The sequence below is a fragment of the Platalea leucorodia genome, assembly GCF_965183815.1.
Source record: "Platalea leucorodia genome assembly, chromosome: 3".
Taxonomy (NCBI): domain Eukaryota; kingdom Metazoa; phylum Chordata; class Aves; order Pelecaniformes; family Threskiornithidae; genus Platalea; species Platalea leucorodia.
The window spans coordinates 69,678,004-69,822,182 of record NC_138825.1 but is presented as its reverse complement, the minus strand read 5'-3'; the positions used below and the strand labels follow the sequence as shown (position 1 = coordinate 69,822,182).

Below are 144,179 nucleotides of genomic sequence, written 5' to 3'. Positions count from 1 at the left end.
CAAGGATTATAGAGGAAGCTGCTTTCCCTCCTGGTACAGTCCCAAGCAGTGCTCTAACGCTGGGTACACCGGAGCGAAATTGCAGCACCCGTCTCCAAGGGTCAGACAAGAGTGGCTTTTCCCCAGCTACTTCTCTTGTCGGTGGTTTGTCACTCCCAAAGGTCCCTTCTGCATCGTGTTCCCTGTGGCTGCATAGGGAGGAGGAACTCTGAGGCTTGGAATGCCTCGGGTCTCCATCTGGGAAAAAGGAGGCAGGACGGGTGCCCAGCAGGGCTGCTGCCGACTCAACGCTCTCCTCTTCGCTATTGCCACTGGTATGCCTAAGCCATTGTCATTCTTACCTCATTAGCATTATTAGCTGCAGCAATTAAAAATAAAGCATGAAAATGTCAGCAGCGATCATTACTTGGAGGCATTCAATGGCTGTAAACTTATTGGAGCTCCTCATTTGTTTTCCAAAATCGTATTAGGCCTGCATTTTTCAAAGGCTGCACATTATTTTTAATAACATTGAAATGTTTGTTTAATGTGCATTTCCTCACTAGCAATTTGGCTCCCTGCTATAAGCTGTTACTGCCTTACTAAAAGAAAATGCAATGTGCTTTTGAAAATGTTATTAAATATACAGATATTTTGTGGAAAACCCTGGAATGTAAGCAATAAAGCAGCATCCTCCTGGGGCTTCTTGTCTGTAAGCAATTAAAAAAGAAACCTGGGTTACTGAAGTGGGAATTCTGCACTTGCCTTGCAGGTTCTGTTGAGGGAAAGGGGACTGGCTTGTTATTAGAGGGACAGCTATCGCTGGGAAAGAACCCCAGCCTAGAGAAAATCACCAATTCAGTCCGTGTCCCACGGTGAAATCCTAATCCAGAAGGCTCCCTTGCAGACCCAGACAGGGAGAAGAAACAGCATTTACCTACCATAACACAACGGCAAGGCAATCAGAGAATAAATATGGCCTGGCAATCAGAGAATAAATACAGCTTGTCTGACTATTCCCTGAGTACCATGAGGTACAACCTTTGCACTATCTCACACTAGCAGGGATCCAAGTTGCACATAGACTGTCTTATTTTCTCTTGGCATTGTTTCCAGGTAAACTGCAAAGCAAAAGAAATTGCAACTGGGTTAAATAGATTTTTGCTGCATATTCCCTTGAGGCCAGCTTTTGAGGATGTCTGGCACAGAATTAAAGCTCTAGATAACCCTTTAAAATTATTTCACACCCCCCATAAAACCTTGAATTCAAGATTCTATTTGAATTACTGAAAACGTCCAGGAAGACAATAGCCCAGATAGGAGATATCTACTGGTGAGCAATACAGCATAGCAATTATGTGCCAATAAACTCAGTGCCAAACAACAATCCACTCTGGGATCCTAGGCCTGACCTGGGAATTACGAAGGTGATGACAAAGATTTTCTTTTAAAAGACAATATTAAATTCATTGGTTGTGAGAGATATGAAATTTTGACAAACATATGGGATAGGTAGAAAGGCCTTTTATTTTTAGCTCTGTTACGGGCTGCCTTCCACCTCTGGGCAGGTTATTTAACCTCTCCATACTTCTGTTTCCGATATTTAAAATGGGAAATAATGACAGGGACAAACTCACAGGCGTGTTGCTTCATAACTTTGAGCTTCTGGGATGAAAGACACTATTGAAGTGCAGAATATGCTCAGGTATCACTTTATTTCTGTGCCAAATGCTTTTCACAATCTGCTTAGCCAGACATTACAGAGAAATAATACCTCAGCTTCCATCCCTGCTTAAAAATCTCTAAAACAAAGGCAAAGAGAAACCAGTAGCAAACGTTCAGCTATTAATTCTGCTTCTTTATTTCCCTTCCCATTTTCTGGTGAATATGTCTGTAAATTCTGAGACTACCAGGACAGGAGAAAGATAGGAAGGAAACAGAAACTAAGGCTGAGGGAGATGGCTGAAGATGGTGGCAACCATCTTTCTGCATCAAGCCTGGGCTTGAATGGATCTCTGGAGGTTGCTGTCCCGGGCAGCCTGGCAGGTCTCTTCCCCTCCAGCTGCAAGGTGACACACAGCTGCAGTGTAAGCTGCAGCCCTACCAATGCAGCGTCGTCTGTTACACTTGTGTAGCACAACACAAGACAGGAGGTACCAGGTCTATCCAGCCCAATATCTGATATCCAACAATGAAGGACATCCGATGCTTACTTCCATATCTGTTTGCCTTATAGGCATGTAAGAACACAGCAAGTTTGAGGTTCCTCAAAAATTCTGTCCATAATTTGCAGTTCAGGGACTTCCTTAGCCAGAAGCGGTCTCGTCGTGTTTCATTGCCCACAATGATCTTTTCTTTCTGAAAGTGTACTCCTATATTTGAACTAAGAACGTTTTTATCAAACACAGCCTCCCAAGAGAAGGAGTTCCAGCACCTCAGCTATACATTTTGTTAGCTTTGCACCTACCATTTGTGTAATGTGTCTTTCTCTGGAAAACAGTGGTCATTCCATCTTCACCTTTTCCATGCTGCCACAGGTTTTATAGACTGTCATCAACTGCCTCCTTCAGCCTATGTGGGAATATTATAGCACTTGTGATCATTTTTTGGTAGGTGGAAGGGGGTTTCTGCATCTTCAAAGCCTCTACATCATTGAAACCATAGAAGTGGAATCTGTCATAAAGGAATAGCGGTACCATGAGGAGAAACACATTTACATTTTTGAGTCCCTCACTGATGCCACAAAAAGTCAAGGATGGTATTCATATCACATGCCTAGAGCCGCATGTAATCAGGCCTGCAGTTTAAAGTAACAATCAAGATTTCCACCATAGTCAATGGAGGCAGGGATCGTAGAATCATTGCCCTATCTGTGGTAGACACCCCTCTCACAACAGGGTGAATCACTGATCTGACTTCTTTGGTTAATGCTAAGGACAGCCTAGGCAGTCTGCAGAGGGAACACAGGATCAAATAAGTGTAGGAACAAATACAAGCCAATATTTAAAACACAGTTTTTCTCCAACTGTTGAACAGGTTATTCATGGATGAGAATTCAATGAACAGGCTACAAAAGCTGAAGCTGCAGCTTGTTTTTGTTCAGCTGCACTCTCCAATTTACAGCCTGTGGCTAAATTAGAAGCTTTTTCCATTTACTTGTTTCATTTAGTGTGGTGACTGCTACGTGAACTAAGTAAACCAAAGGGAGGGAAATGGGTTGCCTTCGGCTGTCAGGATGCTGATGGAAGCGTGGAGGGAGAGAAGCCTTTGAAATCCCATGGCACTGCCTCATGCTTGTCATCCTAAAGAGAGCTGTCTTGGAGAGCCACGGTGCCACCAGGAACATTTAGGAAATTCCCTGAGATGCCTGTACAGCATCAACCTTTTGCACATATCAATAGCTGGTTCCTGTGTCATTATTTCCAGTCATGTCCTGTCTTGGAGGGGACATTTCACAGAGCAGAAGGCTGGTGTTGAGCATCCCATTCTCACCGGTGCAGAGCACAGGCACTCCGCATCCCACAAAGTGTGCTCGCTGGCTAGAAAGCACAGGCTGAAAATGTCTGAGCTGCAGAGTGCAAGGCTGAAGCGCAGGGGGGAAGGCCTAGGGCGGGAAGATATGACAACTGAAACTGGCTGCGTTTGAGATGCAAATGGACCTGAGCAGTCCAAGGTGTCACAGGGCTTGGCAGACATTACCCAGCCTGATCTGTGATCGTTTGGCACTGCACTGTTGAGAGAGAAACAAACTTAAAGCTCAGAGGAGGTACAGTTTGTTTAAATAATAGCAAGTAATTAGTCTGAAGACAAAATCAGTGATGGCATTTTATAATTACAATTAATTTAAAGGTTAATTTCCTTTGGTGCTAAAATCTTATTTAAAACATTTGCCAGGAAAGGAAATTAGGATGTTACTATCTAGATGCATAGAATGCTTCTGGGAATCCATGCCTATTATCACTAGAAAATTAGGTTAGACTCAAAGTGGGAATTTCAATTCATTTTAGTGTATAATAGATGGTGGTCAGGGCCTTGAGTCAGAGGGTTGCTTAGGGTAGACTGTACGATTTGCATTTTCTTTGTTTGTGGGATTAATTGCAAATGTTTCCAACAAAAGGGCTGGGTTTATACATGAACAAGCTTGACATGAAAAGAAAATTGGTTATGGATTGCTGCCTTCGTAACTAATGAAGTTGATGTTCAAGGAATCCCTAGGAGACAGGGCTGTGGTATGAGGCAAATATATAAATAAAATTGCACGGGGGAAAATGGTGGTGTTGCTGGCTCCATCTACGATAATTTCTCTTCTCCCTCACTGTCTTCCCTGCCACTCCCCTTGCATCCATCACCGCCTCCTGTGGTGATTGTCAACCTCAAGTTTAAAAAATGTCTAAATAACATAATGTAGAGCTTGAAGGAAGTAACATTTCCATTCCAGCAGCTCAACACAATGGGATACTGCTTAATAAAATCAATGCATTGTAACAGCCAGGGAGATATACTTACCTTGCATCATTTTTTTTAACTATTCACCACCCATGTTTTATCTTTTCAAGAAAGGCAAGTTGCAGAAGTATTGGAAAAGATCTGCACATGTGAAAAAGGAATGAAGAGTTACCATCTCTTTTACGAAGAAAGATACGTTTCATACCAAAACATTTTGAAAATATTACTTGTCATGAATTAATTGTTTCAGGAGAGGAAGACAAAGAAGTCCAGATCATGAAACAATGTCCCACACGGTTGCGTCAAACTGTTAGCAGAAATGAGGTAGTAACTAGTGACGGTTCTGACAACAAAAGCCGCAGATGATTTGAAGAGATGCTCAGGTTGTTGCCGCAGCTGAATAGGACGTGGTCTTCCTGGCCATGGAAATGTTTTGACATTTAAAAATAAACAAACTCATATGCAAAATCAGGAAAAATCAGCAAAATCTGAGACTCTCCACAAGCTGAAAATTGCATGGAAAATGGTTTCAGGCAGACCGTCGTGGTTTTTTTCGATGCCGGTGAAAGACTTCATTTTGATGCGAGTCATTTATTGCTACTTTCCACTGAATGTGGAGGGCAGGTTTTGGAGGCTGGCCCTCCTGTGCTGTGCCTGGGGGTGCATCTCCTCCTTCGCCCTGACAGAGGGAGTGCAGCTCGGACCCCATTGAGCGCAGGCAGGCGAGCAGCCCACATGCAGCTGTGCAGGGCTGCCGGCCCCCTTTCCCACCCGGGTTTCCCAGCTTCTGAGGGCAGCTGGCTGCCTTCTCGGGAATTCAGCCAAAAGGAGTGGGTGTAACAGAACAAGTCCTGGCCAGCCAAGCTCAGTCTGGACTGAAGGACAGCAATATCTTGGAAAGGAGTGGTGATGAGCTGCTGCAGGTGGACTAGACTCATTAACCATTTCCAGTGGCCCTGAAAAGGACACCTACCCACAGCCTCTTTGTGTCTTCCCTGCTGAGACAGTCAACATGAGCTCCTCACAGTTTCTTACATGCCTGGGACATAGCTTTGTACTAAATTATTTTTATCAGCATGCCTTCTGTTAAAGTTTTCCTTATTACTTTTCCTTTTAAATATCTAGATAGGTCTTCATTAGTATTGCATTGTTAACTTTCATAGATTTGGGCCTTAATTCTCCACTTTGTTGCACCTGCTAATGACTCTTATTCTAATTTATTAGTGTGGTGGTCACACTTGGAGGCCACTGCCCCAGGCATTTTCTTTTTCCTCCTTTTTTCTTTTTTCCTCTCTTTATTGCTTGCCCTTAGCAATGATCTGGCTAAGAACAATTTTTCCTAATGATTCATTTGATAACTTCTATGATAGTTCAGTCTACCTCACATTTTCTTTAATTCTTAGAATGATTTGTCAGTCAAAAACTATTTCAGGGCTGTATTTTTTTGTTCACTACACAAGCATAAAAATTTGAAAGCAAATGGCTATTATGCAGCAGTGTCCAGGTCTGTCCAGTTTAGAAAAATAATATATTCTCATAGCTGAGTGGAGATCTTTTACAGACTCTTTACTGAGCGTTGGACAAGTCCCAGTGCAAGCTTGGGCAAGCCTTTCAAAGCCTCGCAGGGGTCAAGCAGCAGCCTACCCAACTGCAACCCTATTTTCAGGTCTATAAGCTTGACAGGTGGCTTGCTGCATTTAGCAGATATAAAAGGCAGTGCTGACCATTTCAGTCCAGTATTTCTCATTGCTGCAGCTATGCTCCAGCCATTTCTTCCTGGCTCTTGCTCTTGCTCTTGCTCTTACCTGCCCTAACCCTGGTCCCTTTTTCTGCCTTCAGCTGCCAAAGCCTTGCTCGTGCCTCCCAGCCCTTGCTTGGTTACTCCTGGCTGCTTTCATCCTGGCTCCTTTCCACTCAGCCATGACCCTGGTTCTCACCTCCCTGACACAGTTCCTGCTACTGGCCAGCCCTGCCTTGCTGAAGCATTGCTCCAGAGCATAGTCGTCCTCACCTCCTGCCTTGAGGCTCTGCCTCTGACCCGACCCCTTCTCCACCTGGGGGTCTGAGATGCATTTTAGCTTCTGTAATTTCTGGACACTCAGCATCATTCATCCTGGTGTTTTCTGCTGGGTACAGCCATGAGCTGGGCTCACCCTGAATGCAATATCTGCATCCCTGCTTGGTCCTAATTATAGGGAGTATCAGGCTGAGATCCCTGTCAGTAGCTCTGTAAAGGTGGTGACACCAGGTAGTGTTTATCTGATTTTACAAACCTGCGTACCTCGCCAGTCCTACATCTTATCTCAGAAGGGCTGATAAAAGAATCTGGAGGAAAAGCCCCTGTGAAACAAAAAATTACAGAATAATTTTGACTATTATAAATGTAAATAGCATGGAAACAGTGGCAGTGGGGCAGAAATTTTGTTGAGAAACTCCACCAAAATTTGTGTCAGGGTTTCCTTTTGCTCCTCCTGTGGACATCGTAAGGCTCAGAAATGCCTGAGGTTACAGTTTAAAAATCTGTGGTTTTAGTTTCACCTTGCAAATGGGTGAGCTAAGAGCACTCACAGGCAGTTACTAGCTGTTTGGCAGAAATGCAGTTCATTGCACCGCAAGAACTGGACCGACTGTCCAAGTCCTTATGTCATTTCTGAACTCTCTTGCACCAGCAGGAAGGGCACAGCCTCACGTATTGGCAGATGCCCTCCTTCCCCTTGCTTTGCCTGGGCTTGGCTCTATCCCATTTTGCGAGTCTAAATCACTGTGCACTCAGCACAAAGACCAGTAACGTTTGATTATCATTATAAACAAACTTTATTGAGATTGTATTCAAGCAAACCTCCTCCTGTGTGCTGTATTGTGGAACAGCCACCAGGCCATGCTCACAGCATAAAAAGACAGCAGCACTAAAGTGTTTGGAAGTGTCTTCACCAAACAGCAAGGCGGGTAGCAGGATACTGGCAAAGCTGCAGGAGCAAGGGTGTCCCCATATGTTCTTTTATATTTTTTCCCATATGTCATTTCCAAAGTTATTAAAACCAAGCCTAATTTTAATCCCCTCCATTTTTTCTGAGTTTGGACAGTTTTTAGCTACCAGCATTTGTGCACAGCTCTCTCTTGTCTCACATACATACACACTTCTGCACCAACAGTGCTTCCAGTGATGTTATCAGCTGCAGTTTGTTGCCGTCTCTCCTCTCTTCCAGCTACTCACTGCACCTCTGAGGCCTGAGTCCAGGGGCCCAAGTCTTTGACCTCCGGAGCCAGTGTACATAAGTTTAAGACCTTACGTGTCAGATGTAGCACATGTACACCACGTATTCTCTCTCTACTATACCGCACAGGAAATATGTTCAGTCATGACATGCATGTGCAAGATGCATCCATGTGCACATGCACATACGCTTCCCTGGTCATTAGCACTTTTTAAATGGTACCATTTTTATCATGGGTAATTGTAAATTTTTAATATTATTTTAGTGTTTTAGATTCCTGAGTATATTTAAGGACTACCATGATGCCAAACACTGTACAAACATGAGTGCCAGCCCCATTTCTTGGAGCTTGCAATCTATGTATTAGACAACAGGCAACTGGTGGGGACAGGCAGAAAGTGAGCACAAAGAAACCATGAGCAAATATTATTCGCTATGGTAGACAGGAATATAAGTGCATTGGCAACCTAATTATTGCCAACAAAGCAAAGAAATATTTTAGGAAAAATAATGAGAGAACTGTTTTTGAAGAAGTTCTTACAAGAGAAAGTGTTTGGAAACTTTACAAGTATGGAGGTCAGGCTGGCAGCATGGGGGCAGAATTTAGCTTTTAGAAATGGAAGGAGGAGAGACTAATGTGGAGTCTCCACAAAAAGCTTTAAATGTCAAAAGATTTAGCTTCTACTTGATGTAATATGGAAGATAAAATCAGTAGAAGGATGCAGAGAGAGAGTAACCTAAGAGTAACCTAGCCAAAGAGATGAGTCCTGCAGCTTTCGTCTCCTTAACGCCACATTTGGTAAGTTCAAAAAAAAGGAACAATTGTGGTGTTTGACACCAAGAGCCCTGGGTAAATGTTATAGCTGTGTCAACAGATAGAAAAGTCTTCCTCATCAATATGCAAAAATAATCTTCAGAAATTAAATCGTGAGCAGCTCAAACCAAAGTTGACATCTAATTTATATCCTCAAGTGACAGGCAGACTTGAGGATAGAAGTGCCGTCATTCACTATGAGAGGTAGCAGAGAAGGTTAGGGAGGAGCAACTAAGAGTTCTGGTTTTAGCCATGGAAAAGTGGAATTGATGTTTAATTATCAATGGGTAAATATCAGAGAGAGAAGCTAAGATTTCAGTTTGTATAGAAGGAGCAGAGTGAGGACAAGCCAGGTACTCCGTGACACCTCAGAGAGCTCACGACAGCAGAATTTGCATTTGCAAGTGCGACTACCCAGTTTACAGGAGGTGGAGAAAAATAAAAGGCAGAGGTTACTGCTCATGGAACTCCAGGCAGCATGCTGGAGGGAGAACCATCAAGAAAGGAGATGAATGATGAGAGGAGGAAGGTGAGCACCTGCAGAGGGGAGAGCAGAGGCCAGTGAGGCCAAGGTTTCAGGAAGAAGGGAGCAGCAGCTGTGCAAAAGGTGGCTGGATGACCATGAAGAGGACTGTGTGCGCTGGGATACCAGTACCCAGATTTGGATAGGAAGAGGCCATCTGGCTGCAGTTCCAGCTGCATGCAAGGGACAGAACACAAGATGGGAGAAAATCTTCTGCAGAAGAGGAGGAAATTAGCTCCAGAAAGTGTTTGAAACCATCAGGAGAGCGAAAGAGAGAATGGAACAAGCACGGATAAGGGTGGGGTTGATTTTTTTATGAAAGGAATTTACAGGTATTTGTATTGGGAGGGAAATGTAAAAAAAGAGATCAAAAGAAGAGTCTGTTACTGGGACAAGCAGAAGTTTTACAGGGCAAAATTCCTATGACTGTAGTAAGAGAGAAGGGGAAATGAACTGTAAGAGGAGGACTGAAAAAGGCTGGCAAACTGCAGAAAGGAGGACTACTTTATCAGTTTTCTCATACAAGAAATGGGAGAGATGGTGTGGAGAGAAACAAGTGGAGATGGGAGGAAGGAAGCAGATGAGGAAGTGATGGGCGTGTCTGGGATGGAACTAATAAAGCTGGAGGAGTCAAGCTGCTTCATCAGGGAGACGGACAAAGGGAAGGAAGAGAGGAGGAAACAGTGACAGACATCACCCTTATTACAGAATTATTACCAAAGACGCTTTTCACTTTTAAAGAAGGAGCCACAGGCAGGAAGTGGATGCTGTGGTGAAGACAGGGTTGGGTGCTGGCGGTACATTCACCACTGTGAGAGGCAGGGCCTCATGCATCAAGGGTAAGGGTGAGATAATCAGCAAAACAAACAATAGTAGAAAAGGAACAAAGTAAGGAGAGGGTTTGAAAGCAGTCAGGAAGTCATCCATACTGCAGGTCACAGGCTGGCCAAGTATGTGGCTGCTTCCCAACCTTTTCCTTTCCTTTTCTTTGCATATAAAGCCACTCATCTCCCTCCCCATTCCTAAAACCTGTATCCTTTCATGTCTAGTCTACATTGATTTTTGCATGCCTAAAATGCAAGGAAAGCCATAGCATTAGTCATGTTTCTATACACATATGCCCTAAATGACTCTCTGGGTCAGATCCTAAGCTAATGTAAATTATCGTTGCTTCAATGAAGTCGCTGAAGCTGTAAATATATATATTAGCTGTGGACCTGAATCTTTATGCTTCTGTATTTATATCTCACAGGTGAAAATTTCTGTAAGGAGAATAGTGTCTAGTCTTCTGGTTTCTATTCACTATCTTTCCTTTTGCTTCCTACAGGAAGATGTTTTTTGCTTTTGTTGCACACTGTTTCCTTTCCCTTTGTCCATCTGTTGATTTCATCAGTCTCATTGTTTCTCGCTGCTGGTTTTCTAGAGAGTCTCTTCTCCCATATGCACATCCATGCTAATGGGGTCTTTTTTGTGCATCCCAGTTTAATGGTCCCTCTATGCACCACAAACTTCCAGAAATGAAAAATGAGAAACCCATTTATGCTTCTCATCCTGTCCTGATATACAACAGAGACAGTGGAGACTGGGACTGTGAGCAAAGGCTGAAACTTCACATCCTTGTGGGTACTTAGTAATAGAAATTATGTCCCTGTTTTGAGATATATGTCCTGTTTGTGTTACAGTTGTAACCACAGTCATATGCCTGACAAGCCCCTTAACACCAGCAAAGGAAGAAAACGCTCTGGCTGAATTTCTTGTAAGATATTTTACAAATAAATAGTACTGTTATTGTCCTATTCAAGTCCAGCTAGGAAAATAAGCATCTCAGCACCCAATATTTCAAAGGAATGGGATTCTGTGTTTGTTTGTATATGCACATGTGCTTTTACTAAAGTAAAACATGACAAAAGAGCCACTTCTGATAACAGTGACATGTAAGATGATTGTAAAATAAGATAGTCAAAAATGTGTTTGATGGATGGGGTTAAGGATGGAAGCCTCTGTAGCTATTCATCTAATGAGCCTTGTTTTATTCATCTCATGTTACTGCTGCCAGGAATGTATCAGTCGTACGACACTTTTAGTGACCTTTCAGGCACAGCCAGGATAAAATGCCTGCAGAAAGGGCAACATTTTGCATGCTTTAAGAAACTAACTCAGAGTCCACAGGGAGCTTTTAGCACAGCCTGGACACCACAGGCTTTGCAGCGTTGAGAAACCGCCACCATCAAGAAAACTTGCTACAAAGAAATTACTGAAATAATTTTGTATTGGAGTTCACTTTCTATTACGTACCTTTACCGACCTTGCAAATTTTGTTGTTGTGTGTAAGAAGCCATTGTATTTCTACAACAAGGTCATAGTAATATCCTCTGCCCTACCATCATTTGGTTACCCACATGGGAACCTCCACTGTCAGTTGAATGCAGAAATGTCTCTGCAAGCTTGCCTTGTTTGTCACTTGAAAATCTGGCTTGTTAATACTCTGTGTTTACTCTGTGCAACAGGGCAAAGACACAATGCATGCAGAGATATTCGTCGTGCATCTTTTTCTCATGCCCAGACAAACACATTTTACTCAAAGAAATCTGTTTCTTAACATGTTGGTTTAGCTTTCTGAAAACAACCCTAAAATCATCCTTAAGACCTTTTGCCCCATGGCTCCAAAACAGAGTATCTATGTCTGCAGCCTTCTAATAGTGGTTTACCAGTTGCTTGAAGGGTCTTGGGAAGTACACAAGAAATGCAAAGCCGGACAAATGCATAGAAGCAATGTCCATAAAGTGACACGTGTTGCCACCAGAGAGACACTCAGCCCAACACAGGTATTTTCTGACTTGTGTTGTTAGAGGTCAAGAGTGAGAAAAAAATGAAAACTGGGCAAAAGAACAACAAACCATAGCTACAGCAAAGACATATCCATTCTTTTTGCTGCAATTTTTGTATTTGGTCCTCCCAGCCTAGCCCTTCACCCAACGATAGTCCTACTCTTATTCTTCATTCTGTGCCTATAAATCTAGTATGCTTCCAAAAACATGATCACATTGTAATAAAGTTATTCTGATGGTTACAGACAGTGAGTAAGTAGAGAGCAACAAATGGCATTTATCTTGATTTTAGCAAAATTTTGACCCTATGAAAGATTTGTAAGCAGGCCAAGGAAGCACTGTCCAGATGCAGTCATCATAGGTTGTGCACAGAATTGTTTAAAACTCTGCCTGAAATTTAGTCATCAACAGCTGGGATGACATTTCAGATGAGATCCCACTAGGACCTTTGTTAGAGAAATAATTCTCTTCATTACTTTTGCTAACGGCAAGGATGATAGAGGAGAGAACATTTGTAAAAATTTCAGATGAAACCAGACTGGGAGGGGTACGAGCACTTGTGAAGACAGGATTAGAAGTCAAAATGATCTTGAGAAGTGGCTTGAAATCAAGAAGATGAAATTCAATACAGACAAGTGCAAAAGAACTCCTGTGGGGAAGAATCAATCAAGTGTCTTCAGATAAAATATGGACTACTTGGCTAGACTACAGTTAGTGTCAAAACATAAAAATAAAGATCTGGTTATTAAGCCTTTGTATGTTGCTGTTGAAAAAAGAAGGAAAAAAACCCAACAAAAACCCCACCATGTTATTCCAGGTAATGTACAGAAGACCTACATGACAGTTGTTCCAGTTAGTCCTGATTTGTGCACCACACTGTAAGAAAAATGTAAGCAGACTGAAGAAGGACCTTCAGGCCTGGAAATTTAGAGGCCTGGAAAACATGGGCCATGAGAAAAATTTGAAAGAACTAGGCATGTTTAAATCTGGAAAAGATGGATAGCACGAAAATACTTTTTGAAAATGCTTAAAAGTAGTTATAAAAGAAAAAAAATGGCTCATTTATCTTCATATCCATAGGGAGAAAAGGCCAAAATGTAGAAAAGTAGTTTAATTTGCAGGAAATTACATTTAAATTAGACATTAGGAAGTTAGGCATAAGGAAACGCAACACAGAGAGATTATAGAACCTCCTCCATTAGAGATGTCAGGGTTTAATTCAGTAAAACATCATTCTGGGATAGGAGTATATGTAATGTTGCCACCGAGCACAGAATCAGCTGAATTTTTTCTGCAGGGGCCGTTCTTGCCAGGGAAGAAGATGGATGACAGGTTCAACATGTCTGTGGTTGCAATGGAGACATACTGTACTGGTCCAGTCTAGTGTTTCGGTGGCTCTTTTCTTGCAAAGTAAATGATGGACAGAGGGGTACAAGAATTTGATTTTGTAACGTCTGGAATGCGTGTGACTGCATTAATAAGTGTGGCATATGTTGAGGGGTACCTTAGTATAAAACAAGCTCATAAATGCAAGTTTGAAGGACTCCAACAACTGTGAAAGTTCTCAAACCAAGGGTTATAAATTTACATTTTGTGATTTTTATATGAATGTTACTGCATTTTAGATCCACAAGAAGCTATCCTCTATCAAAGAACTTTTTTTTGCTTTTTTGCTTTTAATGTACACAGAGCCAGCCTGTCAGTAGCAGTGCCCAGGCCTGTGAAAAATGCGCTTCCATACCTGAACTCTTTGGCCCTTATCTATCAAAGTAAAGTCAGATTCACATCTGCTATGTAAAAGAGTATTTCAGGGATGAGAGGTGCCCACAAGTAACCCCCAAAAGCCAATAGTTGGGTGTCCTGGTGCAAAGGAATCAAAGGGTGCTCTTTTACCTGTGTAAAGAAAGTGTTATAGCAGAGAAATAGGGGTCTTAGGCTCAGAAGAGATTGAACTGCCCTGGAAATTGTTTAAAATAAACACGAGAAGACCATTGGGAACTGGCAGTCATGTGAATTAATAAATAACTCCCAACCTACAACCTTCCTGCAGACCCTCAGTGCCTTGAGAGAAATGCTGGTTTCCTTAGATCTGTGAAGCCTCATGTCTGAAGCTCAGATAAATTGTTCCAACCCTCTGTTCATGCATTTCAACCCAAATGTCAAAGCAGGGAATCAGAGAAACTTCTGTCTCTCAGACAGAGTCAGAGCAATGTGCTCTCTCCTCTACATCACTGAACCACAGTATGACAGCAAGGCAGACACAGTAATCACAGTCAGAAACAATGCATTCATGCCAATAAATAAATGTTTTTCAGCATTTGTAATATTTGAATAGCCATGTTCTTTTGCACTCCAGTGAGGTGGTCTGCTTTAAAAATAAGGATGTGTGGCTATTTCTGATAGACAGATGGCTGCTATAAATCCCTCATTGTCTTTCTGTGATTTTAAAATTAATTTGATTTTAAAATTTAAAAAGGGACTTTGCCATTCTCTATGTTTTTTTACCCTTTTTCTACATCTCCACTATTAGCTGGTCTAATTTTAACAGATTATTAGGGGGTCCGTCAAAAGTAATCTGTGTGCTGGGTGGTTCTTGAATGATAGTGCCTATCACTTCTGAAAAGATGTTGCTAATGAAAGCAATTTTCCCCCCTTTCAGTTGATTTCATAGGTGGATTTGACTCTTACGGCTATCAAGGTCCACAGAAGACATCTCATTTACAGCTACAGCCCATGTATATGTAAGTACTTAACTTCCGAGATATTCTGCAGAGTGGCAGGCTGATATTAAAGGATCATTAAGCTGAAAGATGACGTGACTTAAAAATTCAGAATAGGCAGAAGCCTTTTTTGAGAGACTGAATTCATGCTACAGTTAAGCACCAACATTACTCTTCTGTTGAATTATGATGATGTCTTATGGCAGGATACAATGTGTCACAGTTGTTTAAATAACACCCAGCTCTCACCTGATTTTCCCCCATTTTCATTCAAGTAGTTTCCACTCAAAGGCAATGAGAATTCAGTTTAGTAAAAAAATAGTCAAATCTGACAAAACTTGGTTGCAAAAAAATGTTTTTTATTAAATTTTATCAAAAGTTCAGCAACTTGCTAATTTAGTGGATGAATTTAGCATTTGTCTTACCAGCACATCTGTTCACTGAGGCACCTCTGTACCTCATTTCCAGTCTCCACATTAAAAAAAAAAAAGAAAAAACAAAACCAAAACAAATGTAACAACATATGGCTTTTAAAACCAGTTTGAATAGAAGACAGTATTCTACCTAAACAGTGAGAGTGACAACTCCATCCACTGCCTAGAAGTGCAGCCTGATATATTTGGGGATTAAGTGGGTAATTTAGCACATACAGCACATACACACAACTGGAGTACATTCACACTAGAGCTAACACCCAACCATAGACCAGTCTAGGAATAATCATCTCGAAATATTTCTTGTACTGATGCCAACTGCAATTCAGAACAGTCCTGACTGCCCAGATAAATCTTACCTCACTGCCGCAGCTTTTTGAAATGTTTTTTATTTACTATCACTGGTCTAGCACAGAACAGCTCACAAAGGGGCAACATTTACTTTTTTCCTTTGTTTCTCTTCTGAGCATTTCTTTTGAGGAAAAGAACTGAGTACAGGAAAACAATATTCATCCCAACATACACTTCCATTCACCCTTGAATGTAATTTCATTTCTTCTGATTAGTGGAAGCAAGCCTGCTAATGGATTAGTGGATTTTTGCATGGAACTGGCATTTACTCCTTTACCAGTGGTACAATCAATTCTGCGGTAGTGCTTAGGATTGGGCCCTTTGGGAGCTTTGCTAGGAGCTTTTTAATAATCTCAAATTACAATAGTGCATATCTCCAATGCCATCTTAACTTCAGCTTCCCATCTGTCTGTGCTCAAGTAAAGATTTTTCACCTGCACTTTTGGCACAGTGTTGTGCATTTAGGAAATGTTATTTCCTTCCTAGTATTATGTGTGGCTCATAGGTACTTAGAACAATTCTAATCCTATTTCTTTCTCAGTATACCATACCTTGTCATCAACATATGGAGCCCTCTAGCTGAGATATTATCCCATTCTCTTTATGCTCTCAGTGTTTCTTCCAGAACAGCAGATTGCATTTGCTGAGCATCTTCATACTGACTGGAAAGAAAGCTAGATCTGTGGAAAAAAAGACAGCAATGTTTTTAAGCTTGTAGCTGAGACGAAGAGATATATGATTAATCCATGTAAACTGCTCCACCTTATTTCAATGCTGCATTCTCACTGGAGTATAGGTGATTTCTCTGTCTTAACTGAGAGACAGAAATCAGTATGTAAGCTGACATTTTGTCCAATCAACCCACAAAAGTATTGCCATGTCTCAGCCACAGTCAAACAAAGACACTTTGTGTTTCCCTCTGACTGTATAGTATTTGACAAGGTTCTCTGGAATTGCTACAGTCTGTCCTTCAGAGGCTTTTACAGCATTTAGTAGTACCTTTCTGTTATTTACAGCTGAGGTACACTAGGAACATATGCATATGTATTCACACTGCAGTTAGTCTGTAAATGTAGGCAGACCATTAGGTAGCTGAGTGACAAATGCGAATGTCAAATTAATCAAGCCGTGGTTTGATCTGCTTGTAACACTATTTACAGCAATATTACATACTGGAAATCAAAACACACTGATATGATAACAGCAGGCCATACTCGATGTTTTAAAGCTTTATTTGTTGGGAGGAAGGGTTTGGTTCCCTAGGGATCTTGTTCACCAAAGTACATCAGTGTTAGCCTCCATAGTATTCAAGGAGAAAAAAAAATACAGGACTTTACATTACTCTCTGGCCAATGTCACCTGCACTTTACAATGCCCAGCATCTCTAGGAGATGAGTAAAAGATAAGAATCATTTAACACAGACAGGGAGAGGATAGACTAGACTAGACTAGACTAGACTAGACCTTCTGCTTTGTGGACTCTATTGCCATACTCTCACCACTGTCCAAGGTATAATCATACCCATCCAGGATACAAGTATACCCATATATATCCAGATAGCTGTATTCATAACTATTTCCACAACTGCTACAAAATGTTTGAATCCATAGGCAGTGGGGGATATATTAAGCATCATCCTGTCTAATTCCTGCAAAAGATCAAGAAAATATAAAGATAGCTAGTTGCCACCTCTGCGACCTCTACTCTTCAGGTTCACATCGGGTGCAACTCAGGTGGAGCTCTGGGTTTATGAGAGAAACGGGAGATAGTTGCCTTTAAATCATCTGATTACTAAGTATTTCTGAAGGCACAATAGCACCTCTTTTTGTTGTCTATGGTGTGGCAGTACCTATAGGTGTGCTAGGCATGCTACAAAAGTGGAGGAGAACATATGGCCTCATCTTTGCTTACCAAAACAATATCAGCTTCTAATGGTGGTACAGATTCTGACAAAATGCAAATTTCAACATGTACTTCAGTAATAAGCACAGAGAACGCCCCATATATTTCCCAGATTGACTCATATACAGAAATAGTACAAATCTTGAAGACTTACAGAGTTGTGTGGTAGCTCTCAGTCATGATCCACATACTGCTTGCTGACGTGAATTGATTTAATGGATTGCAATGACAGAGTTCCATCAACACCAACTTTTATTTCAATTCAAGCCAGACAGATTTACATCCAAGTGATTTAAATCAATTTTAACTGTTTTATACATGCACAGTTTAATTATTATCTTGAAGGAATGCTGCGTTTAGTAATTGCTAACTGTTAAGACACACTGTTTTGCAACCAGTTTCCTCCTGTGTGCTAAAGTTAGCACTTCATTTTGTTAATTTGGAGGTTATACTGAACCTACACAAACTTACACGTGCAATTAAATAATTATACTGATTTAGTCAGGCTCCTCATGTTTACATTTTTATTGTGTCAGGACTTTTTTAACTAAAGAATTATTACTTTCTATGTGTGATGTCAATCAACCTCTACTTATAAGAACATTCGAACTCATTTTAGATGCACACAGTACATTTGTATGGAACTTCATCAGTTATGCAAAACTACCATAAATGAACAGGATACTTAAGGAAAAAAAATTTTGATTCATGAAAAGGAAGCGTTATCTATAGATAGTGAATTGAGGTGACTATCTCTGGCTACTGTTTCCTTAAATAGTGTAGAATTATTAGATGCAGGCTCACTTTGTTTCTTTTCTTTATACTTTAGGCTTTGAATTCCAATCACAATTCTCCTTATCATCTCTCCCAATTTCACATTTAATTTAAGCCAGCTTATTTTTTAAAGAGAAAAATAGATTCAATTTAAAATTATGTTTTAAACAAAACACTGGTGTTTTGGGGGAGAACTCTTATCATGACGTTTATCTACCTGTTATAAATGGCTTTTTTTATTATTTAAGTGCCAACAGCGTGCTCTATGCTGTACAAGCCAAGAAGCCTAGACAGCCCCTTCAAAACGAATACGCTTTTTAAACAGAACGGGACAGAGCCGGTGTTCAGGTACCTCCTTGCAGTGTGGCCACAGCTGATGTCCTAAAAAGCAGCTTCCTGGCATTCTGTGCTGGAGATGCCAGTGCTCACTTCCAGACCATGGGACAGCACAATAAGATGGTGGAAATCAATTGTCAAGAGAAAATTCAGCTCTTGGGATGTGATCGAGAAAGGTGACTAAACATGGCACTGATTCTGATGCACATGAAAAAACACAGTTATGGTTGTGGAACAAGACTGCACTGCATGACCACTGCTCTAAAAACAAGAGGAAGGAGGGAGGGGAGAGAGATTTTTCTTTACGTTTTTCACAATAGACTTGTTTGCTCAAGAAAAGAAGTGAAGCAAAAAAAAAAAAAGCATGCATGTCTGATGCTGATGCCTAATGCACTGGAGAAATTGCTCAAAAGCAGTTCAGCCCTGAAGTGAAGCTTGCTTTCCTCATATTCTGCAATGTCTGAGAATCTTTGCATTTTACATATATATATATGTGTGTGTGTGTGTGTATATATATAAACACACATACTATATATGCATAGAAACACACACACCTGTATGCACACAGACCCCTTTATATATGTGTGTAGACATACATACACGCCCACTTATGTGCATTCTGTTACACAGGACTATTGGTAGGCATTGCTTTTCACTAGAAGGCACTTAGGATAGTTTCTGGCTAATAGGATCCTACCTTTCACCAAATGTTAGAGGGAATTTGAGTCAATAACTCAGAGACGAAAGGGTGTAGGAGGGCTTAATGTATTTGCCTTACTACCTGTTCCCATATTTTCTGTCTGTTGTATTTACATCTGAATTATGCTGGCCATGGTCTCCTAGCCTAAAGCTGCAGGTATTTGTCTAGATAATTTCTCATACTGAAGATACTTACTTTACCATTCACTTGAAGTATAAGTGAAACATCAGCAAGACATGAGAAACAGCAGCTAGAGTATAACCACTGTGACACTCAGCAAGTTCACGCAGTACAAATCTGCTGTGTTATTATCTCCTCATGTTTGTGGGATTCAGACATTACTGGCAACATTTCATTTAAATAAACTACCAGCTAAGCCTTGTCTAGCAACCAGCATCATCTTGTCTGTTTTAGGCTGAAAGCTGGAGTTATAAAACACGGGTTTGGGACAGGACTCTTTCAGGTGTACGGGACTGCGACACTCGCACATGCACTCTGCTTTGCGAGTAAGCCTTGGGCGACTTTCCCAGGCACCTTCGATTCAGCCCTTCTCTCCTCATACTGCATCACTTCTTGCTTTTACAAAAACAGCTACATTTCTGATGGATTATTATAGGTCAGGTCATCTTTCAGTTGATACCTGGATATATAGTTAAGACTATAATTAAATATCACTCCTGCCTAGAAAGGTTTAGAAAACCTGTGCTGACTTCTCTGACAATGATGTTCCAGAGAGAGCCAAGCGATCACCTGAGCAAATACCTTGCCTTTCTGTCCTCTTCGTCCCATGTGCAGCTGAACTGTTACTGGTCGGTGGATTACACTTGCTTGCAAAAAGGCACCAGAGCAGCAGGTATATGGTGGATTATGTATCTTTCTTTTTCTGTCTTTCTTCTAGGTCAAAGTAAACATGGGGACTACTCAACATGGCCTGGAGGACCTGTCAATGAAACTTTCAGGATGGCCCCCCCAGTTCTTCAAAGAGAAAAAAAAAAAAAATCCAGTTTTTGTGCTAAAAAAAAAAACCAACAAAAGGCTGATTGAACAGTGAGACAAAAAAACAACAGACACCTTCAGCCCCTCTTTCTAACAGGTACTAAGGGAGATGCCCCGGACCCCCACCTTGGACCTCCTGCCTCCCAGCACCAGAGGGCCAGAACAGAGGCGTTGATGCCATCTTCTGGCTCTTCCCTACCCCAGCCACCGCCAGCGCGGCCCATCTGGATTAAGACATGAACCCAGCCAATTCGGTGCTTTCGGAGCCACCTCCGCACTCCTGGCCGCGTTGGGTCTCCTTAGTCAACACAACACTAAAAATGCCGGGATGACCTTGCAGCAGAAGTCAATAGACAGCACGTTGTTTGCCCTGAAGGCTGTACAGTTCATACTTGCCTTAACCCAACTGCGTTGCACATCAGAGAAACTCAGTGCAAGCTTTCTGAAGTAACGTCCTTTAGGCTCAACATGCTGCTGTTAATTCTGAACGATTTCTAAGTCAGTGGTTTTCTTTGGTTTGGTTTTGTTTTGTTTTCATGTCAGGGAATAAGGCTCTGTTGCTCCACAGCTCCAGAGCGACTGAGTAGAAAACTGCCAGCTGTCTGAGAAGTGCTTTACTTTTGAGGCTCCACAGTGGTCAAGAAACAAACAGTTTATAATGGTTAAAAAAAAAAAAAAAAAAAGAAATGAGACCTTTTGGGGGTTGGGGTGGGGAAAGGGGTAACATAAACTACTAATTGAACCTACTGGAAATAAGCAGCAGAAACAGCGCTTCTTAATCCCGCTGGTTTTATTTATCGCACTCTAGGTGCTTTTATAGCTATCTCTAAATGTCTTTTACTAACTACAGAGACATCTGCAGATTTCTATCAACAAAGGCCAACTGAATATGTACTAGCTACGTTTACTCTTTTATATCTAATTTCAACTGAAAATTCTCTGTAAGTGAGCTTTTTTTTCTAATTGCACCATAAGGGTTCCACATATCTGATTTTTTGGTTTCAGTTGGGGAGGGCGGGAAGGGACTAGTTGAGTTGAAGAAATATTGAAGACCTTTTTGTGGTATATTTGGGGGATCTGTTGTGTGTTAGAACGTGTATTTTATCTTCCTGTATTATTGTGGCTGAAAAAAAAAACTGTGCTGTTACGTAGTTGGCAACAAGATGCCTTTGGGAATTTTGCTAGTAGGTCAATGTGTATATGAAATACTCTGAACTCCTAGGAACATATGTTTTGTTCTACATCTGGTCTGTATTTTCAAGCACTTAGGTGGCTTTCATTAGGAAAAACCCAATATTTTGCTTTTCAGAAACTTGGATTGTCATTGTTTCTTTGCTCAGACCTTGCATAGGCAAAACTCACACACTTACAACACCTGAGGTGACCACGTAGCTTTTGAGGGCAAGAGGGAAGGTCAGTGCTTGGAAAGGCTTGAGCTGCCCCCGAGCAACTCCCTTTTCCCTGCTGACCAAACCCTCGTACCCACACGGGTCCCGAGCTCCCACGGCCTGTGCGCTCACGCCACTCATCCATCCCTGTACAAACCAGTGCCCTTTGCTGTGTCTGCATGGATGTACAGCGTCACAAGCAACAACTCTGGACAATGACAGAGGAACAGGCATTCACCAGTGAAAACAAGATACGGGACATGTTCAGGAACTATATTTGCATTTATTCAGTGAGATTTATATATATATATATATATATATATGTAAGTGTGTGTGTGTGTGTGTATGTCTATGTATATAAAATACACAGGAATAACTATCAACAGTGGCTGCATAACCAAGGAAGCACCTGATGTCAGGGGCCAACGGCTCCAGCCTCAGATCCCGCTAGGGATTTCCTGCGTGAATTAGGCACGTCCCCTAGGCCTGATCCCATAAAAAATTCATTGTTGATTTGGATTTCAAATCTAAATTTTCAGACTTGGGTACCTGAAATTCTGAGTTCATTCTGGGTAGAGCTGCTTTTTACCCCCTGGAAAATCAAGCAACTTTCAAGTGCTAGGCTGAAATTTCCCATAACTTGAAAAATTTTGAAAGTTTCTACTTTCATGTAGTATTAAATATAGCAGATGTATAGTATTAAACACAATATAGATATTTAAATGCAATGAAAATGTCGTAACAGGATATTTTAGCTTTCCCTGTACACCAGTTAATCAAAATCATATTTCTATAAAAATAATTTTTTAACATGAAAAGAAACCAGTTTAGGCACCTAAGCAGCAATCTAATTTTCAGAAGATAATATTTCATACCTTTCAGTGATTTCCCATGGAATGGTGGCTACTGGTAGTTAGCAATTTTAGAAATCAGACAATTTAATGAAGTGTCTACACGTAGCTTTTAGGCCTGATTTTAATTTAGAAAATTTTGGCCTTAATGTCTCTGTGTCTTAGTCTTCCCATATATAAAACGGGAATAATATATGCCTCACAGGCTTTTCGTGAGGTCTGAATTGTTAATGTTTGTAAAGTGCTTAGGAAATAGGAAGCACATATAACTCCTAAGGATTACAACATAAATGTGTATTCATATATTACATATAGAGTAGATGTACACACACTCACATACACACAGTATACATATATATACACATACATAACTATATGAAGTTGGTATTCATAACCCTGCTTAAGTTGCAGTTAGAGCACGACCATTAAAAAGAAATCAGGACTGTTGACTACTAAACTAAAAGATTAGTGGACAGATCTCTTCTGGAAGCAGTTTAGAGCACAGTAATGTGAGAATATCTGGATGACATTTTTGATTTGTACAGCTGTATCCTCCTCAAAATCCAGTAAAGAATGTTATTTTTCTAGGCTGGGCTTTTGTTATAAACTTAAATATTCAGAAGGCAAGAGATACAATCCAAATGTGTCTTTTTTTCTTTTCTTTTTGGCATTTGTTAATTCTGAATGTATTTTTAACAAAAGTGATTTTTTTGACTTACTAGTGTAATTTGCATTTAAAAAAAAATAAATGGAAAAAATATAGGTTTCCAAGCTATTCATGGCACCCTGCTGCTATTCACAACTTACAGAAAACTTAGAATTACTGTTCCCAACTGAGCAACAATGCAGGATAAAGAATCCTATTACATTTACATGATGACAATCCTGATCTGTGCAGTGCATGGATGTGACAGCACTGAATAGAAATTGCCAGGTCATGACACCATTTTAACTCCGTCATAGGTAGCAGGTATTTTGATTATCACTGACACTAAAAGGTTTCTTTTACAAGGCTGACTGAAATAGACTCTTAGAAAACAGGAGGGTTTTTTGCCTACTCATCAGGGATTTTAAGCCTCTGATAGGTTTACAGTTGCCAACAGTGGTAAGTACTGCAAAAGTAATCCTTGTTAAGAGAGAGCTATGTAACATGGATATTTCCACTGCATTAATTTTCTTTTATATGCTGTTCATTGTCCCTACACTGAAATGATGAAATCCTGTCTTAGGCAAAGTCTTTATAGAGCTCACATGCATTGACAGCTTGCCTGAGGTCATTTAATAAAGGCAGAGCAGAACAGTTTACATTTCAAGATACTCAGTCATGCTCTCCTAAGACTATTCCTTAGAAAGAGAGTTCATTAATTATTGCCATTAGGATTTTTTATTCCATAATTGCAGTGCAAGTGATACTTTTCAGTCAGGTAAGGAGAAACGGTGTGTGCTCCACTTGCTTAATTTAAGTACTGATTACAATACTCAACTGCCATACAGCATTTTGACAAAGGCTAGTGCAGTATGTATTGATCCCTGGGTGTCTGCGGATAGGAGTGGCTATTAACTCAGTGTCTGAAGGTTTTGATCACTTGCACTCTCGCCTCCATTTGAACACACTGATAGTAGGCAAAGCAAAACTCCATACACCATGAATCCTTCCAGTTTGTAATGTTTTTACTTTCAGTCCTCTTTTCTTTTTCAATGCAATTACTCAGAGGGTGGGGCTTTTTCTGACAAGGATGGAAAGCTTCATGAATAGTCTATGTGTATGTATTGCTTGCTTTCTTTCTACTGATGAGTCTCTTCAACATAGCTGAGATGATATTGATATACCTTTTGAGTTTGTTTTCTAGCTAATCTGAATCTGGCTTCTTCCCAGTGCGTGTGCATTGGTGACAGACGCTAAAGGTGAGGCAGGCTTTATTGAAGAACCCATGCATGAAATACTGCAGACAGCGCTGTGTCCACTGCTCCTTGAAGAAAGATGTAGACAGTTGTTAGGCTGATCAGTCTGCTCCAAGCTATGTGCAATAGTAAATGTAATTACCACGCATAAAGAAACTGCCCTTTGAACTGCAGTTGTTCATTCACGTATAGAAGTGGCACAACACAGAATGAGTCACTAAAAGATGTTTCCTTCCTGTAGTCACTAATACGCTTCGTTCCTGGTCATGGACTGGAGAAATTGTCTCTGTTTGGTCTCATATGCTGACAAGTCCCTCTGTTCAGACCTTCACCAAGAGGGGCAACTGCAGCCAGCTGGAGTTGTGACCTTTGCATAGCTAAGTGGGATAGAAAGAAAGAAAGATATTGTACCAAATGTGGAGTTTTAAGTAGCATCATGCATGCATTTGTTGTGCATCTCTCTCCATATGTACAAAACAAGGGTCTTTTAAAATGCACTCTTCCTCTATCTCTCAGAAACCAACTGTGACAGATAGATAATGTCTTTTACAAGCATCTTCCGAATCCTGCCAAGATCACTCAAGAGTTTTTTCATCAGGTCCTAACGAAACACCATCTTTTCTGCTCTCTGTTGAGTAGAAGACTTAGCTCTTGGGACTTCCAAATGCCTTGGGATTATTATTTTGGATAGATAGGAGCACTGTGAAACCTGAGAATTAAAAAAACCTGCTTGTGGTCATCTCTAATTCAAAATTAAATTTCTTGTACAAAAGCCAGACTTCTACATTCACCAGTGGAAGAGGATCTTTGCTGCCCTCTGTCACCTAACCACTTTCCTAGCCTTGCCTTCGTCCTGCTGGCAAATAAGTTATATGGAGCTAACCGTGAAGAAGCTTGTTCATATTCAGCTTGTGCCTTTCCAACAGTCTTCTGTTCTGCCACGCAGAATGCTACTTCATACATATTTAATTTCTTTCTCCCTGTCACCATCTTCTTGTCCCATTCTCACTCTCCCCCTCTGCCTGAACAGAACCCCAAATACCCTCCCCAAACTACGTACTGCTCTTTGTCACAGCCATTGTTTCAAACTCTTCACATAATGACGGTGATGACAGTCATGGAGGACGGCATCACTGTGGATGCGTGCAGAACTGGAAGGAGAGGAAGCACAAAGGCTACATACGTCCTCCAAAGGCCTCCAAAGTGAGACACTTAACGGAACAGTAAAGGCTGGCAGAGTTACAGAAGCCATGAGGTACAGTGAGCCCTAGTAGGAATCATTTTCAAATGTGCAATTACATTTGCTAAAGCTATAGTTCAGTGAGTACAAAGAGTGTCATAAATATCCGAAGCTACAAAAGGCACAGGTGAACTAGAAAATTCATAGAAAATGTGTTTGTGAACATGTTGACTAAATCAGATTCACATTTCAGTCGCTTCGAATTTGTCTCTTTGCCCTTGCAAACATTTGGATGGTTGGTTTCTATGCACACAGGTGAACTTTTTGTTCCTAGGAGAACAGGTAAGTATGTGCAATTGCATTAATTTATATGAGATTCTCAGTATTCATGCATCTATGTGCATTTGTGCTAAATGTTGGCTCATTTCTCTCAGTCATATACATACACACACACATACATACCTGTTATCTGAGTATATTTCTTCGTGGAGATACAAAACCACACACACAGTCTCCCCCCTTTTCTACTTAGCTTTTCCTATCCCTCCTCTCAAGAGATTCAGACCCCCAGTCTTTATTATTCAGATGGGCACTCTGTATACAAAAATTATAATTTCTGTTACTTACTGGATATACAAGCATGTGCAATCTGTGAACACAGTAAATAAGACAGTCCTTTCTGCAAAGAGTTTACATGTTAAACAAAGTAAGTAAATGAGACCATTTCAATTTAAAAAAAAAAAAAAAACAAGAAGAAAGAAAAATGTGATCTCACAGTCCCACTCTGCTGTTAAATTTTGATTAATCAAAAAAGTGAGTGTCAAACAACTTCAGGAAAAGGACAAGGGAGGGGAAAAATGGGAACTTGGAGTACAATTATAAGGTGATACGGTTAGTTTAAGCACGTACATATGAGAGTTGAGGAAAAGAATCAGCCAATTATATCTCACTAGAGTATCCAATTAATTTATGATAGCTCCATATAGATGTATTATATCATATCCTGCACTTTAAAAACATCTAAAGCAGTAGCTATGGAAGAAGAATAACATCAAAGGGACTCCAAATTGATGCCATCACAAAAGGTTGATGGATTGATTCAATTAATCAATAAGGCATTTCTAAGAGTTCTGCAGGGATTTATTTACCAAACACTTACATTGTGTGTTTTGTTCTCTGGAGGGTATGTGTACTGTCATTTTTCTTCATTATTCTTCTTGTTTCATTCATCAATTTCTGACAAATATTTTCATGCTGATATGTGGCATATTACCCATGTAAATTGTCCACATTTACTGATTTAAAGCAAAACACTCAGAGCTTCCAATACCCGAGAACTTTTGTTTATTTCCCTCAGGTCCTGAGAAATACTGGCCATCTATAATTAATACAAAGACATGTTTTCCATTTAATCTTTGCTTTCACTGTCTGCTCAACATGACAGGGATGTAAGGCCTTGTCTAGCATAACATGTGGGTACCTGCTTAAACTTTAGACAGAAACTTACTATGAAAAACATTTTGAACACTGTTGACGCTAAACAAAATAACTGTTTCATCTTTGGTTTGGCCTTATATTTTGTAGTTCAAATCCAGGAAAACAATGCAAGAATGTTTAAGAATGTCAGCAGTTTCACCATGTTTTCTATAGGATTAGATAACTTTTCTGTTTTAATATTGTCATAGTATGTGCTTCAAAGTCGATACATAGACATGCCCAAATTAGATCACAGATTAAATCACAGATTACAAAATGGCAGATGCTGGGCATGACAGAGGTCTGTGAAGAATGAAGAACTGAAACAGAAGGGAAACCATGCTTTGAAAGTGCTGAGTCTCATTTGGACAAGTATTTTTATTTTAAACTGCCAGGAACACTGAACGTCTAAATAAAAAAAAAAAAAAAAAAATTTCTCATGTGTTAATTGCATACATACAAGCAGTGTGGGTGTGATTTTCAGGCATCTTCAGCACTGGCCAAAATCTGACCCCACTTTTAGGTGGCTAGGAACAACTTCTCAGGAAAGGTAAAAAACCACAGTCCCAGTGACAAGAGCCATGGCAGTCTGCACTGTGTGATGGCCTTCCCCAGCAGATTTAGAAAACTCTACCCTACCTAATAAACTGGAGGGCATCAGAAGGATGGAAACAAAAAAAAAATAAAGTACAAAATTTAAAGACTAATGAAGATGTTAGCACAGTGAAATCATGGTACGAGTCTGATTACAATCAAAAAGTTTGTGGTGCAAAGGTAATGGTAGGGAGACTGCCACAACCAAGGATAAGATGTCAGAAGAAACCATGTCAGGATGAACGAGGGGCTGAGCCCTGTACCAGATACCCCCAGCTGACTTAAAGGAGTAACAGTGCCTGGGCTGCATGAATGATGATGCTGTGCTGCTCCTTGTGTCTGCAAAGATGATCTGGGATCAAGAAAGGCAGCACATGGTCACATTGTAGGTGATGGTAACACACAAGCAATGATTTCAGAGAGCCATATAACATATGACCAGCACCATTTGCCTCTATCTTCCCTTTTTACTCTCTCCATCAGTTTTGTTCTCTTGGGATTGTTTCCAATCATACAAATAGTTGCTAGAGTTCTTGTTACTAGCTTTTTTTTTTTTAATTATTTTTTCATCAACAATCAAAAACTATTTCCTTCCTCTTATCAAGTTTGAAAATTACACCCCCAAAAATAAAATGGGCTGTACTCTTAGGTAAAAAAAAATTTAGTAAAAAATTTTTAGTTCTATCCCCAGGTCTGGTTTATAAGAGACAGATGGAGCCAGACACCTCTCAGTGGGACCCAGTGACAGGACCAGAGGCAATGGGCACACACTGAAACACAGGAGGTTCCCTCTGAACATCAGGAAACACTTTCTTACTGTGAGGGTGACCGAGCACTGGCACAGGTTGCCCAGAGAGGTTGTAGGGTCTCCACCCTTGGAGACAGTCAAATCCTGACTGGACATGATCCCGGGCAACCTGCTGCAGGTTGCCCTGCTTGAGCAGGGGGGTTGGACTAAACGATCACGAGAGGCACCTGCCAGCCTCAGCCATTCTCGGATTCTCATTTAAGTTACATTTGTTACCCATTGGAAATATTACTAGCATCTCAAGAGGATGCAAAAATCTTGCTTGTTGTGCTGAAGGAGTCTCAGAATTAACCTTTGTACTGAAAATAAGAGGTTTATGTATTAAAAAAAGCTTTCAGGAAAAACATCAGTTTCTAAAATGTATTGGTTATTATTTTTCCCTTCTTTGAGTCTCCTGCAGTTGGCTACCTGGATGAAATCCCAGCTCCATTAAGGTCAGTAGGAATTTTGCTCTTTGTTTCAGTGAGAATTCAGGATCTCACTCCTTGCAATTAAGATGCACGAATATTTGCTTTGCTTGAAAAACAAAAACCCACAGAAATTACCCCGAATAATTTTTAAATGCGCTACAAAATTTCTGGTTTTTTTCCCCTTTCATGCTCAGCGTTTGCAAAATGCATGGTCTGGTGGTATAAAAATTTTATCTATACTCATTTGTGCTGACCTACATAACTTGCTCATTGCCACATTTGTGCCAGTAAAATCTTACTATCATTCCCACTCTTCTGTGTATTTCATTTCATGTGAATGAATATCACTCCAGGGGATTAGCACCCTGGGAGACTTTCTGCAAAACATGAGTATTAAGGAGGAATCAAAAGGCATTTGCATAGCTATTTGGCCAATGTGATAGTGGGAATCTGCTACATGACCTCTTTTCCCTTTATAAATAAATATTAAATATTAGTTGTAACCTACAATTCTCAGTCTAAGTATTTCACGTCCTTCTAGCTTCTTGCTCAATTGCACAGAGCTCTTCAGACTTGATAAGTTTTCCATTGAGCAAACTAATTCAGCAGCAGGGAAATTTTTGCACGTAAACAGAAAGATAAAGCACAACCTCAAAAGATGGGCTAATAATATCACTGCTTCTGGAAATTCAATACTTTTTCCAAAAGCATCACTTAGTCTGGAGCTTCCCCTAGGCGAAAATGCCTCTTGTTCATTAATTCACAGCCTGAAATGTAGTTCCTGACAAAACTCTGTCCAACCAAGTGAGAACCCCAGCCTGACAGTCACTGACGTGTACAATCTCATATTCTGCTCCGTGAAAGGAAATATATGAGAAACTAACACTGCTTCTTCGGGCCTGTTCCCTTGACCTTGTCTTTCTCACGCCTGGACGCTTGAGACTGTTGCCCCACAACAGTCTCGGTTCTCATGGGCATGTTGGGTAATTAAACTGAAGTGCTGGTCAGTGCCAATTAAAATTAAGCAAGGTCTCTACGTCCTTAGTGACAAAGCATCCAGTGTGTCAGTGGTGCTGAGCAGGGACAGCTCTAGGCACACATGGAGCAGAGCAGTCCGTCAACCAGGGGCAGCCAGGAAGGGCAGCAAGATCTACCTCCCTGCTCCCACCAGAGCCCCAAACACCCACACCCTGCACTGGCTCCAGCGCCAGCAGTACCCAGAGGTGACCAATGGTACTGTCTAAGAGGCCACATCCTCCTGGCGCCATCAGGAAAATCAGGTCTGGATCTGCAGGGATCTCTTCCCAAGTCTCTGTTTTAACTCAGATCTCGCCTTTCTTGTAGGAGAAGCAGTCAGACTTTTGTTTGGCTTGAGCTTTTGTATTTGAGGTGACAAAGCCCTGCCTCGCCTCACTCCTCAGAGGCTTTGCACTTGCTAAAGAGTTCATTCAATTAGAGGGGGGTGTTTTGGCAAGCAGGGATGGCACTCCAAAACTTTTGCATTAGGAAGCTATAGCTCAGGTGCACTTCTGAAAAATAAACTTTAGGTGAAAAAACCTAAGTCACTGCTTGAACTTGAATATATTCAAGCCTTTTTTATGGATGTGAAGACATCTTGAGTCACATGCATAACTATTTAGTGGTTTATTGCTTTTATTACTGCTTATTGATGTACTTATTTGCTTTACTTATTTATTATTTTATAATTCCCCATTTCAGTGAATACATTTTACATTTAGAAAAATCAAAGGAAATAGCAGGAAAAATTGGCAGGAAAGTGTTGTAAAACACCAGAGGACTGCCGTGTTAACTATCAGGATCAATTTCAAAAGCCATCCCCAAGCTCAGCCCTACTGACCTTTTACACTGAAAAAAACTCCTCAGTCCTGGAAGCCATCCAAAGTATGGCCAGAAGCTCTGTTTAACTCAGGTTGTTAAATTCCATTTAACTGGGCTGACCGCTCACTCCCTCAGATCATGTCCCAGTCCTATAGCCTTTGCTGTAACTTGCTCTCTTAAGGGCTCCAGGCCCAAGTGAAAGTTTGTCATTCAGGTTTTTTGTCCTTGAATTATTCCTTTTCCGCACTTCGCTTTTCATCTGTATTGTCCATAACAGAACCAGGCAAGAGAGACCAGACAGATTCCTAGAAGGACCTGCTGGCACGTAAAACTACAGGACTTTCTGGGGAAATACAGATGGGGAAGGGGCCCTCAGGCTGAACCTTCTCAAGCAGTATAGGGCTGTTTGCAGTTGTAAAGAACTGGACTCAGCAGCCCAGGCTGTCCCTTCAGGCACCTTATTTCTGTGGTGCCTGTAAGGAGAGTTAGCCTCAAACCAGACCCCCAGTTCCACTGCAAGTCAGCAGATCTTAAACTCTTCTTAGGTATTTAGCTTCTTAGGCCTTTTTGAAAGCCCCACTGTTTATTTTCATTTTCAAACTCCTCTGAAAATGAACAGAAGGACCTTTGAAAATCAGTGCTCTGTGATTAGACCCTGTGGACAGGTAGACTTTGCTCGTCAGGCTAAATAAATGCAATACTTTGATTCAACTCTCAAGTTTCAGGGCTCCACATGTATTACACTTTGCTAATTTCCCTGAGATTTTTCACAGCTTGTGTGGAGAGAGAAATAGAAACTTCATCCACATCTGTGCTGATATTTTTATTTTGCGACTGGTGACTTTTATTTGAGCTCCTGATATGATGGATGCATGTCAGTAATAACAAAAATAGCTGATCTGCAACAGCCCACACACTGCCACAGTTCGTACAATACTTTGTTACCCTCTAACTCCATCACTTCAGAATCCCTTCCTCTCCCATCTGTCCTAAACAAGTGGGAGAGGCATTTTGGTAGAAAATGTATTTTTTTTAAAGTACCTCTCTGGAGGATAGCATAACAACTCTGCCTTAAGAAAAATGCTGTTAGCCCTTCCCGTGTGTCAGAAGGGAGGCTGCTACTAATTATAACTAAGATCCTGTCAGTAATTCTCGTAAGATCCTGAAGAAAATAAGCAAACACATTAACAGGAATGTGCCAGGAGCAAGTCACTATAATTCCCTTCCCAGCTTTCTAAAACCTACTGCGGGCTTACAGCAGCCGCAGATTTGTGCTGCAGCCCACAAAACACCTGGAGCTGGCGCGGGCGGCCTGATCCAGGCTAGCAGCTGTCTCGAAACAGGCACATCCGTAGCAGGCAAGCAGTGCGATAGCTGACAATTTTTTTGATGTATCTGGAGCATACTGGAGATTCAGACAACAGAGGGAAAAAATCTGTCACTCAGGCTTCTTTACCTGAGGAGCTAAGTGGAAAAAAACCCTTCCTAGTCCTGATCATTTAAGTAAAACAGGGTGTGCATTAAAGTGTCACACCAGCCTCCCTGGGGATTTCGGTATAGCTGGCTATGCCGTGCTCTTTGCAGGATCCAAAAGGACAGAAATCTTTTTGCTGAGACACCTAGGTACAGTTAGTGTTTTTGCAGAGCCAAGTCTTTCCCAGGAGCCATTCCTGCAAGCCTGGGCACACAGGACACGCATGTGAACTAGAAAGCACTGCTTCACGTGAAATAATAACCCGAGCCATCTTCATTACTGGGACCCTCTCATACCTCTCTGAAAGTGTATATGGGCCTTCAGGGGAGCGAAAGTGTGGAACACATCTATCCGAAGGCTCCTGCACTTGCAAAAGGAGCACGAAGGGGGCTCAGTGAAAACGAGAACCTGGTGCAACGCTCAGCAGGAGGGCAGATTAAGTACCCTCCTTCTTCAAAGCTTTTTATTGTTTTTCATTAATAACAAGTGCAGTAGCTGATATTTTTTTTTCCAAAATACACAGCAATGCCTGTTTGGCGAGGGTATGAAAGATGTGATTTCTCAAGCCTAATGCGACTGTGGAACCTCACTGCCGAGTGCTGAAGCACAGCAGCTCTCTTACCCTGTCCCTGGTTTGATACAATTCACATTCCTGCACAGAGGGCAAGAGAATTGGGGGTGGGGGAAGAGTAGCAAAGATTAACAGACAGTGAAGAATGCAATATATTCAGTAAAAGCTTAATGGGAGAATCCTATGGTAACCATCAGACTTTGGCTTCTGTGCTGAGCTATCTGCAGAAATGCCACTGGCATGTGTGTGGTCTGCTGCTGACACTTTCTGTTAAAGACAGAAAATTTGTGAGAATGTCTGGATTACTCACAGGCTTGGCAATGGGACATAAAGCTAGGGGTATGGCAGGTGCGTGTGAGCATGGTACTCTGGTGTCCTGGAGAAGATGATTTCAAGGTAGCAGGTAGTATATACAGGAGCCATAGTATGCTATGGGCAGTTAAAATGGAAGATAGTGAGCTTAAACTGCTTTTAAAACAAAAGGATTTTTTTTTCTTTTTCAAAGAAGGCTTGCCAACTTTCGTAGAGTTGAAAATTAAAAGAATAACTTCAGAATCCTCCAACAATTTTTACTGCGTATATATAGTATTTTATTTTTCCAAGTACCAGGTACCATTTAATATCAAGTACCAGGTCATTTAATACCTGTCTGGACTAAGAATCCAGAGTCGTTTCTCTTATTTTCTCATCTTGAACAGCTTAACTTCACCCTAACTTCCATCCAGATTAGTACCAGGCTTTGGTCTTAACTGCACTGAAAAGATTGGAAATCAAAGGTGTTGCATAGAAACAAATTATCAACACGTGTAATGACAGGCTCAGAACAAAGGTCTTCTTCCAAATCCCCTTGGCTGTGACAGCTGTCAGTCTCACTGTCCTTCCTACTGCACTGGCTTCTGGGAGCAGTGATCTGGGACCAGACTAGCCTGAAATAAACGTAACAGGCTTTCGAATTAATGAAGACTTAAAAAACATTCTGTTATAAGCAACTCAGGCTTGGCACATGCTGATAACAACCAAGAAACACTATTTAGGGGTCACTTACTGTGCCTCTCTTGAAAAAGTAGCATTATAGAAACCTAACATCATGAATTACTGCTATACAACTGTATTCTGTCACACTCTGCCACAAACACAAAAAATGCAGATGCCAGCCCTCATGCTGCTGAGGATGGACTGCGATGGCACATATTATGTGGGGAGCTGGAGAGTCTCACTGCAGAACCTGGGAGTTTGAGGCACTCTGTTGCTGAGGAATTTGCTCTCTTTACACAACCATGATGGGTTTGCAGGTCTGAGTCACACCGGTGAGTCACGCTGTCAGCCAGGAGTAAGGTTAGGTGTTGGAGTCAATACAGCGCTCAGGTCTCAGGCCATCTCCATGTCTCCCCGCTGCTTGGTCCCTGCCTTTGGCAGATAGCAAGGGATATTTCTAGCCATGAGCTTGGCAGCCCGTGTTACCAGTTCTCGTTGGTTAGTAGAATCATAGAATAGAATCATGGAATCATCTAGGTTGGAAAAGACATTCAAGATCATCGAGTCCAACTGTAGTAAAGTGCCCTTGCAACTGGCATCTTCCAGTGACCTTTCCCAACCTGAAGAGTAAAATGTTTAATATTTATCAGGCCAGCCTGAAATAGCTCCTGAAATGGAAGAAACCATAATGTTAAAGAGGATGTGTTTACTCTAGAAAAGATAGAAAAATCTCAGGGAACTATTTATTAGCTTTGGAAGTGAGTACAAGAAATGAAATGACAGCACACCTTAAAACTGTTTCATGTGCTGGCTGAGTCTTGGGCTGTGTTGTCCTATTTGTTCAGCTGGCAAAGCTGACATGACAGTTTCACACTCATCAGAATTAGGGCCTAATTCCTTAGACAGATCACCTCTCTTGGGTATTGTCTGTCCAAATAAGACCCTAAGCTGATGTAAAAAATCTGTTGCTGTATCCTCTCATTCACAAACAATCCCTTGGACTGGAAATGCAGCCCTTCCTTCATCCCATCAATCACTTGTAATTTTGATACTTAATTGAAAATTGTGATACCAGCTCTGAAGGTTCTTGTTAGTGAAATGCTGTCTGTCACAATGTAAACCTGTAATACGTAAAGGAACTTCAGAAACCCACTGAGAAACAGCCCTGGGCAACCTGCCTTCGGTGTCCCTACTTGGTTTGGGGTTGGACTAGCCCATCTTCAGAGGTGCCTTCCTATCTCAGCCATTCTGTGATTCAGGAAAACGTGTCTTCTTGCTGGGCAACAGTAGGCATCCTTGCCAGCCAGTAAGCAGAACTTTTCATATAACAGACTAGCATGCCCTTCTTACAAACTCAGGGTCTATATACTTCTCTGTTACATAAGTTTAAGCATACAAAATTGTAAAACGTGCTGTGCCAGAATCACTGCTTGTAGAAGATTTAAATCAGAATGCAGCTCAGCGCCTGCCTTGAATGCACAAATGGTAATGGGAAACAATTCTTTAAGACAGTAAGGTGTCTGGAATAGACAGTACCCCAAATCCCGCCTGTGAGATTTGGAGGGCCTTATAACAGCAAGTTGCTAGATCTTGAGCTCCTGTGTAGGTTGAATTCTCCTAGATACCCCAAGGAGGCTACTGGTGCTGTTCCACTTCTTTCTTAAGAAGGGTACCAGAAGGCCATGAACAGCTAAATAAGGAAGGCAAGTGCTAGAAAGGAGATGTGTGCATGGCAGAGGAAGATTCTTAAAGTGTGAAGGAGTTTTAGGGCAGGTGAAGAACCCCATGAGTATATTTCATATCGAGAGAACCTGGTCAGGTTTTACAAGATCAGACCATGAGTTACCTTACTGCTTACCCAGATGGAGGTGGACACAACTTTTGTTTCATTTGATGTGACAGTGAAGTTCACTCATTCCATGGGTAACACGAGTCCAGGCATGGGACATGGCATTTAGGAAGCTTGCTGTGTAGAGTAAATGTCTCTTGTTGTAAGTAAATGCATCTTTGGAGTCTCTGAGCAAAAGCTCTGTATACATGCTTTCATAAGGAAGATGAAGCTCAAGGAAACCACAAGGTCTGAATCAGGATTAGGATGCTAGGAATTAATGTGATTAAGCCATGGAGGGGAAGCACCTCAGCAGATGCCATTGTAGTCTCCCTGACTTTTAAGTTTGGCTTTTCTCCCATATATGTATCAAGATCTGATCTGTTCTGGGCATTCCTATGTATTGCCACTAGGTCAGCCATGGAATGTGTAGGCTGTGAGCTGTGTTGCCTGTTTTCTCCCAGAGGTAGGTGGCTTGCTGGGAATCACCTTCCACATGTGACAGGGCTTGTGTGGTCACCACCTGCCGTGCTCACACTGAGACAAGCAGCTCCTAAGCGTCTGCAATTTCACTCAGAGAGGAACCCCTTCTTTGGCTCACTAACACCCAGGCCGGGTTGTTCAGTTATATCACCGGAGTGGCAATGGCCCTTATAATCCTGTTTTGGAAGGGATTTTGTATACTGGCATTTTTACCGTGAATAGTATTTCTACTTTTTTTCCCTCTGTTCATTCAGCTGTTTTATTTCACCTTGACATGAGGTTTTGGAAACGAAAAGGCACTCTTTTCACAGGGGTTACAGCTTTGCGCTTTCTGCTTGCTAGAGCCTGTGAAGATGAAATGTTTGACTCCAGATGCGCATTTTAGCAGCTTAATAAACAAAGAGGTAGCACTCTTGACCATCTTGAACAGCATCAGAATCTGCTTGCAGATTTGTGTGCGCTTCAGCCAGCCCCTGGGACGGTGAGCAGTGCCAGTGGCTGGCTCTGCCTCTGCTCATCTGTGTGTGCCTGCATGTAAATGGAACACCAGTGCTTTGAAATTTTTCAGACATGCCCTGTGGCTCACTGTGTGAAGTGAGGTCATTATTGCCGTTTTAGCTGGTGAACATTGCCTTTGCTTCACCCAGTCCAGAGATCAGCGATGCATTGTCTATTGGACCTACTTCAAAAATATTTTTGCAATAATAATCTAGCATCAGGTAAGGGTATCCTCTAGATAAGTTATCCATTGCTCCTGGGCTTTCTAAAGTACATCATCTGTTAGTATAAGAGCCTCTGCTTCTGCCCCTAGTCATTTCCATAGTGGAAGTATCTATTAATTCATTAATGCAGATTAGCTTATTCAAATGTTTCAAATGTTACCATACACTTTTTACTAACGTATGAAAGAAAAAGATACAAAACGTCAGCATTTCCTAACCATGTCTAGTCTTTCACACACATTTGGGACCAGTGAAGTATGTTTGATCTTCAGACTTCCCATAACATCGTTGTCAAGTTCATAAACCTTTTCAGATGCCTGAAAGAAGTTTTCTTCAGTGTCACTGCTTTCTTTCCTTTCATTTTCCAGGTTAACTTTGGTTTTTCACACTCCAGAAGTCCTGATAGGCCAGGAGAACTTGTTTTTGGGCAAGCCATCCTGACCTATTCTATTAAAAGATTCATCACATTGATGCTCTCTATTTTTCCTCAGAATTTCTGCTCCTTTTTTTGCAGACACCAGTACATGTTGCTACAGGAATTTCTCTTCTGGGCTTGTATTTCACTTTGAAGTCATGCCTTTGTAGGTTTATGATCATGTGTGAAGTCTAGATGGTGCAGGAGCTTAAGATTTGTCAAGAATATCCCCTAAGGTTTGTGATCTATTTCAGCTACACTGCACAGTATGTACTGACATCCAGTGACAGTGGTAAATTCTTTTCTGTTTGAGTATAATTTTCCTGTGATGGTTCTACACGCTCAATCCTTATGCCCTCAAAGTGTCTCCTGCAAAATACTGCTTCGTCCGCTATTTACAGCATATCTGCCTTTTCAGTGTTGTGACCTGAATTTCTAGGAACATACCCTGGAACACTTCCAGTGACTTTGGTGCCACCATTTACTGTTGACATTTATTGTGGTTTAAAAATGATACAGCCCCCGTGTTCTCAAAGTTCTCATCAAATTTTCCAAATAAGATGTGCTTTTTGCTTTTTATTTTGGGCTTCATAGCAGGGATCTGTATTAATCTGTGCTAGGTAAACCATTGTGATTATTATGGATTCTGATTTTTTTCCACCAAGAAGCTGGAGATTTGAAAATGCTGTACTGTTTTCACTGTGTTTGAACAGGTCCCGAGGTATTTTTTTCCAAGGTCTGATCAAAGTAACTCACAGAACACCAGTTTTTATTTTGCTGTGATTCAGTTTTAGATGACACTCCATCTTATGAGTAGTGCTATTGGGTTTTTGTTGAGTGTCTCTATATACTAGATTGTCAACAGCAAGGACTCCTACTCCGTCTAATATTTCACTGAACCCTTTCTGGACTTGTGCAGATGCTATGTGAATATACCAGAAGGCATATTCTGGAAAAGCTGTCTTCTAGACAGACAAGTGAGTGTACTTCGGCTCCTTCTTTGTCCAATCTGAAACAGTGTCCAGAAGCAGACTGTAGTTGCTGAAGAGAGCCTGTAAGTGATGTCCTCTAGGGCAGTTAGACTGTATATGGGCTGTAGAGAGGAAAAGAAGACAAGTGTGACACTCACCCCAAGGGCCGTGTCCTGTGTGACCACATAGTCCAGCAGAAAAAAGGAGAAGAGTGGGAGCTGCACAGTAGCTCAAGCTCAGCAGAGACAGTCTCCTTAGTTTTGATGCTTGATTTTGGTAGCTACAGAAGGCCCATGTTCACTTATCTCATGCTAGTGTTGGTAATCTCAACTGCTGAGGTTTCCCCCATTTTCAGTTACACTCGGCCACATGTTGCTGTCCCCTGTCACTAATGGCAGTCATTATGGCACATGTGCCAGTCACACTGCATTCAGAAGCAGCTGAATCCTTGGAGTCTGGGAGGCATCAGATATCCTTTAAACATATCAACAAAAGCTTCCTTGATCTTTTCTGCTGGAAGACGAGTTCACAGGCATCCCATAGACTATAAAATTGGTATCATGCTTCCTGATGCTAAGAAAAATGTTCTTAGGAGCAGCTCTACTGTCATAGCTATCACACAGACATCAAGATTTGTCCAAATACTTACATCTAAACCTGCATTTCCCCAGTACGCCTTCATGACATTATCATCCTTGCTGATACCAATTTTATGGATGTCGTCGCTTAGACTTGACATTCCAAGTTGTTTTGCCTATTCTGGCAGACCAGTTCAGGTAACATAACCATGTGGCATAAGTGCATTTCCTCATACTGCATTGCAATAACAGTGAAAGTGGCTGCACTGTTGCTAAATTCTCCATCCCTGCTCTGCAAGGACCTGGACTGTATTTTGCTCTGTGCCTATGTTGTGCAGAATGCTTTGCTCTTACACACTTTGTGAATATCCTTATCTGACAACACTGGCACAGCTTTCCTCCTCTGTTGCCTCTTCCACCTTCCAGAAAAGGATGAGTTTGGGCTGGCAGATGTCCTGAAATCCTAGACAAATGGTCACTGTCCACACACAGGGTATCCTTATCTCGTCCTTAGAGCAAGTCCAACATAACCAAAGTTCATTAAAACCACTAGGCACGTGCTATCCAATTGATCTGCACATGCACTGCAAATCTGGGCAACCAGTGCATGCACAGCCATTGCACAACACATGCACAATGTGTCAGATGCTTGCTGTTGATATACTGCATTTATATGCTTCTTGTCTGGGGACTTTTGATCAGAAAAATGCGAGGTCCCTAGCCAACAGCAAATTTATCTGGTCTTGAAACATCAACTGTTTGGCAAGAAGCCTTGCTCGGGGCATTTTTCTTTGAATGACGTGGTCTGGCAGACACTACATGCTTCCTGTGATTGTGCTCTGCCACATGCTTTCCTTCAACTGCTCTTCATACCTTGATGTTGTCTTCATATGTTTTTGGTTTTTTTTCCTTTATACATCTGGTTCCTGGCTATATGACTCTCCATCATATGTATTTCATGAATTATTCTTATGACCCAGGAAGTCATCTTTGGCTCCTTTCCTGTCTTCCTCTGTTCACATATTCATGGTGTTGTCCCCTGTCTGAAATTGTTCTCTTTTTTTCTCTTAGAGATGCTGACTACTGCAGCTGTTGTCACTTTGTTCCTTCTATATATATTTTTGCATTTAAATTCACCTGATGCCTGAGAACCTCTTCTTTTGCATATCGCTTTGACTCTATCTCTTAAATTTTTCCAAGAAGTCCCTTTGCATCACTTTCAGATTATTTCCTTTCTATTTCCTATAGAAAATATCACCTTGCTTGTATGTGACAAACAGTTGGTCTCCTTTCCCATGGTTCAATTCTGCTCTGTCACCAATGCTTGTCTCGATGAACTCTGACTAGACTTTTTTCTCATCAGCACCTTTGTACTTTCTTCCATCTTAAACCTTAAGTTTTGTATGGACATCTCCAAACTTGGCATCAAGTAATTTCTTTTCTTCTACCAAACCCTGCCTAAAATACTTTTGTCCTAGTCCTAAAAGTCTAGTCATGAAGGGCTAATTAGATTCTTCTTCTTTTTTTAAGTAAAAAACTGTTTCTTCTGACTTCCGTAGGTGTCACCTTAAGTTATTGTCATTCTCCAATTTTTCTTCCTCCTCCTTGACTGCACTGCTTTTCACTTGTACCAATTTTAGTCTCTGCACTCTTTCAAAACATTTCTGTAAGGAAGCATTATGCTTTGTATTGGTGGAATCACAGAAAAATCAAAATGACCTACCTGACACTTCCAAAAGACCACAATTTAGCGAAATGAAGATGAAATTTAACTGGCATTATGCAAAGTCAGAAGTCTTTGAACAGGACTTTTGGCCCCTGATAAATTTCAGTTCTTTAATTCAGTGGAAGAGTAGCTCAAACTTTACCTCAGAACCAGTCATCCCCAGTAAACTTTTCACAGCTACAGTGGCACTCTACCAGTAGTTCAAACAGGGGTTCGGGAGCAGTCTTTGTTCCGGAAAGCTGTACGACAGCAAATTCCAAATGCTCTCAAAGCAACTTATTAGGAAACATGAAAGTGTGAGCTGAACAACTCAACTCTGGAGTATGCTGGCTGCTGTTTGGATGATTTAATGGCAGGAAAATAGCTCAGATTTCCCTGTAACTGTGGTAATACAGTCTGTACAGCTGATTACCAGGTTGTCATCTTTAATGAAGTTGAAAACATGCTGACAATTCAGTAATGTTTTCTTTTCAGCTGTGCAAATGCTGTGGCAACAGATTACAGCTGGATTGTAAGTACTTAACAAGAGCATTATAAAAAGAAAAGAATAATTGGGATGAGAGAGGAAAAGAGAGAAAAGCATGGAAATAAATTAATTTAATGAAAAAGAAATACTTTTTGTTACTGTAATATTTAGAACTATAATAGCACAAAAACTAGTCCATGACGTACTCCCCTTACTGTTTTATGTACCAATTTTAAAGCTGTCTTTCTGCTTTTATTTTTCTTTCACTAGGAAAAAAAAGTAGACAAATGAACTTCTGCAAACTGTAACTGTTAAATAGAATGACACACCAAACATTTCACTGGATGCATTTTAGATAAATGTTGCCATTATTCTGAGTTTCAGCATAACCCAAAGTACTTTAATTTTGTTATGGTGATGTGTGCTTTGGAGATCTAAAAGTCTCTCTTGAGGTCAAAGATTCTTGTGGGTATAAGCACAAACCTCAGCTCCGATTTGCAGTAGAAATTCAAAAGGAAAATTTAGTTAAATCCATTTCTGATTTCATGGAGGTATTTTCACCTCAGAAGGTAAATAAATAAGTTCAGTGCAGGATAAGAAGAATTGTAAGAACAATGCCTACACAAAAAGATTTTGAAAATATCTGCACAAGTTGAGTGAATGTGTGTGTTTGTCCATTTGTGCATGTGTATGCATGTTGCAGGGGAAAGAGAGTTAATTAATGAAAGTATTGTAGATGACCCATCTATCAAGAGTACAATTCATCTCTCATCTCAATGCTGTCCAATAGCCAGCCAAGCATACAGGTCTTTTAAAAGGTTGGCAAAATGAGGAAACTTACCCTCAGCATGGAATAGGATGTAGATCCACAGTGTTTATTCTAGCCCCTGGTGTAATATGTAAAATAGTTTTTGTCTATGGGAAGGCTTAGGATACCTACACCAGTTTCTCCACCCCTGCTTTTCTGGTCCCTTCATGATGCCACTGACCAGGAAGCAAGTACAGATACCTTCTCCCAGACCTTCCTAGACCACCTCTACCATCATTGCTCTGAATTCAGGATAGAAAGTGTTCTTGGAAGCAGCTAAATAGCTCTACAAAGATTATATGGCATGTTTGCCCCATGCAGAAGACATCTTTCATTCCAATAGGTAAGAAAAAATGGCCTACAAAAAATTAGTATATGTCTCTTCTGTGTAAGCTGCTGAAAACAGCTGCCACACTGTGCATGAGCCGTTTCTGTAAGGACACAAAAAAATTTCAGTGCAGCTGTCCAGCCATGTATGCATCATGCTAGCAGGTTTAATCAGGTTCTATATCAACAGTACCATGGCAAATACAGCAGAATCCTCCATTCATTTCTGGGCAGTTACTGTGCAATAAATAATGAAGTAACTGGTAGCACATATTTCAAAATGTCCTAGATGTCTATCAAGGTCATTGAAATGGAATTCAATTTTAGGGACATGGTTTAGAGGTAGACCAGGTGGTTGGGCTAACAGATTGGACTCAATGATCTCAGAGGTCCTTTCCAACCTTAACGATTCTATGATTCTAAGATTCTATGATTCAAACTATATACATTAAAAAAAAAAAAAAAAAAAAAAAAAAACCCAAACCACAGGGTAGGCACTGTAACAGAAAATGTTTTCTAGAATGAAGAGAATGTTCAATTTGGGGCATAAATATGAGGAGAACACAATACAGAGGGCACTTGACTAATGCTGTTTATATGAAATTTAACAGAAATTGCTATGCTGTATTTTCCATTTTCTGTTTTAAGAGTGCTAATCATAAAGTATATTTAGAGCAGAAACCTAAATATTCTCCTTCCATCCAACCAAGCTAGCAGGCAAATTACCATGCAAGGAGAGTTTAAAGTTCTGGTATGCTGCTATCTGCTATGAATCATACACAGTCTTACTACCTGACACTCTGTAAACAACTATTTTAAAAACATCAGCAGTAAATGCATTTAATTCCCAGAAGACCCACTACAATTGCTTTGCTTAGTGTCAAGGAGCTTGATTCGCAAAAGAAACAGTTGGTACATATCTGTAAATCTATTTAGCACGAGAAGGCAGGCCACCATTACAAGACTTGTTCACCAGTTTGATACCAAATTTATTCAGCCTCTTTGGATATCGCGGGAGGGAGAAGAGTGCTTTCTTGGGCTTTTCTGAATCATCCATCTACACAGCAAGCACAGGTGAACATAGGACACACTGGCTCAGTGACACCCCACCGTGGTGGGGGAGCAGCTCCCATTAGCTGTACGCTGGCAGCAGCCCATGACCAAAGGGGCCAGGAGCTCAGTGACAGTGGGGAACAGCCACAGCCGCCTTTGTGCCCAGTGTCACCTTGCAACCAGCTTGAATCACCCAGTCACCTCTTTTCTCCTGGCTAAGGGGAAGATATTTTGGGCATGAGTTCAGAGGCAAGTTCAAACTTAGGCTGCTGGATTTCCAGTGTAATGCTGCATTTGCTCTGGCATGTGCGTTTGCAGGTTGCAAAATAACTGGAAGAAGGGTTTGCCATTTTTGGAGCAATCCAAAAGCCTGATTACAAATGCACCGCGTTCAGGTACTTTGAAATTAGTATCTCCTAATACTCTGTCCTGTAATACATTTTCTAGCAATGGCTCCCCTGCTATTTCATACAAGATTACTCTACAGTTTAATACAGCCTTTGGAGAACTCCATGTTTAAAGGGCGCTGGCATAAATCAGCTTGAAAGGGTTGTCATGTTATGTTGTGGCTCAGGTTAAGTAATGCCAATCAGTCAGGTCTCTGATCAAACAGACCTCTGTCATACTCCTTGGCTTTGCGTTATTTCTGAATTTTCAGGGCATTTTGCAAGCATCCATAAGCAAACTCTGTCCATGCTGCAAACTGAACAAAGGCTACGTAGTTGTGATCTACTGGTACTTCAGCTAATTTGTCTCCCTCAGCTCCTATCTGCCTGCAGAATCATCTGGAGACATGCGCATAGTTCATTTTTGCAGTCCGTGATCATCTCTAGCCTGCTTACCTCAGAAAACAAGGCTTAAGCAATTCTGTAGCCTGTGTTTAAGTGAAAACTTTTGAATTTGTTTGAAATAAACTGACCAGAGGGGGAGAGATCACATTTCTAGGCAAGTCCTATAAAGGTGTGTTTTGGGTGGGAGGTATTTCTAGATAGACAGCTGGGTAAGCTTGAAAAGAAATTGAGGGAGTGGCTAATATCGCCCTTCAATTTGGCATCTGCAATGAAGACAGACACTAAAATCAGGATTCATCAGTGCTCAGAGAACAACTTGGACCCCCATGACATTAGAGGTTATGTGGTGCCTGAAGCATAGAGCTGGAGACATTGTGACAGAAGGGTGGTAAGCACATGTTGCAAAATATATTATATAAGTTGTTTTGTATATTGTCAAAATTTTACTTTGTGTATTTATTTCAGTAAAAAGTTGTTGAGGACACTGTTTCCCAATGATGATTTGACCCTTCACAGCAGTAGCACCATAAGATGCTCAGAGCATCAGGATGAACAACCTGACTATAAGAATAAAATCAGTCACTTCATAAAATGGTTGAATGTTTTAGACATTTAAAAAAATGAGTGCATTGAAATACAGGATATTCTGCCTACAGTACATCTCGGTCATTGTATGAAATGATTTGTTTCACAACTGCACTGTCATATACGTAGCCTGAACTTGTGAGACCTTGAGAGCAGTACAGTTTTGCTATCTGCCATCACTCATGGGTCTCTTTCAGCTGTGGTGGTTCCCACATTCCTGTGTCCCACTGAACATGCTTTAAATCACACCCACTACTTCTCCAGTGTCTTACTATGAATTATACTGAATCACATTTTGTTGTTTTCCTAGCCTGATCCAACAAAAGGATGTTAAAAAAACCCCTAAACAAACAAACAATCAACAGAAAAAAACCCTGTAGTCATCCCCTTTATTTTTATGAGATTTGGGGTCAGGTTGTTCTTACTGTTTGCATTTTTTTCTTTGTCTTCCTGGGTGTTTGCATTTATTCCCAGTATCTACATGTCTCAGCAGTATGTGTACTATCCGTGTAACCTGTTGCTGCATGGAAGATAAAAACTCCCCTGATACTTCAACTTGCAGAGCAGATGAGTTTTTTCAAGCCCACATCTACAGTTCAGGCTGTGTAGCAACCTCATGTTTTAGCCCTACAGACTCTCTGTTCCAGTCCTGAGTTTCAGCCAAGAGATGATTATAACCTTTGTTCCTCACTTTAGATTATTCACTAAGTTGTTAAACAGTATCAGTCCTCAGAATGGCCACAAGCCTTTGGCTTTGAATGGGGTACATCTATATTTACTATCACCTTTTGTTTATGGTATTGCAGTCAGCTTTCAATCTGCACGACAAGTTTCCCTTTCCAAGTCAATTTGAATTAATTTTGAGATTACAATTTTGTGCGACACCGTAATTAAAGGTGGGAGTGCAATTCAAACATAGAACATCTACAGCTTTTCCTTCACTCGTAAATGCTGTGATTCTATTTTTAAAAGCAGTTAATGACTGCGGCAAGGTGTATTCCTTCCAAACTAAGTCTGCTTGTTGCTTGTAGCTCTATTACACAAGGAGAGGAGCCAGACTCAGCAAGTATAAGCAAAAGAAGGCACCTCCTGATGCCTTTTTGATCTCCATCATTCATGAGAGCACCAGAGTGTCATCAGTGTTAAACCATAACGCAGGAACAGTCCCTAGTACATGCTGTAGACAGCAGCAGCTGGGATGAGGAAGAGTTCTCTCTCAGCCCAGCACTGCATGCATTTAGTCAGACCAAAATGCCTTGCCTTACTAAAATAGTAGGCAAAATAAAGAAATGGGAAACTTACACCTTCCATTGAGCTCTTCATTATTTGATTCGAGGTTCTTTTGCACCCAGCATTGTGCCTGTGATCTGACATGCAGTCAGGCTCCAACACTCAGATTAGACTGCCCTAGAGAGCAAAGCGTATCAGACAGCCTCATCAGAAAACGTAACACCAGCAGCCACTCCTAGTATTATGTGTTAATCTAGTTTGGGGGAAAAGTAAAATTAAATTTGTCTTAATATTTTTAATGCATAAAACAAGCTTGCGTGGATAAAATAGCCTTGGGTCATTAACAGAGTGCTGTGTATGCAGTCTGCTGAGACAACAGCTGAGTCTGTTAACAGACCCAGGCTAAACAGACTAAATCACACTTTGTACCTTGTGTATCAGACACAAATAGAAGGGTCTGCTCCCATTGGTCTTATTGTACCTTCTTTTGGGGTTTTGATATACTTTATCTTGATCCCATCAAGAAATCTTAATCCTGGTCCATAAATGTTTTCCACCAGAGCTTATAGTACCCTAACAGCTCTTGCTTTTCTTTAACAATCATACAGTTTCAGGTGAATGAGACATGCTGCAGAGGGATTAACTACTTCAACCTGATGGAGAAAGCTGTAGAGTTACAGGTGAGATTTTAATACCTCTCTCTTCTCAGAAACCTAGTGATATCATGTCTGCTTGCCCTCCTGACCACGTGATAGATTCACATTATTCATGGGATCAGTAATTCATGGGATTCCCCACTATCACCTTTTCCTTTCCTCCTCTCTTCCTTCACAAGATATTTTCCAGTAAACACCAAAACTGAAAAATGTAGCCTGTCAATAGCCTCAAAGTGTTCCTAGCAGCTCAGAATAGTGCTAAGGAGCTTGATCTGAAATTATGGGTACAAACAAAATTCAGGGAAATCAAGATTGGGTCAGAGTTTTCACAGAGAAAACTACCATTGCAGGCCATGCTTACAATCTTAAAGAATCTTCATGCCTACCATTACTGAGGCTCTTTGTCAGAACTGACAGCTTCTTGTTACATCTTTTGTTCTTTATAACTAAGAAAACTTTGAAAGAGTGGTAGAATCTATGAAAGTATGATCTTAAGCCATATAAAGTACATGGTACTGAGTACTGAAACAGATAGTCTACTTACTGATCAAAAATGTCATAAACAGACATGGTTCTTGCTAACTGCCTAGTGCCATCTATTGATGAAACAGTAAAAGTTGAAGGCATTTGTTGAAAAATGTATGCATGCAACGACTTTCAGCTAGCCAGCACAGGAGGAGGGAACCGGCTGCAGAGCTGCCACAGCACTTCTGCCGAGGTTGGGCGTTATGCCTGTTCCTCTTCCCAGACTCAGAAGATCTCCTGGGAGCTGCAAGAAGCAGGAGCTGTACTTGTGCTCACCTTATGCCTTTGTACGGGCACAGTATCCACCCAGTTCCTGGTAGGATTTCTCCCTTATGCTCAATGTGAGTAGGGAATGGATGGGTCAGTAATCCACCAGGATCCATGTGGGATGGCAGGAGACTTTTTCCACCCCACACAGGAGACAACTGCAGCCATCTAGCTGTGCTTCATTTCTCACTGAGTATTTTTATAGCCAGGAAAGAAACATTACAGGCATGAACCAATTCCAGTTTAGGAAACCTATTTAAGCCTCTGCATGTGATGTAGCCATCAGTGGAATTCAAGGGTTCAGTACTTTTGCTGAAACATTCGTGCACAGAGTCAAGTAATACACCCAGGAGTGCCCCACTGGCCTCTGGCTGTTCTTCCAGAAGGGCATAGGTTTCTGCAGCTGGTGTGTCATATCTGCGAAACCATTGCATCTCAAGTGACATTAGACTCTTGTGCTCAGACAACTGAGTCAAGGCACTAGACAATACCATCCGTGGAGTTTTTTGGTTGATTTTTTGCCCCAAATGAGACACCTGTGTTTGCTCTGTTGAATGACACCCTAAACGCCTCTGCCAATAGTGGAAGTCTAGACACCAAGCTCATGTGTAGACATTCGAATTTAGATGCCTTCGTCTGGAGCTGAACCTGAGCTCATGTGTCTGAAAACCATCCAGCCACTCAATACAACACCACTTGTTCAACACCTCCATTTAATTCTTTCCTTGACACTCAGTGTGATTGCTGCCCTGGCTCTGGTTAGAGGCAACGATTACCCTCACTGAATTGTTAAAACTTCCTATCTGAAAGGTTTTATTTATCTATTAACAAGGGAGGAAAAAAAAAAAAAAGTTTTGGAAAGATAAACATAAAGGCTGTGGGATTTCTGGTGTACATTTGTAAAACAACGTTAGGACCCATTCAATCCACAGCCCTTCCATTCTGTCTCCATCACGTTGCAGGACTTGTTTACTGTTGCTGGAGGCAGTCATTGACAGCAGAAAGATATAGACAGCTAAGCAGTGGTGGTTTTATCTAACTGAAGAGATCAAAGTACTGGGCTAGATTTTAAATGATAAATTCCAGAGCAAAGAGACAATTTTGCCACTACTTAAGGCAGCATTCAGGGACTCAAGGCTTTGGGAAGTGAAAGTTGTAAACTAGGATTGAATGTGCATGACTGAATTGCTTTAAGGTCTGTGATTTTGTATAATAAATAATTATGCAATAACTTTTCTTTCTGAAGCAAAGTTATTGCTCCCAGAGTGTTGCAGGCATGACAAATAAGTTAGACCTCTCAGGTAACCACAGGGGCATGAGAGGCAGCAGTCCAGAGCATGATCTGAGAGCAGTGCAAGTCTCCTGTGAGAGAAAGATATTGATAGACATTGAGATGGGAATGCGCTCTGAGCGGCCAAGAAAGATCAGAACAGTTTAACCTCGTCACTGCAGTATCTAGACCCATGTAGAAAATCAGCACGGAAGCAGAGGAAACAAGACAAGGGCACAGAGCCAGCTGAAACTCTTTCTGCCATAGCCACACTGAGCATCCACGGAGTGGGAACAGAGCAGCAGATGGGCTCTCCTAGTCCTCCACTAACGCAAGTGACTGAATAGTTATCAAACTCCTTAAAACTGGTCAGATTGTTTTGCTGCCAAAACATGCTGTCTCTGAACCTTTCCACTCACATAGTTAGGCCATTTCTACTAATTGAAAACATTAATCTATTCATGGCTAGCTTATTCCCACCCAATCTGATTGTGTGCAGTGATAAAATACAACAGATGATACTTCTTTTCTGAGCTTTTAACTCTGCTTCTGTCTTTGAATCACATCAGAGACTCTCAGCAGGTATGAGAGTCCCGTTGAGCTAGACATCCCACCGGGATCAAACATAACAAAACTCTGTCTCCAAGTTTTAGTGATGTGCTACGCACAACGTTATATATTTCCAGACCAGGGTCAAAATGAGCAGTTGCCAAGGCAGAATTAGTCTGGTTAATGAGGCTTTCATTCCAGGAAAATAAGAGAAAGCGATTCCTCATATCTCTATTTCCATATAATAGCTACTTTTGTATAATGATCAGAGTAGGGTAAAATATTGTTAGTGATTCAGAAGAACAAAGTCATAAAAGGGCTTGAGTAGCTTGGAGGGAAGAGAATGCACTGAACTTTAAAAGATACTTAATGCATCCTTAAATAAGCTAAGATAGTATTATATACAGCTCATGTAGACTCTCATAAGGAGCGCTAGGAAGAAGAGGGTAATGACTCATAAGAAAATAAAAACTAAGGAGGACAAAAATGCACATTTGCTCTTCCCCCCCTCCCTCCAAGTCTCAGTAAAGATCAGGAGCGTGTCCTAAAATTGTACCCTCCACAAAAACCCTACAGTACCTATTTGGCAAATGAAAAAGTCTTTAAAATGTTCCTAATGCTACATTTCATTGTTATGTGCTTTTTTTTCCTGCTAATGAATACCATGATATCCATTATATATAATGTATAGAGATATTGTTTTCTTTATGTACATGAATTACTCGTCCAATTGGTCAGAAACATTTAAATGTTACAATGATTTTTTGATTTTACAATGGCTTTTCTCCCAAGAAGTGATTTTTAAAAGCAATAATTGAACATCTCCAGACTCCCAAAATCCAGTGCTTTCGCTAAAACTGAAATTTGTCCCCTATCTATTTTTCCTTCAGTCATAGCATAGAAAAGGCGAAGAAAACATTGGGGGAGGAAGGAAAGGAAAACCAGTAGAAATATGATAGGGATTGATGTTGACAGAGGAATCCCTGGGTTCCCATCACTCTTCTGGGCGCTCTCTATTCATGTCATTCATGCCTGTATGTTACACAGTATGAAGTCAGTGAGCAGCCCTTGGAGCCAAGAAGGGAAACCATGGGGTTATCCCAACTATTCAGCTACAACAGTGCTCTCTTTGTCTTCTGATTCCTGTGAAGCACTTGTTATTTCATGGGAAGCAGAGTAACTTCAACAGGAGGGATTTAGGTTGTTCCCACTGGTATGGTACTACTCCACAACCTGAGCCACATGTTTCTAGACCCGGGGGGGGGGGCGGGCTTGTGTTACTTCAGGCAGAAGAGGCCACTCTTTTGTGTCCCAGATCACCCTTTGAGTACTAGATAAATGAGGGTGTTCTCTTTTCATTTCATTTTTAAAGTAAAAGGTGACTAACCAGTGTACTTCCTCTGCAGCCTCACTGGAAATCACCTTCAGATTAGCTTCACTAGGACAGGCATATGGAGGAGCACTGAGTTTGGGGGTCACCTGAGGATGGTGGATGAGATGGAAAATGAAAAACACCATTCCGGAAAACTCAAGAGTTCATGTCTAGTTTTTGCCTAAATTTATTGACTTAAATCATGTTCTCCAAAAGTTTTTACTCCACATACTAACCAGAACATCTCTGAGCCACAGTCAGGATTCCCAGGGCGCACGGTAAAGGCGAGGGCTAGGGCCTGGGATGGAGCAGCAAGAGGAACCCCAGTCCAGCAGCCTCATGGCTGGCTGTCCTGCCAGCTACCCGGCAAAGCTGAGTTTGGGGACACTTTCACTGGGGCTGTGAGCAGCAGAAGTAACAAGGCCTCGATGTCAGGGAGCAGCACCGTGGCAGGAGTTTCCAGGTCACAGCAGCTTCCTCCTGGCTGCCAGCACCAGCTGTTAGCATCAAATGAGCTGTCTTAGCACTGACCACCACAGTTTGTCCTCATTGGCAATTAGGGTCATGCATGGGTCAACAGCAGCAGTGATAAACCAGTTACCAACAACAGGCAGTACATCACAACTTTTTCACGGCCACAACAAGGCTTTTCTCTACCTTGGTGCTTTCTTAAACTGAAATGTCATTTTGCAGCTCTTCGTATAGATCCACGCATACTAACGGTGGAGTCACTGTCGGAGTGTCCTACACCCAGGCTCAACATAGGTCAAGCATGAAAGTCTGTTCCAGTTCAAAGCATGAAAGTCTGTTCTTTGCAGTCACATGTGATGATGCAGCCCCAGCAGAATGGTACTGCCCTACTCCAGCAACAGAAAACAAGACAGGAAATCATGACAGCATGGGCAGACCTATGGTTGTAAACCATGTATTGCAAGGAAAAGCCATATTTAGGAGTGCGGCTGGCCCCTCTATTTTAAACTATGATACAGTCAGAACCCAAATTCCTTATGAACAAATGCTGAAACTTCTAATCTGCAATAGTGCTTCTACCACTAACGGTGGTGTGATTTAACCCCAGCCGGCAACTAAGCACCACTCACTCGCTCACTCCCGCCCTGGTGGGATGGGGGAGAGAATCAGAAGAGTAAAAGTGAGAAAACTCGTGGGTTGAGAGAAAGACAGTTTAATAAGTAAAGTAAAAGCTACACGTGCAAACAAAGCAGAACAAGGAATTCATTCACTACTTCCCATGGGCAGGCAGGTGTTCAGCCATCATGCAGAAAGCAGGGCTCCATCACACGCAACGGTTACTTGGGAAGACAAACGCCATCCCTCTGAATGTCCCCCCCTTCCTTCATCTTCCCTCAGCTTTATGTGCCGAGCATGACGTCATACAGTGTGGAATACCCCTTTGGCCAGTTGGCGACAGCTGTCCTGTCTGTCCCCCCCTCCCAACTTCTTGTGCACCCCCAGGCTACTGGCTGGTGGGGTGGTGTGAGAAGCAGAAAAGGCCTTGACTCTGTGCAAGCACTGCTCAGCAGTAGCTAAAACACCCCTGTATTATCAACACTGTTTTCAGCACAAATCCAAAACATAGCCCCATACTAGCTACTATGAAGAAAATTAACTGTATCCCAGCCAAAAACAGCACAAATGGTGAAGATAAATACTTCTGTTTCCCTTTTTTTCCCATTGGAGCGATTGATTATTTTCCAAAGGTGACTTCTTTTTTAACAACTGTGCTCTACAGACATAGTGTTTTGCACAAGGGTAATTCAGAAAGGCAAGATTCTTTGAATTGCAAAATGTGTAACATGATGTCTAAGAGATAATCTTGTTTTAGACTAGAATAGATATATCCACAAAGTATGCTATTCTGCAGAAAATGTGCATTAAGATATGCCAGTCTGCTTGATCAATAGGTACAAAATCCACTCTCTTTGGCAGTAGGTGAGTACATGGGTGCAGCTCTGTTGATACTGTTTGTTGGTTTGTGAAGCCGGATAAGCAGAGCTAGTGTATTGGTGTAGCTAGATGTACCCAAATCTTCCTGTCAGAGAGCACTTATTTCAGCTGATTAAAGCATTAAAAAATCTTCTGTTTAAATTTTCCACCCAGAGAAAACTTTTTTTATGCATCGAAAAAATGAATTCAGGTGACAATGTGTTTACTGGTATTAGAAATGTCTTTACAACTCTTTATTGAGACACTAAAGTGATGCTGAGGTCTCAGGTGGGTACCGGTCTCAACATGCTCTCTTTGATAAATCATGTGAAAAATTCCTCCAAACTTGGTCAAATTATAAGACCATCACAATCCCACAAGTACAGCAAACACTGTTGAGTTTTTAGCCAAATAATTTGAATATGCCACCTGCAGCGCTTATGTCTTATCTCCTTGTGGCTTTTCCTTACTTACCAGATTGACATGCCATGTCCTCAGAATGAAAAATCTGTTTCCATTTTGGGCTACAGCAACTGCATTGTATTTTCTCTGCAGTCCTTCTGCCAGGGTTTTGTGGGATATAAGAAAAGAGAAAAGACATCATTTCACCTCTATTTTCCATATTTGTTCCTCCACTCTTTTTTCTTTCCACAGAGTTCAGTACAAGGGACAGACCTCTGAGAGACAGTGCAGTGAAGGGTAGCAGTATCCTTACAAATTTGCTGCAGAAGTGAAACAGTGTGTAGTGAATGAGGTTGGCGGTTGCAGGAAGGGACAGGGTGGTCTCACAGGAAAGGGAACTGAACATTGCCCCAGTTCTGTCAGCTTCAAAGCTGGGAAATGGATTCTGTACCACTCTCCATCACAGAGTTTATGTGATCCTGACCAGGGCGTTTAAACCCAGTTGCTCACTGCTGGGCACTCACTGTGCCAAACTTCTTTCTCTTCTGGTTAGCTATCATGAGACAACCAGGACCAGGCTTGCAGAAACACCAAATGCTAACCTCTAACACTTTCTTCTTCCAACCATACATCACCTCATCCATTGGTACTGTTTCTCACTCTCGTTTTTGGTCTTTCTATCAACAAGATGGGTCCTTCTGTGGGAATCCCGCATTTAACTTTATTATAAAGGAGTGTATATAACAATGGGTTAGAAGTCTATCAGTCTGGCTGGAGCCTGTTTTAGGCTGAGTAATACTAAACACTGCTAAGTAGTGCTGATGCTACTAAGCTAAGAGTTAAGGTAGTGCTGTTGACCCAAGCACCAGTGGCATACAGTGTTACAGCTATTACCTACTTCTAGCAGTTGTTTGCAAGTTGGGACAACTGCAGACCCGAGAAGGCACATGGCACCGGCTCTGTTGTATGCATCTGTATGTCACACACATAAGCATCCCATGAAAACCATGGGACAATAAGTAATGCAGTAAATTGGGATGAATTTGGTATGTAAGAGAAGCTTCAGCCAGGGAACAAAAGGCTCCACTGGCCAGCCAGGAGCTTGCCACTGTTGTGCTGCCTATTGCACTGCCTGGGTGAAGGAAGCCGCAGTGACAGCATTGACTGAACCGTGTGTGACAGAGAGGCCAGACTCCCTGGCAGAGGCAGCTTTTGAGGGAGAGCCATCAGCACAGTAAATGCGACTATAAAATTAGCTTCAGCTTTTACCTAAGGAATGATAGCTTCCTGATTAAATCCCTGGTTTAATCTCTGATTCTATCAGGCAAGTTCTGATTGACCTTGGAGTGACACTGAAGAATGAAATCCTGCTCTAAGCTAGTTTAGTGCCTCCACCAGAGCCTAGATATGCAGCTCTTCTCCGGCAGACTTTCAAAGGTGTTTAGAAGCCCCAGGGTGAAGGCTGGCATTTAGTAGCCAGACAAATAAGCATAAACAGGTTCTAATAAACTCCCTTTGAAAATTAGATACTTAGCCTACTCAGGCATTTCTGAATAACCCAGCAGGTGTTGATCTGTATCTTCATAAGTTTTTGAAAAAATGTAGCTGCTTCTGCCTGCTTTTTAGCTGCTCACTTTAATGGTACTCCCCTAACGCACTGAGGCACAATGACTATAAATTCACTACTAGCTATGAACTGTTCAAACCTCGAATAGTGAGCAAACTTTTAAGTCCCTACATAAGTATGCAAGAAAGAAATATTGTAGAGCTGACCTAATTGCTGAATTTCTTGCACTGATGATAAATGCACAGGAGAGGGGGCTGTAGGACCAGATTGATTTTCACTAAAGGAGCCTTGCAAAGCTGAACCCATGACCATGGCTAAAGGATGATAGAAATAATGAGAAAATAGCTTGAATTTTAACGTCAGCCATTTTTAAAATGTTTCCAAATAGTTTTGTGTTATATGTAGCCAAGACATCAGGACTTCAACATCAATGAATGCTCTTAATATTACCTGTATGTTCCAACTGCAGGAATAGGTCTTACAAAGATTCTTGACGGCTTTGTGTGACATAAACACCTTCTCGGATTATGAGATCAGTGTGGCATAAGTGTTGGTTAGTGCAGAAGGGGCAGCCAGGTGGAAAACAGGCTCCTGGGACTGCTGAGATAGATGAGCTTGAAAGATGGAAATTGGAGAGCAATCAGGACAATTCTACATTTGTCCAGTAAAGACATGGAGTTTAGAGATAAAAAAGAAAAATAAATTTCCTACCTTAATATGACTGTTCTTGTCACTTTTTTGTGTGCTCGAGGTCTATTATAGGTTGCTTCTCTTTAGACTTTTTTAAATTTAATTTGCAAATAGTGTAGCAATAGTAGTTGCATCCCCCAAAAGTTATAACTTTCATGAGATTATCCCTGATCTGATTCCAGTGGCTCAGGCATTGCACCATGAGATAACTTTCTGAAAGATATTCTAAAAACTGAACGAAGAAGATGGCTTCAGCAGATTTAAACACAGGAATCCACTATAAATGCTACCTCAAGTATAAAAGAACTAGTAAAAGAAAGCTTCCAGCAACATTGCCCCGGAGTACCTATCATGACTTTACAAATAATCTGAACTGTTGTCCAAAACTGTAATATATGTGCTGATGTTTTGTTTCCCACACAGGATACTTTGTCTTGTTCAGACACAGTTTGTTTTCTCAAACTGAGGTTTTGGAGGTTCTGTCTTCTGTAGTGCCCGACTTACAGACGCTAATGCAGCCTTGGCATCACATTTCAGGTGCCTCTGATGCCATTATCAGAGTTAAGCTACATATTACAGATCTCTTTTGCTAATATGTATGATGTGCTTGGAATCACAGTCATTCTGTTTTTAAAATCAGAAAAGACAGAAATTTTAATATCTTTTTTCATAGAAAAATGACCCTGTGGAATTGTATTTTTTGCAGGTTTTATCATTTTATCTTCTATGTTAATGAGAAGTTGATGCTTTTGATTGAAGGTCTTGGCCAACAACTAATTCAGGGAAGTATTTTGAAACTTTTTCTATCTCTACAGTGAATACTTGAGGACTTTTTTCATTTTTTCCTAGAGACCAGTAATAACTCATGGTTGGTTTTTATCTGACCATTATATTTTTCAGCATGTGCATACTTATAGCTCACAATGCATAACTGTGAGACCATTTGAATAATGGATATTTAGCATCAGTGAAATTCTATGCATAGAAAGGTAGTCCTGGACCTGCTCTAGAGACTGCCAGAAGTGAAGAAAGGTGGGCTCCTCCTACCCCATCCCTAAACAGGGACTTAGATGAGAGGGGATGACTTGCCTTCCTGTTGCAAGGTACTTTCTCCATTGCTTGGGAGAAAGTCAGGACTAGACCAGATGCCTCCCTTTTAGGTGACCAGTGTCAGACGAACTGAAACTCCTGGTCAGGGTTAAATCAAACCTTGTTTGAACTGAAAAATTCCCTACATATATTTTTGGTAACCTAGGTAAATTTTGGGTCTTATTTTCCTCCCAAGCCCTATTATGAGATGAGACAAACTATGTGTCTGAAGGCTTGAATAAAGCAGATGCCACGGTTATTTTCATTAAAAAATACAGTGGGAGGAGGAAGGAGGAACTGTACCCAGCTTTTACACAGTAAGTGACTTATTAGATAGCTCACTCAAGATGTGGGGGATCCACATCAAAGTGATTCCATGGGAAACAGAAAAGCAGGCAGCCAAAGCTGTCGTCCCTGACAGCATGACGACTACGAGTACAGCTCTGTTAAGCTGTGGTTTCAGTGAGCTCAAGTGTTCATAGAGTATGATTAAGACCATCAAACACACCCACAAGATAGGCAAGGATACAGATCTTTCATTAGTATTTGGTCCTGGACATAACTGAGGACGTTGGAGCTGTTGTGACTTGCCTTTCTACATCATGGTGAGTAAAGCCCTTAATTCCTCCCTGCCTGAATTCTTCAGTTTGAAAAATGGTTTTGCAAATGTGGGACTGTCCTAGCTATGCTTATACTGCTTGAAAGAGTAAACCTCAGACAACTGAAGACACGACAAGCTGTGGCTCCTTGCCCACCTTTTACACCATCTCCCCACCTCCCAAGACAGCCAGCAGTGCAGACGAAGCCCGCAGACTGCTCATCCCAAGGGGCTCCAGAAGACACGTGCTGGCTGCCCTGAGCCCGAGATGGCCAGGGCTCTGTCTGAAGGGGAGACTTAATAATCTCTCTATGACTGGCTACTGAATATACCAACATTTTTTGCTGACAGTTTCTCATCTTAGGTTCCTTATTCTTTATTTTTATGAAGTCCCTGTCGTAAAGCCCCAATGTAAACTGTGCACAGAAGATGTTTGCAGAAAAATGTAAATAGTCTTGCAGTATCCAAAAACAGTGCTGAAATCTCTTGCACGCAATCTACTGGCACCTCATCTATGAGATCTCTAACAGATACAAGCAAGTTAAGTGAGGCATGATCTCCTATATTAGACCAGCTGGTAGAGCTGCAGAAAACAAGCAAGCTTTCAGGCACAGAAGGCCTTCTTCCTGTCTCAGGGAAAAGCTCCTGATTCAGTGTAAAAAAAGGCCTGTGTGTCTCAGACAGAGGCGTCTGTCCAAGCCTGGAGGAAGGGTTGTGTGCCCAAGGCCATGGTGCCTGTGCTCCAGCACTGCCCGATGGGTTTTGCTGCTGTATCAGTCAGCCTAACAAAAGGTATTATTTCTTCTTCAAAAATTGCTGCATCAGTATCCTTAGACCATCACAATTACAACAATGTTGCCATTTGTATAAAATAAAACCCTAAATCATCCCACTAACAGGGAGCAATTTGTTCTCTGCCTCGGTCGCCTTTTGTCTTTCAGTGAATGTAACCCTGACCCCTATTGCCCGTGTCTGCATCTGATGGATGCTAAGGGAGCACTTTGCTTTTGGAAACACCTACCTTCAGTGACCGTGCAGGGTTTGTTTTCCTCTCTCCACCAAAGAGCAGCTGCTGAAAATTGTAAAGGTCTGTTTAACCTTCAGCGTTTTTACACAATTCTTGCATCAAGGAGAGAGGAAAGAAGGAAGGCAGGAAGGCAGGAAGGCAGGAAGGAAGAGTGCTACCCATGCTCATGGTTTATTTTGTATAATGCTTGCTGTGTAACAGTCCATCTAGCTCATTGTGCTCTTGCCAAAAGCAGTCATAAAAGATTGCTCAGGGAAGAGTAAGAACAGGACAAGTATGTGCAATGCATACCCCTAATGCTCTTGAGCTGTCAATTATTTCCAGCTTGGGGACTTTCAGGGCTAGATATAGCTTCTACGCATTTAGCATCTCTTCCATGAACTTGTTCCAGCTCCCCTTTTAACATCTGCCTCTTTTGGTTGAGAAGTTAGATCCACGTCTCACAGTGGAAAGAACCACCTCCTCACTTTAGATGTACATACATTGAATTTCATCTGCCATTTGGCTGTCAGGTCACTCAGTCTTGTGAAGTCTTCCTGCATCCCACAATTAGCCTTACTACCTTAAACAAATTAGGGTCATCCACAATCTTTCTTTGCCACTGACTGAACTATGGTTGTCTATGAATATGTTGAACAGTACAGATCTCTGGATGGATCTGAACTACATTGGTAAAGTCCTCTTGCCTTCAAGGACTGACTGTTTCTTCCAATTCTGTTTCCTAAAGAAGTTTTTTATCTTTTCTCTTCTATGGTAGCTACCTAGTTACTCTATTTTAGATGTATTTTAGAACTGGAATGTATACGGCAGTCAAAGCAAAAGACGGCTAAGAGTATACAAGCAGGTATGCAAACACAGGAGCAAGGTGAGATGAGAAGGTTGATATGATCCCCTAGGCTGCCTCTCTCAGTGCTTTCAAGGATAACTTCTGCAACTTCTGACTGCATCTAGCCACCTGGAGTAAGAAAAAGAGCATTCTAGCTTGATTATTAGGAAACAAACCTTGAGGGCACCTAGTCCTCCACCTTCTGAGGTGGTCTGCACTCCCTCTAGGCTTAAGGAGTGACAGAAGCCCAAGTCCACTGAAGGATCCACAAAGCAGCACAGCCTGGCCGGCCTGGGTCTACACCCCAGCACTGCCGCTGCTCACACACCTGCTGAGCTGCTGAGCCTCTTTGCACGCTCTGCGTGACAGCAGAGAGTCCTGCCACACGCAGTTGCAGGAGAGCAGATGTCCTGCTCACCAGAGCTGAGCCAACATGCTCTTCTCACCAGGGATGGGCTATGGCCAGAGTCAGAAGGTGCCTTCCCCACACCATCCCGGCAGACACCTGCCTGGGTAGTGTGGTTGCAATGGCTGGACTCCCCCCGGCTCCTTGCCTCAGACATACAGCATCTCCTCTCCCTTCTCCATCCTGAGCTCGTCTCCATTACTGGCAATTATCAGCCAACAAAATCTCCCTGGCAGCCAGTTTCAGCAGAGCTGGAAAAGCTCTAGAAAACATCATACCTCACTGGCTGACATCCCACAAGTGTGTGCATCTGACTCCTTGTTTTCCTTTCCTTCCCTTCCCACTCCCAGTCCAAAAGAAAATAAAAGTCATCGGAGCTTATTCTAGCCAGCTGGCCACCTTAAACAGACACCAGCCCTGTTCGTAGCCCAGATGCATGAATACTCAGACAGAGACAACTCTAACATTCATGGGTTTTATCTGGATACAAAATATTGTGTTGTACCTACCACGCTGCCTCACTACACTGCCACCAGCGTAAGTACCACCTACTATCAAATGCTCTGTCCTCCTCATCCTCACCACCCTCCTCTTCCTCCACTGGCTGTTGGCAAGGGTTCTAGTCATGGTAAAGTCCTCTTCTCCTGAGCATGACCATTATATTGGCATTCCTGGGAGTGAGGGTGTCCTCTCAGGCAATCAGTCTTGTTCTGGAGAGCAAGGACATACAGAAGACATATAGAGAATACAGGGGATGTGGGCGAGCAGGTTTTGGACTAGTATTTCTTTTTTGGTTCCATACACACTGCTGAAACACAGAGGAGAGCCCTTGCCCTGGGATGCCTTCAGGATGGCATCCCTCTAAACACTCCATGTAACTGAGAGTTTAAAGCTCCTACTGAACCAGAGGAGAAGACAAGGCAGGCCAGGAAGACCCTTCAGGAGGGGTGAGAGGTCCTGGTTTCCCTGAGGAACACTGTGGTGCTGCTGGAGGCAACTGAGGGGGGTGGATGCCTGGGCAGAACTCACTCACGTCTCATGGGGGCTGACTGGGTGGGCTGGAGCGGAGGACCACAGCTGCCCCTGCAGCTGAGGGAGGTTTCTTCAGAGGGCCAAACCTGGAAGTGTGCTAAGCCTAAGGCCTTATTGTTAAATGACCCGCTTCAGGCTATTCAAGACTAACTCTTTTGTCAAAAGCAGCTGGTGTGACTTCTGCACCACCCTGGGGTATGGCTCCTCTCTGCAGCATCAGGCACATCTTCTTCACCTCAGCTTCTGTGGGAGAAAAGAACAAAGTTATTTTGGGAACTGAATAACAAAACCAGGTTTTGTCTCTTGCCAGAAATATGCACAGGATATTTGCGCAACATTTGTCTCCTGACTTGCTACCCTGAGGAGAGGACTCGTGCTCGGAGCCCCAGCCATCCCACACTTACCCTGCATGTAAAGCTAAGGGAGGTGTTCACAGCCATGTTCCTGGCACTGGTCAGCTCTGGCTGGCCCAGGCCTGGGTATGCTTTTAAGAGTGGTACCAGGTGGGGTCCTCTGGAATACAAGAGAGGGATCCCACAGATCTCTGGTTCTTGCACTTTCAGGGGGATGGCTAGGTTTGCAAAGTGAGCACTCACCACATGGAAGTACAGACAAGTCCTGAGGAAAACTCATGAAGAACAAACCCTCCGAGACCCCGAGTTTCTTCTACCAGCACCAAGGAAAGGCTGGTACCGGCAGAGGTCAAGCAGACCCAGTTTTGTAGGTGGTATACCTACAAGTGTTTCTCTGTGCTAATAGGAGTTTTGTGAACCAGGGTGACAGGAATATCTGGTAGCCACAACAGCACTGTGGGTCCAGCTGGACATTTTAATGCACCATAAAGATCGTAGGACAGACACAGATGCTTGTGCCTGGATAGACATGGGACATGCACAGTGCTATTTACCTACACTCATAAAGCAATTTGATATTTATTAAGAGCTGCTACATTCAAAGTCTTGACAAAACTTTGAATTACAAAACCATTTTCTTTTCATTTCTAAACAAAATAGCAGCACTGCTTAGCAAAACTATTGTGGGCAACATACCTAGTGTCAGGTTGATCCCTGTATGACTCTGTAAACTTAAACATGGCATAACTCTAGCTCTTGGACTCTTTTAGTAAGTTAAGGTAAACTATAGCTATGGTTCTTTCCAATGTTTAACTAATATAACAACTAAAAATTGTTAGTATTATGTTTCTTCCTTTCCAAATTGAAAGACCCTAAATTAGGACATTTCTACCCAGTAGCAAAGAGAAATAAAATTAAACTATGTGTTCTTTCCTTTCAGTGACGTATTGATAATTTTTTTTAAAAAAAGACGAACTGGTTGTTTGGTAAATAAAAACTTAGGTAAACTTGCCTATTTGATAGGTAGCAATAAATAAATAATTTCTTTATTGCTCCACATTGAAGTAGCTAAAATCCATTTACCCATATTTCTCCTTGGCTACTCCATGGCTCTCCATCTTGGCCTTATATTCAATACATATTCAGATATTTTCACTACAGACTCATTTATTCTTCTTATTCTGTGGCTAGAAGCACACCACACATGAATTTAGGTACTACTACTGAATTTCATAGGGAATGGAAAAACAGACAGAAAACTCAGATTACTCACCGTTAAGTCTCTTCCAAATAACTTGGCAAAAGCATTCCACATTTTCTGTCACTAAATAAACAGAGAGAAGCCAAATGTCTTGAAGTTTCAGTCACTAGGGATCCCCAGTGACGTTAATGCTCCTGGAATGTCATTTGACCGGTTATACCGAATGGGTTGTTTTCTTTGTCCCTGAATGGAGCTTCTCCTTTAAATAAAACAGTAAACAATAATCATCATTACAATTCTTCATAAAACCTTCTAAAATGAAATATTAAGATTTTACTCTCTTGTGTGCTTTTGAGGACATTTAGCTGATCGTACGAAATGGAAAATTTCCCTACAAAGCAGAAAATACACCAGGGCCAAGGGAATGCTTAGGGCAAATGAGTGAGAATCATCTACCAGATCCCAATGTTTCTTCGTAAAAGGCACTTATAGCAGAAAAATAATAATGGAAACCATCCTCCCTCTGTCCAAATCTGTAGAAAAGCAGGGGAAAAAACCTTTAATTGCATCTATAGCAGGAAAAACAAGGTGCGGTACTTGTTGCCTGTGCTGCATGAGTGGTGATTCAGAAATTGATGTACCAGGGAGGCTCCAGCCTTCCCCCATATGCATACACACTATCCCCTGTGGTGCCTATAGTGCCTCTCCCATACAGAGTAAAGTGAGGCAGTAGTGGTGCAGATCCTGGCTTTCTCTGCAGCCAGTAGTACCTGGGAGGCTGGGAATGACCTAGAAGCTGATCCTGCAAAGCAGGAAGATGGGAAAATCCCCAGTTAAGAAAAACATTTAAGGAAATTTACAGTTGAAGAAAATGTTAAAGTTCCATTGAAAGCAAAAGGACTGGAGAACATTTTTAAACCCCATTAGCTTCAATGAGAATTAAATGTTAAAGGTAAGTGCATAATTTTGTGAATAAGAATTCTTTAATGACCCTTAAATCTACAGCTGTCTTATCAACATTATCTAAAGTGGAACTCGAAATTATTTCTGGTAGTCTGAGGCTAAACTACTCGAAAATTAAACTTTATGATGAACAAGGGACAATGATTCATGTTAGAGATCTACAGTTCCCTCTCCTCCTGTCAGTCAAAACTGAACCTAAATCTTGCCCTCGCACACACAAAATCCTTAAGGGTTTTTATTATTGCCCTTTTTTATTACTTTATTTGTAGTTTTTATTTTCTTTTTAAAACTAGATAGAAGTTATTTAATAACTATGTTCGCCTGGATCAAGGCTTCATAAAACTCACTTAAAAATTGATGGCCTCATAAAGTAGCAGTTGAACATGTAGAAATTTTATTTTTCATAGCTTAACTGAGCCAATCTATAAAAGAAAACCTATGTAGCTTTAAAACACCAGCAGCACGCGCTGCCAGCTCTCATCCCACTACATGTAGGTGCTGTATCCTGCAGTGCCCCATCCACCAGCGCAGAGTCAGCGCAGATGCTGCTGTCCCACAGCACTGCTGAGCGAGCTGAGGGCCACATGTGGGGTTGGTGGTCACATGGACAATGCCCAGAAGTGGGCAGTCGCAAAGCCCTGGTCCCATGTCCCAGTGGCCTGTGGAAAACACCCCAAATCACAGACCCAATAGCCAACGTCCTGTATTCACAAGCAGTGTTAGTCAACCTTTTCATAGTGCTGGCTTCTTATTCAAGTCAGATCTTTTGAGGGTATTCACTATTCCTTACTTACTTGTTAAAAGTAAACTGCGAGGGGAAAAATCCCTGATCTTACAATCTTTGACAACTTGACAGCCCATAATTATACTGGATTTTTTTTTCCTTTAAAACTGTAAGGCAGGACTAGAACTGTAGCTCTTGTCTTTTTTAATTGCCTCATCTCTAAGCTTCATTCAGCTTCTGAGATACACAGAACTGTTAATAAAACAAAAATTTGCAACAGGAAGTTTAAATGTATTGAGTGTTTTGGGTTTTTTCAATAAAATACAAAAAACCTCCAAAATGTTTATACATTTAATATTTCTTGCCTTTCCCCTGGTACTCCTACTTCTTCTACCTCTTTTTACATTCCACTCTGAAGAAGAGAGGGGGAAAAAGAAGAAGAGAGGGGGAAAAAGCTGCACTATAAAATGAGAGGTCATTAGTATTTTTGGCCCTTCCTATTTTTTAATATTTTTAAGGAGAAAAATTGCTTTTTCTCCGGAAACATTTATCATATTCTACAGGTTTCTATTCTATAGGGTTGTACACCTTTATACCATGGAACTCAGGCTTGAGTTTATACCCCAGCAGTATCTTTATACCCCAACAGTATCTATCCTTCTAGTGGTTCTTACCTTAAACACAAGGTGTCAGGTTTTCAGCCCAAACATCTTTAAGCAGGTCAAAAATGGTTTTGGCATTGGATAAACTCCAGTATTACTGGAAAGAAGAAAAACACTAAAAAATTAAGTAAATAATGATAGCACAATCTCTTTGACTGGTATGATAAGGCTTTGATCATTAGTTCTTTGTGTTTCTAAATTACTGCCACACTGGAGGTGCCAGACTAGGAAATTGGATCTGACTCTCCATATCCTGAGACTGGCAAAAGGCAGAACACAGCATCATCATTTGATCTGGGTAAATTTTATTTAATCACTGGTGGCCTGCTGTGTCCCTTCTATGTCATTCTGAACGACTGTACAAATGGGAAACATAGACAAAAACACATATGTAGAATCACAGATTTGGAATAAATCATAAAATCTTTCTGTTTAGATAAACTCCTCTCTGAAAGCAGAGATGTTTTAAAATAGGCCCTTGTCCATTGCACAAAAGTAGAAATGGTTCTGAGGCATAAAGCAGGATCTAGACCTAAATGTCCCCAAAGCTCAAAGCTATTAATGTACAGCATTGTGGATCAAAACTAATGCTACAATGGACAAGTGCTTCTGTATTTAATCCTGTGGTCTCTGATCAGATCCAGATCTAAACACACGCGACCTGGCTGCCAGCTGAAGGAGCAGTTAGTCCTTGAAGGAGCGTATTCCTGGTTTGAAACTGCAGAATGACACTCACATGCATCATGCTTTCTTAACAACTGCTCTGTAGCTTTTACTATAACAAGCATTTAATAAAGTTGCTTTTTTGCATAAGTTCCATGTTGATTTTACACAGAGCCCTACATTTGCTAAAGGTTTCCTTTCTAGTCAACTGATGCATTTCACTGATGATTTTGATCACAGATCTCAGAGCCAGTAGGGAAGGGAATTCAGCCTTGTAGGAATTGACTTGGTAGGTGAAGGAAAGCGCTCACACCAAGTTTTCATATATTGTTTATAATATAAACTAGAAAATATTAACCACAGTACTATATATGTACTAAATGCATTTAAAAACAAAAGTTAAACCCTTCTATGTTTGGTTTCCTCTAGGCTACAGCCAAAGCTATTTGAAAGCTTTTGGATTTAAAATGATAATACCCTCCTGCCTGCAGTGGAGTTTTTTTTCCCCCAGCCCAGAAGAGAACAGAATTGAGGCACTTACAGTGGTTCCTTACTTTGGTGCAGAGCTTAAAGATGATCAGTGGAGGAACAAAAAAATATGAGTACTACGAGCAAAATCTGCAAAGCAAAATTCCGCAGCAGACAACAACTTAATCACTTAATATATGGCAAGATATCAGGAAGGAGAATAATGTCCTGGAAACCTCCACTTTCAAATATGGAGAAATAAAATTCAGAAACAAAGACATCTGTACTGATAAAGTCACAGAAGTGGTGATTCAGGAAGCAAACCTGTAGAAGAGCAGAGGCAGGACTTCCAAAAAAGAAGGGCAGAACAGGCAACCTACTTGTTTTCCTCTTGAGTTCTCTGCAACAGGATTTCCTCGTCACATCATGTGGAGCCATGTAAATATGCCCCCTTTGGCTACGTGACAGGAATCATTTCCTCCACTGTGCTTGCAGGGAAGGAAAGCAAAAAAGAGAGGTCAGGATCTTGGGGATTTGTATTAGCAGATAGCACTTAGTCAGGAAAGGGATAAAGATTACAGGGGAAGTGGTGCTATTGGTCTGTAATCCTTTTCTGTCACACATACTTTTTATATTAATCATAAGAAATATGTGGAAAAAAATTAAGCTTTACTATTCGTCACTTTCAATTTCTAATTAATGTTTAATGCAGGGCATAAAGATTTCAAAATGTAGCTAGAACAAGCTCACAAGCTAAAATTTTGTTTGCATCCACAAATGTGAAAGTAAAAATTTTTCCACCCAAGTTTTCAAATGTTTCTGTGCATATCTCCACCCCAAAGAAAGAAACATGGGAAAACAGGCATTTTAAATCATGGCAAGTTTTTTGGCGTATTCTTAGCTGTGTTCTCACTGGTTCACATATTTAAATGCTGAATAATAGCTTAGATTAGATAGTCTAGTTTTAGCATTCCTTCACATTGTACCGAGCACACAACCAAGCAGAGTTAAAATGGTATGACTGTCTGCGTAGGGCATCTTTTCAGTTTCTGAACTGAAAGTTCAAGACATCCATTTTCAGCAGCCTAAGAAGCATGCACCTTGCCTAAATGACAGCAAGGCAATGGCTATGCTGGAATCTTTTAGTGCTGTAACTCCATTCGCATGGATGCAGTTTTGCCAGTTCAAAGGCTTAAGCTTTCTAAATAGGAAAGAGAAAAGACCTCTCCCTATAAAAGCATCCAACATATCTACATCCACACGAGGAACTGCATCAGTATAACTCCCAGGGAAAAAAACGCGCTGCAAGCAAAGCTGTTAACCTAGAAGAAGCACATCGGCTTCCTTAATGGTGTGTTTGCAGGAATTGCTGTGATTCTTCCTGATAACGCTTCTGTGTATCTCAGTGCTCCAGCAGAGCTGGGACCCTAATTCATGCTTAACACAGCCACACAGAAAAAGCTCAGACTCCCGCAGCAGCACCATGCCTAAGCACTCAGGTGACACAAACAACTGTTTTCATCAGGTCTGGTCAATGTGCAGAAGTTTCGCTTGTTACAAATTGATTCGTAAAAACCAACACCAGAAAGGACTCTTCTGATAGATTTGAGTCTTATTTCCTACCTATGTAATGTGTACAGAGCACACTTAATGCATGTTTGATGGAAAGACAACTTCTAGAAAAGCATCCATCCTTGAAGACTTTAGGCACTACAAAATCTATTACATACTAGACATGTATGTTGAAACACACTAGTTTAATTTTTATTATATTAAGACATTTTATTGGACCAAGACTAACACACTCAAATTAAACTCCTTTGTACAACTGCTCTGTCCTTATTGTTAGTTACTCACTAGCTTTTAGTCACTGTATTTATTTCCACCCCGCTCATGAAATTATTGAGCGATGCCAGGACTCACACTAATCCCCATTGAACTCTACTGGAAACAGCCCCACCTGATGATCCTTTCCTACTAATAGTTACTTCTTGAATTCAGTTACCAGTTTTTCATCTATTTTACATGTGTGCTACTTCTATTGTAATGTGATGCATTTTAAAACAAGAATATCATGCAGCATTAAGATAAACGCTTCACCCACTTTTAAATACATGCACACTTAGCCAATTTTAGACATTTTAGACCAATTTCTTGTCCTGTTGATGTGACTAAGGAAGCTGGCAAGATGCTGTCTAGAGGTACATGATGTTAACATACGCTGCTAACTGAGTTATTTAAATAAACCTGTCTTGTTTGGGGCATTGTTTCATTGGCATTGACACAGGTTATATCAGTTTACCTTCACAGGCTCTGAATTTCATCAGTTTAATTTCACCAATTTAAAATCCTGCTGTTAGTGCTGTGTTCAGATCAATTCTTAGCTTACAAAAATTTATCTTATACCTTATAGTTGTGTCCTGAAGGAGCTGCAGATAAATGTTTTCACTGGAAAATAAGAAGTACTCAATAAATGCACTTCATTAGTATCGGCAGCATAAAGAAAGTCTACAGCTGTTTCACATACAAATTGCTTAACCAGTAGTCTTCTAGCGTTAGAGCTTTTCACACGCAAAAAGTTCATAGGTGATAAAAACTTAAAAGACAAATCTGATTGCAATTACACAGTTATATGTTGATCTCCCACAGTTGCTCTCTTCTCTCTATTTTTATACTCTCTTATAAGCAGATCGAATCACTCCAAGTAGCGGGTGAGGTCACACTAAGTCAAGCAATCGTAAGTAGTCAGATACCTCCTGATCTAATTAATATAAGGAACACTCTTTATTACAATTATATTTACTATTTTTCATAAAATCTGCCGCTGTTCATGTAAAAGTGAAACTTCTGACTTGGCACTGAAGAATACGATGGTGAGAATTTTCTCCATGAGCCTAATTCAAGTTTGTGTGAGGTTTAAAGTTATACCAATGCTTTTTACCCTGGTGTTCTGAAGCTACATCAAGTGAGTTAGTCTCGGTTCTTGTCCTCACGAACAGAGATTCACATAGCAAGAACCCATCACAACTGTTGGCTTCCCAGCAGACAGACACGAGTGGCTCCTTGGGAAGGCTCCTGTGATAGCTTGGCATTTTTGAGATTTTTTTTTATGTTGCTGATAAGCATACCAGATCCACAAAACAAACTGCAGGCCTTTCGCCGCAACCTTGGCTTGCCGGCTGTCTCAAATTCCACTCTGACAGCCTAAGGATTTTGTTTTCTGTCCAGACAGTATCTTCAAATGTTACATTTTTTTCCCCCAGTTATGCTTCCCTAGGATAAGAGGTTTATTGATGCCCTTTCATTACTCCAGGGATTGTTTCAACATCTCTTTTTCTTTTTATAACTCCATCCAGGACTTAATCTGCAAACCAAGCAACTAACCTTATTGTTAGACAGTATGTTAGACATACTAATGCTGCTTTTAAAATGGCTACTAAAAAACAAGTTTTGTAGGGAGACTGCAAACCATTTCTCACCTATATTTACCAAGTTCCTAGCTGAACTTTCCTTTTCTTTAAAAACAGCTTTCTGTTGCAGTCCGTAGATTGCCCTAGCTGGCCTGCAGTTTTTAGTGTTATTACTTTTGGCCTATTTTAAAACAAGATAAGTTAGATGAGAGAATATAGGAAAAGACTTTTAGGAACAGTTTCTTCAAGGTTGCCGAGTACTCTATGTAAAAAGACATGTGATGTTGTGTGCAGGCTTGTTACTGGCATATGTACAAATGTATGGCTGTTTTCAGCTGTATACAGTAATTCCTAAGGCAAAATGCATGCCATTTACCAATACTTTTTTCAACGTATGCAATGAAGTCTTTAAGAACCAGCCTTTAGCTTAAGTATGGGGGAGCAAAGAATGCTCCATGCAAACAAACAGTCCATAGCAAAAATAGTGAAATTACCTTTCAAGGAAATCATTTAACTGATTCCCTGTTAATTGCTGTGTCTCAGCAACCCTTCAGAAAAGACGTGCCACCTGACACTGTGTTGTGTCATATATTGGGTGTATATTGCAGCAAGTAAACTGTTTTGTCAAGGCAATTTGCTGCCTGTTCCCATTTTTGATGCTTCACAGTCCCCACTGCAGTCAAACTACCTATAGAATAATCAATACAACACATAGAATAATCAATATACCACCACTTTAATTTTGCAGAATCATAATCCAGCCTCCTTTTTTCTATCCAACTGTGAAGATTTTCTGAGCATGGCACCTCTACAGTGAAGCTAGCCTTACAGGCTGGAAAACACCGGGGGGGTGCAAATTAGAGTCAAAGCCAAAAAATGAACCTTTCTTTTGACATGTGATGGTATGAAACCGGCATCATCTTACTCTGCAGAATGACTTACTGAGTGTAAGCAGACGTTACTTCTTGTGGCAGTAATAAAAATAAATTTGTGGAGAGAAATTATGGTATTTTACTCCTGCTAGTGAATTAGATTTTATACTGGCTTTTCCTTCCTTGGTAGAATTGTCGCACATGTCCTACCAAATATTTGCTCTGGTACACTAGGTAAAATCCCACTGGAAATCTGGACAATCTTCCCTGAGCAAGGGAAAACGTTTAGATTTCTACCTTCTTACACAAAGAGAGTGTGAGGTTGAAGGTGGGTTAAGTTCCTGGTGTTAGCTTTTGTATGTAAAACCCTCACAGCACACACGTGCTATTCAGTAACGACTACAGCCCAGCGAAGAAATTCTTGGGAATGTGGCGCTCCCCAGTCAAACAAAGTAAAAATAGGGAGAAGTATCTGAATATATATAATTTTACTTTTAACTATAAAATGTGCTATTAAATAGCTAATTTCACGTGACACACTGGTTGTTGAAATGTCTGCATTTTATCTGCGGTATGGCAATACCTTGAGTCCTCAGCCAAGACCAGGGGATTCACCGAGCCACGCAGTGCCACAGCTGCAAACACTCCTTGTCACACACGGCTTACAGTCTAAATAATTGGGACAGGCAAAGAGTAAAAGGGAAAACAGAGATACAGGAGTATCTCGTCCAAGGTCACACGGCTGGTCAGTCACAGAGCGGAGATTAGCAAGGGGGCCCCTGGGCCCCCACTCCACTGCCCTCACCGCGAGACCGGGCTGCCCGTCCCTGCTCGGCAGCCCTGTTTGTTACAGCGGCTCCTTGCAGAAGCGGTAAGTCTCTACGGAGTCACGAAGCGTGTAATGGGAGCCTCTGCCGATAACAGTGGGCTTTGTTGAATTACAGAGACAAGCATAAGGAAGCCTTCAAAATCATGCTGAAATTTGGCTTTAAGAAGTAAAGAAGCATAATTTAAAAGTAGCTAATTTGAATAGTTCTATGTATTCCCACTGCCTGATCAGGTTAATTACTTAATTTGATTATTTTCTGAAATCCTTTTAAATTATTAACATTGTAAAAGAAACCCTCTAGTACAAAATGATAAAAGCATAATTTGATAATCCTGTAATAAGGGTAGACAATTGTTTTATCAAATGTTCAACTGCTTTTCAGGCCCGAAGCTAAGAAGGAAAAGATAGCAATTTGCATATCAGAGAATTACTCACAATATTTTCTGAAACCTAGCTGCTAAGTCTTTATTTTACAAAACATTCTATTTGTGTGCCATTCTGCATAGTTAATTAAAACAATAATAGCTATAAAATATATTTGCCCTTCAGCAGAATTTACTCTCGCTGTGCTGTTGTCGAGTAATCCTGTGGCCAGCTATTACTATAAAAATAACTTCAAAGGCATATTAATAAAAATAATGCAGTAATGAAGGATTCTTTCTTTGGGAGAGTCTGAAAATGCTGATGTAGTTTGGAATGGTCTCACGCCTGTACTGCTGCTGACAGTGGTAAATAACTTCAGCTTCCTCAAAATGACTGCATCGCATCCAGGCTGTGCATGGAGGCATTTCATTCCAGATTAATGCTGATAAATGATTCGGGTGTTGTCTGCTGTTAAGGAGAAGATCAGGGACTGGGGGTACATGGAGCATTGCTTGATTCAGGTGTCGTTCTGGGACGAACAGCGAATAAACCCACCTGGGGGAGCAGTCTGTGGTCGTGAGAATCTCAGCTCAGTCTCTCAGTTTTAACCTCAAGAACTTAAAAACATATACTGTGGCTCAATGAAAAGTTTGATGTTTAAGCATCTTGCTCCACTCAAGCGGTTCTTTGCATTTGCTGAAGATGAAAGTAATTCCCAAGTTATGAACCCAGGTGACATGAGGGATGTCCATGTGGTAACAAAGTCTAGGAAGAATAAAAGATTTGGGGGAGGAGGAGGAAGTTGTTTCCATCAGCTTACGCTGCTGAGTCTAGCCCTCAATGTGAAACTGGATTCAGCAAGATCAGGAACAGAAACACGGTCATGAGTCTGTCTACAAAGCTGTAGGCTAAACACAGAGCTTTGTGGTATTTCTAGGAAGAAAAGATGTGATAGGAAAAAAGAGAAAGATACTAAAAATTAGTGATGCAGGCAAAGAACTAAGAAAAAAACAGTGTCGCAGGTGTAAAGGAGAATTTTGAAGAAGTTCCAAAACAAGAGAAGCGTTAAGGAGGATACATCAAGGTTGTAGGTGCCCTTTAAAAGATGACTTGAGACATTGATAAGACCTGTTTGGAAGGATCCATAAATTTCAGAAAAGCATTTTCTCTCCCTAGCCCAGATGTGGATAATAAGCACATATGTGGTCCAAAAGGTTTGATACATTCAGGCAACGTTTTCTCTGCTTGAAGAAATTCACATACATGAACATATCTATTTTGTAATTCCAGTGATGTGCCAGTGACTATGTTCTCCCAAAGGTTTCTAATGAATGCACATGCAAAAGCTATTTATTGGAATTTCTGGAGACACTGTCAAGATACATAGTTATATTTTGAAGGTTGTTTCCATAGTGCTAGATAAAAATAATGGCACAGACTGTTTTCAAAATAAATACTGTAACAATTAAACTAGGCACACAGTCATTCTTCCTGATTTAATTAGGATGTTTGTAAGAAATTATTCTAGCGCATGCCTTTTTCTAACCTACACTTTCTGTAGAACATACATAACTCTCTCACCTCACAGGATGAACAGAAGCCCAAGGAGATAACTATAGTTTCCTTCTCGCTGCAAAAACATACTGCATAACCATTAAAACCAAGTACTGTCAAGGATACTTTCTTTTACGTACTGTAATTCAGATGGTAGGAGGATTTTTCTAGGTGAGTTATACAACTACATCTTCTTTACTACCAAATAAGTTGTGCCCAAGTATCCCACCTAAATTCAGAACTGTTGTTTAGAAAGTTAGAGGAAGAACAGATGAAGGAGAAGTTTTAAGAGTTCTGTTCTCACTGGGCAGTCCCAGAAAACTGTTGTCATGACTGCTATACCATTGCCACAAGCTTTTATCACAGAAGGTTACAGAGATTTTTTTGGTGAAAACTGTCAAGCCAGCATAGCCAGTTTACAACTTTTGAAAGCAGGACCATGTCCAGAGTGTAAGTGGTATATATGAGATGTAGTCTGGAGAATGTAAGACAATATATTATATGTGGAGTGTACAATATAGTGAGAATTACAAGTGTTGATGGGCAAACATGAGAACCTGAATTTTTATTTCATTTTCAAAATAAATATAAACATTTGGTTAAAGACATTTCATAAAATACTCAGAATACATTTGCAGTGGTAGGCAAAACAGAAAAAGAAAATCTTAAAAACTTTGAAAAAAACACTTAATAGCAAGGTAAAAAGGAATTCCCCCCAAAAAAGTAAGTTCTACGCCCAATGACCCAGTACCATGCTGCCAGTTACTTACTGCTATGCATAGGAAAATAAGTCTTCAAATTTCCTCAGAGGCCATCAGCATAAGCCCAGAAGAATGAATCTTAATTACTCATCCTAAAAATATTAATTATTTTTAGTGAAAGTAATTTTCATGAAGTCTCAAGGACCACAGCCTTGGGAAATTGAGTCCTCCTTTTATATATGTGTACACACACACATACAGAGATATATAGATCTATATACATAGCTGGTACAGACAGCACAGCCTGCTTTAGCTCTGCTGTCTTGCTAAAAGTATCCCATCACGTTTTAAATTCACTATAGAACTGCTTCAGTGATTGTGCACAGTAATGAATTCTGCAATTTGCTTATTTGCTGCATAGCCTAGTATGTTCTTTTGCTGAAGTTTTATGTAAGCTTGTACTCTTTGATTAAAGGAAAGAAAGGAAGGGAGGAAGGAAGGAACCGAGGGAAAATAAGGAAGGATGGAAATTCTCAGGCAATACTTTGTAAAATTTTACAAATTGGGAAAAATTTAATTCATTGACGCAATAGCCACCACAACTTCTTCGTTCAGTGTAAAGAAAAAAAACCAACCCTAAATTCAAGCATTACCAGAACTGTGGCAGTCAATTACATTTATTGTTTGAAAATACAAGCGCCTGCCCTGGATCTCAGCTGTGGAATTTAAAAATCAGGCATGAGTAAAAGGACCACCCGTAAACATACCTATTCAAACCAAACCCTCCAATAGTTTTAACAAAGAAGAAAAACATGATGGACTTTGCTGCATTCCCAGAGGTAAGCAAATCCACGTTCTGGTGGACAACGGTGGATAGAGCTTTCCAAAAATGGGGATCCCTCACAGAGAATGAATGCCCTGCCAGCTGCTTCCTCATACTTCATTTGCAGAGCTCAAATGTGTGAATCTCTGTGGAGTTTGACTTGGCGGTGTATCACAGGGAAAAAAGTAATCTTTCAAGCAACTGGACTCAGTTCCACACAACTGTGCTCAAACCTGATGAAGTTCTCGTAAACCGAACAGTTTGGTGAGAAAAAGGTTTATCTCTGTAGGATAATTTATTTTAATCTGTTATCTTATGCAAATCCGGTAGTGCTTCTATCTTATTAATGTCTTCTATAAGGTTTTATTTAAAGTCTAAACATGCTCTCCAGAGAGTGTAAAATGTGTGGATCTAAAACTGTGTTTTAAAACAAGAAGGTTTTAGCAGCAGAGTCATTCTGGATGCCAATCTGACTCACGGTTTCGCAAAACCTGGGCAACAGCCAGCCTAAGACACATCATGTAGGCTGTCAGTCAGCAGCAGAGCAGCCTGTTCGGGAACCACGTGTTCAGCCCTGTACGGGCTCCTGCTTCACGCACCCAGGCACCTACCGGCAGAGCACTGAGCAACAGAACCAGCATCCCTCGCTGACTGCTTGCTCTCTCACCAGCTCTCTTGGGGAATAAGCAAGCACCACGCAACACAGCATCCTATTTTGTCAGATTGTTGGGCGTTCGTGGGGGGTTAGGGTGGTCTTTTTTTGAAAATTCTTCTTCCTTGAGGTTGTTCGAATATGAATCTGTGTGAAGGCATGGTGAGAAAGGCAACCAGTATGTACCAGCATGTCATGTTATGTTTACTTCAGCCCAATATTTCTGTCTACTACTATATAATTTCATACTTTTTTAATATGCCTGAGAGAATATGTACAGAATATAGAATCATAGAATCACAGAATTGTTAAGGTTGGAAAAGACCCTTAAGATCATCGAGTCCAACCGTTAACCTAACACTGCCAAGTCCACCACTAAACCACGTCCTCAAGCACCATGTCTACCTGTCTTTTAAATACCTCCAGGGATGGAGACTCAACCACTTCCCTGGGCAGCCTGTTCCAGTGCCTGACTACCCTTTCGGTGAAGAAGTTTTTCCTAATAGCCAACTAACCTCCCCTGGCGCAGCTTGAGGCCATTTCCTCTCATCCTATCACTCGTTACTAGGGAGAAGAGACCGACCCCCACCTCACTACAACCTCCTTTCAGGTAGTTGTAGGGAGCAATAAGGTCTCCCCTCAGCCTCCTCTTCTCCAGGCTAAACAACCCCAGTTCCCTCAGCTGCTCCTCATAAGACTTGTGCTCTAGACCCTTCACCAACTTCGTTGCCCTTCTCTGGACACGCTCCAGCACCTCGATGTCCTTCTTGTAGTGAGGGGCCCAAAACTGAACGCAGTACTCGAGGCGAGGCCTCACCAGTGCCGAGTACAGGGGCACTATCACCTCCCTGGTGATGGCAAAGACTTGTTGCACAGCATACATATGCCAAGGAGCCACCTGGCAGGGAGTGGCGGGGCCCCCGAGGGGGCTGCCAGGCAGGACCTCCCCAGCCAGGGCCTGTCCTGCCATCCCAGGCAGAAGCAGGGCAGGATGGGGGGCACCGGGGGCAGCTGGGGCCGGCACGTCTGCCCACTGTTCGCAGCCGGGACCAGCACGACCCATGGCCGGGCACAGGCCACTGAACTATCCTCAGTCCATAGTCTGGTGGGGCACGGGCAATTCAGTAACTTGTAATATACTCTGTAACTGTAAACTGTAGTAACTCTGTAATTTGCCTAACGCTTCCCTTCAGCCGAGTATGATTAGCATTGCCCTCCTAAATTCCCCAGGACCATTTTCCCCCTGCTGCGCTTTAGCACATGCATTTCTGAATTAACAGCTGAGCAATATTGCTTGCTCTTGCAATGATGTTGCCTTTCTAGTTTTTTTCTTTAAGCTCCAGCTTCTTGAATGGCAGGGTTGTAGGAAATTCCGATGTTTATGAATTCATGAGAAGTTTTACACTTTGTATTTTCAAAGTAAGCTTTGGGAGCATAAACTCTAGAGGCTCAAATAAGAAACACTAGATAAACGTATTGTTTAAAAGAAATAATTCCTCTACATGATTTTCCTGCAGGGGTAACTACAGTCTGACATTGCACAAATTCATTCACACTGACTTTCAGGTCAGCTTGGGTCTGAAAGAAAAACAGCGTTTTCAAGCCAAAGAGCCCCCAAGCCAGCAGATGTTGACAGTTGCCATACAGAGAGCCTGGGATGCCTCCATTTCCAGCCTTCAGCGGGGCAGGGCAGGGCAGGCTCCCCAGGTGCCTTTCTGGGAAGCTCAGCTCCTCTCCCGAGTGCAAATATACTTCAGTGCTGCGCAGGGTCCTCCAGACCTCGGCCAGACCCATCCAAGGTCCTCGACACCCCCCAGTCTGGGACAGCTGGAGGGCTGCTGAGCTCAAGCACGGAGCCAGAGAAACGCATGGAGCTGCTCTGGGTCCTGCGGGGTCTGTGTGAGCCTGAGCTAATGAGCTCACTGGGGTTGAGCCGACAGCGCACCGATACCCCCGGTATCCCCCGCTGTCATGTCCCCGCTTGCAGGCCTCCTCCTCCTCCTCTTGCTCTAGTTAGCCCAGCCTCATGCCCTCTCAAGCAGAGCAACTGATTAACTTCTGATTAACACTCTAGACAGAGTTCGGGATGGAAACTGCACAGTCCCTGTTAAGTTACTCAGTTGCCGCAGCATCAGCTCCATGACATCTGCCCTGTGTGATGATGTACACTGATGATGTTAAGGCCTGGAGACGTTGTCTTCAAGCAGAGGCAGTGGCATACTGACAGACTCTGAGAGCAGAACACACAGACGTTCCTCTCATCCCCTTAACTGCGAGTACCCGAACAACCAGATACCTTTTTGGACCTATGTGGATCCACCTGTTTTTAATTGTTTAAATTATTTTTGTGAATGTCACCGTGTGGCTTGTTTTCAGAGCATGGCTCTTACAGGCACAGCTTACTCCTAACGGCACGTGGCAAGGACGGCGCTGCTTCTGCTCGCTGTTTTGTGTTCTTTGGGGACGGTTTCTAATCGGATGCTCGCAGTTTGCTCCGAGGACGCTACTCTCGGAGCACGAAGGCGTTATGAAAGTTAAACCGGAGTTTGCTTCCCAACGCCCCCTCCCACTTCTCTCCCCGGGCTTTCGAGCAGGAGACGACCCCTGGGGAGCGGCGGCAAACGCTGCCGCCGCAGGAGGAGGAGAGGAGGGCGGCAGCGGGGGGCGGCGCGGCCCCAGGTACCGGCGGGGTACCGGAGGACGCCCCGGGGCGCGGGGCCGGGCGGCGGCGCGCGGCCGCGCCCCCAGTGTTTACGGCTGAATGAGGGGCGAGGCCACGGAGCGCTGCGTCAGAGCGGGGTGCGGGCAGGCAGCAGGCGGCAGGCGGCAGGCGGCAGGGGCGGGCGGCAGGGGCGGGGCGGGGCGGGGCGGCCGCCGCGGGCAGGGGGCGGTGACGCGTGGGGCGGGCCGGGGCGGCTGCGAGGCGCGGCCGGGCGCGCTGCCCCGCCGCACCAGCCCGCCTGCTGCCCGGCATGGGGGTCGGGCTCCGGCCGCGACCCCGCGGGCGGCGCTGACCGGCGCGGCGCCCGCCGCCCCCTCCCCGCAGCCCCGCAGGCAGGAGGCCGGGCGGCGGCGGCCGCCGGCGCCCGCGGTCCGGCGGGCGGCGCGGGGCGCGGGACCCGGAAGCAGAAGCGGGGCCGGGAGGCGGCTGGATGGGAAGGAGCGGCGGCGGCGGCGGGCGGCGATGGGGGAGCAGCAGAGCTCGCTGAGCGCCCCGCCGGCGGCCGCCGCCGCCGCGCCGCCGAGCCCGGCCGGGGGCCCGCGGGAGCCCGGCCCGGAGGAGCCGCCTCCGCCGCGGGAGTCGGCCCCGGGCGGCGGGGCGGCCGGGCCGGGGCGAAGCGGGGAGCCGCCGCCGCCCGCCGCCGGCCCCGAGCGGCGAGGGGCCGAAGAGGAGGAGGAGGAGGAGGCGGCGGCGGCCGGGCCGGGGGAGCCGGCGGCCCTGGCGGAGGAGGGCCCGGGGCCGGAGGGGGGCACCGGCCGCCGCCGCCCCCCCCGGCGGCACGTGTACTGCACCGTCTACTGCGTGGAGAACGACCGGCCGGCGGCCGCCCCCGCCTCCCCCTGCGCCGGCCCGGCCGGCGGCGGCGGCCCGGGCGCGGGGCAGCCCCCGGCGCGGCGCGGGGTGGCGGCGGGCGGCGACCCGCTGTCGGCGGGCGGCAGCATCGAGGTGGTGGACTTGTACCTGCTGCCCGAGCCCTTCTCCGGGCTGATCGCGGGGGAGTTCGGGCCGCTGCTGGTGCTCAGCTGCCGGGTGTGCCTGGAGGAGAAGCCCATCAAGCCCCTGTCCTGCTGCAAGAAGGCGGTGTGCGAGGAGTGCCTCAAGCGGTACCTCAGCTCCCAGGTACGGCCCGGCGGGGCGCTGCGAAGTCGCGCGGAGGGGGCCGGCTCTTCGGCGGTGCCGCCGCTGCTGAGCATCGCCCCGGGCCCGGCCCGGAGGAGCCGCTCCCGCCCGGCGCGGAGCGGGGCTGGCAGCCGCCTGCCTGCGAGCTGCCGCTTTCACGGCCGTTCCCTCCCGCAGCGCTGTTAGGCAGCCTGTCGGGCTGGTCGCTTTCATGTTTGCGGGCTCTTCCCGTCTTTTAAAGAATTTCCTCTGTGAATTCTCCAGCTCTTGCTGTTGGGTGGCTGGCACCAGCTTCCCTGAAAGAGGAGAGGGCAAGCAGCCGCCTCTGAGGCGACTGCCGGAGCGAGGGGCCGGGGATTTTGGCCGCCATCCCGCAGCCCCTCGCGCTGCTGGGCGCCGGTGCCGCCGCTTGTGCGTGCGGGTGTGCGGCCGCTCGGCCTGTTCCTCCGAGAGTGCATCGCCTTTGGCCTCACGCCAGTTGTGTAAGGTTAAAATACCGGGGGGATCTGCGCGACTATTCATGAAGAATCACAGTTAGTAAACAAGAACTTCTTTGCGGGGGAAGAACCCAAAACACAACAACTTTTCCATCCCGGGCAAATAGCTGCTCATCCTGGGCAGATAGCTGCTCGCATATAGGCTGCTTATGCCTTCATCACTGTTTTGTCAGTCAGAACTGCTGTTTCAAACCGAAATCAGCAGCTTGAAAGCAAAGCTCTGTCTTTGCTACCGTTTTTAGTAGCTAGTTTAGCATCGCAGAACACTTGTGCATTGTTTCTGCCGCTGGTGTAGGCATGCCCTAAACCCAGAGAGCAATGGGAGAAGTATGGGTATGTGGGAAAAATAAAACTAAGTAAACCCTTTGCTTACCACCTTTATGTTTTTATTCAACAGAAACTTTTGGGACGTGCTCGGTGGAGGCGTGCTGGTGTGGTGGTAGAATGAATTTTTTACACCTGCCGGGGCTGGGAGCTGTGCTGGGGCAGTCTGTGCTCCCACCGGCCTGCGTGTGTAGGGTCGGGATGGATGGCTACAGCTACCCCCACGCACTATAAATAGTTGTCGGGCTGTTCTGACCAGGGAACATTTCAGTGCTTGGAAATTGCACGTGCTGGCTGAGGTGAAGTACGTGCTCCTCTCCAGGCACTGGTAGCCTACGTAGCATTTACTAGTGCTGGTAGCATTTATTCTGGCTAATAGTAAGCTCACTAGCATTTTTGTGGACCACCTCCGTTATGTTTAGATAACAGGGAAGGGCTTAACATGGGAACTGATGAATGAGAGAGGCAGAGTTGTGTTTTGTATGTCTCTTGTAACATTGAAACTCAGGAACACTTAATAAGTCTTCTCGAGACTTCATGCACAGAGCCCGAAATGGTTTGGTTTGCAGTTAAGTGGTGGACTGGAAACTCTCAGCAAGTTTTTAGAGTATATCCCCAGTGCACATTTGTGCCACCTTTGTATTTGCCACTGAGGTCATGTGTCAGAATATTGTCTTGCTTTGAAGCTGGACATTGCAAAGTGGTGTGATGTCAGGGTGGTCTGCTCTATCTTCTGCAGGTGCCTTCAGCCTGCTCTACGAGTTGATATGATGAATTGTAGTGGTTCTTCCCCATTAAAACAGGTAGTAAAATATTTCAAGGAACAGCCAGGCATAACATCAGTAATGACCTCAGATGATGAAATTCAAATGTCTGCAACGTAGGCATAAACACCGAATTCAGTTATCTAAGCCCCTTTTTTTAAATAGTAATGAAAAAGAGGTGGATTTAGGGTATAATTTGTCTAAAATAGTTGAACTGCCACTAGATGTGCCTGTTTTGTCCTGTTTGTTTCCTTTGAGTAAGAAGGGGTGTAGGATCTTACAAGGTTTGAGAAAAAGTTGTATCAGAGCAAGATTCCGCCCAAACCCAAAATAGGTTCAGTATTAGCTGTGAGCTAAAGCGATAGAGAGAGTAGCTTACAGCCATCTATGCAAGTTATGTGATCCGGTAGCTAAAGCCATACCAAAGAACTCTTCTGCCTGGTGTAGGCTGGACTCTTGGAGGATGATCCAGCAGCTTGGTGGGTGGACCAGCTGGCTGGCCTGGGAACCAGGTATATGCCTCATGAAGTGGCTTTAGCATTGGCCAGCTGTTGGATGCGTATGCAGGGGTGCCTTCTTCAAGGAGGCCACTGCTACTGCTGAGCAGGCTGCAAAGCTTATCCTGGCAGCTATTAAAAGGTCTGCTTGGCAGATAGCCATATGGGTACTTACTCCTGTGCACAGAAGGTAAGACAGGGATACAGATGCAGAGGAGGGCATGTCTGCAGCAGAGATACTGATCTTGAGGAGGGAGGTTCACAGAGCACTTCTGTGGGCACGTTGTTACAGATGCTGTTGTGACTGGACAGAATTTTAGTTGCTTGATAAATTTGTTCGGGGGAAAAAGGAAACAAAACACCCTCAAGTAACAGTGCAATGTGTTCTTCCCCTATCTTCCTTTTTTGAAAAGAACAAGAAAGTGATATTTCTTTGAGAAGAACAAGAAGTGATGTATCTTTCCTTTGTGCTGTGGAAGAGCCCTGTGACTCATCCTGAGGAGACAGAAAAGGCTTCTCCATGTCAGTTGTGTTAGAGGGGTTTCTGGGAAGGATGAGTGGAAAGGCAGTATTGGATAGAAATAAAGTTGCCTTTCATCTCTGAGACTTAGCACTTCATGTAGCGAAGAAAAAAAGGAGAATTTACAAAAAGTTCAAAAGGAGTAAATGTTGAAAAGCTGCTTCTGTTGGAAAATTTTAACAGATTTTCAGTTTGGATACAGTCAGCTTGATTTAGGAATGTACCTGAAAGTGAAAACAAACAAAAGCAACAGAAAACCAAACCCCCAAGGAGCAATGTGCACTGCTTAGATCTGGTTTCCTTGTCAGAGAAGTAGCAATCTGTGCCCCTTGTTTGAGAGGAAACTGGCTGACTCTTAAGTCTCTGGAGAAACAGTGGTCTTTGCTGAAAATGTGGAGTATGTTGGCAGAAGTATAACCTTTAAAATAATTAATGTTGCCTTTAATGTCTGCACGTGTTTTGCCACTGAAGAAAGTTGGGTTCTTGATGATGTTTTCATCGTGATTCCTGAAATGGTGCTTTATGGAGTAACAAAGTAAAAACCCTGTTAATGCACTCTGCCTTCTTCTATGCAAACATGTAACAGCATCAAAACTTCTGCCGTAGAGCCCTTTATAGATCAGAAAATCAACTGAAGTTTTAGGCATTGTTGAAAAGAAGATTATCCGGATGAAAACACTCCAACTGCAGAGTTCGCTCGTACTGTTACCGGCATGCTGGAAAATGAGGGTAATTGATTTAGGAATGTCGCATCTGAAGGTCCTTAGAGGTCGAATCCAGTCTTTCTTATCACCAGCACCTTGCTGCATAATCCCTTTCAAAGATTTAATGGCTGGAGCAGAAGCTTAGCAGGCCAGCCTGGAGCATCCGGGCTGATCTGGAGCCTGACTTTTGGTAAATTGCGTAACTTTACCTCTGCCTCCGTTTAGCTATTCTTTCTTCCTGCCTAATGCTCGCGGACTCCTCAGGGCTTTTCAGGGTCTGACTGTGACCAGTTTATCTACGATTCACAAAAAAATTTCTATGGCTTTATTCTCTTGGACCCAGAGAAATTGAGGGAGGGGTGGGTGTGGGTGATGGGTTAGCACAAAAGCAGTTGTGGCTCTTGCACCTCAGGACCTGGTATGGGTCCCACAGAGCCTGGGTCAGGTCCCAACAAGCCCCGTCTCCAGAAGTGGATGCAGCCCAAAGCTGTTCTTTGTTGTTACACTTAATCACGAATGTAAAATGGATGAGGCTGAAGACTGTGAATGTTCGAGATGTCAGTACTCTTCCAGGACCGTGTGCTCACGGAGGCCATCTCCGTGGGCTCTTGGGTATGTGCCGAGTGAGGTTGGGGTCAGAAGGGTGAAAGAACCCTTTCCCATTCAGCTGGGAGCTGTGGGCTTCTACACTTGTGCATCCAGCGTACAAACTGGGGAAAGAACTGGGGCTCTCAGTCTTACAGATGTAATATTGCATTCACATCTTCTTCACTTCCCGTCTTCTGCATTTAACATAGCACCAAACCCGGGTTATTCCAGAAACTGTGTGCACACGTAGGTTTGCTAAATGAGTGATTCACTTCCTAACCTCTCCTGGCTGCTCGTACGTCTGAGTCAGAGAGAGTATTTGTGCCTGGCTTTGCGTTTTGTCCATTTGTGTCTGCGGGGGGCGGAGTTTGTTTGGAAATTTCCTTTAAAAATAAACAAATAAGTATGGGAAGAATTTTGGCTTAAGAAGAGAGGGAGAAGACCTAAAGTTTAACTAGGTTTTTATATTTAACTTACCCCAGACTGGTAAAGAGGCTAAGGTTTATATGTGTTTTCTCATCTCCCTAATTTGTAAACCTGACAAGTGCTATTCAGAACAGCAATCTCACTCCTCGCTTTTTAGCAAGTATTGACTAGACCAAAATAACATTTGCTGTTTTCTAACATCGATAAAGTACAATATGTTCTGTAATAAATATTTGAAGCCATATATATATAAAATTGTATCTATACTTGTTTCACTTTTCCTATAAAGTGGCTGTAAAAGTTTTATAGAAACCTCGGTGATTTGACTGCCTGCTCTTTCTACATGCAAATTAGGAAACTTGATAATCCAGTTTTGATCCTATGCTCATTAGTGATGCTTTATTTTGTAAATCTTGCAATTCTCTTGGAGTAGTCATTCTTATATTAAAGGACTTCGGGTGAGTTAATTTAAACAGCATACTATATTCTCGATCAGATATTATGGTGCTTTAATTATAGGAACTCTAATGAGATTAGTGGCTGCAAGTAAATCGGAAGGGATTGTTGGGGGCAGGGAGGGGCCGCATCCAACAGCATTTTGTGCATGGCTGGTTTTGGTGGGACTGAAATCCTGCTCTCCTCTCCTGAGCATGAAATGTGGAGATTGTCTTCCCTCTGCCCATGCCCTGTTACCAGTCTTGCTCTCTTCGTGACCTGAGATCTTGTTTTTGACCCCTTTCGTTTCTGTGCATGATCTCTTTCTGAAAGACCTGGAGAAAAAAGCAGCAGACTGTTATGGTCAGGATTTTTGTGGGGAATGCGATTATAAAGCCATGTAGTGAAGAGGAGAATTTAGGAGCAGGCTGTATTGCCTAAAACTAGTACTGGCTTGGAGCCGGAGGGACTTGACACCTGTGTGCCTCTTCAGGTGTCTGATGGTATCATATAAATGATACACCTTCAAAGGTGTAGTCTGGTTGCTGATGAAAACCAGCCAGCAGAAACATAGGCACCAAGCGCTGAATCATCTGATGGTTAATGAGCTGCTTGTGCCCTGAGTCAAACCAGAGCTCAGAAGGGCCACTGTCATTCAGCGGGGGAGAAGCTCTGTGTTTGCAAGGGTTATTAATCCAAAACATGCTCTAACGCTAGCTAGTGAGTTGCTAGGGTGGCTGCGGACTGGCTACCAGGAGGTGGTGGCAGGGTGAGTGGTCACCCTCCAGCTGATGTTGCAAGAATGCAGACATTTCCAAAGGAGGAAGAAAGGTGCAGGGGGAGAAGATAATATATTACCTGCTAGATTACAGGCTTTCTAAACCAAACCAGCCACTTCAGCCACAGTAAGGTGGCTGTGTTCCTGAGTAGAAGGAGGAGGAGGAGGCAGATAGACCTGGTCCATCAGCTGTGAGCAGTCTGTAAGCTGCAGGAGCACCTAAACTTCTTCACTGTTGTTTTCAGCAAACAGCTTCTGAAAGTCTGTCCTGTTCTCCTGGCATGTTGTGTGCAGTGCCAGTGCCGAAATACTGCTGTGCAGCCAGCTGCCCAAGGATTACTGTCACAGTTCAGGACGACATCCAAGTACCTTTAAGATTGTAAGCATTAGTCTTTGAAGTTGCTAGGTGTATAGCTGGCTTTTAGTCCCTCTTGAATGCTTGTTGACGGGTCCAGTTTGGGCCAAAACTTAAGTTTGGAACAAAGTTTTACAAAATCAAGCATTGCTGGAAATACTTTTAAATTCTTTTTAAAGAAAACTAGTTTTGAGTGATGTTCTTGAATGATAATACTGCCTAGTTGTCCTAGTGTGTGTAGGCATAGATACTCTGTCAAGATACCACCACTTTGTGTGGTCTGTTTGTTCCCTGTGAAGAAGGGACTAGAAGTAGCTGCAAGCTTACTCTGCATGGATAGCTATGACTTCCTTTTGTTTGGATAAGTCTTTGCCAGATGTAGAGCTGGAATATGTGGCCATCGTTTCTTAGCCATGCTGTTACGGAGTGAGGGGGAAAAAGAGTGGCTGTTCTTCTTACAGCTAAGAAGATCTCTGATAAAGCTCTGATCTGTAGGATCAGGGATGTTGGGAATAGAAACGATGGTGTCACCTTTGAACAGCTGCAGGAAGGATTTTGCTAATGGGAGAAAGCCTGAATTCCTGGGGTGAGGATAAGTGGTGTCATGAAATTGCTGATGTTGGTAGCAAGGGGTGAGGGTAAATGGCGAGTCCTACAGTGGTGCCATGAATTTGTTGGTGTTGATAGGAAGTTTCTACCCTTCAAAATCAGCTTTACTATGAATGTGAAATTGCAGTGGGAGATGAAGGACAACTGGTTTTGTTTTAGCTTGGGTTGAAAACTAATTTTGAAAGTGCGGAATTTCTGTGAAGCAGAAGCCCTGCTTGTCAGCTGCCTGCCATAGCCAGTGTGCTGCCCCTCGCTGGTCTGTCGGTGGTGCTGGCGCTGGGGACCATAGACAGGCCGAGCCTGTAGGAGGTCATCTACCTCGTGCCTTCCCTCCCACTGCTCCCACCAGCTGTTCCCAGGAGCTACCAGGCACAGGTATGGACTCCGTCCAGGGACTTTAAAGTGAGATGAGTTGAAAACTAAACTGTTGGGTTTTAATTGCCCAAACAAAGAGAAACGAAGGAGTTAAATGGGGGTTGGGAAGGCCTTCAGCTCACCTCTGCCCTGTTCTTCTGTTTCTACACCCAGAACAACTTTTCTTCCAACTGCTCTGGGGCCTCTTGGCCCTTCATTCCTCTCTTCTTCTTGTACAAATATCTTGCTTCCTGCCATCTAAACCAGCCAGGCTCAAGGAAAGTATGTATCTTACATGCCCAGGATGTAAGTACATTGTCAAAATGATTAAGAGTTGTAAGGGATGTAATTTCTTCAAAAGAATTTGAACTGGTGAAGAAGGGCATTACTTACCCACCCAGTTAGCTGGTTTATCTGTTTTTCAGTATGCTTTAGCCACTTGCACTTATGTTTACCTTGCCTTTTTTTTTAGTACTTTTCTTTATGAATTATATTTTTTTAAAAAAGTCCTTGTCTATAGGATTTTATTAGCCAAGTACCTATGACTTTTTCTATTATAGAAAAAGTGACAAATTTGCCTACTGGTGAAGAGGCTATTTGAGTCCATTTTTAAGTACTTGAAAAACTTTGGTAAGAGAAAGAAATGAATTTTATTTGGACATTAATGTGAACATAAAAGTAACAGCATTCCTGTTGAATAGCCAGTCCTTAAATGTATGTTTTTCTGCTATGGCACACATATATTTATCGTATAGGTAAATAAGCCTTGCGAGAGCAGCTGCCTAATGTAAGTGGAATAGGAAAAAATTAGGATGAAAAACAAATTCAAGACTTTACTCATTGAGAAGAAAACTTGATAGATTTCAGTGCAGAAGGTCCGAAGTTTTGACAGTAATTTATGCCAGATTTGGAACTGAACCTGAAATGGCTTAGAGTCCACATTTACCTTAGTAGCTCCCTCACTGCTTCAAGATCGGTGTATATTTTCATTGATAAGCTTGTTGGGATGTATGGCTGCTCCTGTTTGTTTACTTAACTGTGAGAAAGGCTGTGAACTTCCTAGATTACAATTTCGTGAAAAGATGAAGACATTTCTAAAGCTATCCCACTTCCTTTTCCTTCCGAGCTTGCTAGGGGACTGTAGTGCACTTATAAAACTGCAAATGCCTCCTTTATAAGGAATATTAGATTGAAATAATAATAAAAGTACCTTTCCCCTTCTGTGGACTTTTTTCCCCCAGTGGTGTTTTTTATTAAGTATGGTACAAACTATATTGGATATTGTAGTGGAAAATAGAAGAGGCAAAGTTTAACATTCTCAAACCTAGTTGTGCTGATGCCATTCTGTATTGTTTTCTGCCACTGACATGGTACAAATGGCAGCAAAAGCAGGTACCTCTCTAGTTTAATTGGTTTGACTCCTTAATCTTGTAGGAATGGTGGTGTATAAACTCAGGGATGTAGGATGGGGATCTGAATGACTGTCCCTTTAGCTTGTAGGAAAGGGAAGCCCTATCCAAATTGTTTCAGCTGCGATGTGGCTCTGTGGGGTTGCTCACACAATACGAGGAAGGAAGAAGAGCGAGAAGACGATTGCCAGGATGGGAAGGGCTTGGTGATGTTGTAAGAATCGGTTTGTCCCAGAAAGTGGGCTTGCTCACAGTGAGCTTTCGTAAAACAAAAGGGAATCATGAAGACTGGTGGCCTCCATCTATAAGGTGGATCTTTGACCTCTGTTCAAACCTGCAGATGAATAACAGCCAGTTATTCTGGTAAATGGTGGCCAGAAAGTGAAATGGGCCTAGCTCTATTTCTGGTTTCCTATTGGATGGGGGTGGGCAGGAAATAAATCTAACCTTAAAAAGGAAAGAAAAGTAATGGCTTTTAAACACAGCTTAAAGTACAGAACTTCCAGGAAAATAATGGGTTAGTGCTTTACTGGAGTGCTGGAAGACTTTTATACCCTACAGGTAGCAGAGAGGGGTGGAGTAGGTAGGCGCAGCATGCCATCTGGGGCACGATCACAGAGGTGCTGGGAGAAGTGCTGCTTTCCTGAACAGGCAAAAAGAAGTGCTTTGCTATTGTCAGTACTATTGCTGCTGTATGGGAGCAAAGAAATGGTGGGGAGGGCTTCTTAATGCTTTCAACTATTTTAATGTTGCTTGCTTTGGGAGAGGACGCCTTGTGCCTTTCCATTCCAGCGCACCTGTGCAGTGCCAGGTAGAACTTGTCTGCTTAGAAGTACTCCTTTAGGGGCCTTATGGAAGCACGTATGCAAACCGCTCAGTGCTTTTTCAAGTGCATGTGCAGCTCAGTTGTGCAACAGCTTGGAAACTCTGCTTAGTTAACTTTATGGTATTAGCATGCAGCTTAAAAAGGGGAAAGAATGTGCAACTTAAAAGTTTTTTGGAATGGACAGATCCACAAAAGAGCAAACGTGCCCCGTAGGATTTAGGTGCCAAGTGTTGCATACCAATTACAAAATGTAGATGTTAGGACTCCAGGCAGAATTACGGTGGTGATAGTATATTTTATTGTGGTGAACTAATCCTACTCGGATTAAGGCAGAAAATCAGTTGTAAAACACTGGAGTTCTGTTGAAATCTTGTTGTTAGCTGCTTACAGGCATTGACATATACATGGCCATCTAGACCTCAAAGTGGCCGAAGTGAAATACATTATCAAAATCTGGATATTTCAAAGTATGCACATATTTATGGTCCCTATTTTTCTTACACAGGGGCCGTGGAAATTAAGCAACCTCAGAAATTTTCCCCCATTTGTATAATGGAAAGTAGATTCAGCCTTGCTTCTGTTGTATTTCTCAGTAACACTTGAAGAGTAATTTTCAAACTTCTGAAGATGCCCATTCTTTCAAGGCATTATCTGGAGTTGTAACTTTGTTTTAAATTACTAGCATCTTCCCAGTCTCTAAGATTTAAACCTTCCCTGCAGTGAGTTGTGACTGTTACTGATGGACATTGCTGAGTGCTTTTGCCTCGGTGAAATAAGTATTTCATGTGAAGGCTTGATTTGTTGTTCTTTTTGTGATAGTAACACAGCAAATCCTGCCTGTGTAATCCAGACTGTAATGCTTCATGAGGACCTCACCCAAGCCAAGATGGGTAGCAAGACAAGGCCAAGCCATCACTTCTGGTAAATTAAGGATCTAAAATGAGTTCTGGGTCTCATTCATTTTCTTTCTATATCAAGAAAAACAGACTGTGTCCAAAGCTGAAGGTCTACAGTCATTTTAGCCAGCAGTGCTACTCACCCCATCCTTGCAACTTGTTCCCTACCGTTTCTGTGTCATCTGATCCACCAGCAGAAAAAAATTATCTGGTTTAAAAGTAACCTTTCACAACCATTTTTTACTTTTTTTTTTTGTCTTATCCAGTTCCTAATTCTCTCATGCACAGCGTGCAAATGTTTATTCCACCACAAGGTGATACTGAATAAAGTGCCTGTGGCTAATCAAGGCCATTTATTTTGGCAACTGTGACAGCTTGTCAGAACAAAACAATTGAAAAAGCAGCATGAGGGAAGGGGACAGAACATGTTCAAGATGATGGCATGTGGAGGTTTTCATTGGAGCTTGATGAAATCAAACCTGCAATTTGGTCCTGTTGCTGCATCATTTCCGCTTTCAAAATCCAGATGGAAGCCATGGCTTGTCCAGCGCCCGAAGGTGCGTCTGCACCCACAGCTCTGGGACAGGCGTGGTGGCATGGGACAGAGCGTTTCTCTGAGCTGCTTGCAGCACTGGAGGTTCCCAGTCCAGCCCAGGCTGGTACCCACCAGTCCTGTCTCTGCTGCCTGTGGCATCATTAAATAAGAAGCTCTCAACTAGCTGGAATTTTAAAGCACCCCCAAGTGTTTTATAACATAGAACAGATTATTCCTAAGGCAGTTTTACAAGTGAAGTTTTTCGTGTGAATATTCTTGCAAATGAGGAACCTCTTTTTTGATCTTGATTGTTTCAACAGCTTTAGTTTGCTGCAGCCAAGCGGTGCCCCAAGTATGATCATTATTTTCTTGAGAGAAATTTTTCCTGCACCAGAGCGCTCTCAAAAGAAGTTCCTTGTTGCTCCTTACCTGTTTGAATAGCAAGTTAAAAGATGCAGAGCTCAAAATGATAGAAGGATTTTTGGTTTTTGTGTGGGTTGGGGGGAGGTTTGGGGAGGGGTTCATTTTGCTTTTCTGCAAAGACACAAAATGCCTGTAGACTGTTATTAAATGTGATGTTATTTAAAAATGCACAACAGAAAAGTGTACAGCACTGTCATGGAAGAACTGGTATGCATCATCTTGAGATCTTTGCTGGTGAAGGTTGTTTTTGAGCTTGTTCATACAGTCTGTTGGTACAAGTACAAAAAAATAAACTCGTTTTGAAGACAACCAAAATCAATTCATTGCTATTCCAGTATATTCTTTTCCACTCTAATTGACGTTTTACATTTCTGTAGGTGTACTGCTTTTGACCCATAAAAATTTTAAGCCTGTTTTTACAACAAATATAGAATTCTTTTAAGCTGTATGTAGTCCACACTTCTAGCTTGTGCGTTGGCATGAATGGGCTGTAACTACAGCTTTCACAAGCTAGAAGCATGTTTCTTAGTGAGAAGCATTGAGATGTTTGTTTGGGGGAAGGGGAGGAGACAAGGAGAGGGTCCCGTCTCCTTGCCACAACAATGAACTGGCACAGATGGTAAGTTTTCTGACACTAGCTTACCATTTAGCTTCTGTATTGAGTTTTGATCTAGCAGAATTTTGTTTTATCAGTCCTTATGGTGAAAAGAAAGATCAAGGAAGAGGTTTTTCAGATGATTTTCATTTTTCAAGTAGGAGCCCATCTGCCCATTGGAACGTTGGTAGGAGACAGCAAATCTGGGTTAATGATGACAGATGATGTGAGCAGCTAATAATGATGGAGCCACTAAAAAGGTGAATGCAATTTGAGGATGTAGTAGAGAGAGGAGAGCAATGAGGCCCTTGTATGTGGCAAGGCTTTATTTGGAATCTTGGGCGCCAGGGTTTAGGAAAAATGGCAGGAACCAAGAAGGACTGCAAGGAGAAAAGTGCTGTTGCGCAGATGCAGAACTGTTTATTTTAGCATAAGGAGAACGGGGAGGAGAAATGGCTGCTCTCCCTAAATGCAAGAGGGGGTAAGTTGGGTAGGCACTTCTTAAGAAGTTTTGGCACAATACAAACTATGAATATTGCAGTAAATTAAGTTAGGCTAGAAATCAGTGTGAGCCTGTATATTTAGCCTGTATATGTGGGATGGAAGGCAAGGACCTGGGAGAGCCTTTCCAGTCTCTGAATTTGGGAAGAAGGGCACAGTATCTGAGCAGTTCTCAAAGCTGGCACCTTTCATGCTGTCAAAAAGGACTCGCTACGTGGCACCATTGTGCACTGAATTTGGCCAGGTTGTATGGGAAGGCTGCCTGCGCTTCTCAGAGTGTGCTTGGTTGAGAAGAAGCTTGAGACCAATGAGGAAATGGTAGAAGAGTTTTATTGTCTGGTGTTACCTTTTTTTTTTTTTTCTTAACCACTGAAAACAGCAAAGGATTTTCTAATGCCCGACATGTACCTACAAGCAGTGCGCTTCAAACCATGCTTTGTGTCTGGTATTTTTTGGTCTGTAAGGAATCTGAAGTCAAATGTCTCTCACTGTTTTTAGGAGAAATGGCTTTTAAATTAATTTCAAAACTGTGTTTTCAAGACTGTTTTTGGTTATTGATCTGGCTGAATCAGAGCAATTTCCAAGTGGTCCCCTCCCTGCGCTGCTGGAGGAGAGACTGCTTTGCCGCTACCTGAGTTGACCTAGGCTATAGAGGATGCATTTGTGAAGTAACTCTCTGAGGGAATTCATGCAGGCTGTTGTATAAAGAAACTTATGAGAGAAAGAACAATTAGCAAAGACCAGTGATTGATTGTTGTAGTTTCCACAGATTGCTTTTACGTGAAAACAACAAACAGAACAGATGGTTAAGGTGCCAAAGAAAAGCCATGTGAGACTGAAAAACAATCTCTGAAATTGGGTGGTTTGGGTGTGGGGTTTGTTTTGAATTTTTTTTGTGTGTGAAACTACAGTTACCAGCTGGGCGAATGTGTTGTAAATTACTGGAGGGTGGTAGCTGGTTGTTGTTGAACTTCCTTGTCTTTCTGTTAGTCTTTGGTTTCACTGTGTGCTTCACTTGACAGGCTGCAGCATCATCATTCTGGATTTATCTCCTGATGTCTCATTCTAAGGTTTTTTTTCCTTCTAGTTTTTGATACCAATATCTGACAAGTTTTGTGGGAGGATTTTAGCAGCCTTGAAGTACTTATGTTGGCTGCCAGGTAGTCTTTTGGTAGCTCGAGGTGGTTGCAAGGTGATTTATTGGTGATTCAGGTGAAATCCATCCTGGCTCTGTGCCTGGCCCGGTGTACATAGGGAGGGCTTTGCTGCTGAGGTGCAATAAATGTTGAGTTTCTGTATTCATCACAAAATATATCTGCAAGCTGCCTGAATGAACTTGTTGAAGCTGCTGTGCTCTTTCTAGCTGCTATATGCAGAAGCTAGATCCACAGGGAAAATCAAATCTTGCACAGAGGTGGAGGCTGGGTAGCCAAGCACACGTGTCTTGAGTCTTTAATGTTCTATATGTGTTTGTACCTTTGAAGACTGTGTAGCGTTAAAGAATATTTTTATTAAATTCTTGTTAAGTTAGGTTTATACCAGACTAAACTGGTCTCCTGCAGGGTTTTAGTTTCACGTAGTGTCTCCGAGTTCACCAGTGAAGTCTGTCTGGGAAGATAAAATTCATGGAAGCACTAATTGTTTTAATTTTTGGCTCCAAAATCAGTGTCAGGCACTAATCTGATCACAACAAGCCTACTTCTGGATTCGAACAAACCTTACACAAACATGAAGACTGATGTATACTGACACCAACAGGCATTGAAACATTAAAAATATTTCTGAAAGGTGTAAGCTTATGATTTTTAATGGATTATTTGATATATGTAAGCCACGGTGGAAAAACTGGTGAGAACTGTATCTGGAATATATCAAATAATAGTACATCTTGTGTAATGGTCTATTGAGACACTTCAAAAACGCAGAAGTACTGCCCAAGGAATAAGAAAAGGCAGATGAAATGAAGTAAATAGCTGGCTGATAATGTATTTTGAGTGGGTTATAAAACTTGTATTTATGGCAGGAAGTAGAGCTTCTTCAAAAGGTATATGCTTATCTAATGAGTGCTGTAAAGAACCTGGAGAGTGACCTCTGTTCTCACCAGCTTCCAACTTCTGCTCTCTTTCTTCTTCCCTTTCCTGGATGAGCTTCCTTTCCACTGTCAGGAGCTTTTTAAAATGGTATTTCCTTTCCATAGCGATCCTTTTGCTTACAGTAGTTGCAGTCATGCTCTGAAAACGTAGAGGCTTATACAACTTAAGACTAACTTGGTCATGTTATAGATTATTCATCAATGCCATTAAAGTGAAAGTTTTGTACTGGAAAAAATCTAAGATCTGTTGTATGCTGTGTGATGTTGAGGGAAGGAATTGTTATTCAACCATTCTTCTTATCTCTGTCGTATTGTTGGAGTGTTTGTCTTGTTTTTCTTCCCGACAATGTATAATTGACCAGGAGAGAAAGACCTCCTTGCGAGAGGATCATTGTAATCAGATGTCACGTCCTTTTGTCTGTCTGGCTGCTTTTGAGCAAGTATGATCCACGCAGCAGATTTCTCCGAGAGCTGGTTGTGCTTTGCACTGGTGGTGTCACTCTGTAGTGTTTAACTAAGACACTTAAGCCAAGGCTGAACCTTCATGACACATCAGTTACAGCTGGCTTAAGAAGCTCTTCACCGTTCCTTATCTATTATATAGATATTTTTGGTGGTGAAGTGAAGCAGTTGTGAAATCTGGAAGTATAAAATCATAAAAGCCTGCAACAGAAGATTATCTTACTGTTGCATTGATCATTACAAAAAGATTTTTTGAAGACACCCCCCCTCCCTCAAGTAGCAGAACAATTATTGATTTTTATTCTCCCTTTTCTCACCTGTCTCTCAAGCTCTAGAAGTGAGGAGAAGAGGCTGGAGTAACCATGAGATTAAGACTTCATTTGTCTGCTTTTCCTCCTTTTTTTCCTCCTCTCTTTCTCTTTGAACACAGTTTGGTTGGGGGTGGGAGGGCATTGGGAAAAGGACTTAGTCTCTCTCTGAAGCAATAGAGTTCCTATCCAGAGTATTTCACAGGTGACACCCTTATGTGTGATGGCACAGGGGACAGGTTTGCTCAACTGCAGCTTTAATGTTTCAGTTAAACTTGTATACTGCGTTGGATGCAATAAAAGGTGTTTTGATTCCGTGTAAGTGTTCAAGTACTCGTGCAGGAAGTGACTAATGCGGCCGGGCAGGTAGGGCTGCGCTAATGAGACCAGAAAGAAAATGGGCTTTATTTAAAAAAGAGCAGCTGTCACAACACAATTGAGAGAACACATCACATGGCAGTAGGAAATTTAGTGTTGACTTAGCATACTATTGCTTTGACCACTTACTTGCATTTTAGAAATGGTATTTTTGGGGGTTTAGGATTTAGAGAAGTTATCTGCATATATCATGTCTTCGGTTCTACAACAGATATATCAGTTGTGCTAATACCACATGTTGCGATCCCAAGCAAACAAGAAATTGCTCATAGCTTTTTTTTTTCTAAGCTGGAAAAATACAGAATTAGGATAGCTGATCAGTGTTAGCTGTCCTATTGGGACCACAGTGGGGAAAAAAGCTTGGAATCATGCCTACTTGTAATTCCAGTTTAAACTACCTTAAAAATCAGTTTTGCTCAACTTTTGGCGGGAGGAGATGGTGGATTTTGCTATGGTTTCATCTGAAACTAGTTGCAAGCTTGTAAAATTCTAAAAATACTTTTTTGCTCAAAAACTAAATGCAGAGAAGCGGTACCTAACTGTTGAAATTTCCTTGAACCTGTAACTACTGTATCAAATGACACTACTGTAACAATACAAATATCTATGATGATAATTAAACCTTCATACTGAAGTTAAATTACAGATCATTCCATGAAAGAAGAAATATATACATTTTGCATAGCTTCGTTTCTCCTTTTGTGTTTCCTTTTGAATTTGTATGTTTGGACTCTTGCTATTAGTTTTCTCCTGAATTTGCACGCCTCAGGAAATTGTAATACTCATGGAATATAGGCAGAATTGTGATGTTCCCATCTTAGTGGCGGTTAAATGAAACAGTCCTAGTGTCCTCTTGTGGGCTTTTCCCTCCACTTCCTTTCCTTTTTTTTTTGTTTTGTTTTATTCCACTTTTCTGGTTAGATCTCTTGAGCAGTTTCTGCTGGTTGGCCAAGTTTTCTTTGCTGTATGCATTCGAATTTGCAGCAGAATGGGTTTTACTTCCCAAGTGTCTCTTAAAAGTACTTCTGTTGCATGGTAGTCAATACTGCATGTATGTAGTTTGCCTAGTCCTATGTAGGACCTGAATCCGCCTTCCATCATAAGATGTGTATCTGCTGTCATAGCGAAGGAGGAAAATCACTGAAGTCCCACGTGAATTCAGCAAGTGCATTTTTTCTTGAGTAAAAGTATATTCCATGTATCACAGTTGCAATTTATTGTCTGCTGTTAGAATCAAGCAATCCTAACCCAGATTTCTAGATTTTCTTGGTTTCTTCCAAATGGAAATGTTCTATCCCACTTGAATCTGTAGGGGAAATCCTAGCAAAGAGTTGGTTTGGATACCTGAGAGAGTGAACTTTGGAGGAAGCAACTTCTTTTTTTGTTCCTGGCAGTATATTAAAAAAAAAAAAAATCACATTTAGGCTATTTCACTAAAAATCTTTAGTGTTTCAGTGACTGAGTGGCAATCCAGCATTGCAGGATATCTGTCTTCATGTTTACAAATGCTATACACAGGGAATCGAATGATACATGATGAAAAACTGCAGTTAAGCATGTGCAGAGTTTTCATTAAGTGGCTTAACTCACTAGTAATTCTGACAGCATTGAGCTGTCCCAGTCTTGTGGCACTTGAGCAAGACTCAGTTTTTGTCCACCCTGGGTATTTCAGACCCCTGTAATATCCTGCAGTGGATCGCGGAGCAGGGTGGGACTTTGCTGCTGTGCAAACGTGTTCCTTTCCTGCTGTCCAGGAGGAGTGGGCGAAGCAAAATGCAGCAAGAACAGCAGGATGGAGGGGGCAGAGGAATTAAATTGAATGGGACAGGAGGCCTTGTTTCTGGATGCAGTGCCACGATGTGGGAGCTGAAGGCAGTCTGCATGCTGTAAGGCTCCCGATACGGAGGATGAAGGCTACCCAGGGCTGGCTTGGTGAAGAGTAAGGACAATTTGGTGCAGGGAGGCCTGGTGCAGAGAGACCAGAAGAGGTGCGGGAAGCAGAGGCAGCGGGGCAGGGGAGGGGAGAGGCAGGCTGCCTGCAGGGCTCTGCTTGCTGGCTGCATTTGCTCTGCCTAGGATGAGATCTCTCCTGGCATCTCTCTAGCAGCTGATCAGCATGAAATAACTGCCTAGTATGCTAGTGGTTCCGTAAGTTCAAGCGTCAGGTTTTTTGCCTCTGCATGATGATCGACTTCCAGCTTGCTGGCAAAGTGCGTAGAAGCTGATACTCTCCCATACAACTGGTTTTGAGGACGAGGAGGAGGATTATCACAGCTTTCATGAATCTAGGAGCCGTGAGATGAGAGAGAATAATGTAATAGTTAAGGTAGGAGAACTGCGTTGTTGTTGTTGTTGTTTTTCCCTGGCAGTATTAGGGCCTTCCAAGGTGATCCTAGCCAAGTACCCTAATCCAAACTTCTCACAGATGACTGCTAGTTGCAGTGGCTCAGTTTGTGAACACACCTGTGGCACTCAGAGTCACTAGGAGCTGTGCATTAAGGTAAATCAAGGTGATGTTAGGAAAAAGACCTTCTTTGCAAGACGTTCATATGCTATAATGAGAAATTGATAACTTTCTTTAGAGGTTTAGTGTGCAGAAATAGCTGAGAATGCACATCTAAAAAATGGTTTTATGATCTTTATTTATTTTATCATTCTTCCTGCGTGGTGAAAGGCTTGCTAACCTGTTCTTTCTTACTGATCACAGTTTTGCAAATGGAACTGTAATTTGCCTTTAGTTTTAAGCATAGCCATTTGTACTTCGGAGAACTTGGCACACAAAATGTGCATAATATATGGAAATTAGCACTGGTGTGGGGTTTCTTACTTTTTCCCTAATTTTACTAATGTGTATTGCTTTCCTGAGGTATATAATTTTGTCAGACTTCCTCGTATATAATAAGTTGTTTATTGTGCAAAACTTGCACAAATGGGTCTGCGTGAGATGGAACTGATCATTTGGGGGAATCATTGGTCAGCTGGAAGACTCAAGCACTTTTCTATTCCACTTAAATGATAGATAAGTCTTTTCTTCAGTCTTCTGTAATTCTTAGCATACTTACATTAAAGTATTTGTACTAAACCTGTATCTCAGTAGAGGTTGAGAGTAGACTCCAGAGACCTCATTATTAGAAATGGCGTTGTAATTAGGATACACTGTGCACCAGAATACAACAAAGGATTAATTTTGCCTTTCATTAAAGATGTTTCATTAAAGCAATGGTTTCATAAAATGTTGTTAAAGTTTCCCTTGATAACTGCTTTAACATTGCTTGACAGCAAGTGGCTTGTGGATTCAAGTGTAAGCATCTTTTGGCTTTTTCAGATTTGTCATTTTTACCTGAGTGACCCCGTTTTAAAGGATTATATTTTAATATAAATTTTAACAGATTTGTTTAGTTATGGTTTTTTTTTTTTTTTTGCTGTTCAGGTAAATTACCCTGTTCCCAAATGAAGTTTGACAAAAAAATTGGTCTTTTATATGCTCTTTCAGCTGTTTCAACTATGTCATGTTCAATTTATGTGGGGAATACATAGAGTATGGTAGGGAGGAAAGTCAAAAAGTGGCTTTTGTTCAGTTAACCACTGAATTTCACAGGTGCTATCTTAATGTTAGTATCATTAGTTACTTGGTACTAAAAGTTTAGTAAGCCCGTGTGTTTGTAGGAAATGATGGAGTTGTGCAGGCACACAGCGGGACACCAGCTGATCATACTGGGCAGGGAGGAGTGCCAGGGACTATCTCTGGAGGGATGCTTCTGCCATCCCTACCTATCCAGCTGGGAATAAGGGGGTGGGAAAGTCAACTGAGGCTGAGCTCTTGCCACCAAGGAAAATGCTGAGACGTGTTTTAGCAAGTGCTAGAAATCTTAACTGTCAGGGAAAGTCCTTTATTGGGGACTGTCAATCTGTTTTTCTGTCCTCCTGGTGCTGCCAGAAATTCTCAGCTTTTATGATACTTCTGGTTCAAAAACCTGTAGCATATTGGGGTGGTGATGGAGGAATCAAAAGTAGGCACACGTGGACAAGAGTTCCAAAATTGCTGAATTTACTAGGAATTTAACACACCCATGTTTGTTCTCATGAAGTGATGTTTTGATTCTTTTAGAGAAACATCGGTACAATTCAGAAATTAGTTTTGCAGTAGGACGCCACCCATTTCCCTCACTGCAGGCAGCATTTTGGTGAAAAGTGCATAACAAACACATCCCTTATCTTGGTGTTTGGGTGTGCTCCCAAAACCACAAAAGTCACAAATACAAATATTACTGCCTTTCTTTTGCACAGAAAAATCGATGTGCTTTGGGGCAGCAGTTTCCTGGGCGGCAGCAACAGCAGTTCTCAGTGGCAGCTCCCACTGTTTGGTACAGGTGCAGGTTAAAAGGAGACTTTACAGGTGCGGAGCCTTCCCTGGATGAAGGTACGGGGCAGCAGGAGCAGTTCAGATGGTAGCCAGCCTCTGTATGTGTGTTATTAAAGTGAGGAAAATTAGGTGGATTCAGAAAATTTTGAAGAGTAGACTTCTTCCCCCTTGTCTGTCAGGCAAGAGGACATTATGTTTCAGGGCAAAACTGCAGGAAAGAAAAGATGTGACTTGCAGGAAAGGCAGGGACTTCCTAGGAAAGGCTGAAATGGGTGCCCCGTCCTTCTTTTTCCTGAATTTTCCCTTCTCGTCTTCTTCCTCTCCCCAAGCAAGCTAGAGCAGCCCTGACTGCTTTGCCCTTTCTGAAGTAAACCACTGGAGCTAGCCAGGCCTCTACAGAAGCTTGTATTGGTGGCAAATGATAGTCAATGACTGTTTAACCATAGAGGGTAATTGCAGTTACTAGGTGGAACTAGTTGCTCTGAATGAAATGAAAATATCAATGAAATGCTAAATCAGATAGTTTTGAAAAGTTTTCGTCTCCTTGCTAACAAACATTCTATTTATTTTCTTGTCTCTTTGTCACAAAAGCTGTTGATTCTTTCTTTTTGGTCTTGCAAAATCTGGAGTTAGAGATGCCTGTCCTTGTGTACAAGCCCTCTCTGCGTTCTCTGTTACCATGCTTTTTAACAATTCCTTTCTCCTCCTGTGCTGCTTCAGTTCCTACCTGTTAATTTCTCTCCCACTGAGGACTGTATATATTCTTTGGAAATAATTAATGAAACTAGAATTTCCTCAACTAGTATTGAATTCAATTACTATGGGAGTCTGTGGTTTCAGAAGTGGAGATGGATATAGTTGACTTGATACCTCCTTCACCTCACTTCACCTGCCCACCCCCTGGTCCCCAAGCTGCAGTCCTTCCTGGTGGTGGTTTGAAAACTCTGATACCTACCAGTAGGAACAAAGCTGGTTCTTTAAATATTCAGTGTGGCAACCCAGTTTCTGGAGCCCTGCAAAAGTTTAATGCTGGCAGAAGTGATGTTTCAAGGTATATAACAACCTGTTCATCACTTTACGAACCCTCATAGTCAATAATCCTTGATTTCAATTTTTTTTTTTTTTGTGGTTGGGAGGGTTTAGACAAGTTTGAAGTAATTTTGTTTGTAAATAGATAGGCAGTATCTACAGAAACGATGAATAGTGGTTTTCCTCCAGTTGTAATCAGTCTTTTCCTACCATAACCATTTTTAAGTTGGGGTCTCTGGAGGTGGTATCTTTTACTCTTGGAACAGAATAATGAAATGTATTTAGTAAAAATTCTTTGCAGTGTATGTCAAGTCAACGAGGTGTCCTGTTCATAGGATATCTTTTATAATCGTTGTTTTATTCTTATAGTCAGCTGCTTCACTGTGTTTTGTAGCATGTGTGACAGTTGTTGGTAGAGGTCCTCCCTGCTTCTTGGTCCAAAGTCGCTGAGGATACCTATTAACTTAGTTGTTTTGTTACAAGTAATGCATTTCTTCATCTTAAAAAGCCTAGTTACTTCATAACTATTCCCTTTGCTTTAGCTTCACGGATAAGACTCTTTTATCCTTCAGGGAGACAGCTAAGAGGAGAGCAGAAGTAGCGCCAACAGAGAAGTGAAAAATGTGAAGACCATCTGAAGGGCACCACGGGGCGGGTGTCAGGGCAGATGCCGGGTTAGGACCTGAAGCTCGGTGAAGGATTTCCACGCATGCCATTAAGCGTTTCAAGTACTTGTACAGAATGGCAAAATATACATTAGTACTCATAAACCTAATAATCACCTAGCTATGCCAAAATACAGGGTGCTTTCTGAAGAACAGTAATTTTAGGACATGTGTGTAGAAAACATTGATGCATAGACTTGTATGGAGAAGGATCGGGTGCAGCCCTCCAACTGTGGTACTGTAGTTGCCATTAACTGTTTTTACCGAGGGGAGCTGCTGAGTGTATTTCAGGCTTGTAGCTTCCTAAAGGTAAACAAAGTTAACACAAGAAGTACCTGGTACATGATCTGAAGGTGTAGATTGACGTGACAGGTAAGAGGACTGGTGGCCAGCTACCTCTGCAAGAGTCTCTCTCCTTGGCCGTGCGTTTCCCACTTTTCTCTTGGGTTGCGAACTAGTGATCGTATGTCACAGGGAGAATTAATTCAGCTGCCTGATCAATTGGAAAACTAATTTAAAAACACTTCAGTCTCCTGTGTTAGCCAGCTGAAGCTTCTCTCCTTGCAGCCTCGTGATTGCTCTCTAAAGCAGAGAGGGAGAAGGGAAAGCTCTATATTGACTACTTCCATAATTTTTTAGCCATTAGGCAGGGTGCAGTCTGAGATAATGGCAGTCTTGGCTGACTGTGACCTGATGGAGTGGCTGAAGGGGTCCGAGACCTGGAGAGGGATACCTGGACCAGCTGATATGTGAGAGGTCTGGCTGGACCTGCACCCCAAACCTTTCAGGCCCGTGGAGGTGTTTGATCAGAAAACTGGAGATCTTGGGCTAAACTCCTGGTGATACAGAGTAATCCTGGCATAGCATCCAGAAAGAGAAGTCTGTGGCCTTCTATTCCAGGCCAGTCTCTCTAACTAGCCAAAAAGGATGGTTGCGGGGAACTAATTCAGTGATTACAGCAGTTATTTCCACCTTTCTCTTCATATTCAGGCACTGGCTGGGACTGTTACCCTCAAAGGAACAGAAGTGATTAAAAACATGAGGAGGCAGGGAAGAGAAGCCTTATTTTACCTTGTGTTTTTTCCTCCCACGTGCAAGTATTTCCACAGCCTTATCTGATCACAACAGTGTTTTTGCAAGAATCAAATCTCTCCCTCACTGTTAACTCTGAAATTTTAGCCAAGAGTCTAACCTGGGGCATTTTGACTTATTCTACCTCTATTCTTCACTTGTGCCTCACAGCAAAAGCAGGCTTTTGGAGCACAACACTACAAGCAACAGTGTTGTCAAATCCATATCCACGTTTTGAACTAGTAAAGGGTTTGTAGTAAAGGTCATATTATGTTGTTATACTTTTTTAAACATAGATTTACATATATAAACAGCAGATTAAGAAGTAGTAGTGTTTTTTGTTTGGTTTTCTTTGTTGTTTGTTTTTGTTTTTTTTTTTAAAGAGAATTTGGAAAAAAAGGGGAACAAATGGGAAGTCTTAAGTTCTTCTCTTGTGGCAAACCTGATGTGAAAATGAGTATCTTAACAGCCTAATCAGCTCATAGAACTGCCTTTAGGAGTTTAAATGAGCTTGCTTCATGTTTTCTTTGCTTTATGAAAAAGTGATAAGTGGACTATATTGTTCTGAACACAGTTATGGTTTGTTTTTCCTGGTGTAAAACATCTGTGGTGTCTGCTTCCCCCCCAGTTTTGCTGTTTCTAATGATTTTGTGATGTTGTAAAGATTTCTAGCTGCTTGTAATAAACAAAGTCTGCAGCAATCAATACGCAAACCCTCTCCATTAATCGAGGTGAAGGCTGGCTTCCAGCTTCAGTTGGGACCCAGTTCTGGCAGACTGTTGGGGAGACTGACTCGACATGGTAACAACCCCCAAATTACAGCCAGAGTTTGATCAGCAGGAGAATTAACTCTGATAGTTCGGCTGTTTCAAAATCACTACGTGCTAGACGAGTGCAGCTCTCTACTGGATTAGATCAGTTGTGGGGCAGAATTGTTCTTTCAGCTTTCATAAGAGGATTTTTCTTCTGTGCCATAGCTTTCTGCTGAGGTATCTTAGGTAACAGTTTAACTGTTTGATGATGGGCAATTTGCTCCTAACTGGGGTGACACTTTTGCTTTGCTTTCACTTCTGCTTCTCCAAGTATGGATCAGAACCGCCGCTTAAGCTTTTGCCTCAGACAGCTCCCTGGAGAAGGCTGTGCTGTTTGAACTTCTGTATGTTTGCTCCCTGTTGTGGCTGTATCCGTCATTGCATTAAATGGGTATTAAAATGTGGTTTAAACTTACAATGCATTACGAGAAATAACTTCATAAAGTCACGTGAAATTGGAGCTTTAGCACAGAATCTTGGGTTTGTCCAAATGATGGCATGTGGGGAGAAGTTTGGAAGTCCTTGCTGCGTTAGCCTTTCCCAGGAAGTATTTATCCCTGAATGGGGCAGCGTGCACACCCGTCCTCTTATTGCTTAAGCTATGTAAAAGTTAGCCATTTGTTTCACTTTGTGGCAGCTTTAATAGCATAGCTTTTCACCAAAAGCAGCTTTGTTTATTGTAGATAGGTAGCGGTAGGATGACAGAGGTCTCTTTTCAGGAAGACAGAGCAAAGTAACTATTTATAATGCAAATTTTAGCTATTTTGTAACAACTTGATTGTTTAAAAAATTTCTTTAAGTTACCTCGTTTGTAAGGGAAGCCAAGTGATGGTATCTTGACCTCATATATTCCACCTTGAATCTTAGAAATGAGATATGTGACTATAATTTCTGAAAATCATCTGCCAACTAAAAAGTACTTTTCAGGCTTTTTTCTGCTTTTGCTTGCACCTGTGCAACTCTGCTGTTTCTATATTAAATTTATCAAGTAAAGAAGGCACAATTTGGTTTCATGTTTGATAGTCAAGAATGAAAACATTGATTATTAATAAGTGCACTAGAAAACTCACGTACAACATCAGACCTAGCAAAGACATGGAAACTAAATCGTTGTAGTTAGCTTTCTTAAGGAAAGCAGGACAGTTTAAGAATGGCTGTAAAATTCCTGTCCTTTTTTCTGCATGCCAGGGAAGGCAGATGATCAGGGTGGTCAAGAGAATACTTGAGAGATTTATGTCAAAAGTTCTTGCTATTTTTAGGCCATCACCCATGTCCATGGCAACTCTGCTAGGGTTTGTAGCCATCTTCTGGGATGGAATAGTGAGATAGGTGGGAGCATACTTCTCTCCTGCTTTCTTCCCTTGATTATGAGAGTTATTCTTTATTTTATGCTAAACGCCACTTTCAGTTGGGAAAATATGAAGCACCATGAAATGTTTCTGTAGGTACAACAGTAAAAAGTAACAGCAGCCATTGCTGGTGAAACCAAAGGTTCGATTAACTATTGCTGATGATACCAGCTGGGCTTATCTGTTCAATAATACAGATTACTGAATAGGTTGTGCAAATGTATGGTGGTTTGGGCCCTATTTTATTTGAAAGGGGAACACCATTTGGCAAATGCAAACCCAGGAGCCTTTTCCAGCTTTTGTGTCTGGTTGGGACCCTGCCTACTAAACAGTAGAAGAACGAGCTATTGATCCCCTCTTTTTCAACATAAATAGTTGTAGGATAAATTGTTGCTGCTGTTGACGGATTTTGCTTGGCTCCACCTGAAGACTGAACTGATGTTTCTCAATGAAGATTGAGACCATGTATTTTCACTCTTCTATAACAGTTTATGGGTGCTAACTTTTTGCCCATCTTTAACAAAAGCATGGGAAAGGATTTGGTTGTGATACTAATTATTGTTAATAGTTAACAGTATTATTCCATTGGAATTGATCCAAATCTGGGTTGATCCAGTCTGAACCCAGTGGAGATGGGAGTTTGACTGTTCAGGACTTTCTGCTGTAAGCGAGACGAGGAAACAGCTATGTACCTTTTTAAGCATTGCTCCTGTAAGAGAGCAGTATATACATAAAAATTATCTGCTCAAGTAATTGAGAACACTTTGGTTTAATCTTCTTGGTTGGAAAGGGAGAACAGGATTTTGGTGGGGTTTTTTTGGTTTTTTCCTTCTAATTTATTGTTTTCTGAGGTAAGGATTTAAATGAATTGGAGTTTTATTACTCTTTTCATGACTTCCCTGCTTCTGGGAGGTCAAGCATGCTGAAAATGAGGGGTGCTGCCCCGTGGCAGGGGGAAGGCTCCTGCACTGCAGGGTCAGTGGCTGCTGCCATGCCTGCGTCCCGTCCTGTTTGACCAGTTCACGCCTCGCCTTCCCGGGATGTCAGCCTGGGTTGTTGCAGTTTGTCTGTGCCTTACCAGAGCACTCAGATGGGCAGGACGGACCTGGGTTAGGATGGCTGGTAACAAATTCAAACACAGATGACAGTTTCTACAAGTCTTATGCTGGCTGTAGGAGAACAGGCTGTTTTCCTCTGAATTTAAGGCTGTCAATTAAAGAGGTAACTGATAGATTTTTTTATCTTATTTATTTTACAAGAGTCAGCTGTTGGAGTTGGCTTGTTTTTGTTCTGTTTTATTTGGCTGTGATGTTTTTATTCCGATGCTGGAAGCCCAACAAACCATTACCTTATGAAGGTCTTGCTTCTTCACTGCTTGTATTTCCTAATGCTACTGTGCCCCTGCGAGCGGGGCTCGCTCCCAAGATGGCCAGGTTATTCGAGCGTGTCTTGGTATGCGGATGGACTCCTGGCCCTTGCTTCCTTTCTGTAATCCCTTCCCACACCTGCTCAGTTTTAGTGTGGTCTTTTGGTCCCACTCCTAGGCAGGAGCAACTGCCTCTGTTTTCCACCCCAAAAAGGGCAGGTATCTGGCTCGGTCTGCTGTCCTCAAAGCTCTTCCTTCATCAGCATCTTTGGGTCTTTTACTGATAGTGAATGTGTCTTCTAAGGAATAGAAAAATTACCATACCCATACTTAGCTAGCACTGGTAATACGCACACCTGGACAAAATAAGAAAGCTCTTGTGCATTTCTGTGTTCCCTTTAATGAAAGCTGAGAGACCTATGGGTTTGGGTCAGATTCCTCCAAGGTTTGCAGTTTCTGCCACGCTTCCTCCTCTGTGACTTCCCCCTCCCTCTGCCCCCATGCATGCCCCAGAAGGAGAGATGAAAGATTGCTTTATCCTGGATGCTTCAGGTCTCCCAGAGGTTGTGAAAGCCTTCTGCCAACCGATCTCTTCATCTGACTCTGGTGTGCCTCTTTGTCAGAGAGCATCCCAGCTCAGTGGGCAGCCATGCGGGTGTACCAGCCCCAGCTCTGTCCGGCCATGGCACTAACCATTGCCTCTGCTGTGGATTTCGGCTCACCGTGGGTGCCAAAAAAACAGAGCAGAAAGCATGTAACCTCCATACATGCTGATGAACATGCACTAAGTTTGATGAGTAGTAGCAGGCAGAGGCATGACTTAATGCAACGTAGTTTTTCTAAACCCATTACTGAGGTAAAATTGTTTCCTTTTTTAGTTCACTTGGTGCTAGAGAAAGTAACAGGAGATGAAAGGGCGAAGAGAGGGAGCTCATGCAGGTTGATAATCACTTGATGGAGAATTTCAGTATTAATTTGGTTTTCTACAAGTAATTTTCTATAAATACTATGCCTATGTGAACAGGACAAATAAAACCTGAATGTTCCCATTGGCATGAGCCAGCAATGTGCCCTTGCAGCCAGGAAGGCCAATGGTATCCTGGGGTGCACTAGGAAGAATGTGGCCAGCAGGTTGACGGAGGTTATCTTTCCCCTCTGCTCTGCCCTGGTGAGGCCACATCTGGAGTACGACGTCCAGTTCTGGGCTCCCCAGTTCAAGAAAGACAAGGCACTACTGGAGAGAGTCCAGCATAGGGCTATGAAGATGATTAGGGGATTGGAGCATTGCTCTTATGAGGAAAGGCTGAGAGCTGGGTCTGTTTAGCCTGGAGAAGAGGAGACAGAGAGGATCTTATTCGTACTTACAAATATCTTAAGGGCAGGTGTCAGGAGGATGGGGCCAGACTCTTTTCAGTGGTGCCCAGTGACAGGATAAGGGGCAATGGACACAAACTGAAACACGAGAAGTTCCATCTGAATGGGAGGAAAAACTTCTTTACTTTGCGGGTGACAAAGCACTGGAACAGGCTGCCCAGAGAGGTTCTACAGTCTCCTTTTCTGGAGATACTCAAAACCCGCCTGGATGTCATCCTGTGCAGCCTGCTGTAGGTGAACCTGCTTTGGCAGGGGGATTGGACTAGATGATCTCCATAGGTCCCTTCCAACCCCAGCCATTTTGTGTTTCTATCCTATCAAATCCACGTGAGCTGGTAACAGCTGGTCCTGTGGAAGGAAGGAAAAAAGAGTAGAGCTTCATGTTGGTGTGTTGTCAAATGAAAAAGCAAATTAAGAGGCCTTTAAGAAAAAGATTTTGGTTGAGTTTAGGTGTATTCTGAAGAATATCTTGCTAATTTATCTCACAGTTTTTTTAGGAGCGTCCTATATGTGACTGTGGAGGGAAAAAGAAGAGTTTGAACAGGAAACGGACACCATGGTTTGGCGTTTTGCTCCAGGCTGCCAAGGCCAGTTTTGCCAGTGAAGGTTTTGGTTGGTTTCTGGGGCCAAAGCTGCTCTGATGGCTGCCCACACAGGTGGTGCCGACTGCGGCCCTTGCTGCTGTGTGGCTGCACCATCCCGCAGCACCCCTGGGGACCTGGGTTTGCCTAAGTGCACTCCCGAAAGCGATCCTCAGCATCTTATGGATGAAGCTGGAGTCTCAGCCTGGGGCTGAGGTTGTGAAAACTAGGTGAGCTTTGAGAATTTAAATTGATGCCGTATTTAAATACGTGTTGTAAAGCATTCAGAAGACATGCTTTTGGAGCAGAAAGGTCAACCCTTCGATGTACTGATGGTGGTTGGATTGCAGTTATGTACACTGTGATTTCCCCCCCAGCTTCTTGCTTTTGAGTGTCTTTCTTCCTGAAGGATGAGATACTAACATGTTCTTCAAAGGCCCTGAGACTTTGCTTCTTTTTGTGTCCTTTTAGCATTGACAAATATGACAGTTAATGCAAATCTCATTAACAATGTGACTAAAAGAAGTGGTGTCTGCTTATGCCTACAACATTTGGGTGCAAGTGACTTTCTCTTTCTAAATGTCATATGGAGAAGGAACCACCATGTCATTGTCATGGCTTCGTCCAGATATGCGGTACCAATGTGAAAGAAGAACAAAGACTTTGTGTCCTCAGAGGGCACGTGAAGGAGGACATCCTCATGGACCCTTTCAGGGTTGGTCTGTGTGAGCTTGTGACACAATAGAAATCTGATTATTTTTTTTTTTTAGTGGAAGTCTCTGGTTGTACATTTATTAACAAGAAATGGCCATTTTAAACACAACTTAAAATGGACATCTGTCACAAATATATATGGAAATTCTTCGTGGCTTTTGTCTTTGAATACCTCTCGGACATTGGTGCTGGGAGAATTTAGGTTTCTTGGGCTACTTTTAGTCCCTGAAGTGGGGAAAAGTGGGATTTTTTTTTTTTTTTTTTTCTCCTAGACATCTTAAAGTTTCTGTTGACATTTGCCACCTTCTTTGAATCGCCTCAGTCACATTCCTCGTTCTGCACCGACTACGAAGAAAGACTGGTCATTCTAGTTGTTTTGGTGGTCACTCGGGTGTTTCCTGGCATAGCAGAAAATATTAATTAAAACTCAAAAAATAACAATTACTGATCCATTTGTTTCTTCCCCTGTAGAATACGAAGGTCTTGTAGACCAGGCTGTCCCTTCACTTGCATCTGTGCATTTCCAATATATTTTTCTTTACACATAACATCCTTTGTAGTTTACAGGGGAGAACTTGGTGCACTGGTAGAAATTGAATTTCTCTACAGAGGTGCAGATTAGATGTGGCACTGTTTGCTTTTCTTTCAGCATTAATAGGTGAGAAGTAAGAACAATTTACTGCTTTATTTAACATACGCATCTCTGCCCTAAGAAGAAAGTTTCAGTTAGAAACTGCTCGTTTGTATGTGTCTATTTTAAAGTAGAATGGCCCCTTCTTTAAGGAATATAGTCATAATACAGCCACCCAAGTACAGCCTGCACAGATTATGTTACATCCAGCTTGGGCCGGGCTAAATGACAGGTATAAATCAGTGCTTTCAGTGTAGTTTGAACTTTGCTTTCTGTGTAGCTAACAAAGATTTCCTCTAAAAGAAAGGGGGGGCAAAAGGGGAGTGAAAATAATTTTCTGACTTGAAGTACCATGCCATCTATTTCTGTTTTCCGTTGCTGGTATCACTGCATTTTGGGGCAGTAAGTGGGCTAGTGTAGAGTCTGGGTCCTGTGTCCTGCCCCTCCACATCCCCTTCCACCCCCCCCCCCCCCAAAAAAGTATCTGTTCAAATAAAATGTCAAGACTTGGGGGAGGAGGTACATATTGCTCTCCTGATAGTTTAAACGTTACCTTTCTGTAGGACGAAAGTCACGGGAGCCTGCTTTCTCCTTATGAATTGTAAGTGGAGCTAGCCCCTCCTGAGATGCATTACAGAAGTGAAGCACAGCTGGGTGTAAGAACTGGATGCTGCCTGACATTTAACACTGTACTGCAGCTCAGCTGCTTTTAGACATATCTGAGTCGTTCCTCATGCTCTGAAAATACACCCTGCTGTTGTGTATACCAAGAGTTCTTCAGTTCTTAATACACAGTGGTATTTTGAAATTCAAAGACTCCTTAAAACTCAGGGGTTTGACATTGTGATAAGCTGATATTGAAGGATAAGGCTCTTCAAAATTTCTTTTAAAGAAAAAACAAGGCCAAGAATAAAACCAGTTATTTTTATCCATGTTATAAGAGATTTTTTTTTTTTTCTTTCCCATTCCGTAGCACCTCCTGGGTCTGCAGCAGCAGGTAGCCTAGCAGGCTACCTCTAAAGCTGTACTTACATTAATTGCTGATGCTAGTGCACAAACAAAGATGGACTGTTTTGGTAAGACAAGGCTCCATTGAAGTTACTGTTAATAAGCAAACCAGCTCTGTTCACTTCGGTCCCATTCAAAACACAGGAAAAGGATCAATCTTTGCCAAACTTGAAAGGCTGAAACTATTACAGAGGATAAAAATGATTTACTTCAAGTGGGTGTAAAACATATTTTCAAAATAAACACTGAAACCACACTTGACTCTTACCACATATTTCATGCCCACACAGAATATGATTAATATATAGCAAGTGTTCAGCTTTGGAGGAATAAAGGAGGAATGAAGGAATAAAATTCCTTCATTTTATTAATGCAGTTTTGTTCTAACTAGCATTTAATATAAGCAGTGCTTCTTAAGTACCAGCTTAGACACTAGATACAATGTGCCTTCTCACTGTGAAGTGTTGCTCCGTTGTAGTTTAGTTTACTCTTAGCAAAAAGGCTTCCCTCTTTTAGTATTTCCCTACCGCTGGAAAAAAAAAAAAAAACACCACCCCCCAAAACCCTGAAGTAGTTGCAATAGCTTTTTATATTTCTGTAGCAAATTGTTTTCCTAGTTTAGTGTGTTTGCTTTAGTGCTGGATTGATCATCTTCTGCTTTTTAAGCACAGCTCCATGATGTACGGGGTGATTCTTCTGAGGAGAGTCACTCTGGTGATGTCATATGCTCGAGTTCAATTTTTATGTGCTGCTACAGGTGAATTAGTGTCCTACAGGTATAAAATGTGGACATTCCCCAGCATGTAGTTTGTGGGGTTTTGGGCCTTTTTTTTTTTTTTTTTTTTTTTTTTTTAAAATACCTTCGAGTAGATACTCCTCCTGTACTTACAGTGGTCCATGTAAAAGCCAGACTGTTTGAGCCTAGCCTTGTTTGCACGTGGTAGAGCTCTGCTCACCTTTTAGAGCTGGAAATGAAATTCAGGGAAGTTCCCTCCGTCGAGCGGGTGTATTGCTGGGGGAGCTGCCCCTCCTCTGCATGGCAGGCAGATCAGCCTGCACCCCGAGGCTGCGCCGGGCAGCGCAGCAGTGACTGCTTGCCGAGGTCTTCTCTGCTGTGCTCTGGTCTGGGATGGGCTGTCACCATCCTCACCCTGCTTTTCTCTCTCTAACATACACCTAACCTCTTTGCTCTGCTTGGGTTTAGCTACATTGCTGAGAGAACAAAGGTAGTGCAATAGGGATTTTTTTAAAAGCAGTACGAGCCTTGGGTTTTACACCATTTTGTTATGACTCTTCTAATCCTCTGCCTCCTGACCAAATTAATCATTATTCAGTTAGAGCCCATATGGCTCCATTGCTGAGGCAAGAATGACAGGATTGTGTTGGGTTTTGGGTTTGTGGTTTGTTTTTTTTTTTTTCCTATCCTTTCTTAGCTTAAATACTGCATTAATGGAGTCTCTGAAGTGTCTTCTGGTACCACTGTGCAGCAGCAGCAAGGTCTGCATCCAAATCTGAGGTGTTCCTGTCATATTTAGTGTATTTTTTGGCAGATTCCTGTAATGGAGCATGTCAAAGAATAAGCAGCCTAGGGAAATCAAACTTGCCAACCTTGAAGCAGTAATTCCTAGAAAGAGATGCTTGTTACACCATTAAACCCCTTTTTCTCTGCACGGAGATACTCACTGAGGAAGGAATTGGGCTGGTGGTCAGCTCCACTTGCACAGTCAACACTCATTCATTCAAGATTACTTGAGGCAGACACAAACATGCTCAAGCCGGGTCCTTGCAGACTCTCAAGATCCAGCAGGGTTTATTAACTCAGGCTCAATGCCAAGCAAATGCAACTCTGCTGCTCCCAGACCAAGTAGGATCTGCTGTTTTGGCATGGAGTCCGGGCTGTTCAAGCCTGCAAAGCGTGAAGGGTGCAGACCTGGGTCCAGTGCCGTTCTCAGATCCAGGAGCTCTGGAAAAGACGTTGCGGATATCTGACCATATGGATCAGCTTGGCACCATCTGGGCTCAGTAGATCAACAACAGTTTCAGCCCTGTTAAACTTGAGCTTGCTTCTGTGCATGTTTTTGTTTTGGTCGTCTTTTTAGTTTTTTTTTAAAGGGTTTTTTATTTTTTGTTTGTTTGGGTTTTTTTTCTTTTTTGGGGGGTTGTTTTTAAACTCTAACACTGAGTTGTGGGAAAATTGATTAGCTTGGCCAGCCCCAGGCTCAGCTAACACTTTCTGCGTATGCGGTGTGGCACATAAGGAGCTTCTTGGAAGCAGACTGCAGTGGCCCTGAGCTTGCTGAGCAGGAACCAGCTCAGGGCTAGCACTGAGTCAGAGCTGCTAGAATCTGATGATCCTAAATTGACTTTAATTTCTCTATGCAGTGATTCCCAGCACATTTTGCAGTGAAACAATATACAAATGTTTCCATTGCTTGATTTCTCACAGCCTTTATGAGCCGTGATAATGGAGCACTGACCATTACACACAAAGCATGGAGTGCTGGATGCGTGCTGCTCGTTAGGGCTCGTGTGTTGGTTTCATGGAGTACCTAGCCATGGTACGTACACTGAGACTATATGTTCAATAACTGCAATTGTCATAAGGGTAACTAGCTTTTCTGTTTGGATTTGAAAATACCTTCTGGAAAAACTGCACTGTGCTTGGAGTAAGTCAAAATATTTCTAAGACAATATGCTTGATGGTCTGTGTATTGTTACAGTACTTGAAATTAAATTTTCAAATTCACAAATACTTGCTTACTTTTTCCAAGCAAAAGGTCATACAGCTCTTCTGGGTTTTTCCATATGCAGGTGCAGCTGGGACAAGCAGATATAAAGTGCCCGATCACAGAGTGCAGCGAACACCTGGATGAAACAACTGTCCTCTATAACCTGCCCCACGACGACATCATCAAGTATAAATATTTCCTGGAACTCAGCCGCATTGACTCCAGCACCAAGCCATGCCCTCAGTGCAAGCACTTTACAACCTTCCGGAGGAGAGGCCACATTCCTACCCCTGCCAAATTGGAGAACAAATACAAAGTGAGCATGCTTTCCAGGGCCGTGGGTTAGATGGCGCCGCAAAAGTAGGACAGCATTTGGTGGGCATTAAATGAGCTTCCCTGCATCACTGGGGTCATGTCCAAGCTGTGATTAGGAATATGAATCTGTAGTACATCATTGATTAACTACTTAATTGATTTCTAAAAGTTCAAGCAGTTGAACTTCAGTCCTTATTTCTTTGGCAGGTGGCATAATTTTGTCCTGACACGCAAGTTAAGGAGCAAACAATATGGTCATGATCGGAAGAGACTGGGGAAGGGCAGTTAGCACTATAACTGATAATTTTAGACACACAGCTCCAGCAAAGATAAGTTCTCCCTGAAACTCTTGAGCAAATGAATTCTGGGTATTTACAGGGTTAGGGTGTTGGCTTGCTCCTTCCTTAGAACTAGAGCTCTTGTCTGTCCTGCTTCTTGGTTTTGATTTCTTCAGTCTCTTACCAGGGGTTATACATTACTGTAGTCTCATCACTCACAATACAGAAAACTTGAGAAATATGGGAAAAAAACACTTTTCCAGCATTTCTTATAGTGGAAGATTTGCTTATACTGTGATTTCAATCAAAGATAAAAGGCAAGAGATTACAGTTAGAAGTTTTGAGCTGCTGAAGGTCTATCTCAGTTCCTGAAGATGAAGGTTCTGTCTGCAGCATCATGCTCTGTGTTAGTTTTCCATCCGATTATTAGATCTGTTGTGGTTAATTTCATGATTGAGCTGGCCTTTCCTGGACAAACCAGTTCTCCTCAGTAGGAGTTTAGATGACTGTTTAGATAGCCCTAATTACACAGCATAAGATTCAGCCCAGTATGGAGATTAAAAGGTAGAAGGTTGTGTATCCAGTGGAGTTGAAACCTTGTTAAAGGTAAATCTGAGTTATGAGCTACTTATATATATATCTGTGTAGTGCATGAATTACATGCCACACTGTTGGACTCACCACTTTCAGATTTTTGGCATCTTACGCGGAGGTGGAGAAATTCAAAACTGCAGGTAAAATTCCTTCCGCCCACAGCCATTCTCCTTCACCCATCCGCTCGGCATTCCCTCAGGTGTAGACAGGATGTGTGGTCAGGGTGGATGAGATGATGTAATGCTTCTGCAGCAGCCTCCCTTAAGGTGCCGGAGGCTGTTGCTGTCCCACCGATGTGGGTCACAGGTGGTGCAGCCATTGTATCACGGAGTGCCAGCTCTGAGAATGTTCCTCAAGGCACAAAATGGGTCGTTTTGCCCACCGGTGCTCTTTTATGAGTTAAAACGCTGTAGTTAAAATGTTCCCACGACTTCCCTACAAATCATAATCGGAAGGAATTGGGAGGCTGTGTAATGCATGAAATAGTGCAAGCCAGAAGCAGTTCCCTGGTCCTGTGGTGATGCATTGTGTCTAGCTCTGATCTGCAGAGCTCAAGTCTCCTCTTGGGAGCAGACTCTGGCAAAACATGTCCTTTGAGCCGTGGCCAGGTGTTGCCTGGAAGAGTGTCTAGTGGATGCTGGTGAGAAATATAATTAGGAAGGTGCTAGCAAACAGCATGGACGATTATAGTCCAGAGCTTCAACCTACTCCCTGAAACTGTGTTGTTTTCTGGCATAGGTACAGTTTTAGTGACTTATTTTAAGCTTAGCACAAGAAAGATTTTTGCTGCAGGGGTAAGATTTAACAGGAAGACTACATAGAAGATTTTGTATATGTGAGTAATTACGTACACACGTAGCCGTGAACCATTATTCTCTCAGTTTTCTTAGATTCTCATGTGATTTTTCGTATGGTAACTTGTCTGTGCCTTGAATTATAGGCTCTTTGGAGGTACAGACTCATTTTCTTCTGCATATAGCATAGGAGACATCTGACTGGAGACTGGGAGACTTGCATATTCACATGCAAGCAATATAAACAGCAATTGCGCCAGAGGAGTTCTGCACCAGCACTGGAAGTGCTGCCTGCAGAAGAACTGAGTCATGCGTGGGGAAAGTCTACGCACAAGCTAGTAGGATCACTGCACACAAGGGCTCGGTGCCAGTACCGTTGCTCTCCTGTACACTGCAATAGGAAAACACTGTAAAATCCAAGAGTACATTTGAACAGACACTTTTGAACTGTTACTAATGGCATTCCTAAAACTTGATAATTAAAATTATAAATAAACATCTAAATTTAAAGAGGTAGCAAATTTACTTGGTAGATTAATTTTCATTACTGTAGTGCTGTTATGTAGGCTAAACTGATCTAAGCCCAGCAGTTCAGTTTGCCGCTGCTGTGTTTCATTTTTGAGATCAAAGTCTTGGTGTGCTAAGCCTAGAAAGTTAGCTGGTGCATGTATGTTGAGAGAGAAGGAGGGGAAGAAAAAGGAAACTTGCTATCCAAACCTTTCTTCTCCCATTAGTGCCACTTAGGACAGCACAGTACCGCAGTGTGACTATTTAGTTTCCTGTATCAAATATTTGTATCACAGATGGATCCAACTTTAAGTAAGGAAATACCCCTGCCCCCTCTCTTATGATGCAAATTGGGAGTGTAAGACTTGGTTGTAGACAAGATCCTAATAAACTTTTGGTCAAAGCTGGTATGCTAAAGCGCAAAGGAAATGGGCAAAAATTGATAGTTCAGTTCCTATGCATGGAACAGGTATGGGTTTCACAAGAGTGAGTATGTCGGCTTGTTCTGTGAGGGTGGTGTTTTGGGGGGGAGGGAGGGGTGTCTTCTAAGCCCTGGATTTCATCTGTTGTTTTAATGTTGGTTCTTTGACCTGCCACCTGCCATGAAGAAGCAGTTCTTGATTCTTGGACTCTATTTCTGCCTCATCAACCTGTGAGGTTCATAATGAAGTTTTCTTGTTCACTTCTGTCAAGAGATACGCATGACATTAAAGAAGGGCTTGAGTGCTTGGAAAGGTAAATGTTTTTCAGTGCAGTTGTTATATAAACTATCTTTTGTTTGAACTGCTCAAGAGTTTCTGAAACTCGTTGCTCTAGAACTAGTAGGAATCTGTACCTGCAAAGATGCTGTGATAGAGTGGATCTGTGTAGTTCGTATCAATCAGTTCCCCCCTTTCTGGATCAGATTTTAACCTTGAGTAGCAGATATTTTCATGGCTATACATCACTTCAATCTGCCTTGAGCCTGAACTGCTGTGGACGTGGTGATTTTGGTGTGCTCTCCCTCTTTGCTCTCAGCTGTTCATTCCTGCCAGCTTGCTTTTGCTTGTGTTGATGTTTTGGTGTCACACTGGGAGCTGGATCAAAGATCAGCTCCAATGGGATACAAGATATGTTTGTTTTGTTGTTGCTTGTTTTCAGCTGGTACAAGAGAGGGGACGGGTTGGTGATGAGGAGGAGGCAGCTGTTTTGGCAGGAGCCCGTATTTATTTTGGAATAAAGTGACTGTGTTAGCTGTAGCTAGAGATTGTAATTCATGTAATGTTAGTTGCACAATTAATTCGGCCATCCTATTATATAGCTAGCATTCCACTAAGCAGCAGAAAGTCCCACTAAGCTTTTTGCAGCTTCAGGCTCAGAATATTTATAATGTGCAGTCAGTCTTGCTATCATCTCACATCGAGTAGTGTTTTGTGTTGCTGTTACCTACCAATTTTGAAAGGTCTTCTCCTAGGAGGTGAGGAAAATGATAGCTAGAATAGTTTGCAGTAAAGAGGCTAGCTAAGAAAATGGAAAATGTTAGCCTCAAAGGTCAGCGTTTCAGAAAGCTGAGAACCAAAAGGGTTAGTTTGAGCAGTTGTGTAATCTTTTCTATTTCAAGGGAGACTGACCTCCAGATGGCATAGAAGTTTGTGTATATATCTATCCTCTCAGTTCTGATCGACTGAAATGGAAGTTGTAAAATAAATGGAAAAATGCCTGTGTGAGGAAAAAATATATCTGAAAAACCACTAGATTAATGTTTTGGTTTTTTTCAGATATAGTTTGTCTGCTTCACTGGACTATTACACATTTTACTGCTTGAAATTATATGTACATAGCATTTCTGTGTCCTCGTTATGATGATTTCATGCACTAATACTGAAGCATAAAGCAAATCATATTTGACTTTTTTCTTTCAGAAAAGCAGAGAAAGACCAGAATAAGAACCTGAAAGACTGCTGTAATTGCCCTGTTGTGTTCCTGTTTCTTAAGCATACTGGTGTCACACTGCATCCAAGTTTGAACAGGTTTAGGGTTTTGTTTTGTGGCCACTAGTTTCAAGAAAAATAAGGTTCATAAGTACTTAAAAGAACATACTTTTCTTTGCCTGCTTAATGTATGTTCAGACAGTATTGAACAACAGAGAAGTCAAGTGGGCCACTGAAAATGTAAAAAACTATTTACCAGTTCAGTTTTGTGGAAGGTGCTGTCAGGGGTGGCAGGTGGAAGAGGAAGCTCGCCACTCCAAACCTGGTAATGAAGTAGACAGTTCCCACTGGTTTACTTCAGTTAGTCAGGGCTATTCATGGTAACAGATGTTATTCTGAGTTCATGCGGTTATAGCCTCACTCTGTATTTCAGTACTTTCCAAGTAATGTATTTGGAAACATCTGATGTCAGTGTGTATGTGTAAGATTAAATACATATCCTGGTGGCCGCTATATTTCTTGCAATTATATACGTGCTATAATAGAAAGATAGAGCCTGCAATGAATTTGTGTCACATTTTCACCAAAAAAAACCAAAACAAAGCAAAACAAAAAAAAACCAAACAAACAAACCCACAAAACTTATGTTTTAAATTATGTTGGCATTTTGTTTAAGAAAGAAGCTTTAACTTGCAGCTTCCCAGATCTGTTGGTTTGGGTTTGTATTTTTTAACATTCCTGTTCCGTCTCAAATGTCTGAATACTGCAACTGATAAAAGCTTTCAGGTTGCAGAACACTTAACTGTGGCTACAAGCTTCATCTTTGGCTGGGGCGTAACAAATACTGAGTAATACAATGCGATGCCTGCTATAATCCGTCTTCCCGGTGGTAGGTCACTGTGACATGCATTATTGAAAAACGTAAATTCAAAGCTGGGGGGGAGCGGGGGGAGATACAGAGATATTGGGCAGGAGAGTCACTAGTAATCTAATCTATTCTGTGCATACTGGTTTCTAAAGGATTGTGGAAACATAGATCAGTGCTCTGTTAGTGTAGTTAGTAGCAATAAATATGCTATTCTTTAGGTTCTTCAGAGTGAGAATTTTCCTCTTTCCTATTAAGCTGTTTTTATTAGGAGAATTCATCTCAGAAGCAAAGATACAGGATAATGTATTTCCTTTGGTTTAGCATCTGGGCCAGTAGACCAACAAATCGGAAAAAGGGCACCAGTTATATTTTGTATTGCTTTTGTTTTGTACTTTATTTTGGCCTTACACATTACTGTGTTTTCATGCAAAAAGAAATAATGTTTGTAATCCATATGTTGCAGCTTTAATGTGTTGTTTCCCTACAAATAAGTTTCATTTGTTGTTCTTTCCTGGTTTTGTGCTGCCTACCTGTGTCTTCAGTAACTTATTTCATTGACAGGAAGCACGTGATAAGTGCAGTTTTCTTCTGTGTGAGGTATCTTACTGTGTGCCTTAGCAAAAATGTCACTTTGTAGCTATAGAAAGCAGCAGATCATACTTGAACCAGGTACAGGATATCAGAATTTCATCCATTTTAATATTACACTCTCTTCGAGTCTGCTTGATACGAAGGAAATGTATGTATTCTAACACTTAGATGCACATATGATTTTTTTTTTTGGTAGATGGTAACTGACTAAAATGTTAATGTGTTGTAATAAGAAGAAAATCTGTCAACTTGTTGATGCTGCTTCCCTTCTTTGCACTTCAGCCTTATGCCCAGGCAAAGGATCCTGGAGGGGGAAATGCTGTCTTATGGGTAGTGAGAAAATTATTAATTCTCTCAACCGTTACCTCCCATTCTTGCACTTGCTGATCTATAGATGTAGATTGGCATAAAGACATAAGCTGACATGATGCATTGAGCAGCACATCGTATAGTCTACCATTAAAGGTAAAATACTTTGTTAAACAGTGCTGCACAGACAGAGCTACATCACTTTATATAAATGAAGCTACGACTGTTAGACACTGCTGCAGCGTAAAAAAAAAAAGTTTGCTTTCTACAGGTGAAGGTTAAAGACAACCACTGAAAAATGGGTCAGCTAGGGTCATAAAAATGCTCAGCTTGAGCCATTGCATCAATTAGGTTTTTAATGTGAGCCATTAAAGAGCAAAAACCTAAATGCTATCTTTGTGCGTAGAACTCTAGGATATTTCTAGGGCATTAAGGGTAGCAGACCCTTTCTCAGTCACGCATCAGAGATCAGATCAGCTTTGTATTAGCATGCTGGTAGTGATGGATGCAGGAATTGCACATATAAATAATTTTTGGCTGCCCCCCAGCAAAATACTTCAGGGAGATCAGAGGGTCTACTTTGGACTCTAACTGGAGCTGAGGCAGCACACCACCAGTCGGTGTGTCTGAGCAGGGGGCACAGCAACTGGTGGTGGAAATGTGTTTTGGGGGCTTCACGTGTGACTACACCCTAGGATGTAGTTTCCTCAACAGCACCCCCACACCATGCACAGCCAGCACAGACACGTCTGTGGTTCAGCGGTGAACCAGGTCTGGACACAGATAGAACCAAAAAGCCTTTTTTTGGCTGGTTGAATTCCTTAGTCCCATCCATCAGCTGGTACAAAGCCAGGGCAGTGCCAGGCATGGGCTGCAACTGGAGCTGGTGGACAGGGCTCAGCAGTCGCTTGAGAGATGTGCCTTCCCATCTTTCAAGCTGAGACGTTTTGCTGCCAAACATAGCACAAGTGAAGATGTTGCAGGAGCCTAGATGTGCCTGTGTCTAACGTGGCTTCTAGTTCTTGCTTTCCTTAGTCACGATCCAGGTAGGACGCCTGTCTTTCATGAGATAAGCACCTGCAATGTGCCTCTATTTATTACTTCTGCAAACACAGCAGCTGCCATAGCTTTCTTCCAAAAAAATAGCCAGGCTCTGGAGGAAGACATGATGACGATGGTACCTGTTTGACACAATGATTTAAAACCCGGGGAGTGGGAAGAAATAGATACTTTCTCAATTTAAGGAGCCTGGCTTGTGGTTTTTGCTGTTAGGTGTTGTTTGTAGCAAGCGGGCTGTTTGGCACAGGCTCAGGTAGCCCTTACACAATCCAGAGCAAAAGGAGGTGCCTGACTTCCAGGTGGTAGTTGTGGCCCTTGGTTGAGACCGTTGCTCTTGACCCCTTTTCACAGGACTATTGCTAATATAAGCTTCATAACTCATTCTGGGCTCTGTAGGGCCCCTTCAGAAGACCAGGTACTCCCTGGTAATAGCCTTGGCAGTGAATTTTATAACTAGAAGACTGAGCTCCACTGCACTGAAGACTGGCTGCTAATTTTTAGGTGATCTCACACATGTATTGGCGGCAACTGAATAAGCTTCCTGAATTTTGCCTTCTGGTGCTTGAGCCACACAGTGAATTGGGGAAGCAGTTCCTATGCTTAAACCAAGCCACTTGTGCTTTGCTTGTTTGGGGCCTTTCCTGGCTTTAGCAATTAGTTCTGTGTTTTCTCTCTTTTAAAAAGAAAAAGAACAAGTTAGCTTCCAAATTCTTGTGTTTTTAAAACAGACATTTCAAAAGATATTAGACTTTTGCTGGGCAGCTACTTTCTTAATTAAAGAGCAGTGGTTTTAAAATGGGCCTTCCAGCTGGGTCAGCACCCAGCTTGCAAACGTGTGGTGTTTTCTCATTTGTACAGATCCAGTGTCCATCTTGCCAATTTGTCTGGTGTTTCAAGTGCCACTCTCCCTGGCATGAAGGCGTTAACTGCAAAGAATACAAGAAGGGAGACAAGCTGTTGCGTCACTGGGCCAACGAAATCGAACACGGGCAGAGGAATGCCCAGAAGTGTCCAAAATGCAAGGTGAGCTGCTCTCCCTTGGACTGCAGGTAGCGGCTTCAAACCGTTTAAATATGTATTTAAAGTAAATACTTGTAGCTTCTGCTCGGCGTTGGAAATGGAATTCACGCTTGCTGTGCAGATTCTTGTCAATGACCCATTGAGAAAAACAGGTCAGATGTTTTACTTGCTGATTCCCGCACTGATTCGGCAGAATCTCTGCATGTAAAAGAAATATTAGGGAAATCCTAAGCGGCTTTAATGTATGCTTATAAGGAATGTGCATTACAGTACAAATTTTTCCAAAAATAAAGCTTTAAAGAAATGTAAAGCTTTAGAGAAATATGGTGCCCTTTGCCAGGTTTTCGAAGGAGCTTGGGTGAATTGACTTTCTGATTGGCAAAACCAGAGGTTTTTTTAGGATTACATGTCAGTTCTTCGCAAACCTGTCTCATAAATTAGTTTAATTTTCAACAGACTGAAGAGCAGGCCCATGCCCTATAAATTACATTAATCTCTTCCAGGATGGGAAATATTTCCCACTACTCAGACGAGATGAAACAGCCCCCGTACACCCCTGCCCCAGCTACCCTTAACAAAGGTGGCTGTTATCTTTGTTCACTGTTTTTTTTCACAGCACGAGTAGTAAGTCAAAACCTTGAGAGCACCATGGTGGTGGGAGTCTGTCCTTTTCTTTGAAAGGGATTACATAACCTGAACCTATCTATCGCTCCACATCTACCTCATGGAGAGGACAAAGCAAGGAAACTGGAACATTTGATAGGAAATAAATATTGAATAGGAAGATTTATTTCCAGAAGTCCGAAGTATGCTTTTGTCACACTTTGAGCAAATGAGAGGATGTTTATCATTTTACTAAGTATCTTATTTTGATCTTGGGGAAAAAATACCTGTGATGCCATAGCCTGAAAGTCAAAGATTTCAAAACAGTAAGCAAAATTCGGAAAGCTCTGAAATCAGCAGTCAGTTGTTTACCCTTCCTCCTGCACACACGTGACATTTGAACAGAGTTTTAACAGCTTGCTGTTTGGTAAGAGTTGGTAGGTTTGAGCCAGTTCTAAAAATGTTCACTTTCTGGGAAATCTTACAGTAAAATCCTGTTAGAAACTTTGTTCCTTTTGGAGTGGGAAGAAGTATCTGGTTTGTTTTTAATTCTTTGACTTGTGTCCAGACTCAGATTTTATGAAAATGCAAATGATGTAACTATTGAAATCAGTTGTCCAAAAAAAGAAGAAAATGCACCAAACAAAAAAGTATGAATGTGGAAAAGCAGGGGGAAGAGGGCTGCTAGCTGGAAAGAGAGAGGAACTAAAACTGCTAACCCTAACATGTTTATCCTTAAGTTTTAAATTTAAAATGCCAAACGTACAACTGTTTTCACCATCTTCAAAAGGAAAGGCTGGATGCTTGAAACTTATGCAGGTTAAGTCACTAATTTTGAAGCCTGAAGTTGCATGCGTTTGGCTATTAATTCCAAAAAGACTTTAGGTTTCTTTTCATAATCAAAAGAAAATAAAACCTCCTCCATGGTGAGAGGCAGTATGGAAAGTTACGAAACTCGCACAGAAAAAGAACCTGTGTTAACAAGTCCTTTCTGGTAATGTGGTATTATAAGTGAATATTGAAGGGAGAGTTCAGCCTTTTCATAAACTGTATCGCTACCCCCACTCCTGATATTTTTCTGCAGAGGTGAAAAAAGTTCTTCTTGTCTACAACCTCCAAAATGTTTATATCAATACATTGTTTTTAAATCAAATCTGTATCCAGCAAGTAATCAAAAGAATGGCTTAGCCAGCAGTTAGTGGTACTGTTCTTTTTATCCACCCCCCACGCCCCCCCAGTCTGTTATTGAGTAGTTATAAAACACACATGCAGCATTTGTCATCTTCATCACAGCATTAATAGATGTCTGGGCACATGGAGATAAACATACCAACAATTAACAGTTTGGGGTCAGGGAGACTGGAGCCAATACTTTCTCTGCCTTTCTCTCCAGCCATCCCCCCAAAACCTCTATATAAAATAACATGGATCAGATGACTATCATATTTCCAAATAAAATATAGAAAAGAGTGACAGAGAAAACAGTTGGTAACATACTATTTGATTTATCCTTGTTGTAGATCCACATAGCCAATGTTTCAGGTGACAACATATTTTATTTTGATATGTGCATATATTCTCCTTAAAGAACCTCTTTCATGTTTTCGTTAAAAATTTGCAGCAGCCAAAACTGATAAACAGATGGAGGAAAAGTCAAGATTAAATTGTGTCAAGATATTAGTATTCAATCTTTATGCTAAAACTGAAGCTAACGGAAATTAAAGGTAGAAACTTCAGTAGAGGTAGAATTTCTTTACTGAGATAACTTGTAGAATTACTGGTAAATTCCGAAGTGTGATACTGATTACAGTGTAAACTGTGACCATATTGTACAGATACCTTCTGGAGATAATTATATATACACACAGACATATACACACAGACTCCTTTAAGTAGCTGTACCACGGGGAAGTAGAATGCACAATTATTATCTTGTCTGGGCGTGTAGGTGAGAAAACGGGAACACTCTTATGGTGTGTGTATATATAGGCAGATCCTTAGGCAAGTATTCACAAGTTTTTCAGTGGTTTTGGTAAGCGCTTTGAAAGAACATAATCCTTTACAATGTGAATACTAGCGGGCACTGTTAAATAAGCTTTAGCTTGATTACTTTTTCCTGTACATGGACACAACTTTAGTATATCTAATAGGAATAGCTTATTAGTATATCTAATAGGAATAGCTTACCTGGTCTGTCTAAGATACGCTTACGTAAGCAAATAAAAACATTACATGCTGTCAAAATACATAATTGTAAATCCATTTTGTGACTATATGTCAGTATGGAAATACTACAAAATGCTACTCTTTTTAAAACTACATCTTAAATTGATTTTGACATATTTTTTGTTTTTAATAGAGCCTTTTCCAAATTTATTATACGCTATTTTGAGAAGCTCAGCGTAGACCATTTTTCTCAGTAAGACTTGTCCAAAAAGTGCTGGTCTTGTGCTAGAGGGAGCTGGCTACTGAGTGCAAATTTGCTACATATTATTAAATGCCTTTTCATAAAATCTATAACCTTATTTGTCTTTCCCCACTACTGTTCAGGGTTTTATTTTTTACAATTTCTTGCGACAACATGTTTGCAGCAAAATGCCTTTTTTTCCACAAGTGTTTTTACAGTACAGCGAACCAAGGAAATACTTCATGTTGGTGTTATCTTTACCACAGATTTCAAAAACAACGCTGTGTGAGGAAACACCAAACAGCGGCTCTAGCTTAGAAAGCTTCGAAGAGCTGCAGAAATTTAAGAAAACTAGGATGTCAATGCAAATCAAGGACTATATACTTCTTATCTGTGGATTCACTGTTCTGATTAATATGAGTGTTATCAGATAACTCGGGGCATAGTTTTTGAAGGTGCTGTGCATATTATTACTCATCCTCTGGGGGGAGGAAGGAGAGTCCTTGCTTGTATATGAAGGGATAAAGCTGTGCACCAGGTTTTCTTCAGAAGGGGTGGAGGAGAAACGGCCACTCTCATCCTCAGTTCTCTTGGAAGCAATTTCCCTGGAAGATTTCTGTGAGAGGGCATGTAACATGCAGAGCGGGTAAAGTGAGGGTCTGAATTAGCCACTGTGCTGCTTCAGTTGTTTCCTTAAGACTCTGAGCTCTGTATGCTTTGATGCTGGTGTGTAATTTTCACCCCTCTTGTTCTGAGAGCTATTCTTGGGTTTCTGAATGGGTAAACCTTTCCCCGTAAGGTGAGAGTTCGTCTTTAGGGCTTGAGCAGGCTCTGGGTGCAGGATGAAGGCAGCACCAACTGAATGCTTGGAGGCAGAAACTGGGCTTGCAGTCGCTGTGCTCTCACCTTGCCTCCTGCACCCCCACCGTGCGGCGGGGGAGCCCGCAGTTACAAGGCACCGAACCCCGCACGGCCACAGCTAACTATAGCGAGACGCATTCCCGGCCCCGTGCATTCCCCCGGCTGCCTGCTGCGTGCCACGGTATCGCCAACGGAGCAGGAACACTTGTGTGATATCTGACCCAACGGTGATCACTTTCCCAACCTATAGATTTGTAATCCATCTCTGTCAGTGGATTATCCTGAGGGGAGGGAGGCATGTCCATGTGAACCAGAGCTGAAGTTGATCTGGTGAGGTGTCATGTCTTAGGCTTGAAAGCAGCCTGACCAAATCATACAAAGTTCATCTGGCGTTGTCAGTCTGTGTGCATATGATAGGGAGTCCAAGCCCCACATCTAAGGTTGGTTGGTTTTTTTTATTTCATTTTTTTAATGCAGTCTCTCCTCACTGAAAAAGGGAAAGTTTTTTGCAACAAAAAATACAGGCAAGTACAACCAGTTGTTCCAAATTTGCAGCTTTTGAAGACAGATATATGGGCAGACATATATGGGCAGATAAGTATTCACTAAAAAATTTTTAATACTTTACTTTTTGAAGAAGCAAAAATAAAGTACATGCAATTGCAATACGTGTCCGTAAGAAAATAAATCCTGTATCAACTTCTTTATGTTTTAAGAGGACAGTATGTCTGGAGGATTTAGAACAGAAACAAGTAGATTCAGAAGTGATTTAGGAGTGGTGCCTGGCTAACTGGAGCTGGGATGCTTCTAGGAAAGCATGGGTAGAAGGATGGCAGGCAGTGTCCAAGAGGTGGGTATTTCTGAAACGTATTGATGGTAAATGTATAAAGGTATTGCTCCTTGAAGTTCTTGCTACCAAAGAAAATTAATTTATTTTTGAAATGTGCAGTAGTTTTGGTTTGCATCTAGGGCTTTTATAGGCTCCAGGCTTGCACAGATTTTCAGTTAGGATGGATGGTAACTTAATAGATAGTGTTGGTAAGTTGGAGAAAGGAGAATTCAACAGTCTTGATTCAAAAAGAAAACAAGCAGTTAATTCTCATTAGTGTCATAAGATCTAATTTCCTCATTTACATTTTGAAGATGGAGCTATGTCACTGAATCAGCAGATAAGGAAAGGTACCTCTAAAATTACAAAATTCTTTACAGTTGCTGTCTGAATTTCAGTCCCCTGAAAAACTAATTGGAATTAAATTTTAAAGTTAATTTGTTAAAATACATTAAGTCACTATTAAAATTCCTTAATTTCAGTTCAATTTTATCTCTTAGGAATTAAATTAAATAAACTATGGCTCCATGAGTAGGGTCAACTTTTTTTTCCTATAAAACCTGAGAAGTAAAAGCAAAAGTCAAACTGACAATATTCATTTTAGAAGAAAATAGTGTATAACTTCAGAAGTTATGCTTAAGTTGGTACAATATTGAATAGACTTTTCTTTCCACTTTGCTTGCAGTCAGTGCTAAAGTGTGAAAGTTTTGAAGTCAAGTGGCTTATAAAGCTCATCAGGAATGGTGTTTTCTTCAGGTGCTTCTGTAAAACAGGGCACCTGTGATACAGCAGGCTTCCTCGGGGTAGAGGCAGGGATGATTGCTTGGTCAGTCTATTTGCATCCCTTCTATGGGATGAATGCAAGTCTGCTAGAGTACTTTCCCACTAGAAAGTAATATTTTATAGCCCAATCCTCTCTTTTGTGAATGTCTTTCCCCTCTTATGTGTAAAAGAAGCATTTGGAAGTGTGAATTCTGAGATCGCTACTGTTGGCACAGGGATGTTGGCAGGTGTACCTGGAACTACTGTTAACTACATCTGCCCTGGAATCTTTTACCAGAAGTATTGCTGGTGGAAAACATCATTTTGTTATGTGTATAAAGTGCCAGTTTCAGTAGCTGTTCAGATGAGTGAGATTTCTCTGATCCCAGATGAGCCCTGATCAGCACCAGCAAACAAACGCACTTGACCGTCTCAAGAGTGTCGGATACCCCGGGAGTCACAAGCCTCTCTTGAGGTGAGAGGCTTCAGCTGTACCTGAGCTTTCAGTGTCTCTGGTCCTTGCAGGGCCACTGAGTGGTGATGCCTTGTCTTTACCTGTACCTCCCTGCAAAATAAATACATGTACATATGGATAAGAATTTCAGGAGGCATTCATTTATACGTCGCAAGTTTCAGCAAATAAAATTCCAATTGGATGTAAGGGGAAAAAAACATTCCCAGGGAGGGTGGTGAAGCATGGGACAGGTTGCTCAAAGAGACTGTGACATACTCATACTTGGAAGTTTTTAAAATCTAGTGGGATGAGGCCTGGAGCAATCTGATCTGACTTTGAAGTTAGCCCAGCTTGGAGCTAGGGGTTAAAATAGATGACCTCCGAGGGTCACTTCCAACCTCAATTATTAGATAATTTTATCTGCCATTCCACTGTGGGGCATGGTCTCTGGACAAGGGAGGCTTTAGCAATTTTGTGAGCTAGGAAAAGTGTGTGTTTACTACCCCGTTAGCCATATTTTTAGTTGGCAAGGTTTAGAAGGAGCTGTGTAATCGTAGTTGATTTAGTGAAATACTCAGCCCCAGGACTTCCCTCTCTCCTAAGACTCTCAGAACTATTAACTAAAACTGAAGCCTTACCAAATGTGTGCAAAGTAGGTAAAGGTACCAGTTTTGCAAAAGAGTGCATGGAGATGGAGGAATAGGGCTAGGCAGCCCAGCTTCATGCTGTACTGTGGGCATTATGAAGGCTTGGTGTCATTCTTTTATACAGTTTGTGGAATCTTTCTTTTTTTACCCCCCACCCCCCACCCACCCCCCCCCAAAAAAAAAAAAAAAAATCCCATACTTTTCAAATCATTCACTGTAACAGCAGAGCCTTTCTGCTGTTTATTACAAAATGCCAAATCAATTCGTGATGGTAATGGGAAAAGGGAGTGGGGCCACAGGTGGCATAAAAGGGAAACCCATCTGTGGAGGGGTCAAACAGAGTTCATAACTATATTTACTGTGCTGCTTTTATTTTTAATAAAGTTTGGTGCTAATGTGTCTACTTCATTAATAAAAACAAGTTTTCATAAGGGCAAAGAGCACTCATTCTCATCTGATACAAAGAGTGTTTAAACAAAGAAGGAGGATTATATAGAAAATTATGTATGGAAATCTGGAAAAACTATAACTCATATTTGAGGCTTTGGAACATGCCTTAGAAAACCATTATTGTCTCAGGACAGCTGCAGTATTAATTAAATGCAAATGTTGAGTTAAGCAAGGGGTTGCTTGCGGTGTCTTTTCATCTGACGCATGGACTGCACGGGGTAGGGCCTGCTTTCCTCTGCTTAGGGAGGCGGAAAAAAATAATCTTCTCTCTCTCTCTCTCTTTTTTTTTTTTTTTTTTTTTTTTTTGTCTTTGGCTCATACAGATCCACATCCAGAGGACAGAAGGGTGTGACCACATGACCTGTTCACAGTGTAACACTAATTTCTGTTACCGTTGTGGGGAGCGATACCGCCAGCTCCGCTTCTTCGGAGATCACACCTCAAACCTCAGTATCTTTGGATGCAAATACCGCTACCTCCCCGAGAGACCACATTTAAGGAGATTAGTGCGAGGCTCTGTCTGTGGTGAGTGCATAAATGTTCCTTGTGGAGAGCTGCGCAGAGAGGTGATGGGGAGGGGGACACGCACCAATAGTAGTCAAATAAAAACTATTGGTTTAAAGTATCGGATGGGCAGTCTGTTGTTTAGTTATGTGAAAGGTGGTTTATTAAATATATTTAAATATATAGTATTTGCATTCCCTGGACTGTGTATGAATAAGTATTGTGTCCTCTTCTGATAGCTTCTGTTTCCTAACCCTTTTTAATAATATGTAAGCAAACTGGAAAAATACTGTCAATAGGCATGTTGCTGGCTGTGATCGTTATTCTAAAAGCATATAGGAGAAATGGATCAGAGCAGGAACCTCTGAATCTCTGTGTCAAGGATTTGTTTGAATAAAGCGTAGTTTGGATTTGAACCTGACCTGGTTCTGAAAAACCAAACTACTCAAGTTAGCCCGTTTAAATAGGAGGACACTTATCTTTTAAGTATTAGCTTTGGTTCACATAAAATACAGCTTAAAACAAAATACAACTATGTACATTAATTTATCTCACAGAATATAATGCCAAAAGCTTGACTTTTCTTTTTATTAAAAAAAAAAGGCACTCCTAATTTGCTTTTAAACGAGAGGTATACCTCTATCAACCTATAGAAGCACAAGAAAAACAGATTACAAAGTAGATCATTACCTTATGTCATATCTTGCATATGCATTAATTTCAGTCATTGTAGCAAGTTTACAGCATGTAAAGCTATCTATAACATTATAGGAAATGGTTGTATTAGGTGTCAAAACCCGGGACCTGTTAAGGAAAATAGGAGCTTTGGTACTTTGAATTAAGGCATAGAAATAGGAGATGACTTGGAATCCACCTAGGATGAGGAAATGCTTTGAGTTTATCAATTGGTCTTGTTGAATGTAGAAGTAAAGGTAAGAGACTGAACGTGTGGAAAACAGCAGTCAGCAGACCTGCAGTGAAAACAATACCCCTAAGCCAAACATGTTCCAGTACGAAAACTAGGTGATTTCCATTTTAGAGTAACACAAGAGTTGGCACACATAGGCAATGTAATGGTAATAAGAATGGTAATAAGAATGCCGATCTTGCTGATCTGAAAAGTTGCGGGAGACTCGCAAACCTGGAATGCTTGTTTAACAAATGGTAGTAAGTCATCCAGGCCCCATTGGTTTGATCTCAGGAACTTGCAAAGCTTTACAACAAAATTTATAAGAGGTGAATTAATGATACAGAAATAAATAGGAAAGTGGATAAAAATTCAAAATGATTGGATGTGCCTACTCTGATGCATTTTGTAGAGGTAAATTCCAACACATGAGAAGATCTAGTCTAGATTAAAGACTGTGCTGGCACTAGAGCACATGGGTATAAACCGTTCATGAATAAATTTAAGCTTAAATTTCAAGGGCTGTTTCAAAGTAAGGTTTCCAAAGAGCTTCCAGTAAAAGTCACAATGGCAAACAGTGTAAGCTGGTTTAAAATGGATCTTGGTACATTTGGTGGAATTAGGATCTGTGATAGTAAGGGATTGTGCTCAGAGACTTTACTAATTCTTTGCTGCTTACGTGTAGAATCGTGGGTAGCATTATTCCAAAATTAAACCTTCTATGTACAATTGATATACAAATATAAAATAAGTGTTTCTTACCAAAACATGGATCTGCCAAAAATAACATTATTATTGTCTTAATTTTTGCAATGGTTTATGTGAAAGGTATCTGAATATGCAGTTGGTATGTTTTAATGCCACATACGAAGTCTGAAATACAGGTGTATGTACTGCATGTGCATAACTACTATTAAAATTATTTTCTATTTTCCCTGTTTGTTTTTTTTTGTTTTGGTTTGGTTTTTTTGGAAACAATAATGCACAACCTTATCCTTTTAAAAAGAAACAGCTTTTACTAGTAAGAAAGAAAATTAGTTTATTTGCGGACAGTGACCTGGAGGCAGTAAAGAAATGTGGAAGTGCATATATCAGTTAAAGTTCAGTGGTGAAGATGTATATTTTCATATTTATAAAAACAAGCATAGAGAAGATACAAGATATTTTACTTCCATTTCCTGTTTGCAAGTGTACTTGTGGTTTGCCTTAATTAGTCAACCAAGAAAGATTAGCAAAGCTTAAAGCCTCAGCTTAAATTTCTCATACTTTTAACAGTTTTCTGTTAAAAATTTCTCTCCAGAACTACCTCTGTCATACAGTGTTAGTCTCAGCAGGAATGGTCATCATTTGAATAGACAGAGCTAGCTGAACCTGCCAGCACATGTAGTAATTACCCTCATTTTTACAATAGCTTAACACCCAAGCTGACAATGACTGAAAGAATTCTGCATTGATACCCATGATCCTAAATCCCTTGGTCATCTCTAGAGGTCTATATTTTAATATTGATCCTGATGCAGTATATGAATAACTACCAAAACACTCCAGAGTCATAGCAGAATTCATGCTTGAAAATAAAAAAATAAAAGTTTAAACAATTTACATCAGATTAGGATTCAGGAATTCAGCCCACTGCTCTTCCTCCGTTGGATTAGATTTTGGCTATGACTGACACATGTGAGCCAGCCTCAATTATTTATTTTTTTTAAACTTTTTTACACACAAGCACATGTGTGGGCGCACACACGCTTTTTCACGAAGGCTTTACATTGTTGTAAGGTTATATCTCCTGACATTTTTCTTTCGAGATGGTATAATCCATACCAGTCATACAGTGTCAGTTCAGTCTGTGGATTCTGCCATCTTGAATGGTGGAAATCTGACAAGATCTGCTATCCTTGTAAAACTTCAACAGAATTGATCTGTACAAATTGCCCAAATGTAAAACGGAGGGGGAGGAAAAAAAAAAAAAAATCCCTAATTAATTGCCAAGTGTAAAGGTCTGCATAGTGCGTTTGTCCCCAACAGTGGTCAATTAGAAATATGATCTCACTGTGTATTTCCAGTAATTGTTTTAGATGCTTCCTTAGTTAAGGTTTGTATCTGAACCTTTGCTTAATAACTATCAAATAGATGTATCATTCTCCAATTTATACAGTTCTTAAATGATTTATAGTTTTGGCTTCCAGATTATCTTTGGTAGAAGCTGTAGGATTTCACTGTGTAGATTTCACTATGTTGTGTAGAGAAAGTACTTTCATCCTTCTGTTGTGTGTTTGTGTAATTTGGGTTTTTTTAATAGATTGCTGATAATATCATTGGTTACTTCTTTTATCATAAAATTGAGTAAGTCATAATAGCTGGCTTACCCTCTCATGTCTGTCTTTTATAGACCCTCCCCATCAGATTCTTCTTTGTCGTGATCTTTAATATTTTTTTTGTTGCTTTGTTTTGAACTGAAGCTTCCTAGTCGTAACCATTTTTCATTCAAGTTGAAAAATCAAGAAATGTTTAATTCTAGTAAGGGATCATGCCTAGGCACAGAGATGTCCCAGTAGCTAGAACTGTGAATGTAAACACATTAAGGCTTTGCCAGGCAAGAGTGGAGCATTATCATCAGCAGGTGTTACTGTACATTCTGAGAGACAGCATAGAATCATTAAGGCTGGAAAGGACCTCTGAGATCATTGAGTCCAACCGTTAACCTAACTGCCAGGTCCACCTCTAAACCATGTCCCTAAGCACCACATCCACCCGTTTTTTGAACACTTGTAGGGACTGTGATTGCACCACTTCCCTGGGCAGTCTGTTCCAATAAAGCAGAAGATGTTAGAAAGAGGAGATGGTAGCAGAGAAATAGGCCATTAGAAGCATCATCTCTAAATTTAAGTAATGTGTAGCAAGAAATAAAGGTTGGATTTCCTGTAGTAAAATGCCTCTGATACTGAGCTAAGTAGTGGAAATTAAGAGGACATTATCTTGGCTGTCAGTGGGAGAGTGGTGAGATGTTGCTAGATACATTTTCTTCTGTGGCTTTTTATTTTGTTCTCTTGCTATGGAGAGGAAATACTTATTTAAGCAAATGCGGTGATTTTGTAACGAAAGTTCTTTGGCTCGTTTCGACCAAATCTGGGTGAGTGGGGTGTGTAGAAAGGAAAGAACACTTCATGGCAGGCTGGCATGCTATCATGGTTTCTGTTGAGAAGCAAATGTTTGTGCCTACAGTCACAAACTGTTCCGTAATAAAAAGAAGGGAAAAGCATTTATGGCAGCATAAATTCAAACATACTTTTCTTCATAAACCAGTGGTTTTGTAAAGGTAGTAGAAATCACAGGGAGGAGAAAATAAACTGGGAGCAGAAGTGGTCTCTGAATTTGATGACAATTCTCTCCCCTCTTTAGCCAGCATACTTTTTTTAGAGAAACTTTGTCTGTGACCAGTCCAGTTAGGTGAAATTGCATTTATCCTTCAGTCCCAGTGGACTTAGAGATTTCATTCTCATAGTAATTATTTGGCTAGGTTCTTGAAGGCAGGATGTTTGGTTATACTTGGAGTTAAGTGATGAATTGCACAGAAAGGAAAAACATGTTCAGCTGTCTTAAATGTACTTAAGATGCCAGTTGAGTACCACCTGAATTCAGTTTAGTGAATTATATTCAAAATCAATTGCTAGGTACTTCATGGATATGTAACAGGACACAACATGTAATTTGCTATTAAAGCAAATGAAGTTTTTTGCATGGTAAACAGCATTTCAAATAGGATTCTGAAAGCAGCCTGTTTTCAGATCTGACTGACACGCGCTCCTGTCCCAAGACAGAGTGCAAAATTCATTTTATGTATGCATGGCTTTGAGCACTGCAGAAGGAAGCATGCACTTCTAGGATCCAACCTTCCTTAGCAACTTTATCATTTAAGTCGGTCTGATTTGTAAGAAGTCTCCTGTATACACCTAATAGGACTCTCTAAAAACAGATGCAAACTTGTATTAGAACTTATATCTATGTAGGGATGACTGTTTTGATTTGTAAGTAGATACTTGTAGTGGCTCTGTTGCTTAAACATATAATGATATTTAGACTTGGAAAACAAAACTTTTTTTCTCATATGCTAGTGATTAGATTTGTTTTCTAAAACTAGTTTGTTAATTTTTTACATGGCAAAGTTTTCTCTAAGGATTTATGGGGTTTTGTAAATATTACCCTAAAACCCGCAACCAAACCCAAAGTTATGCAAAGGAAAATATTTCCTCGTATTTCCCTAAACGTGTCCTCATCTTACAGAAAAACATTATTGTCTATGTAACAATTAATGCAACCCCTCTGAGACACCTGCAAATATGGTTACTAGATTACTGCAGACATCTAAATCTTCATCCTGAGTAACCCAATAAAGAAATTGTTTACCATTAAGTTGAGTAGAATTGTAAAAAGGTTCCCTTTTTAGGCTTGTTCTATTTACAACTGTTTCTTTTTAAGTTACCCTTAAAAACTAGCTTTGAACATTACCAAACTGGCTATCATAACCTACTTCTGAGTTCACCACATGGACTAATGAGGCAAGATTTTAGCCAGCTCTGAGGCAAGTTTTACATTTGCTCTCTCTGCTAGCAGTCTTGGAGCTAGCAGGTGTGGGACAGTGGATCTTGGGGAAGTTTAGGGCCTGAGATAAATGTCCTTAGTGTCAGCAGCATTTCTTGGTGTGTCACGATTCCTTCTATGATTGAGAGCCTCATAAACCTTCACACTACGACAAACGATGTGTGTCAAACTAGAATTGGATATAAAGTAACGTTCCATTCAGACGTGCAAAATGGAGCATTTTATAATTGCTTCATACAATGCTGATGAAAATGATTGGAGTAAAAGGTACATAGCTGATGCTTGCAATAGTGATTGCTGCTGTTTGTACTCTTACTGATGGTAACTTGTGCAAGTTTAGTTCACCTCGTGTTAACTTGTTCCATAATTTTACTTTACAAAGGTAAAGAAAGATAAAGGATTTAAATGTGGTAGATATATAAGGAGAAAAGGTATTTTGTTTTGGTTTTAAAGTTTAACCTTTAGAACAAATGCACTGGTAACCAAAAGAAGATATTGTCCCATGACAATGAAAGGTCATTTTATCCTTTAAGATCTTGGAACTACACAATACTCATAACTTCATATTCACAGACAGAAGGAAAAAGACACTCACTCATGCTTTATTTCAGCTCTGAGTTAGTTTGCCAAATGTAAGTAGACAGGTTCTTGAACTGAATTAGCTTAGAAACTGTTCTTTGTGTCTGCAAAGAAATTACTCTGGTCAAAAGCTAGCTTAGCCCTTTCTGCAGACTCTGTTTCTGTGTACTTAGTCACATGGTTGTTAATAATTTTGGTACCAAAAGTCATAACTTTCTAACATTCTAATTACATGGTTATTAATAAAGTAAAGAGATTTCATACATTAAAACAATCTTTTATAAGCTTTACTTGGAAATTGTTAAAGGCTCTGGTAATTTTTTAAAATGTTTTTAATTGCTCATTTTTAGAGTTTTCTTGAGGTTTTTTCATCACTCTACATTCCTTCTCCTGTCTACACTTGAATAATTTATTTGACAAGTCGTGTGTATAGAATGCAGCACAGTGGAGTCCCAAGAAGGTCTGCCATTAGGATGCCTAGCAACTAGAGTAACACCAATATTTGCCAATTTTTTTCTTCTAGGAATTAACGTTTCCCACCCACAACACACCTATGAAATTTAAAAGCTATCAAAACAGAGCATGAAAAGGACCAATTCATTTAACTGTTGTAAATTTTTCCAAAATATCTCATTTTTCCTTCAGACTGCCCAGATTAGCGGCTCAGGTTATGGAGAGGTTTACATCATTATTGAATGAAGTAATCCATTTACTGAAATCTGATACAAGTGACTTGAGAGAGGGGAGGGCAGGGAAGAAAGAGGTAACAAACTCATTTTTCCTCACTTTCCAGAGGTGATCTTTCAAACACATGCTTAACTTAAAGAATTGCTTAATTTCAAATCCCTGACCAGACTGCTGGTGTATCAGTAAAAATGCCTGCCCTGCTGCGTTTTCAGATAGCTGAGACAAGTGACATCTTTGATCCAGCCGCTCAGCCAGCACAGCCAGGGGGATTCTGCCGTTCGGTTGAAAGCATGCAAGGCAAGACAGAGAACTTGGATTCAAAGTTCAGTTTCAACTTCAGTGTTTGAGAAGGAGCCCTGCCTTCCCTCCGTGCATTTCTACAGATCGTGAACTCGTCAGACGTAAAGAATATGAGCAGGCTTTATTTGTTCTTAGTCTCATGCTCTAGCTGGTGTGCTGCACAACCTCCCTGCCTTACTCGCGTAAGAGCAGCAACGTATCCTTTTAAATGTTGATCCAAAATAGACTTGGCTGTGGTTTGATTTAGACCTAAATCACAACTGTACAGGAGGACTTCACCATAGCCTTTTAAAGCAAGCAGAAGCATATTTAGAGGTGATGGTCTCATCACCTTGAGCTAACCTAAGCTCTCAGAGATGCTGGTTTGCTTGGCATCTTTCCAGGGTGGCTGCTGTGCAGTAGGATTCCGGAGAAGCCAAATGATAGTTGTTTTATAGCTATCGCGTTCCTGTCAGGGTGGAAACAGAAGTAAATGCAAGCTAACTCCAAGCTGTACTCAGGGAGTTGTGGTGGGTGAAGAGGGCAGAGAGAAATGTGTGCAGGGAGCTGGCTGAGTGGTGATGGGTCCTAGCTGGATTTGTAGGATGAATTTGCAAATAGGAATCCTGGTAGAGTATTAGAAAAATGAACCAGCTTTTGGGAATCTGATATCAAAATATTTATGGATGGTTGGAAAGGGAAAAATAAAATGCCTGCTTTGAATTGTTGAATGAATTTTGCATTTCAGCTGGAAAACTACTCATTACACCCCTCATACTGGTTCTGGGACTGGCACTGGGAGCTGTAGCTGTTGTAATAGGTAAGAGTTACGTATGTGAATGGGTCTAATTCTTATTTTGCAGTGACTTTCTGTATGACATCTCAGTATTTTCCTCTCAGAGATGGACACAAAGTACAAATTTCATAGATATCATTCTAGTATAAAGCACATGGCTTTCTTCTAAAAAATTTGTTTTTAGACTCTCTTTTTTTCTTACTGGCATTTTATGCCTATTAGCTTTATTTTTTTTTCCCCAACTATTTGATTTTCTGAACCAAACTCTTCAACTAGTATTGTTAAACTAGTAAAAAGGCCAGAGTAATTTAAACATAGTCCTGGGGGCTGGCTGACTTGGACCCTCCCTTTAATCACCCCAGTGGATCACAATTCTAAGATCTTGGCCATGTGCGTGACAAGATTTTTGGGGCACTGGGCATAGTCCCAAGAGCCCTCCAGCTTGAAGATGCAACAGCAACAACAAAGCAGCAAATTGCAGTGCATAGGCTGCCAAATTGGATTCCATCACAAAAAATGGTGCTGTGAACTCGTTTGATATAGTATCAAAGCTCTGTTAACATGGTTGTATTAATGTGGATGTAGTTATTTTAGCAAATCTGCTCTTTGCCTGGCTTAACTGAATTCTCCTGCAGAAATGAAATAAGCCGTAAGGATAAGTGTATAATTTTGCTCATGTAAGTGCATATCCACTATTTATGTTGGCAGTAATATGTCAGTCAGGGATCATGCTGCTTCACAACTCTTCACCGAACTACTTACTCCATTGAAAATTTGCAGTGTATGCCGAGCCCTGAAGCATGTTGGGTTGTGGCACCTTTATTTTGATATAATAAAACCAAAATATACTAGGATAGTTACATTAATAAGATTGTACATAACCAATCAGCATATAACCAAAATACCACTACAGCTTTTCTAGGCTGCATTTGGCCAAGTAAGGAATATTGCTATCAATTTCAGTATTTAGGCTAAGAATACATATCTTTTTTGCTGCATCAATATTCTGAGTTGGATTCACTGAAGATATCTATCTACCTATATAGATAGCTATCTATCTAAAATATTATTTTTAGTGGCATTTTTATGCCAAAAATATAGGCAATAAAGACATCTTAATGCCAGTAAAGCTTATTTTGCTCAGCAATCTGGTATAATCTGTGCTGGGGAAAAAAAACAAACACTTTTGCTTATATTAAAAATTAAGAGGGTTTTGCAATAATACCCAGTATGCCATTGAAGTTGAAGGTACGATCAAGAAGAGCAGTATGAGCAGTTCCAAAACCATTGATTATTTATAGGAAAGTTTTGGTTTTGAGGTAATAACAGCAATATTTACTGCCAACACAACTGTTAAAGTAATCTTAGTATCATAGCTGAAAACCATTTTACACCATTTACAAAGCTATTGAGCAAAGCAAGGATGCTGGTGACTATAGTAGTCTTTTGTTATATGTTCTTACTGTAGCAGTGTCTGAAAGGAAATCTTTCACCATTTCAGTCAGCTGATGGCAAGAGAAAAGGGGGAGATGCTTCTCATTTGGGTTTGAAAGTGTACCTCTTACAACAAACTATTTTCCACTTTAATAGATCTGATTTATTTTTTTTATTTTTCCTTTTACAGCTTCCTTTCTCTCAAAAGACTTTTAAGAATAAATAGTTCCCTGCCCAGGCAAGGATAAACATTTGGTATTACTTCACAATAGATGAGGATGTTTGTAAAAATAAATAATATTAATAAAAAAAGTTAAGCTATAACATGCTGCCTCTATTGCATGTGAAACTGGCTGAAAACTAGTTTAGTTAAATCAGCCTTGGATTTAGATCTAAGGATTGCCAAAGTGCTTTCAAAAGTTTTAAGTTTGTATCTTATACAAAACAGCATGGTTTAGGAATTAATTTGTCAGATATGGGAGTAGGGTTAGCGGGAATTTGTTGTAAAGTAAACAGAAAGTGTAGCCTAATTCATTACTGAAGAGACTGTTGGAGGCTAATATTTTTTCTGCTTGTCCAAATGCCTTGCCTAAATTCTCGAGACACGGAAAGCTGCCTCTGAATTGATACGTTGAAAGAACACAATGCACGCATGAAGGATGGCATTTAATTATGACTTTCTTATTTTCTTCTTTTGGCAGGTTTATTTGTGTTTCCTATCTATTGCCTTTGTAAAAAGCAGAGGAAAAGGTCACGGACAGGTATGCCCTGGTAAGGACGGACCTTACTCACCTGAACTGAGCTGGTCCTGCAAGGGCTATACGCGCTTTGTGCAACAGAGCAATACAGTGCTGGGAACAGCATCAAAGCCACCGCCCTGGAGGAAGAATGGGGGATCTCCTGCTGTCTTCCCTCAGCCGAAAACACTACTGCAGACCAGAAAGCCTCTTTGCTCTGGTGCACTCTGAACAAGATGGGCCCCCTGACTGCTGCTTTTTAAATGTTTTGGGGTTTGTTTTTTGTAATTGTTACTTTGGAGGGGTTTTTTGAGTCTAAGTTTCTGAACGAGACAATCAAAGTCTGTATTGTAGCCACAACTCTACTACCGATTTGGGCTGTGAAGAAAGCATTTAACTGCTAACATGTGCTCCGTTTAACTTCAGTGTCGGCCTTTAAGGGGGAAATGCTTAGAAGTGTTTGGACTCTTACTGTATACTGAGCATACTACTTTTGGTATTAAAAACTACTTCTGTAAATAACTTCCATCACACAGCATTCTGTTCAGCATACCGAAACCCCGTCACATGCCAGAGCACGACAGCTGGTTATCTCCTGAGTCCTCCTGCTAGTGGGCAAGAGTGTAGATTGCCACCGCCAAACTGCAGTGCCTCAGAGGGAAATACCCTTAGTAGTGAAGCTCCGTGATACTTAAAAATATGCTGATTGGTTTCACTTTAGTATTTAATTTATGACAGTCTGTTAATATTGATTGGGGGGGTGACAGATTTGTTAGAAGAGTACAGCGTTATGAAACTCTCCCAGTACAGAAAAAATCCAAAGGGTTTAGATAACAAGAAGTGTCAGTGGCCTGTTCTGTCCCAAGATATCCCTGAAGTGTGACGCAGAAGGGACAAGGAAATGTGTTTGCAGGGAAGCTGGAAACCTGCTCTTCTGTTCCGACTTGGCATATAATACACATGCTACGCACGAGTTGCGTGAAGATTGAGTTGATGAAATTTTATAACCGAAGTAGCCCGGTTTTGTTTGTTTGTTTTTAAGTAAGCTACATAAGTCTTGGAGCATCCACTGATGTCTCATGAGGAAAATCTGTGAATTTTAGGTAAGGGGAGGGGTCATGAATTCTTATGAAACTGTTTCATTTTTATTCTCTGCTTCCAGTGTTTCTCTTCCTGGCACGTTACAGATCTGAAGAGAATAGCTATCCTCGCTCTTTTTTCCTAACTTCAGAGTACCGCTGTTTGCTACCAGACCTCTTTCTCAGCGCATCGCCACAAGAGCAATGTAATTCAGCGTTAGGAATCAGCTACTGAGAGTTTTTTTTCACTTTTAGTTATAATACAAGTTTATCATACAAATATAACTTAAAATAGAATAAAATAAATTTGTATGAGCAGAACACTGAATAAATAAAGGAACTAAAGAAGAGAAATATCTACTTTATACTTTAAAAATACAAGCTGATCTTAAAGAGAAGAAGATTGGATTTGTACTGTGAAGGTACTTTTTTTTTTTTCAGTGTGTGTGTTTGAAGATACATATGTGTGTGTGTGTGTATACATATGGGGAGAGGGGGAAGCAGGGAGACGGGCAATGTCCTAGAGAGTCTACAGACTTCAAAATTTAGGCCTGCAAATAGCGTATCATTTGAGAGGATATACTTTGCACAGCATTCTTTGAAAATTGTTATTAAATGTGAATCTAGTTGTAATTTTTAAGCAAATAGTATTCTGCCCCACCAATGTAATACTGTTATAAGATATCACTTTGACTTCAAAGCCTCAGTGGAAGAAACTGATGAATTTTCTTTACCTGGAAACACAAATATCAGCTTACAGTAGTTGGCTAGTATGCTTGTTTTCTGTCAGCTTCTGGTTTTGTTTTCTTGTTTTTGTTTTTGGTTTTTTTTTTTCTTGTTGAAACGGTGTGTACAAGCACACCATGGTAGTCAACAAGTACTTAATATTTCCATTTGAATTTGAGGGCATGTTGACCTTGTTGTCCTAACGGTGGAAAGAGTACCTTTCTAAGATTTGCAAAGTAAGCGGGGAAGCAATGACATTCAGAAGTAAAGTTCAAAGCATACTGTCAATGCAAATCCACCCGTTAATTAGATTTCTTCTTCTGTGACACATCAGTTTTCTTATTTGTGTTCTGTCTGAGGTTGGAAGCTGCCTTAAAATCGGTCTTGTTTTTGAGTGTGTTTTCTGAGGCTATACATATCAGTTGTCTTTGGCTTACTCAGGGATTTTTATTCCTTTCTTTAAATGTCAAATAATGAAGATATTTTTGTATTATTTAGAAAAACCTTCAGACCTCAGAGAGTGAGATAGATATATAGATAGGTAGATTTGGGTTTGCAATGCAGTCTGTAATACGGTGTCAAACTATTTCACTTGAGAATATTTTAGTACTTGAGATTATCTGTAATTAACTATACAGTGGATTAACTTCCTTTCTTTTCCTGGTTCTTTATAAATATGTGGGATATTCTTACAGTCTTCGTAGCTGGTTTCACTCTGCCGTGTTTGCCATTTTCAGTTTCTGATGGGAGTTCTGATGGGAGTTAAGATCTGAAATTAAGATGCTAGAATAAAGAGCATAAAAGGGAAGATAATAGATCTGCACTTATTTATATTCAGAGAGCATGTCATTGTGGGTGGAGGAGAGGAACACACATTTCGACTCCTACATTATCATTTCATCTAGGCCATTTTGATTTTATCAGAACAGATTAAATCAAAGGGAAATGGTTCTTCATTTTCTGCATATAGCAAAATGAGGCATCTTTGACCTTGTAAAGATAAGAGAGTCTAACCTATAAAAAAAATAGGTATGACAATAATATTTGCTTTTACTTTTCTGTAGAACAGGAAAAAATTTCAAGAGCCAGGCAGAGTAGGGATATGGAAGTCTTTTTCCATCCATCTAAAAATATTCCTACTTGAATAGTAAATAAATACAATTTTTCATCAATATTATGTAACATAACCAACTGAAATATGAAAAGTAGTTTAGTACAAAACTTCATTCAATAAAATATTAGCTTTTAAACAGCTCTTCTCATCTCATAGGAAATATTATATGCATCAGTCGTCATTTTTTTTACAAGCATTAATTTATCAGTTTGAAAAAGGAATGAACTTTGTAAGGAAGTTCAAGGATGTTTTTCTTTCATTATGTAAATGTGTTTTGTTTTTTGTAACTGTACTCTAAAGAAACCATCAGACTGTTTTACTCCATCTTTATTAGCAGAAAACTTCTTCAGGCAGCTGAATTAACCTGCTAAGGAAGATTTCATGCTACTGCATGCTGATCCATCAGGATTGCTTTCACCACATTTAATATTTAAGATTATTTATCCTTGTGCAAAGTTCTTGCGCACCAGTGTCTGTATTCAGACTAGGAAATGCTTAAATCCATTCTACACTAGTCTTCTCTTTCTAGCTTGCCTGGAAATGGATTTGCCCATGGGCTCAGGCCTCCTTGCAGGCGTGCAGTCGGGGCTGGTGCCCTCCCCACGGCGCCGTGCTGTGTGTGCCCAGTTCTGCTCCTGCTGGGGAGGGCTGGCTGGACACGCCAGTCGGGAGGTGGCTGCTTTCCCTTTCTCCACTAAGAGTAATTAGTTGTATTTCATTAATTGGGTCAAGTTTCAGGGCTGCTCAACCATGTCAGTGGCAGGATGAGTCTGACTGCTGCGGCCTCTCAGAGCATAGTTAGGTATATTTGCAGAGCTTATCCAGGAGCTTGGCAACTGGAAAATAATAGTGCTTTTCCTTGTGTCAATCTATTAGCCAGTGAGAAGAAGAAACTGAGTAAGAATACAAGCGAGAGGCAGAAGTGCAGTTCTCAGTAGCCTTGTGCCCTAGCTGACCCATCAGTTTTAGTTCCAAAAAGTCCGTTAGTCTTCAGTTATCACCTCCTCTATAATAACGCGCGTATTCATATCTTTCAGATGTCATTAAAATACAGTGCACTTTGATCTATTATCTTCCTTTGGGGCAGTGCAAATGTGTAAGTAAGGGAGGATTTTTACGTTATTAATGCTGACTTCCTAACTCTTCCTGGTGTGTTAGGTTGTTGTTTTTTTTTTTTTTTAATTTACATCTATTTATTGGTTCTGAAAGTTTGATCAACGTGAAGTTTTACTTTATTAAAAATATTAATGCACAGGGACTATTCCCAGTTTGACTAGAAGATGTTTTGGATTGGCATCAGGTGTTCTTTTTAGCCAAGGGGTTTTCTGCTCTTCCAAATACTGCCATAGCTTGTGTGATGTGGCGCGTAGGTAGGGCAGTGATTCTGTCAGAGGATACAAATTCTCTAGTGATTGAATGGTTTCTCGTGCCAGTTAGATCTGAGAAACTGTTTTCATGTTCAATGGCCAAATAGTTTGCCATGCAGACCCTTGAGTGGTGTTCTGTTTCTTGAGCAAAGCTTGCATCATTCATAATGCTTGGTATGATAGTTGTGTACCTCCAAGTTGTGGCTAAGAACCATGGATTACTGTTACTTTTATAATCTATGTTAGATCTCTGATTTTACTGATTGGAAGAATACTACCTGAGGAAACAATTAGGGAGATAATTTCTTGGTTTCTTTTAATTTTGCAGCCTTATAGTTGCAGTGGGTCAGCTCCATTCCTGACATGAGTCATAGCCCCATTAAACTAGAGAAGTTGTACCCATTTTTATGCCAGCATGGAATTTGGCCCCAATTTTGGCCCTTTGATAAAAATATTTGGAAGCGTGCTGATAGCCATTGTGCAGCAGTTTGAAAATCTGGTTCACTTCTGAAGGAGTGAAAACTACTATGGAGCCAGTCCTCTCACTCACAGAGTGATACTGGTGCTGTTTAGTAAGTGCAGGAGAGGACAGGGAGTAGGGAAGAATTTCCAAACAACATTCTTATTAAAGTAAATTGTCTGGGGAAGGAATACTAGCTTTTCATATAATAAAGAGACCTTCTTAATGCTTTGAGTCACCGAGAAAGTTAGAAAGAACATCCCTAGACAGTGTTAAATAACATAGCTAACATTCTGCTTTCTTCAGTGTAACAGATATTGGCACAGTGTAAGAATTGGAATTACACTTGTTCAATATTTTTTGGACTTAACACATAAACTTGTAAAAGAGGGCACACAACGTTTAAAAAGTGATGTTGCTGATATATTTGGTGGCTTGTCTTGCTACTATTGTATGAAAAACCAGCTGAGCCTTCATTCAACTGCAAGACTAGCAGTGTTTTCACTTAAGTACTGCTCAAGCTATAACACAACACCCCCAGACTTTTTTCCTAATAAAACTAACAACTGCAGCTTGTTGCAGTTATGCAGGACTGTGGCTTCCTGGCTGATTCTTCCTTACCATTCTGTGCATTAGGGCTCAGGATCTATACATTCTCTTTCCAGTAAGGAATGAAGTGCTCATATTAGGCAGTTAATTACTGATGCTCCTCTTAGCCTGACGGTGAAATACCATAAGGCAGGGAAATAAAAACTGATCTAAGAGCGCCCACTCTGATTTAAAGGTAAAAATGTGTAATAAGCTTTAATGACTTACTCCCTAGTAAAAAATAAATACATAGATTTCTAAGCATAATTCCAGCTTTTTATTTCTAAATATATCCGTTTTTTTTTTTAAAAAGAGTAGTTAAAATAGCAATTAGTTTATTAAAAATGCATATTGTGCAAAAGAAAACCTTTTTGGAGCTTACTTGGCTTATCAAAACTTGAAAAATTAATCTGGAGTGTTTTGGATGGATCAAAGTCAGAAGAGGAGAAATTATTTTTACACAAATATTTTATATTTTTAGCATAAACAGGGATTTTGCACATCCCTGCTTAAACGCAGTTGCATGCTAACCCCATTCAGTGTTTATCTTGTTGAAAACTTGTCAGACTGAAAACAGTATTGTTGAAATTTTAACCTACTGTCACCGAGCATCATGTTATTAATACAATGCCACATTTACCTCATTTTTAGAAGGAAAATCTACTTACAGAATCCAAACAAGCTGTTCAGATATTTTAAACCTGTCCTGTAAAAGTGCTGATACAGTCAAGAAACATGTTCATGCCTTATGCAAGCTCTGGGTAAGCAGATGGATTCAGTCTTTAGTCATGGACTATATTTTTGCATAAAAAAATGCGCTGTTAAGCATTCTTCATATCAATTTACATTCTGCTGCTTCGTGTCCAGAAATTGCAAGGATGGGTAGATTTACATTTGACTGTTTACCATCTCATAATAAAATGTTTACCATATTTCCATTTGTTATACGCTTTATTTCCAATGCTCTCCTTTCCCTTCCAAATTTCATAATTTGAAACTGACTTGTGAAAATGGCTGAAGATGAAATTGGACCTGGAAAATGTGATCTCATAAGAAGTCATTTCAGTAATGCTTTGCTGAGCTATACCAGTGAAAGATAATTTGTTGTATTTAAATTACTTAAAAGCAAAATGTTGAAATCTGTTTTTCTTCAGGGCTTTTCATTATGCATTTTTTTTAAATTTAAACACCACAATCATCTTTGTTACATAACTAACCATCTGAGTCCAAATAACTTTTTAATGTATTTGTTTATTCTTTTGACTATGGTAGACATGAGAATAATAGGTGCTGAGAAAAAGAAAACATGATCTCTGTTTTTTAGGAGGTTGTCCAAGCTGAACAACTTCCTAATTCCATGACAATTCAATGAGAAATCTTCCCCTGTCCCCATCTCTTTTCTTTTATATATTTTAAGGTGAAGAATTCCCTTTAAAATAGGGTTAATTTGAATGGCAGGAGGTGAGGGTAGTGAGATGATAGATCACATCCTTTTTAGTGTACAGGCTTCTGGCACAACTAGAGTGCTGGCCAAAACACTGCGGATTCATTAAGAGAGCAATTTCTAACTCCATGTTTGGGCTGTATACAAACTACATGCATCAGTGATTAGAACTTTCTGTAGCGTATTTATTCGTTGACTAAGAAGTTACAAAAACTGGAGGTAGGCAATACCCATGTAATCCACGCTTGAGTTTCAGTATTCAGTGTGTTTTGTATAATGAGAAATTTTAAATGTGTAAGTGCCTTATTGCTGGAAACAAATGAAAGGTGTTCCCCTCCATAGAGCAATATGGGAATTTCTGTTACATGAACTCCTACAGACAGACATGTTAAGCCAAAGTAACCAATAATGGTTTGCTCAGAAAGTTGAAAAATCTTATGTTAGTGAAGAAGCTATCTTTTTACGAATTATAAAAGTAATCTGGCATGCCTTTTTAATTCTGATGATCTTGATCTCATTTTGAGGTTTTTAACTTGCTGTTCACCCCTCCTCCCATCTCCCTTCAAACTTTTGCAGAAGTGCATCTTATATGTGTTGTCAGAATGAGTCTGGTCTTCCAGCGTAACCAACCGCTTAAAGAAATGCAATGTTTTGGAGAAGAGAATTCAGCTGAAGTTAGGTTAGACCACAACCTGTGGTACACGTACCTTCAAACTCCAGGGCTTAAACGGGCCCTGTTCGCACTAATTCATGAAGATGGAAGTGCTGAGCAGCGTGGCACATGGAGATGCACTTGTAGCTAGGTTGGGACTCAGAGCAGTTTAACAGCATTTCAGTGGTATCCAACTTGAACTAACATATCCTGTTAATATAAGTTGGTA

General features: G+C 41.5%; 2 protein-coding genes across 3 annotated transcripts in view; both read left to right on the top strand.

The window, feature by feature from the left end:
- NKAIN2 (sodium/potassium transporting ATPase interacting 2) overlaps positions 1–14,550 on the top strand; it is a gene marked incomplete at both ends in the record, with an annotated part of 538,769 nt that extends 524,219 nt beyond the window's left edge. For both annotated transcript variants that reach the window (XM_082307838.1, XM_082307837.1), the window contains one exon: positions 14,465–14,550. In XM_082307838.1, the coding sequence (XP_082163964.1) occupies positions 14,465–14,550 (86 nt within the window). The remainder of the gene's footprint in view (positions 1–14,464) is intronic.
- Positions 14,551–77,112: 62,562 nt separating this feature from the next.
- On the top strand, positions 77,113–136,787 carry RNF217 (ring finger protein 217; the record flags this gene model as incomplete). Its single annotated transcript, XM_082306212.1, has 6 exons — positions 77,113–77,769; positions 110,820–111,053; positions 118,821–118,985; positions 126,319–126,520; positions 134,302–134,373; positions 136,485–136,787. The coding sequence occupies 6 exons, from the start codon at positions 77,113–77,115 to the stop codon at positions 136,556–136,558; spliced, it is 1,404 nt and encodes a 467-aa protein (XP_082162338.1). The 3' UTR covers positions 136,559–136,787.
- Between the last annotated feature and the right edge of the window lie 7,392 nt (positions 136,788–144,179).